Genomic DNA, 111,972 nt, shown 5'->3' with positions numbered 1-111,972 from the left:
TGGTAAGATGCAGGAATTCCCACGGAAAGGAAGGACCTGGCTAGTGCGGTCCTCCATTTCTCAGACTGGCTGAGGCTTCCCAAGCCCTCCAGGAGCTTCCACCCCAACCCATCCAGGACATGGTAGGGCTACCACGCTCCTTTCATTACCACTGATGTAAACGGAAGTAGCTAATAGTACTGGGCACCTAAGTCAAACAGGAACACAGTAAGTCGTCCCTCTTCCTGCAGGTTGTTTACTTATTGGCACTGGGAACTCAGGGCCTTGGGCTTATTAAGCTTGTTCTACCCAATCACCTATATGCTGTTTTTGTTCGAGACAGGCAGGGTCTTACGTAACCTAGGCTGGCCTTGTACTGATCTCTTTTTTTTTTTTAATATTTATTTATTATGTATACAATATTCTGTCTGTGTGTATGCCTGCAGGCCAGAAAGGGGCACCAGACCCCATTACAGATGGTTATGAGCCACCATGTGGTTGCTGGGAATTGAACTCAGGACCTTTGGAAGAGCAGGCAATGCTCTTAACCTCTGAGCCATCTCTCCAGCCCCTGTACTGATCTCTTTTATCTACCCCAAAAAGGCTGTGATTACAGATGAGTTTACTGAGAGGAACACGGCAGAAAACCCCACCATTCCTGGGTTTGCTCCTTAGACAGGCTGTACCTGCCCATAGAGGCTTTAGTTACACCTTAGAGAGGCCAATGACCCTAAGGGCTGTAGCTGGATGATCTGCTCCCTGCCAGTCCTATTCCATCCCGAGTGGTCTTCCCTTTGACAGGTCTGAGGTTCAGAGGGCAAGCTGACCCGGAAACCAGCTCCTGCACATCTCTGCCAGGTGAGCTATTGCTTCTGACATGTGTCTGCTGCAGTTAATTTTAAATAAGATACAGAGTATTATTAAATGTATATTTTAATAAAGCCAATAGTTATTTTACTTATAGGAGCTTTAAAAGGAAGATACAAAATGTAGAGTTCCAGTTTGGAAGGTCACAACTATTCACATGATGTCCTGCTGATGCCGAGCAAGGTAGCCATGCTTTGGCCGTGCTGAGGACACACTCACACGCACATACATGCGCTTTGGCGAGACACCTCTGCCAAGCGCAGCACCTGGGATTACCAGTGTTCAGGGCAAGGCAGTGCTGGCAACAGCACCTACATGGAGACTACACAAACCGTGTCACACGGTCTCACAGCCATGGAGACAAAATGTCTTCCTTAATAGAGAAGAACAGACCAGAGATGACAGTGAGCGTCACCTGTGCTGGCCCAGGGTGAGGTCTTTGGGGAGGCACTATGAAAATGAGAGCACTGCAGTGGAATAGAACTCGAAACACAGGGCACTGTGGACACATCACTGAAGGGAAGAGAACGCTTTTACAAGTAGAACAGCCACAAGGAACTCTGAACAGATTAGTGTGCACACTGTGACAGCTAACAAAGACAGCAGCCACACAGGGCTGGTGTAGAGCACGTGCCTGGAAAACTCTATGTACAAAATAGTTCTCTGTAAACATGGTGAGGTGACTATTCGGAACCCACGGTGAAGGATCGTCAGTACAGGCAGAACGGCAGGCACCCCCACACAGCACAAATGACAACAGCCGAGGTCTCCGGCAGTTTGGAGACACAGTACTAAGAACACAGGTGGCTGGGCTCAGACACCCAACAGGTCCTCTATAATATTCTCGTGTATGAATGTGTGTGTGTGCATGTGTGTGGTGTGTATACATAGATTCTTTTTGGTATTTTTAAATATAAATTTATCTGTAGAAAAATGAGAACATAAATGTGCTATTACAATCTTTGTTGGAAAAGCTTACATGGAGTTAGAAAGAATAAACCATTTATTAGTAGTTAACATATATTAAAATGGTTTAATGATTTAAGAAAATATAAAAAAAAATTAATACTGTCAAACTTTCATACCAGAAAATATCATGGATTTTTTTCAATTAGACATTTTCAAAGATGAAATATGAAAATTTTAAATAAGTTTTATATAAAGAACTTTCTGCAACCTCAATTAATATATAGTGGGAAATGTCTACTCTATATAGATATATTTATTATTATTTCTCAATTTAAGCACCATTCAATTCTTCTGGATCCATTCTGGCTGGAAAATATCCCCACATCTGTTTAATGGCACATGTTAACTAAAAGTGAGGTGTTTTTTTGTTGTCATTGACTAAACAAAGACTTTGAATTCCTGTCTACATCATAATTCTTTTGTCTTCTGAGCCAGCTCGCAAATGTCACTGTGGTTCTGAGTGTGGGGGTCTTGGTGCAACCCCTCCCCACAGTTGCTTCTTTCGAGGAGCATGGTGCTACCCTGGTCATGGTGGAAGGACTGAGGGCAGCAGGTGCAGCTCTGCTCTGCACTCAGCATGGGCCAACAAACCCCCACTGTGCTGCCTCTGACAGCAGCTCCCCAATCCTGCTCTTGTAAATCCCACGAGCCTGCACCCCTGGGTGCTTCTGAGCGGAGGAGCTACCCACCCACGGAAAGTCAGGTGGCTGCTTCTCATCACAAGTGTCTTGTCTTGTATAAGCTTAAATGAAGACAGTGCTGAGCTAACCTCCAGCCAGGGTACCCGGGGTCTTAAGACAGCCAATGCTTTAGGCAGGAGACATTTTTAACTGAAAACCTACATGAGAAATATCTATAAAAATCAGTGATGGGTGTGGGTCTCACTCAGTGTTAAAGAGAAGGAGAGTTTCAAAGAATGGTCAGTTTTGTTCTCAGCCTGCAGGCCTCATGCCTTTCCCACATGCAGGACTGACAACCTTCGGACTGTGTTTTCCAAGTGTGGCCTCTGGCCACCTGCACCAGTATTACCTGAGGTGCTTATTAAACATGCAGATTGCCAGCATCCCCCTGAGTATCAGAAATCTCCATCTTCAGCTGTCTCCCAGGGGTCTGCTACCTTCAAAGTTCGAGAAATCAGGCTTTAAAGACTTGGAGCTGCCAATCACCTCTGACCCAAAGAACATTTCCGTCCTTGGGACAGGGGTGCACTGGTCCTTTTGGGGGCTAGTATCAGCTACTTAGTCCTGGGGACAGTTGCCCCAACAGCTCTGATGGGCAGCAGGCAAGCTGTGGTCAGTACTGGGGCAAATAGGCTGGCCTGCGCTCAGCTTTCCCAGGGAAGGCCTTGAAGCCCTTGGGTGCCGCCTTATGTGCTGGTGGAGCTGGGGGCTGGGGTGGTGTCTGCACATAGGTGAAGGAGGTGGCACTGCAGTCACTGGTCGCAGCCCACACAGGGGACTGCAGCATGTGCATGGTGTCGTTCCACTGGCTGCCGGGACTGGAGACTGCATAAAGTGGTGCAGCAGGGCTGGGCAGCGTGCTGGGCAATGGGGAAGGGTGCTGCCACGGTGCTTTGGGTGGCCACGTTTTGGTTTTGTTATCCTGGGAAACAGAAGAGAGTTCTTAGTGTCATTTCTGCTGAGTTGTCATTGCGACCTGCCCACCCAACCCCCAGCGTCCCCCAGCCTGGCACAAGGGAAGCTCTTATGGTAACATCAGCTCTCAGTGCCTGCACAATCCACATAATCGTGGCCCAGCGGTGGAACTGAACTCGTGTATCTGCACACAGACACTTACAGGCCTCCCACCACTTGTGCACCCGCAGCCCACCCTTATATTTAACTGATCTGAACAGGGAGTGTGCCAAGTGGCTCTCTACAGAAGACTGCATCAGCTAGGGTGAGCATATCTCATTGTTTAGACAAAAATCATGAGAAAATAATGCACTACAAAGATGACCCCTTATGACTTTGAGGCCCAAGGTCACAATACCTGGTTCACATCCTCTACTGCGGTAAGTAGAGGTGGTGAGGGCAGTGTGCTGGTCTCCTGCTCTCCACTGCTGTGTTTCCTGAAAGAATCAAGAACAAAAAGCAATGACCATGTGGCTTCACTGTATGGGACACAGGCAGATAAAGTGCTTGGCTCTGGTCTCTAGGTCCCCAGTCTAGGTGTGGAGGGCTTGGGTCCACCAAGGTCAGTGTGACAAGGGAGCCAGCATGCCTATAAAGCCCTTTAAGGAAGTTGCAGCCAGCAGGGAAATGGCACTGGCTGTTTTCACAGCTCTCCGAGTTAACTACCTTTGGCATCTCATTAATTATTAATTAATTATTAATAATTATTAAAACTAATTAATAGTCACTGGAAGTGTTTAACATGCACTGGGTATGTTGGGGACTGGAAAATACTTTATGATGAATATAATCAATATACATTGTATACATGTATGAAACTGTCAAAGAATAAAATATTGTAAAAAAAATAAAAAGCATGCTAGTTTTACATTACAGCAGATCTGAGCCGGAGCTCCTCTTAGACAGGGATAGACCCCACAGGGGCAATTTTCTTCTCTCACAGACTATTGCCAGTGTCCCACCAGTCCCTTACAGATCTTGCAACCCCAGGCCAACCTCTTCCTCATGGAAGGTACATTTTTTAGTCTATTTTATGTATACAGTGTTCTGCCTGCATTGTGTTTGCACACCAGAAGAGGGCGTCAGATCTCATTACAGATGGTGTGAGCCACCATATGGTTGCTGGGAACTGAACACAGGACCTCTGGAAGAGCAGCCAGTGCTCTTAACCTCTGAGTCATCCATCTGTCCAGCCCAGGAAGCTAGATCTTTAAGGTGCCTTCAAAGGCCTTTGTCCCCTCCTGCCACAGGGCAAGCTGGCAGGAGCAACACTTCTGGCTTTCCCCGAGGCAGAGTTGTCCCATTCTCCAGTCCTTGGTTTAGCAATCCTTACCTTCTCTGTTTGACAGCAGCAACAAGGTCAGGCCCTGAAAACATAGAGAACAGGCTGTCCCCATTGGCCGAAGAGGTCTCATCACTGGAGCTGGCGGAGTCTCCCTGAGCACCTGACCAGCCACTGTGCAGGCTGTCCCTGAGAGCAGAGAGAAATGGTCATCGACCTCCCACGGCCTTACCACAGCTCCTAGACCCAAATCAGACTTTGCTGTCACTCCCTGCCAAAACTTGACATTTTTACTTTCTCTTCAAAAGTAACAGTGTCATTGTTGGGGACTGTGGACCTCCAGTCCTTGAATTTCTTGTAAACAACTTGTTTTCCTGTGTTTGCAGCTGCTCTGAGCACAGGACCCTCAGGAATTCCTCATGGCAGGGGAGTGGTTTCTGGTGGGTTTGGCTGGAGCATGGCTATCAGTTAAGGATCTCTATATAAGCTGCCCTGGAACACAATAAAGGGGGCATTCTTGTTTCAAGGATGACTGGGGTTCCCATGTCTCTGTCTCTGTGCTTATGTGTTTAAATCTCCAGCCCCTTTCCTGGCTCACATGCCATCCTGTAGTGCAGGCGCTACATGTCACTATTTCCTTTTATTTCTCAGAAGCCTGTGGTTGGTATGCGATTGGTTTTAGGGGAAAATAAAATGGGGACGCTCTCTCACCATCCAGACTTCTCAGCCGCAAGTAATATGAGATGCACATCCTAACTCTCCCTATGTGCCTGCATGAGTATGTGTACCACCTGTGTGTGGGTGCCCTCAGAGGCCAGAAAAGGGGGCCAACTCCCCTGAACTAAAGTTATAGATGGTTGTGTGCCACCATATGGATTCTAGGAACCGTTTGGGTCCTCTGCAAAAGCAGTTAGCGCTTTTAAGTCACTGAGCCATCTAGCCAGCCTATGTTATTTTTTCTCCCCTCTGAAATAAGGTTTCTCTAGGTAACTCAGGTTGGCCTCCAACTTGCTACAGCTCATGCTAACCTTGAACTCATGACAGTTGTTCTGTGTCCACATCCCACATGCTGAGATTGTAGGTGTGTACCACCATGTCCCACCCTTAATATTCTTCAATATACTAGAACTGGAACACACACCTTGGTTTCTGCTGTGCTGGGGATTGAGCTCAGGCAAGGCCTTGCACATGCTAGGTAAACACTCTACCACAGAGCTACACACCCCAGGCCTACCCTGACTTCTGTGGGCTATAATAACAGCATCCAATAACTTCTTGGGTTTCACACCCACACTGCTTTCCCCAGAAAGACCACATGAAACACTGTTCAATAAGATCCCTGCTTTAATAGAAGGCTCATCTGTTTTCTCTTGGTTTACTCATAAGTTAAGTGCTTATAATTTTTTCTTTTAGCCCCCATATTTACAATTTTTAAGCTAAAGTATTCTAATTTAAAAAATACAAAATATTTTAAAAATCATATATGTGCACTGCATTTACAAGAGGCTATCTTGAAGTACCATTCATAGCAAAGGTGTATTTATGTAGACACATCATACCCCTTGGCATCCTAAATTAGGGTCTGACCAATCCATAATTTAGCCATATCACACTGCCCTGTAAACATGAATGAAAGTCAGCGAGCGCCCCCTTGAACAGAGGCTGTATGGGGGCATCCAGATCCCAAATTTGGCTTCCTTACTGTACGCAGAACTCACCCTTCTGTGAAGAACTCTGGCAAAGGCCAGGTCCGGTGGGCATCATCCATGGGTGGCCAGTTGCCCCGGGGGTTGCCTGGCCGGCGGCCATGTTGGACTTGACGCTTCTGCTGCATTGCCTGACTCACTCCTGCCACATAGCGTGCAAACTCTGGGTCTGAGCCCACTGTGTTGAGACAAAGGAAGAATCGGAATTTAAGGCCAAATTGACCTCGTCCTTTCTTCCATTGAGGATGAGCTGGTCGCACACACAGTAGAGTGGAGAGAGCCTGGCAGCTAGTCATTCACTGGTTGGTTGCAGGCTTTGGCCGCTCCCTAAAGTGAGATGGAGCTTAGCGCACACAGCTCTGAAGCTGGGGTTGGCATGTGTGGGGCTGTTAGCAGGTGTTATGCCTACTATGAGTGTGAAGAGAGGACAGAGGATGAAGCTTCTTGAGAAAGTCTTGCTGTGTGCCCACAAATGGACTCTATAGCACAGACTGGCCTGGAATGCTCAGTGAACCCCTGACTCAGTCTCCCAAAGCTAACTGGTTTTTGGTTTTTCCGGACAGGGTTTCTCTGTATAACAGTTTTGGCTGTCCTGAAACTCGCTCTGTAGACTAGACTGGCCTCAAACTCACAGAGATCCACCTGCCTCTGCCTCCTTGGGATTAAAGGCATGCACCGCTCAGTCTGGTTCCAAAGCTAAGTTTTGTGTTTTTTAAAAATATTTATTTATTTATTTATTTATTTATTTATTTATTTATTTATTTTACAATATTCTGTGTGTCTGCCTGCAGGCCAGAAGAGGGCATCAGATCTCAGTTCAGATGGTTGTGAGCCACCATGTGGTTGCTGGGAATTGAACTCAGGACCTTTGGAAGAGCAGGCAATGCTCTTAACCACTGAGCCATCTCCCCAGCCCCCAAAGCTAAGTTTTTAACACAAACAGAAACTACTTAAATTTTTTTAAGGGGCTGGAAAGATGGCTGAGCAGTTAAGAGTACTTAATGCTCTTGCAGAAGGCCTGGGTTCAATACCAAGCACCCACATGATGGCTCAGTACCATCCATAATTCTCAGGCACTCATATGGTGCACATTCATATACATGAAAATCTAGGTTGGGCATGGTGACTCACACCATTAATCCCAGCAATCAGAAGGCAGATATAGGTGGATCTCAGTGAGTTCAACACCAGCCTGGTCTACAAAGTGAGTTCCAAACCAACCAAAGCTATAGAGTGAGACCCTTCTCAAAACAAAACAAACAAAAAAATAAATCTAAAAATTACTTTTCAAAAATTTGTGTGTATATGGGGCTGGGAGAAATGGCTCATGGTTAAGAACATTTGTTGCTTTTGAAGAGGACCTGGATTTGCTTCCAAGCACTGACATGATGGCTCACAGCCACCCATAACTCTAGTTCCAGGGAATTTTAAGCCCTCTTCCAACTTTTGCAGGCACGAGGCGTGCACATGGTGCACACATATATGTACAGGCAAACCATTCATACACATAAAATCAGAAAAAATTTTAACGTGTGTATGTGTGATGCCTCTGTGGTGGTGTCTGGAAGCTAGCCAGTGGTGCGGGATCCTCGGGAGCTCTAGTTACAGATGTACAGAACAGCCAGACATGAATTTTGGGAGCTAAACTCAGGTCTTCTGGAAGAGCAGCATCTCTATGGACTGACTTAAAATTTCCAATGTCTTGCCTCTATGAACTGTAGTATTTAACAACTTAGAGAATCACATGATGATTTTCGATCAACTACATCATGGAATTTAGCAAAGCCAGAGAGTGGTTACATATCACTGCCACTCAAGCTGAACTCTGAGCCAATTATTTTCTTGAGCATGGGGCATCAGACTTGCTTGTCCAGTGTAAAGACAGCAATTATGACAAAGACCAAATTTCAGAATGCATTAAGATGTGGCAAGCCAGTCAGTGGTGGTGTATGCCTTTAATGCCAGCACTCGGGAGGGAGAGGCAGGCGGATCTCTGTGAGTCTAAGGCCAGCCTGGTCTACAAAGTAAGTTCCAAGACAGCCAGAGCTAAACAGTGAAACCCTGTCTTGAAAAAAACCAAACAAACAAATAAAAAAAAGATGTGGCCAAACATACTCTGCACAGGGCTGAACAATGCTGTGCAGGGTAGCAAACAAACCAAACCCAAACCAGAACAGAGGTATTTGAAGACATGCCAACAAGGTAACAGGTGAGGAAAGGATATGGTTCAGTTGAAGAAGGTCTGTCTAACATGCATGAGGACCTGGGCTGCCTCTACAGAACAGATAGAAAAACCCCCAAAAGACAGGAATGGTAAGTGAAATGTAAACCCATGCTGCATACTGTGAACCTCCAGGCTGGCAGAGAATAGGGCATAATCCTGTTAAGATGCCTGTTCGGGAGAAGGAAAGGACCAGTGGGGGAGGGGCAAAGAGGCAGCTATGAGCAAAATGCAAAATGACAGAGTGAGCCAAGTGGATGTGGCGCACATCTTTAATACCAGCACTTGGGAGGCAAAGCAAGCGGGTCTCTGAGTTTAAGGCTAGCCTGGTCTACCGATTGAGTTCTGGAACAGCCAATGTCACACACACACACACACACACACACAGAGAGAGAGAGAGAGAGAGAGAGTAAATAAATTTAAAAAACTGAAAGGGGAAAAAAATCCTACTATTGATATTTTATACTAAGATGTTTGTTTTAAGAAATGCTAGTATCTTCCACCAAATTCTTTCTTTCTTTCTTTCTTTTTTTTTTTTTTTTTTTTTTTTTTTTTGAGATAGGGTCTCACTAATAGTTCAGGTTGGCCTCAATTCAGAGATCTGCCTCTGCCTCCCCAGTGCTGGGATTAAAGCTTTGCACTATCACACCTATTTTAATTTCTCTTTTTAAAAATGTTTGTGTGCTTGCTTTACCTGCAGGTCTATCAGTGCACCACACCCACCCAAACTAGAAGAGGAAAGTGAACCTGAGTCCTCTGCAAGAGCAGCTGGTACTCTTAACCACTAAGTCATCTTTCCAGGCCCAAGATCCTAAACTGAAAACCTACCATGGCTACAGAGTAAGTCCGAGAACAAGCTGGCAAATTAGTGAGACTGTTTCAAAAGAAAAAAAGTAAGATGGGCTGGGTATACGGCTCAGTGGTGGAGTGCCTGCTTACCATGTGAGAGGCCCTGGGCTAAATCCCCAGTACCAGAAAGAGTAAAACATAAAATAATAACAGGAGTACAGAATTGGGGCTCATCAGACAGTGGGGGTGCACGCCTCCATGCACACCTCTAACCTCACTCAGGAGGCAGAGGTAGGCAGATCTCTGAGTTCGAGGCAGCCTGGTCTACAGAGCGAGTGCCAGGACAGCCAGGGACACAGAGAAACCCTGTTGAGGGGGTGGGGGGAGAAAAAAAGATTGAGGCTCTCAAGATGAATAATGGTTCTCCCTTACTTTCTCAGCCACTTCCCCAATCTGCTTTCCATTCTTGCTACATCTCCCCTGCACTTGCCTCCACCAGACACTTCCCTCCAGACAGTGAGAAGGTCCTGAGGACAGCTGAGGGGCAGGGGCTGGTGCTTACTAGGAGAGCATACTAGTACATACAGTACTGTACTTTCATAAGGCTGTGGGGTTAGGCCTCTAGGAATTCATCAGCAACTGTGTTCTTTTTTTTTTTTTTTAAATGTGGTGAGCAGTGGGAAGGCCTCACCTACCTGCAGGATCAAAAGGCAAAATCTCTCCCAACATTCCAAAGACTCCATCACTTTGGTCACGGTTTGGCCAGGTGTTATTCCTAGGTCCCTGTGGTTTCTGTCCCAAAACTTCTGACATCACATTGTCCATATAGCTGCTCACTAGGCCCAAGCTGTACAAGTCAGAGCTGAGATCAGATATGCCAGGCCACTGACCAAGAGGAGACAGACCCGCTGCCATGGGAGGTGCTGGCTGCTGAGATGAGCCATGGACCCATTTCCCAGGTGCCCGAGGCTGGGCTGGAGTCTGCTGTGATCCAATGGGTTGGAGCAGGTGTTGGTAGTACTGGACCTGGGGCTGCTGTTGCTTTGGAGACTGCTGCTGAGGTGCCAGAGGTGTGTGCGCTCCAGCCTGGGGTGGCCGTAATGGAGGGGCCATTGGCAGTGATGGCTGCTGTGGTTGAAGGGCTCCTGCCTTCTGTTCAGTCACCATGGCAGTGGCAGTAGAATTACGCCTTGTCACTAGTGGGGACCCCTGATGTGACTGGCCCATGTTAAAGCCTGAGAGAAAATCTATCACTTCCTGCATTTCCTGGTCAGTGGGTAAGTTCATGCCCTTCTCGTCCTTGCCATCGTCCCCATGCAGAAAGTTCTCATGTCTCTCCAGGAGAAAACCATTGACCATTGGATTACTTGAATTCTGAGCCGACTGGGAAGGGTCTGTAGTCCTAGGGAAGTTACCAATGTTCAAAATGCTCTGTAACCGTGTATCCATATTGCCTGGCATCTTGGCCTTCTCCTCTGAACACACAGCTGTGAAGACGTTTTTGGAATAGTGTGTGCTGCTGGAGGTGGTGCACGACACTTTCTTGGTGAACCGAGATGTCAGTTTGGAGAAGGTCTTCTGCAGACCTGAGGACTTGCTTCCGTTTCCAGATGGCAGGTCAGTCTGGTTCCCAAAATCACAGATGTCCCTTTGCAGCTGGATCTGTATACAGGGTAAAGCTTGTTCCCTATTTAAACAAGAGAAAAAGAAAAGAGGACATCTTAAGTTGAAGAACAAAAGCCTCTTTTGTGTTGATTACTAACAAGCATGATGATGGTTACTACTGATTACTAACAAGCATGATGGTTACTACTGATTACTAACTAGCATGATGGTTACTACTGATTACTAACTAGCATGATGATGGTTACTACTGATTACTAACTAGCATGATGATGGTTACTACTGATTACTAACTAGCATGATGATGGTTACTACTGATTACTAACTAGCATGATGATGGTTACTACTGATTACTAATTAGCATGATGATGGTTACTACTGATTACTAACTAACTACTATGATGATGGGTACTACTGATTACTAACTACTATGATGATGGGTACTACCGATTACTAACTAGCATGATGATGTTTGAAGCCCCAGCACCACAGAGTGAACAAGTAAGCCACAGGGAGAGACAGGAAGACAGGAAGGAAAGAGTGGAGAAGAGCCAAGAATGTGTTTGACTTTGAGAAAAAGACCTTTCTGGTGGTGTTCTGGAATTTTTTATTTTTTTATTTATTTTTGAGACATGGCTTCTCTGTGAAACAGTCCTTGTAGAGCGCCTACACTATGGGACGGTAAGCGAGCTGGGAACTAAGCTGGAGACTAACACACGCACACACAGACAGAGACACGGGGACATGGATCATCCTTGATACAATAGTGCCAAGTTTACTGTGCTCAGGGGAAGCTTATATAGGATCCTTAACTGATAGCCATACCCCAGCTCTTGGAATCTTTCAGCTGTAGGCCTCATTAGAACCCACTCCCCTGCCATCAAGGTCTCGTGCTCAAAGCAGCTGCAAGCAGAGGTGTTTTGCTCCGTTCACTCCAGCAGGCAAAGGGTCTGAGACAGGCAAAGAAAGTCAAGGGGCCAGGGATCTGCAGCTCCCAACAAGTTCTGACTGTCCTGGAACTCACAGAGATCCACCTGCCTCTGCCTCTTAGTGCTGGGATTAAAGGCATGTGCTACCACCACCTGGCTTGATTGGCTATTTATTTATTTATTTATTTATTTAAACCAACCTGACATTAAGTTAGTCATGTGAGAATTGGAACCTCCGTTGATGGGCAACGCTATAGGTAAGACTATGAGCATTTTCTTGATCTTTGATTAATGAGGGAGACCCCAGCCCACTATGGGCAGTGCCACCCATGGCCAAGTGGTCCTGGGATGTATAAGAAAGCAGCTTTGCAAGCCATATAAATCAAGCCAGTAAGCAGCATTCCTCCGCAGTCTCTGCTTTACCTCCTGCCTCCAGGCTCCTGCCTTGGCTTCCTTAGATGATGGACTGTATAATCTATAGCCAAAGAAACTCTTTCCTCCCCTAGTTGATTTTGGTCATGCATGGTCTTTATCACAGCAACAGAAGGTAAACGAGGGCAGGTGAGTGTACTGGGTTCATCTGCTTTATATATAAATAAATGAATACCCAGTGCCTAACACAAGGCTGTGAAATGGTAATGTCTGGAGCTGAAGTGAAACCTACGTATAGCACGCAAGAGCAGGCCCTGGATAGTGTGGAGGTGCAACTGGCAGGTCCAGCAGAAAAACAACAAACGCAAACAGTACGAGGCTGGGGCGGGGTGGGGGTGGGGGTTAGAGTCACTATGTATTGATGCTGTTCCTTCCAAGGATTTTGGTTTTCTTTTCTTTTTTTTTTTTTTTTTTTTGGTTTTTCGAGACAGGGTTTCTCTGCGGCTTTGGAGCCTGTCCTGGAACTAGCTCTTGTAGACCAGCCTGGTCTCGAACTCACAGAGATCCACCTGCCTCTGCCTCCCGAGTGCTGGGATTAAAGGCGTGCGCCACCACCACCCGGCTTTTTTTTTTTTTTTTTGGAAGGATTTTGGTTTTCAAGACAGGGTTTCTCTGTGTAGCTTTGGAGCCTGTCCTGGAACTAACTCACTCTGAAGACCAGGTCGGTCTCAAACTCACAGAGAATCACCTGTCTCTGTTTCCCAAGTGCTGGGATTAAAGGCATGCGTACCACACCCGCACTTTGAAGAATTTCTGAGTACTCTTTCTTTCCTTTTTTTTTTTTTCTTTTTGGTTTTTCAAGACAGGGTCTTTCTGTGTTGCCCTAGCTGTCCTGGAACTCACTATGTAGACCAGGCCTGGCCTGAGTACTTTTTCTACTCAGGAGAATACTATAGATAATATGGCATGAGGCAGGGGACAAGGCAGCTGATGGTTGCTATGACCTTGACAAGACATCTCACTGAACTCATCATGTGTTAAGAGGAGAAAGCCAGGTATGGTTGCTTGTCACCCCTAGGAGATGCTTTCAAAAGCTCCAGGCTATTGGACACAGGGTAAGTTTGAGGCCAGTCTGAGGTACAGATGGAGTCTTTCAGGAGAGGAAAGGAATAAATGAGGGCACTGAAAGGACCAGAGCAAGATCAAGTTCTCAGCACAAAGATTTATTTGCCCCAGAGAGACAAAGACAGGGGAGAGGGGAGGAAAGGGGCAAAGAAGGGATATTTGTCCCAGAGGGACAAAGGACTGCCTCTGGATAGAAGAGACGGACCCATAGGCAAATGGGAGTTTATAAAAGGAAAAGGAAACAGTGTTAGGATGAGTTTGTTTGTTCTGATTGGGCATGTTGATTAGGGTAGCCAAAAGGGGGCCTTTTTTGGGTGGAGTCGGGTTTCAAGACAGGAGTTCTCTGAGTAGTGCTGGCTATCCTGGAACTCAATCTTGGAGATCTACCTGTCTCTGCCTCCTGAGTGCTGGGATAAAAGGCGTGCGCCACTGCTGCCTGACCAAAGGGGGGCTTTCTATCGCTGGACTTCAATACTTTGATAGCTGGACCCTGGTGATCTGCCTTAGGAATGAGTCTGGCATAAGAAAGTGTCCAAACATGGGACTAGACCTTGGTGGCTAGTTTTAGGGATATAGTCTAAAGTTCACAAGGGAGAGGGAAGGAGGAAGGGCAAGGCCTGCCAGTGCCATGTTTGCCGTGCTCGGGCCTGCTAGAGTCCCTCAGGCATGGCTGAAGTGCTAATATGAACAACTCACAGAGTAGATCTTCTAACTTTCAGCTACTTCCAAGTACAAATAAGCTTCATGAAAGATACATTTTCTAAGCTTTTCTCTGCTGTTGTTTATGAGAATGGAAACTGGAGCAAAAGTTTTCTCCATGACCATCCTTTCTGATTAAAACACTGAAGGCCAGGTGTTAACAGATTAAAAACACGGGTAACAGAGAAAGAAGAAATCTTTGCTCTATTCTGGCATCTTTTCTGCATGTTTGAACCATCTTGAAATAAAGGCACCAGGAAGTTCTCTTTCTTGGTTTTGAAACAAGGTTTCTTTGTGTAGCAGCTCTGACAGTCTTGGATCCCACTCTGTTGCCTCTGCCTCCTAAGTGCTTAGACGTGAGCCGCCATCCCCCATCCCCGGGCTCGGCTTTCTTTCTTGCTTTACTTCCTCACACATATATTCTGTGGCATGAGCACACATGGATCGTGCTTGGTTGTATGGCTGTCGTGCTCCTGGCTGTGGCTCTAAAGTGCAAACCACTTGTACAGTTAGTTCAAGTGAGTGAAGGGGACACCAACCTCCCAGCCCTCCAACGGCTTAGGTCCAACACAGCTGTGTACAGCACATCCACCAGACCCAGGGTCTTCTCAGGATCCAGACTTCTCTGCAGCAGGGACATTGTTGCAGGGTCTTCCTTCAGGCACCTAGGCACAAACCAGGTCACATTAGTCTTGGCCATACTTCTCTGTAAAGGTGTTCAGAGAAAGCATGATGGAAAAGACTACAACTTACATACTTTTAGCATAAAAAACCAAAGAACCAAAACAAAAAAATAAAAACAGAGAATGCCAGGTATGGTAGTGCATGCCTTTTAGTCCCAGCAGGCAGATATCTGTATACCTAGAGACTTCAACAGAGAGAAACTTGTTCCTCCTAACCCCCATGAAAACACCCAACCTAGGGAGAACGGAAACAGTAAGTCTGACACTAGAATTCCTGTGTAAAAGGAGAGAAAATACTGGCACCATGGGTCCCTCAATGGGAGCATGCTTCAGCAGAGAGCATGCTCAGACAAGACATGACACACATAGGGCGCATGGCTGCAGAAGAGCATATTTAAAGAAAGCTAGACTTTCCACTGCAAGAGGGAAACATTGTCAGATGTTTTCCAAGGCATCTAGTACACATCTAACTAAAGAAAATCTGAGCTGAATCTTCTTTACTTTACTCTCAGAATGTGAACATTAGCCTAAAACTAGGTATCATTTAACAAATTTCTTATAAAAACTATTTCATGTATTTTCTTGAATAAGAGTGAAAGTAGATGCATGCAGCCGAGACCGTCTGCACACGCTTGGGCTCTCAACTCTGATAATTTCCAGGATGACAAGGATGCTAGAAGTGTCATTTGTTCTAGTTTGGTTCCTGACACAGTGCTTGATTTTGCTTTATTTTTTAGTTTTGCTTATCAAGACTGGGACGGTTATCCCTGGCATCCTGGAACTCACTCTGTAGACCAGGCTGGCCTCAAACTCAGGGATCCACCTGCCTCTGTCTCCCGAGTGCTGCCCAGTGACATAGAGCTTTTAAATCACTTGGAACTTCCTAGGTGATGTGGGTGTTTTGGTAGTGTTGGGGATGGAGCAAAGAGGCGCACAGATACTGCACACACATCTGTAACTCAGCTGCAATATCAGCTCCAAATTGTGTTTCATTCTACTGAGTTTCTCCACTGATGGACTCCTGGGTCCATCAGGATGGGGGCTGCTCACTAGAAAGACCAGAGCACCATGGGAAGCTCGGGAAGACCTTCAGCCCCACTTTCCCAGCCTGTGAAGGCAGAGGGAGGTGCCTTACATGATACACTTACATGATAAAATCTTAAAACTGGAGAACCTCCACTCAAGGTACTAGTAAGGGATGTGCTTGGAGAGGTCAGGGCTTCACGCCCTTCCCATGTACCCGTCCTTTGGCTGTTCATCTATCTCTGCTGAGGGATCCTTTATAACTAGCCTATACTTACATGTTTCTAAGTTCTAGGAGCCATTACAACAAATTATCAAATGTGAAGAAGAGAGATTCTGGGAACTCCCAATTACAGCCAATTGGTTAGAAAGGACAGGTAACTCCTGGGCTTGGATATGAAGCAGGAAGTAGACTTGTAGGACTGAGTCATTAGCCTACTGAGCTTTGAGTTAACGTTGGGTGGTTTGCACCAAATTCAAGTGTCTGCAGAAAATCAGAACTGCTTGGTGTGGGAAGCCCAGTGTTTGCTAAGTGTTCTGTGAATGAGGGACTCCATAGGCCTCCATGGATTTCCCTGTCTAGACTGTCTAGCAAGAAGAGGCTAATGTGATTGTTAGATTTGTGTTTGTGTTTAATTATTTTATGTGTATGTGTTGCCTACATTTCTATGTACCGTGTGCATACCTGGTGTCCACAGAGGTCAGAGAGGATATTAGAACCCCTGGAACTAGAGTTACAGATGATTGTGAACCACCATGTGGGTGCTGGGAACCGAATCCTCAGCAAGAGCAGCCAGTGTCTTTAACTGCTGAGCTATCACTCCAACCTCCCCCTACCCCAATCTCCATTTTACACTTTTGAAATAGGAGGCTGTCTTTGAATTTATAATCTTTCTACCTCAGTCTTCTGAGTACCAGGATAAGAAGTGTGGGCTACAACACCTGAATTAAGATAGTTTTTGACCAAACTTAGACACAACCCTCAAGTCAAGGGTTTTTATTTATCTCCAAATTACTCTCCCTCTTATTATGGCCCTCAAGGGCCTGTCACCTTGTTCTAAGGTTTTCCCTGTTCTGACTAGATTTGTCACACCTGAGGGCCTTTGCCTGGACAGCTCTCAGAACAGTCAACCACCTCTTGGGACTACTGTGTCCACTACAGTCTCTCCACAACAAGCCTCTTCTTTTTTAAAAAAAGTTTATTATCGGGCTGGAGAGATGGCTCAGAGGTTAAGAGCACTGCCTGCTCTACCAAAGGTCCTGAGTTCAATTCCCAGCAACCACATGGTGGCTCACAACCATCTGTAATGGGGTCTGCTGCCCTCTTCTCGCCTGCAGGCATATACACAGACATAATAAAAAAAAAAGTTTATTATCTATACAGTGTTCTTCCTGCATGTGTGCCTGCAGGCCAGAAGAGGGCACCAGATCTCATTACAGATGGTTGTGAGCCACCATGTGGTTGCTGTGAATAGAACTCAGGACTTTTGGAAGAGCAGCTAGTGCTCTTAACCGCTGAGCCATCCATCCCTCCAGCCCACAAGCCTCTTCTTGATTGGAGAGCTAACTGTACAAGAAACAGGCTTTCTGCCAGTTCTTGGGCATTTTGCAGCCACTGGAAGGGGGCAGCAGTACTCCCAACATGACTTGGCTAGGGAAGAAACTCAAATATGGGGATGAGAACCAGTCAACAAAGAAGTCTGATGCTGGGCTCCTAGGAGAGCTTGTTTAACAGATCAAGATCTGGACACCCAGTTCCCTTGGCTGCAACAACTGCTCCAGGTCCCTCGGCCCAGACTACTTCTCAATGAGCGCAGGCTTGCCACTGTGATTTTCCAACTAAGCGGTTATTTGTTGCTGACAAAAAAGGAATGCTATAGTTCCTATTTATTTTTTTCTGAGAAATTAACAAATCAAGTTTTAGTTTATGAATTAGCCTTGAAAGCTGACCAATAAAACACCTTTAAGACTGTCCAGGAGTCTAGATGACAAATCTTTTGAGACTCATTTAAACCTACTGATATTTCAAATTGAAACCCAAGTCTCCCCAAGGCCCTGGAGTCCTGGCTGCTGCACTCCCTACTGCCATCTCTAACCATGTCAGTTTGCTCCCCAGACTTTTATGATGGCTGTTCCTTCTGTCTGGCTTCCCCCAAATGCTCTCTGCATGTCCTCATCTCCAATTAAACATCACAGCCTCAAAGGAATGTTTTCTGACTGACCTCACTCTCTAAAATAGGCTCTTTCCTTCTCTGTGATATACATCATTCCCCTTGTCCTCCTCAAGTCACCGCTTATATGCGCTTTCTGTTTCCTTCCCCCCTACGAAGATATTAAACTATATTCAAGGAAGGCCTGTCTGTCTCACTCACAATCAACTTCAAGAGGAATGTCTGGTACATAGCAAGTAGTCAGTTAAGTATATATTGAAAGGAAAACAGTTTAAATATACAAAAAATAGCTGTTTAAAATGGAAGTATGTCTTTCCCTTCCTTCACTCTCTAGACAGGGTTTCCTTCTGCATTCCAGGATACCTGGAACTTGCTGTGGAGACTAGTCAGTCATCAAATTCATGGTAAGTCTCCTGCCTTCTTCTTGGTGCTCGGATTACAAGTATGAACCACCATGCCTGGCTACAAGTGGCTATTTTGCTGGAAGAAAAAAAATTACCTAGCAAGTACATACTAAAAAGCATAGAATATATTATACATTTACCATAGCCACCCTTAATAAGATTCCTTTCTGTTTGATGTGTATGGATTTTGGCCTAAATGAATGTACACGAACCACATGCATGGCACTCACACTGTAGAAGAGGGTGTAGGATTGCCTGGAACTGGGATTATGGACAGCTACAAGTAGCTATGACGGTGTGTACTGGGTGGTTTTCTGCGTCATCTTGACACGAGTTAGAGTCATCAGAGGAAGCAGCCTCAGCTGAGGAAATGCCTCAATGAGATACAGCTGTAAGGCACTTTCTCATTTAGTGACTGATGGGGGAGGGCTCAGTCCATGGTAGGCGGTGCCACCCCTGGGCTGGTGGTCCTGGGTTATACAAGAAGGTGGGCTGAGCAAGCCAGTAAACAGCTCCCCTCCATAGCCTCTGCATCAGCTCCTGCCTCCCGGATCTTGCCCTGTTTGAGATCTTATCTTGACTTCCTTCAGTGATGAACAGCAACGGTCCTCCTGCCTCTGATTTCTAAGTACCGGGATTAACTTTTAAAACTCAACTTTCATACAAGATAATGTATTTCTTTTATTATTATTATTATTATTATTATTATTATTATTATTATTATTATTTGAGGTAAGATTTCATTATATAGTCCTGGCTGGCCTGAACTTGCTATGTAGACCAGGCTGACGTCAAACTCACAGGGTCTTCCTGTCCCTGCCTCCTGAGTGCTGGGATTAAAGGCATGAGCCACTATGCCTGGCTTTATTATCTTTAATCATTAATATGTGTGTGAGTCTGTGCTGGTGACTGTGTCTAAAATCAGAGGCATTAAATCCTCTGAACTAGAGTTATAAATGGTTGTGAGCTACTCAAAGTGGGTACTGGGAACTGAACTCAAGTCCTCTGCAGTAAGTACGCCTAACAGCTGAGCCATTTTGCCAGCCATGTTTTTTTTTTTAAAGAAAGTTTTCTATTTCTTACAAGTATGTGTGTGTTCATGTGTGTCATGGCACTCACGTGGAGATAACAACTTTGGGCACTTTTGCGTGGGTTCACCCTTGCTCAGTAAGTGCTCTACCCACTGATCTAAGATGGTCCCTGTTTCATGACCACACTTCATACACTCTGACGCTGCGCACTGCTCACTGCATCGGCCTCCTCAACTCCCACCCTCATCATCCTAACAGTCATTCTCCTCCTGTTACATCAGTATTGACAAGCGCGGAGAACGTAATAAAATATTTGTGTGTGAAAGAGAAAGACAGACATAGCAGCGAAGGGTGTGCTGTTTATGCAGCTCATAATGGCTTAAATGTGGCGATCTTTCTGTCAGCCTCCTCGGTGAGAGGAAGATAGGCATGTACCATTATGGCTGGCTTAATAAATTCTTGACTAGTTGTCTGAAAATTATTTTCCCAAGAATGAAGTAACGTGGTCTCGCTTCAGCCTTTCCAATGAATGTAGACTTGTATAGGTCCAATATCTGTAACCTGAAAACGTAAAATGCTCAAAGTCCAAAGCTTTTTGATGCTAGCAATGACAATACCAGTGGAAAATTCCACAGCTGATCTCAAGTGCAAAGTCATAGTGAAAATAAACGAGAACTGCAAGTACTGTATAAACCAGTGCTGGCCAAAGGGCATCGCTGTCTGAGACACAAAAGAGCTCTGTGCTTAGATTTCATTTTCACAGCACCTCAGCATATCCATGTGCGAACACCTTAAAACCAAACAACAGGTGGAATCTGAGATGCTTTTGGTCTCCGGCATTTCATAGGAGATACTTGATCTTAGCTGCCAAGAGAAAAAAAACAAAATCCTCCCCCCCAAAAAAAAACCTTATAATTTTTCATCATTACCAACAAAAGACAGCAGAGGGCGCCTTTGCAGGGCTTACAGCCTACAAGGCCATTTCAGGAGGAACAGGGAATTACAAAGGAGATGACCCACAACCGCGGGCAATGTTTTGGTAGAAAACTAACTAGTTTAGTAGTAGCTGTTTACATTCACCTAATTATATAAAAGCTATGTCTGTTTTTCTCAAAATAAGAGTCCTTACAGGCAATCCTAGTTCAGGAGGTGGAGACAAGAGGATCAGGGTTCAAAGTCATTGGCAGATACAGGCCTTCCTGTGTTACATAAGAACCTGTCTCAAAAAACAAAAAGCTTTTAAAATGAGATTGAATTGGAAATTTTAATTAAGAATTCAGGAATTGCAAAATCTTACAGAAAAGTGAGTTTTTTGGATTTTTTTTTTGGGGGGGGTTGTTTTTTTGTTTTTTTTCCCGGATTTTCGAAACAGGGTTTCTCTGTGTAACAGCCCTAGCTGTCTTACTAACTCTTGTAGACCAGGCTGGCCTCGAACTCACAAAGATTCACCTACTTCTGCCTCCCGACTGCTGGTGTAAGCCACCACCAGCTGGCAAAAAGTGAGCATTTTAAGTTATTATTTCACAAAAATGATATATAAATACAGGGCTGGATGATGACTCAGTGGTTAAGAGCACTGCTGTTCTTGTAGAGGACCCAGGTTCAGTTCACGGCACCCACATAGTGGCTCTAATCCTAGGGGATGCAACACCCTCTTCTGACCTCTGAAGGCACAAGGTATGCATGTGGTGCATATACATACATGCAGGTACTTACACATACATGAAAAATAAAAGTAAATATTTTTTTTTTTAAAAAAAGACCTCTATTATCAATATACCTACCTACCTACCCTTGATTTCAGGACACTATACTACCTTTAAATTTCTGAGCTAGAATTACAGAAAGTTGAGCTGTCTGAGTGCTAGAAGGTGAACCCGGATCCTCTGGAAAATTAAAAAGTGCTCTTAACCACTGAGCCACCTCTGCAGTCCCCCAAATTAATTTTCTTTGTATTTATGTGGAGGTCAGTGGACACCTTGCAGGAGCAGTCCATTCTCTCCTTCCATCTGTGTAGGTTCTGGGGCTTGGACTCAGGTCATTAGGATTGGAGCCATCTCTCTAACCCTCTAATCAATCTTTTTTCCTCTATTTAGTTATTATTCATTTGTTTATTTATATGAGATAGTGTCTCACATATTCTAGGCTGGTCTGAACTTGTTTTGTGGTGAAGGACAACCTTGTAGCTGAGGACAGCCTTGAACTTCTGAGCCTCCTGGTTCCACCTTCCGAGTGCTGGGATTACAGGTGCTTGATACCAAGCTCAGTTTTATGGGATGCTGGGAACCAAACTCAGGGTCATGCATTCTGGGCCAGTACTCTGTGAATGAGCTATTTCCAGCACCACAAGGGCCATCCTTGTACACATTTCAAGGACAAATTCCTAGAGATGCCACTGTGAAACAGTCCAGGGCACACCCTTCAGCTTCAGATACTCCATAAACTTTTCTCCACAAAAGCCGGTATGATTTCCTCTCCATCTGACAACCTGTTGGCCTGTTGCTATAGTCTAGCTCAAACCACTACTTCCTCAGTATTTCTTACTGTTATTCTCAGTCAATCTACTATTCTGGGGCAGAAGCATCTTATGATCTTTCTCACTTCCGTGATGACCGGGTGAGGCTGGGCAGTTTCTTTGTCTCCTTGTGCATCATGCCATCTTTCCTGGCTTATGTGGTCATATCACTGGCCTGTTTCCTTACTTGTTTATAGAAGCATATTTTCCTCAAAAAAAGAAAAAAGGACTATGAGTGACCCTTTATCTTTTGAAGTGCTACAAATATAACCAACTAAAAAGGGCCTTGTTTGTCCCCAGATTTACAGTGACACTTGGTATAGATGCTATCAACTCAAGGTCATCAGGGTTGTGACTGGAATAGATAGTATGAGAAAGGGATTCTACAGTCTCTACTCAGCTTTGGACAAATAATGGGTAACTTAGGAACAAAAGACACTAAACCCAGTGGCTTAAGTAACAAGGTAACACTGCTCGTTATGGTCTGTTACTTATATTCCAGTTGCCTTGTGGTCAAAGGGGCTCTTTCTCAGAGATCTTAGATTAACCATCATAACCAGTAACAGTGATGAACAGACACCAATACACTGTAGAACTTTAAGACAATTCTGAAGCCATTTCTGACAACTCTCAGTACTTCCCCTCCTCCCCTGGGAACCAAGGACATAACAGCTATGCATGCATGTACTGAGATGTTGGGAATTTTCCATCTCCCTGAATAGGGGCAAGATAACCCTTGGGTGTTGACTCAGCTACTGATGTTTTGACTCAGTCCCTGGGAAGGGACAAAGTGACCCTCAGATGTTTCCCCTTACCTCACCTCATCTGATCTGGCAACCACTTTCCAGCCAATTATTGGTAATAGCCTTTTTGAATAAGCCAATCATAATAGTTAAAGAACAACCCCCAGACACCCCTTCCTTCTGTGGTTTTTCCGTTTAAAAATAGCCTGTACCAGACATTCAGGGTCTTCTAGCCTCCCGACTGCTGAAGTCCCTGTCATGACAGAATTAATAAAAATCCTCATGCTTTTACATCAGCTGTGATATGAGAGATGGTCTCTTGGGGCGACTCCTCTTCCTCGGTGATTGGACGCTAGGGTCCAACAACATCACTGTTGCCTTAGAGGTGCACACACAGCAAGTACTACTGTTACAGGTTACACAGCAGTTTAGTCTTCTGTTAAAGAGAGTTAAACTGGGTCAGGTGGTGGTGGTAGTGGTGGCGCATGCCTTTAGTCCCAGTGCTCAGCTAGGTCTACAAAGGGAGTTCCAGGATAACCAGAGGTGTTGCACAGAGAAACCTTGCCTTGAGAAACCAACATAAACAAACAAACCAATAAAATAAAAATAATCAAATTACCATGTGGATGGGACTTGAACCACAATTCTGGAGCCTTCTAGACTGATCTGGGGTGCATAGGCTTCTTTATTTTCAATCTGTGCTGTGTCGACAACCACCTAGGAAATTTTAAAACAAAGGTAACCACAGGTTCAGAGAGCTTTCTGTGATTGGCAGAAGTATCCATAGCACATCTGTACTGAGACAGTGAGGCCCCTGAGACAACAGCCAGTAATGATGACTGAACACACAGAAACCAAATTCTAACTGTGGGATCCACTCAACTTTGCAGGCATGTACCACACTGTAGCTGTTAGAATTACAAATTCCTCAAAATGAGTGTAGCTGTATATGCCTATCACCCAACACGTGTGAGGCTATGACAGATGCGTTATGAGTTGGAGGTGAGCCTGTGCAGTATGAGACCTTGTCTCTTAATGAGGAATAATGAGGCTGGAGAGCAGGCTCAGAAACTGAAAGTGCTCCCTGCTCTTCCAGAAGTTTTGAGTCCCAGCACCCACATCAGGCTGGTCACTGTCACCTGCATCTCCAGCTCCAGCATATTCATGGCCTCTTTTGGCTTCCACACTCACACCCCCCCCCCCACTTAATTTAAAAGTAAAATCCTAAAATAAATGTTTAAATGAAGGAGATATATGAAGAAAAGGATTGGAGAAAGGAAAAGAAGTGAAATAGAAGGGGAAAAAGGAAGGGAGGAAGAGACTATCCATACTTTATTTTAGTAATTTTAAATTTTTATATGATTGAAAGGAAAAAAATAATTAGAAGGGGAGCCAAGCTGGGCCTGCTGATGCAGGTCTATAATCTAAGACACTTGCAAGGCTGAGGCAGAAAGGCTGCAAATTCAAGGGCTGAGGATACAGCTCACTAGTAGAAAGCAGTATCTCTATTTTAGAAGGGGGGAGGGTGTCAAGCTACTCATAGGTACTTTTCATGATTCCAAACACAGCTTCTAGTGGTGCTGATTTCTACTGCTATAAATGGGGCTCCCACAGCTGGACCTTTGGGAACATTTCCTGTCCAAGAACAGTCTTTGTTGGACCTGACAGGTGTTTCCTCTCTTCCTCCACGCCTATGACTACGCTCCTAAAGGTTCTTTGTCAGTTACACAAAGGAGCCCTGCCATCAGGGGGTAGGAAGTAAAACCCACTGGGTTCTGAGTATGATTAGACATTTTCCCCTTAGCTTAGACTGTTTTCTGAAAACAGCCTTTTCCTAATGTACACTGTGTTCTAGGGAGCATATTCCAAGAGCTTCAGCTAACAGTCTTTGAGGATACGGCTCAGTCTCTCTTTTCTAAATTAGTAGGGTAACTACTATTTCTTTTCTTCATATACAGATCTTCAAGGAAACAGAGCCCAGCTCTGTGAATAGATCCCCCCCACCGGCCCATCACAAGGCAGCACCGCCCTAAACTAGGTCGCCTGAGACCTAATCTGCATGAAACAGGACAAGCACCATTCCAAGCTCTTCTTTCATGAATAAAGCAGAAGTTAATACTACAAAGAGTATTCACATTTTTGTTTGAGATAGGGTGTCACTCTGTAGCCCTGTCTAGCCTAGAGCTGTCTCTGTAGACCAGGCTGACCTCAAACTCAGATGCGCCTGCCTCTGCCTCCAGAGTGCCATCACACCCAGCAAGTTCTTTACTTTTTGAACACTCAAATTAGCTTCTTCTAAACTCTGATGCAAATGCTCAATCTTTTAAAATGAGCCATGACTACAAGGTAGAACCAAGTACATGCAAGTCACATAGGTGGATGTGCTAGACAAAGAAACTAACAGTGGCTAGGTGGTAGCGGCACACGTCTTTAATCCCAGCTCTTGGAGGCAGAGCACTTGGAAGCAGAGACAGATGGATCTCGTGAGTTCAAGATTAGCCTGGTCTACGAAAGTTAGTTCCAGGACAGTGAGGGCTGTTACACAGAGAAACCCTGTCTCAAAAAAGAAAAAGAAAAAGAAAAAATAACCTTACAGTGATTACAGATGCTAAGCTCTGGACCCCATCCAGAGTTTCTTTTTGTTTTTTTTTTTTTTGTTTTTTTGTTTTGTTTTGTTTTTTTTTTTTTTTGTTTTCTCTCTGACAGGTAAAAATATTAAAGCTCTGTCCTGTCCTGAAGTTGATACTGTGATTTTCTTGTTCAAAAGGTAATGAATGGACAGACGGCTGGGGTAGGAAATGATTGGACTGGGTCCTGCTAATACAAGCACCAGCCACAAATGGACTCTTGGAGGTGAAACTGGAGTTGACAGGGACAGCCGAGAGGAGTTGTCACAGCTAAGTGCAGAGGCTGAGATAAGAGGCCACCGGCCGGGTTCACTGGAGAACAGGAAACTCCAGTGTGGCTGCAGAGTGGTCAAGGCCTGCCCGAGCAGTATTAATGCACTTGTTTCCTTAAGACAAGGGAAGTCTACAACAGATCACTCCGCAACTACATTCCCAGTAAATACAGGTGGTGGCACATGCATGGGAAGGAATCAGAGGTGAGTTTGGGGCCAGCCTGGTCTACACAGCCAGCTCCAGGATAGTCAAGGATACACAGAAAAACCGTCTCCAAAAAAAAAAAAAAAAAAAAACACCCAACCAACCAACCAACCAAACAAACCTTTCAGTTTTGTGGGGAGAGCAGGGTCTTCCTAGGACTCTCAAACGCCTCCTTTTGCCTCAGTCTCCTGAGTGCAGTGTTTTTGTACATATGCCACCCCACAGAAGCTGCTCTCATCCCCTCACATACTCACCAGTCCCGCCTGGCCAAACAGCAGCTGCACAGCAGTCTTACAGGCTCCCCGCCATGTGGACGGGCACACCTGATTCAGTACTTCTGTCACAGGAAGATCATCCCTAGGTGTGATTCCATTGTAGCAGCCCACTTCCTTGATGAGCTGTAACATGGTATGCTACATATATTGACAGAAAGGGGAAAATTCACATCTCAAGATTCTAATATTGGCAAGGCTCCAAAATATGTAAGAGTGCATTTATACAACCATCCTCCGAAGAGACATTCTGACAGCACCCAGACCACGCCATTTGAAAAACAAAGAAACAAATAAACAAATAGGGAGGCAGGGTCTGTGTGTCTCTAGTTGACCCTAGAACTCTCTATGTAGACCAGGAGGGCCTGAAGCTTAGAGATCTACCTTTCTCTGCCTCCCTGAGTGCTGGAATTAAAGATATGTGCCACCAAGCCTGGCCCAACCTCAACATTAAACAACATAGTATAGAGGCTCTGGAACAGCCCAAATGTGCCCAAGTTCCAGCTCTCCTAATTCCTAGGCATGACACTTTGGGCCTTGGTTCCTCTGTCAATAGGAACAGGGGAACAGCCATGCCTCAGTGAGACACTGGATTTGGTAAAGCAATGCATGTTAAGCACTCTGCTCTGATCCTTACACCTATGGTGCTTCACAAGTGACCATACCTCACTAAGAGTTCTGCTACTTAATTCTCAAAACTGCACCAGCAAACATTAGTCAATCAACAGTAGTTCATTCAGAGTACTCTCAAACTCTGTTAAACTTTTGTTGAACAAAATTACTAATAAAACTTTCTTAGCAAATGCCTTATGTTACCTTGGGGCTGGGAGTGACTTAGTGCTTGCTATGCATGTGAGAGGCCCTGGGCACCCCTAGCACCACACACAGACAAAAAGAGACATCACAGGTTGCTTCTGGCCATCACTGTACTCAGAAAAGTTAGAGTCTCCTTCCTGATCTCTTCTGTGTTTTTTAATCTACATTCTTCAAAAATCCTGAAGTTTCCCATAATAGTTCTATTTCCAAGTGCACACTCAGTTACTGGAACCCAAGGAATCGATGGAAAGCTACCGTCTTAAGCTTCAGATTGTCAGCAGCCGACTCATTAAAGGAGACCCCCTTCAGGAAGTGCGATCCTATCTGCACAGGGACGGTGGGAAGCTCACACTGCATGGGCTGTGGGGGTGTCTGCCTTCGCCCCGTCTGTTGAGCTTCTGCTTCGCTGCAGCAGCCCTGGTAAAGGTTTGGATAAGAGAGTGGAGGTGAACCCACAGCTCATGTGACAAAGCATCGGGTTCCCACAGGACTGAGTAAATAACTCCCAGAAAAGTATACCTGCAAACTTGCTTCAATGGCCTTTGGGTTAAGGTGGAAGCCAGCTTTCATTGCATATTCACAGTGGCCTAAGCTTTCCAGTGCTATTTTATATGCCTGCAAGAATCAAGATTATGCAGCAGATTAGAATATGACGAAGTCCAACAAAAATAGGAACTTCAAATTTCCAGTGTGGAAGGGGTTAAGGAAGGCTAGGAGGGTGAATATGACCAAAATACACTATATGCATACATGAAATTCTATACTATATGCACACATAAAAATAAGTTTAAAAATTTCTAGTTATGGACTGGAGAGATAGCTCAGAGGTTGAGAGCACTGACTGCTCTTCCAGAGGTCCTGAGTTCAATTCCCAGCAACTGCATGGTGGCTCACAACCATCTGTAATGAGATCTGGCGCCCTCTACTGGCTTGCAGGCATACATGCAGACAGAACACTATGCATAATAAATAAATCTTTAAAAAAAATTTTCTAGTTATTATTACTTTGTTACCTTTTTAAGTGGTCCGACATCATTACACTAATCTTGCCCCTTGGTGGAATCAGTTCTCTATGCATCTGCCAGTACTGAAATACTTACCTGCAAAGCACTGTCAATTTTTATATTCAGCTCTTTCAGCTGGTGCTCAGGAATTGCTGCACTCTGAGAACAAAAGAGTTGCTGGACTTCAATTCCTGCCAGGCGTCCATCACAGCCTCTCTCTCTTAATCTAGATGTTGCCTGTGAGATAAATAGTAGCCAGTAGGTAAAGGAGGACACTACAGTTACTAGCAAAATTCAAACAGTACTACCAGCAACAAATCCTACACCTTATATTAAGTATCAAGCTGGATATACACCAGGGGTTCTGGAATATTCATACAACAAAATCGGCAGTCTGAAACTTCACAGGTTTATTTGATCTTTTTGGAGACAGTTTTGCCACGTAACCCAGAATGGCTTCAAGCATACAACTGGCATGCCTCAGCCTCCTGAGTGCTGGGAGTATAGGCTTATACCACCATGCCTGGCCAAATAACATTTCTAGGAATTTCTCTGTTCTTCTACGGCAGGATAGGAATATTAATATTTACAAAATTCACAGAACAACAGAAAAGCTAGTAGCTTCAATGCTACTAACAAGGCTTTCGTTTCACAAGAACACACCAGCCTACAGTCTAACCAAGCCCTGAAACCTAATAGTTTTAAGATTTAAAACCATTTGACTCTAAGAATCTTCAGTGAAATGTTTGGCTTCCAGGGGTTGTGCTAGCCACTGACAGACACCACCCCTAGCCCTAGAACATAAAGCCTGGTCCCTGCCTTCCTAGAGTTGATGGCCTTGCCAGCCAAAAAGGTGAACCATTAAAACTCTAAGAGGGAGCACAGCAGGCACTGAAAGTGGCCCTGAGGGGTCACCTTCCACAACCCTGTAATCCCAGTACTCTAAAGTTTAGGTACAGGATTACGAGTTCCAGACCAAACTGGGCTACAAACAAGAGACTGTCTCATAAAATGGCAATTTAGGTTGGGAATTGGAACTGGACATGCTCAGGGAAGGGTGGGGTTATGTCAAGGCACTAATGAATCCTAATATCCACCTAGGATCCAAAACAGACTCCATAAAATACAAAAATAAAGCAGGAAAATGGCCAGAGGCAAGACAGTAGTCTCACATGGCAGGACGCGGTATGTCATAGTGAGGTATCCATATCTGACCTTAACAAAATAAGAAGCAAAGATGTCTGACTTTAAAATCAGAATAGTGAGGCAGAAATGGAAGAAAACATTTCAGAAAAGTATGATCCACCCTCCCAAAATATTCGGTTTTCAGAATGAATGAAAAAGGTGAGGAAGGACTGGAAAGATGGCTCAGAGGTTAAGAGCACTGGCTGCTCTTCCAGAGGTCCTGGGTTCAATTCCCAGCAACCACATGGTGGCTCACAACTATCTGTAGTGAGATCTGGTGCCCTCATCTAGTGTGCAGGCAGACATGCCGATAGAGTACCCATATACATTTTAAAAAGAAAAAACTTAACCAGTCTCAAGTATTCTGTTATAGCAACCCAAAATAGAAAGCAATGGTTTTGACTAGGCGGTGGTGGCGCACGCCTTTAATCCCAGCACCCAGGAGGCAGAGGCAGGTGGATCTCTGTGAGTTCGACGACAACAACCTGGTCTACAGAGCGAGTTCCAGGACAGGCTCCATAGCTACTGGGAAATCCTGTCTCAAAGAAAACAAAAAAGAAAAGGGGGAGAAAAAAAAGACAACTCCAAGAAGTTGGCTGTCAAAAGGGCAGAGAAACAGGGCAGCATAGAATCTTTATATGCTGAGCAGTGGTGGTACACACTTTCTTTTCTTTTCTTTTTTGGTTTTTCGAGACAGGGTTTCTCTGTGTACCTTTGGAGCCTGTCCTGGAACTAGCTCTTTGTAGACCAGGCTGGCCTCGAACTCACAGAGATCGCCTGCCTCTGCCTCTGTCACTGCCCGGCGTGGTGCACACTTTTAATCCCAGCACTCGGAAGGCAGAGACAGGCAGATATATATGTATGTGTATATATATGTATGTGTGTGTGTGTGTATAGAGATGTGTGTGTATATGTGTGTATGTGTGTGTGTGTGTGTATATATATATACACACACACACACATATACACACACACAACACATATATACAAACAATATATTTGTCATATTCTTTATTACTATTATTATGTATGCATTGTTCTGCCTGTATTTCTGCCTGCAGGCCAGAAGAGGGCACAAGACCTCCTTACAGATGGTTGTGAACCCCCATGTGGTTGCTGGGAATTGAACTCAGGACCTCTGGAAGAACAGTCTATGTTCTTAACCTCTGAGCCATCTCTCCAGCCCAAAGTAGACACTCTTAAAGGCATTTGCTGTCACAAGAATAAGCAAGCTAGTGATGTTTACAACTCAATGTCTAAAGCAAGTGACTCTTCTGGGAGCCAAAGACAGAATTCCTGCAGTTTCTTCCATTGGAACTCATCCAGATCTCCCAGGCCAGTTACCTCAGCAGCCCCCCGCCAGGATCGCACAGCTTCCTCCAGTTCGGGTGTGTGGCCCATGCCAGAGAGACTGCTGCTGTTCTTTTTTTCTGGCACAACTACCTCAGCAAAGCAAGAGTGAGCCACTGGCTGGACTTTCTGCAAGGCGTGAGTCAAAAACTGGAAATGGACTTGCACCACTGTCAAGAAACATCGCCCCAGCACCTGTGAAAACAAGAGAACCAGGGGGTTTTAGGTTATGGGCTGCTCACAAATTAGTTCAATGAATTCCCAACTGTCAACAGACTTGAAATCATAAAAGCATGAAATGCTAAAAAGTCCCCATTCTCTTGGGCCTTGGTACTGGAAGTTTAGAAGTCAAAACATTTCAAAGCAAGCAGTAAGGTCCAGGAACAAATGGGTCTTCCAACTTCCTGCCACCTGTCCTCACTTCCATCTCAATTCTGTCGTTGAGTTCCTTCTGGGCAAGAGTAACTCCTAATCTCAATTATGGCCACAGAGTGTTCAGAATGCAAAGAAAAGTCATGGCATGTGACTAAAAATCTGAAAGGTTGGTCTAACCTAGAAGAAAACATTCCACTGGAAATGGAACCCAAAGACACTGGTTGTTTCAGTGTTGTGCTAATATTGTTTTGAATAGAGTTGTCTGTCATATTCATAGTCTTACAAAACAAGGCTGACAGGCCAGTCTTCCAGGAGTCAGCAAAACATAGGAGACAATTCCATCAGCAGGGCAGAAAACCACCAACCCTACACACATCAGTGACTGGTTGGGTGGTTAATATTTCAAATACGTTCTCACTACATAGCTCTTGCTGTACTGGAATACCAGTACACTCTGTAGACCAGGCTGGCCTCTAACTCACAGATATCTGTCTGTTTCTGCTCCCCAAGTGCTGGGTTATTAAAGGCATGTGCCGCCATGTCCAGCTGGAAATTCTTTTCAAGCAATAAATTTGCCAGATGGTAGTGATGCATTCAGGTAACTCCAGCACTTGGGAGGTTTAAGTAGGTACATTATGAGTTTAAGACCAGCCTGGTCTATAAAGAGAGTTAAAAGCCAGCCTTGACTACAGAGTAAGCCCCTGCTTCAAAACAATAATATTATGTTGTGGGATATGTTGGTCACATTCTGACATTCTCGAGACTGCCAATAAAGGTAAACCTTGAATCAGAGGGCAAAGCCAACATTCAGCTGGCCAGAATTAACCATAGAGTTTTTGGTAGACCCAGATATAGAGAGACACAGGAATGAATACAGAGGAGCTTAGAAAGATTTGAGGGTCTTTCTCATCTGGAAGAGTAGAGAGGAAGGTCAGCTGACCGTTATTCCATCACTCTTTAGATCTAGCAGGTTTTTACTACAACATCTGACTCTTGCGTTTTACTTAATAATAGAATAGAATAATCCCTTCATCTAGCATTTCAATAAAAGAAATCAAAACCCTATGTTAATAGAGAAGTGTTCCAAATTGTTAGCCCTATGAACATTTTAAGCCATGAAAGAGCATTTGCCTGGAGACCAGGACATCCGTTATCTTTCTCACTGCCTGGAGACTTTACTTCCTTTTCTTTATGTTTTTGGTGATACTTAAGAGAATTGACTTCAGGGCCTGGAGCAGAACAAGCAAGAGCTAATATCTTCAGACCTTTTTATCTTTGTACTCTAAAACAAGGTCTCAGTCAGGCAATGGTGGTGCACAGCTTTAATCCCAGCAATAGGGAGGCAGAGGCAGGCGGATCTCTGTGAGTTCGAGGCCAGCCTGGTCTACGAAGCAAGTTCCAGGACAGCCAGGGCCGTTACACAGAGAGAACCTACCTCAAAAAAAAAAAAAAAAAAAAACCAAACAAACAAAACAACAACAACAACCAAAAAAAACAAAACAAAACAAAACAAAAAAAAAACAAGGTCTCACCAAACATCCCTGGCCGGCTTTGAACTTACAACTCTCCTCCCTCAGTCTCCTGAAATCTCGATTTTAGGAGTACACAACTCCCAGTCTGGATTTTTTTTTTTACTTGACCACAACTGTGATAAGTTTGTTATGATTTCCCATGTTTCTCTCTTTAAAGCAGAGGGAGAAACTGCTAGCTGCAAAGATACTGAAATTGGAGAATTCCAAATTCAAGGCCAGCCTGGGCAATTTGGTGAGACACCCCCCCCACACACACACATACACTCAAAAATCAAAAGACTTCCAACTATCTGCATTGTTTTCTACAAAGATCTAACATCCAAGAGAGTCTGTTAAGATATGGCATGAGCGGGCTGGTGGTGAGCTCACGAGGGGTGATGGACAAACAGGGCCAGGCAGATAGAAGTTAAGTGGAAAGTTTTATTGGGGGAAGGGAAAGGAATGGGAAAGGGAAGGGGGACAGGGAGAGGGAGAGGGACAGGGAGAGGGAGAGGGACAGGGAGAGGGAGAGGGACAGGGAGAGGGAGAGGGACAGGGAGAGGGAGAGGGAGAGAGGAGGCAGGAAAAGTCCTGCTGCCTCTTCTGAAAGTAGCCAGAAAGAGAGCTGGGGAGCGGGCTTATCTCTCTGTCTCTGTCTCTCTGTCTCTCTCTCTCTCAAAACAGGGTCTCTCTGTACCTTTGGAGCCTGTCCTGGAACTAGCTCTTGTAGACCAGCTAGCCTCGAACTCACAGAGATCCACCTGCTTCTGTCTCCAAAGTGCTGGGATTAAAGGCGTGCGCCACCACCGCCCAGCTGGAGCTTGTCATTTAAAGGGACCTACTTGCCATGTGCAGAGGGGTGACACACTATGCCAGGTTCCCAAGGGGCAGGGTCAAGGTGTGCCTGGATACTAACAGAGGCCCCTTGCTCTAATGCCATCTCATCTAGAGGATCAGCCTGAAAGATTCAGCCACATAGTGTGAGAGGCTGTCCTTTACCACAAACCCGATCCAGCCTCACACATCAGAGGTATTTTGCTGAAGAAATTGGGACAGGCCAGCTCCCAATGTAACACCTACTCCCTCCGAATGATTTTTCCCTCAGTGGAAATCACCAGAGCAAACAAGCCAAAGAAAAAACTTCATCCAAAACTAAAGCAAACCATCAAACCAAAAGCTTACACCAAAGTGTCTGTCCTCTGTAGTGAACAGCTAAATTGCAGCTGAACTCCACCCAGACCTCCTGGGCTTCCACTACCCCTTTCCTCTGAGCTCCTCCCCATCAAGGCCACGTCTCTGAAGGGCAGCGTGAGGGACACAGAGTAGCCGACTTAAAAATACAGCTAGAGACACCTGATATGAATCACACAGTACCAATCAGCTCTAATCGAGCATTCAGCATGTGTTTGTACACTACAGATTTCATATGGGTTGTACCCCATTCCCAGAACACCCCATGAAGTCATCTCCGTTTTACAGAGAAGAGACTGAGGCTAGGAAAGTTATGGAACTAGGTATCAAGGTTACACACAAAATGGATGGGGCAGAGCAGTCTCTTCATTTGTGTTGTGTCTAAGCTTTTAGCCAGTATGCCCCACTGCCTTCGGCACTCAACATCCAGACATGCAGAGGCGGCAGCACTGAGGCCAGGCACACAACAGAAATTCAGTCTTTACTATTGAGAGAGAGCACCTGGAAGCACCCCAGTGCAGATTCAGAGGATTCAGATTCAGATTCAGGGCTGGCTCCTCCAGGACACTCTATCTTCCTTCTCCCTTGACCTCTTGGCAGGCTATGGGAGGAGAGAAGGGAGGGGAATTGATGATGCCACCATGCTCTGGGGTCATTCTCAGTTTCTGACCAATAAAAATGACGCATTCTTTCTAATAATAAATATATAATATGTAAATGCCTAACGTGTATAAAGCTGAAAAACCATGAGGGTACACAGGACGGAGAGTGGGAAAGCCCCTGTGCCATGAGGGTTACATACTAACGGGGCTAGGAGAGACAACAAAGCCATAAATAGACACACAAGGTCAGGTTCAGCTGGAGAAAGAAACTGCCTGGCAGGTGGTGAGGAAAAGGCTCTCTGAGGTTAGACTCCAGGAAGAAAGCTACATCTCTCACTCTGAAAGGAAGATTCTTAGAGGTGGCGGTGAAGCCTGGTGTCTGAATCACAGAAGTGTGAAGTTGGGGTGGGTCTCCCTGCTGCAGGATGCAGTGGGGGAGGAGATGCCAATCTGTCAGTCAGTCTGCTGTCTCAGCTGGTTATTATATGCTTGACCTCAAATGAGTCATTCAATCCACAGTTCTCTGTAACAAATGCCTCCCTCCTTCCCACGGTGTGTAAAGCATCAACCCAAATTAGGATTGTGGCAAAATACACGTTGTAAATAATTAAAGGGCAACACAACCCTGAGTCTCGGAACTGGTTTCAGTGACTACTTATTCTAAAATGTCAGCTCGAGTAAGACACATAAACATCACCTTCTGAGAGGACAGGGCTCCCATCACTGCCCACCCTTTCTCTTTATCTCATCTCACTTCTTGCTCAGTCCCCAACCCCCATGATAGACCTCACCCTTCTTGACTCAGGAATGGGCCAGTTCTTGGGGAGACTGTACTCACACAGGTTTGGAAGAGTGTGTATCCCAGGGTCACAGTTCTTAGTTCATAAAGAGAAAGTTCCTTAGACTCAGGGCACATGAGGTTGCAGAATAGATTGGAAAAGTTGGAGAATGGGTGAGTTTCAAGTCAAGGACAGGTACTTACATTTAAAATAGCACTGAAGCTCCACCATAACCCATACCAGGAGCACCACACACGGTAAGAAAACAAAACAAAGCACCTGTGGAATGTGAGCAATGTGCCCGTTTTACAGATGACAAAAACAGGCCTAAAAAGATAAACTTGCAGGGCTGGAGAAATGCACTGGCTGCTCTTTCAGAGGAGCAGGGTTCAATCCCCAGCAGTCACTTGGCAGCTCACAACTGACTGTGACTCCACAAATTCACTCAAAACAGGACATTAGAGCACACGAGCCTTCCCATTCCCTTGTTCTATAGTCACAGTATCTACTAGGCATGCTCTAGTCAGGGTATAACCAAAGGGCCCTTTCTTCTTGGTGTATTTGTTTGTTGCTGTTAAATTTTTATTTTTATGCATGTTTGCCTACATCTGTATCTGAGAAACGTGTAAGGCTAGTGTCTGAAAAGGCTGGCAGTGGGAACTGGACCCTCTGGAAGTGGAATTATAAACAGCCTGAACTACCACATAGGCACTGGGAACTGAACTCAGGCCTCCTCCAAGAGCAGCCATCTCTCCACTCCATCTGATTGCTTCTTGAGGCAGCAAGCCGTCTAGTCCAGACTGGCCTCATCAGTACAGCCAAGGGTGACCTTGCACTGAGATTACAGGCCCGGGCCACCGCGCCCTGTTTCTTCTTAGTAAATTCACATCTTAAGCAGATTACAAAGAGTTCTTGCTTAAGGCCATCCTGTTTGAGAACTGAAAGATGTCTCTTCTGCACCATCATAGTTGTTGTGGGCCTTCTACCTGTAACTCCACCTTTCAGAGTGTTTTGAAATTCTGTTATGGCATAACTCAGAACTCACTACCTGCATGTGATAAAACTGTCGGTGCCCAGGCCCACCTCATCTCCCAGAACCGCTTACATTTTCCATATTAACACACGATATTGTATAAATAATAAATAAATAAATATCTTTTTAAAAGACCCTGCCTTAAAAAAAAAAGATTATCCAGGGAACAGCTACTAAATGTAAATAACTAAATCCACGTTAATTATACAGATCTTATACAGATCAAAGACAGCATCTGCTTTAAGCACTTTTCCCTCTCCAGGTGCAAGTTTTCTCCATAAGCAAATTTATTTTGTAAATGTTTATTGGGGTAGAAATAAAAATATATCCTAGTTTCCCCATATCATGTGACCTAGAATCCCATCAAAATTTTGGAAGTTCTTTTTGTTGATTTGAGTATACTTTTGTTAGAAGTTGTCATTGCTCTTAAGAATATTTCAGAACCAAGCATAGTAGTATACACCTGCAGCCTCAGCTTTTCAGGAGGCTGAGGCAGGAGCACCACTCAAAAAGCAGGAGTTGAAAGCCAGACTGGGCATCACGAGGCTTTTTCAACAACATCAAAAAACGTCACTTGAAACAGTGCTTCAGAGAGAGAATGAGCTCCACGCCCATCTGTCAGGAACACTTCCAACCAATTTACCTCCATGGTGTTCTAATGGTGATTCTGTGGCAGGTCTTGGGACAGGTCAAAGAGGAAGCTTGGCCTATCTGTCTCAGCAATGCTGAAAATGTGAGCCTCCCCCTCTGCCTTGACCCATTTGCTTTGCTTGGCATTCAACATCCAAGACACTACACTGGCTTCAATCCCTCCTGGCTTCTTAGCCAACCCTGTTTCAGACTCCCTGGCGGCATCCCAGTCATCTTCTGACCCCTACATGCTGGAGGACCCGAAGGCTTACTGGTTCTCCAGCAGCACTCGGTTGATGAGTGCATCCATCGCTAACCAACAGGTCCCACATTTTGTAGCTGCGGACATCAGCTCTGTTCTGTCAATGTGTCCACCTAACTACCAACTGGAAACCACACCCTAGTTGTCTAATAGGTAACCCAGACCTATTATTCTAGGAGTCTCCTCTCCTACTGCTCTTATCTCAGTAAACAGCAGTACTAGGAAGTGACCCATGTATACAAAGAAATCCTGGAGGTATCTTGGATTCTCACAAACACACACACACACACACACACACACACCACATACACAGCATTACACATAATTCCAGCAATTGGGAGGCAAAAGCAAGTTAATCTTTGTAAATCCATGAGTACAAGGCTAGACTGGTCTACACAGACAAGTGCTACATAGAAAAGGCCTATCTCAAAACAAATATATCCAAAACACAACAACAACAAAAATCCCAAACATACACAACTAAAATACTCATCAGGGCTGGGAGTTGGTCCGGTGGGAAAAGAAGTCCTAGCAGTCCATGTGTGAAAGCCTGATCCCCAGAACCCATGCAAAAATCCAGATGCGGTAATACCCATTTGAAATCCCACACTCCTATGGTGAGAAGGGGAGACACAAGTTTGAAGTCAGCGAGCCTGGAGTATATGGAGCAGTAGCAGAAACTAGGAGGAAGGTGAGAGCCAACTTCCCAAAGTTGTTCTGACCCATACATGTGCACAGTGGCATGGGATGCCCACTCACACATAAAACAAGTAATTACATACAAACCACCCACTCACCCATTTTCAGAGTTTAATAAGTTCTAGGTGGATGGTGGTAGCTATATACCATGTGAATTTTGTTTTTTTTCTGAGACAGGGTTTCTCTGTAGTTTTGGAGTCTGTTGTGGAACTAACTTAGTAGACCAGGCTGGCCTCAAACTAACAGAGATTCACCTGTCTCTGGCTCTCGAGTGCTGGGATTAAAGGTGTGCACCACCACACGCTCCATGTAAATGTTTTAACCGTTACTAAACCAAACACTTATTAACCATTAAAACAGCAAACTCTACGTTACACATTTTTACCTTATTAAGAAGCTAAACTAGGTATGGTGGTACACTCTTGAAATCCCTACCCTGGAAGGTGGAAACAGCAGGATTCAAAGTCATCCTCAGATATTTAGTGAGTTCAAGGCCAGCCTGAGCACCACAAGACCCTGCCTCAAAAACAAACAAACAAACAAACAAAAAAACCCTCAAAACAAACAAACCCAAGTGTGTAACTGTGCCGGTCTAAACTACTACAATCTCTTGCTGGATTACTGTGCTAGCCTCTAAACTGTGTAGGGCTTGACTTTCAGCTGTTCTGCCTGCACATAGGACTAGAGACGAAGGAGCACACTTGTCTTCCTGCACAGGAGACCTAGCAGTCTCATCTAGTACTTCCCCACAAGTTGTCATGGCCAGACCTTATCAAATGTTATTGTCAGCTGTCAGGGAGACTAGGAAGAGTGACCTAGGCACAAGACACTTGAAAAATAAAGAGCTTCTTATTAAGGAAGAAGGGGAGCCTGGGCACTAGGAAGCAACTAACAGCCTCTCCTTGCTCTCTGCCCTCCCCTCTCCTCACTTCTCTTCCAGGTTAGGGAGGAAGGAGAGGTTCTGTATGAGTGTGTGTGTCTGGGGTGGGTGGGGAGTGGGGTGGAAGATGTCTGAAAGTTGAACTGAAAACAGTCAAGTTTGAAGACATTTTCCATTTGCATTACAGCATATACCTAGTGCCACAGCCTTCTCATCTGTCTGGTCTACCAGGCCTGGAGCACTTTCTAACCTTACCCATCTCTGCAGGCTGGCAGCTACTTCCTCTGTATTTTATCAGGAGGGTGGCTGGTTACAGAGAGCAAAAAGCAAAGCAGACCAGATGGCTGGGGGCTGCTCAGGACTTCTACACTCAGGAAGTGTTCACAGGAGTTTCTCCATCCAGCTACTGGCACTTTCCCATTCCCCCATTAGCCTGGGGGGCAGGAGGCCTGGTCTCAAGAAGGGCTGTGCTCGGCAAGTACACAACAATGGCCTGAGGCACTGGAGAGGGACTAGACCCAGACACACATGACACTTAACCCGTGTGCTGATTCTAAGTCTGACTGATTTGGGGGGTGCTGGGTATAGAACTCAGGACCTTGTGCATGCCGAGCAAGCATTCCAGCACTGGGCTATACCCACAGCCCTATCCAGAAGGATTTTAGGCAGCTATTTTTTTTTTTTTTTTTTTGAGACAGGGTTTCCCTGTAGTTTCTAGAGCCTGTCCTGGAACTAGCTCTTGTAGACCAGGCTGGCCTCGAACTCAGAGATCCGCCTGCCTCTGCCTCCCGAGTGCTGGGATTAAAGGCATGCGCCACCACCGCCCGGCTTTTAGGCAGCTATTTTATAGATAGTCTGATTTTAAAGATAAGAAAGGTTGCAAGAACATGACATTGTTCAATCACATGAAATCTAAACTGACCAACAGTCATAAGCATTAAATCAGGAAAGCTAGCCCCACCTAAAATTATATTCTCCGAACTCTTATTTATGATTCCTTATTATTTTCCCATGAAATCTACTTTTTCCTTGGGTTTTTCTTTCTTCCTTCCCCTACTCTTCCTTCCCTTTCTTTCAACAGGGTCTCCCTGCGTAGCCTAGGCTGGCCTGCAGCTTACCATCCTCCTCCATCAGTCTCCTGAGTGCTGGGAATGCAGGTGTGTAGTACTTGATTGACTTCCCTGGGTTTCCTAACCTACTTAGTAATAGCCTGGGCTGTTAGAAGACCAATTCACACACACTAACCTCGCCAAGAAATATAATTATTCATTAGGTCCTCTGCACTCCTATCATGCATTTTTAACTTTCTCCATTTTTTTTTTTTTGCACTTGGAAAATGTCCAGGCATACACAAAAGCAAAGCAGAGAACATCACTATGTACCCATCGAAAAGGCTTCTGTCTTGCATTTGTGACACATTATCATCTATCTCCCCCTTGTCCTCCATCCCTTTTTGTTTTAAAGTAAAATCCAATCAACCAAGAGACAATACACGCTCAAACTTAACTCAAATGAACTCTTTTTTTCATGACAAGCGTTTCTCTGTGTAACTTTGGCTGGCCTAGCCTCGCTGTCACCCAGGCTGGCCTCACAGAGATCTGCCTGCCTCCGCCTTCCAGTGCTGGGATTAAAGGCATGTGCACCACCACCGCCTGGTCAGTTCAAATTAACTTAATCAGTATCTGGTCTTGATCCCCCAAAGGTCATTTTGTTGTTAAGTTTCTCTTCTTTAATCTAGAACAGTACCCTTTCCCCATTTTCATGTAACTGATGTGGACTAAGCATGTCAGCTGACCACAGAGCAGTCCACCTTCTGTCAGATGACTTTCTTGTGGTATTGTGTAACTCAATACACTATATATACCCCATATTGCCTATGTGCTCAAAGTTCATTCTAGAAGCTTGATTAGACGATTTCAGGGTTTTCCTGGTCTCTGTTTATAACAAGAGGAAGAAGTAAAGACTGTACGATGAGGGACTAAAGAGAAACTCAGCAGGAAAGTACATTGCTGAGTGTGTATCAATCAAACCCATCTACCCCTGGGTTTGGTTCCAGCACCAAAAAAATGATGTGGAGCTGAGCTGTCCTTTGCAGTTTTTACTGTCTCGCACGGGGAAACATCATCTGCCTTGGCTCTGGTGACAAAGACCACTGAGACTGATCACTGGGATTTGGATACAGAAGGCCTAATCCCTCCTTTATACAATTTCCCAGCAACCTTTCACCAAACGGCTTTATTCTCTTTTACTAGCCACTGTTTGAGTAACTGAATTCCTCATGGTCAACAAAATAACTTTTCTAGCTATGTGATTCCTTCCACGGGAGGGTGTGGAATTCTTTTATAGAGAAGTTTCTTTAACCCAACCAGGCTACTCAGTTATTAGTTAAATAACACACCAGAAAAGCAAAAATCTGCTTAATTCCTTATTTTTCTCTTTTTATTTATTACTGTTACTGTTTTTTTGTTTGTTGTTGTTTTGTTTTGAGACAGGCCATGGTTTGGGGTGGAACTTGCTATGGGGATCAAGATGGACTCAAACTCACAGAGATCCTCCTGACTCTGTTTCTTGGGTGCTGAGATTAAAGTCGTGTGCCACTGGCCTCTTTCTGCCTTTTAATTAACAGTCTCCAGAGCTGAATTAGCTACAGAGACTAAGAAAGTAAAGGGGTCACTGTGGAAGAGAGCAATAGAGAGGGGAATGGCTGGGCACAAGTGACCTGCAGGGAGAAACGGGGAAATGGCAGAAGCTTTAGTTAGGGAGGGATCAGGATAATATAACATCTGAAAAAGACATAAGGAATCATATTATTAGCTATCCTTCTAAACATAGCTATACTACATGTAAGTTGGTGTACACATCACAGTTTAGATAAAATGTCCCAATCTGGGCTAACAATGCTCCCATGAGAGTCACAGACTACCTAACAAAACCCCCAACACTAGATATCAGAAGCCCTATTTTGAGTTGGTCAGGGATGCCTAAGACTCTCAAAACATTATAGGCTTTCTATTTCTCTTGACTGTCCCCAAAGATAGAAGGTAAATCTCTATTGCTGAAGACACCACACAGAGCCCAGAAGACCTGACCTGACCTAGATCTGACCCGAAAGCCTCCTTTCTGAGGACTAGCTTTCATAACACCAAAACGTACCATGCAAGCTCCCAAAGGAGGGAAGTTAACCAACAGTCCTACCTATGATGCCTATGAACCACAACGACCAGCATGGCATAATAACCCTAAAAGTGCAATAGTGGCAAGCATATCTTGACAGCAACCGACAGTGCTCTAATTAAACCTAAGGCCTACTCTACAAAAGGGAAATTATTCCTGGTACTGAAGACTCAGCCAACTACACAGGGCTAGAGAAGTCATAGATCTTGGAGGAGAACCTACAACCACCATTTTACTAAACCAGTATAACCACTAACTACGTTCTAAATGCTTGTCCTTATACCCAAAGATAAGTGTAGTCTTCATCCCTCATTAAGGAAATTTCTCTTTGCAACAGAAGAAAAGCATTACAGAAAACCACAACCAATCAAAATGCAGAGTTGTGGAACCCAGTCCCAACTGACACATCTACAATAAAAAATCCTGCACCTAAGGTTCAGAGATCATTGCAGTTAATGGGGTAGAAAGTGTGAGGAAGAGGAAGATTGCTGAGACTGTGTCATTGCAAATGGCAGTGCTACACCATAAAGCCTCATCAACATGGTTGCCTCAACAAAACCGGAACAAGTCAGGTGTGGTGGCACACAACTTTAATCCCAGCACTAGGGAAGTAGAGGCAGACTAGTCTCTGTGAGTTCAAGGCCAGCGTGGTCTACAGAACAAGTTCCAGGACAAATCAGAGCTACACAGAGAAACCCTGTCTCAAAAACAAACAAACAAACAAAACAAAATAAAATAAAATGCTGGGTGGGAGTTAGAGGCAGGTGGATCTCTGAGTTCAAGGCCAACCTGGTTTAAGTAGTGATTTCCAGGACAGTCAGAGCTACATTATGAGACCCTGTCTCAGGGAGGGGGGGCAGAATTGAGTTACTGTCTTAATCAGTGTTCTATTGCTGTGAAGAGACACCATGAGCACTGCAACTCTTATAAAGGAAAACATTTAATTGGGGCTGGCTCACAGTTTCTGGTTTAGTCCATTATTGTCATGGCAGGTGCATGACAGCAAAAAGAGAGACATGGTACTGAAAAAGGAGCTGAGAGTTCTACATCTTGATCCACAGGAAGCAGAAGCAACTGTGACACTGGGCATAGCTTGAATATAGGAGACCTCAAAGTCCACCCCCACAAGTGACACACTTCCTCTAACAAGGCCATACCTGCTAATAGTGTCATTCCCTATGGGAGCCATTTTCTTTCAAACACCACAGTTACATACTTTTCTCTTTGGTCTTACTATATAAAACCCCAGCAGGCCTGAATTTTACTCTAGGCTAGTCCAGGCTAGTCTGCAACTCACAGATATCCACCTGCCCCTGACTCCTAAGTGCTAGGACTAAAATATGTGCTATTATACCCAACCCCATATAAGCTTTTTATGATATGAACTTCATTTTCTGATTGACAGTAAAAAATTGGATTTTCATTGGGCTTTGTCATATATAGTTAGGAAATAGTATAATTTACTATGGAAGATTTACTAGTCAAAACTAGGCATGGTGGTACATGCCTTTAATCTCAGCACTCTGGGGACAGAGACAAGCAGATCTGTGAATTTGAGGCTAGTCTCATCTACATAGTGAGTTCCAGGCCAGCTAAGGTAACATAAAGAAACCATTCCTCCAAAAAATAAAAAGCAAAAGGAACTACTAGTCAAAACAAACACATAACAATGGATATTTATCTTTAGGAGGGAAAAAAAAACAACAGCCTGTACACACTTAATTCCATTAAGGTTAATGAAGATAATATTTTTAAACAATTTCTAATATTTTCCATTACTACTGCTATATAGTATTTTTGGCTTATACCTGTCTAAAAACAAATGGTAAAATACTTGAACTAAGGCTCTTAAGAGTCAGTACAGAAGTTACTTCAAACACATTCATGTCCCCTTGAGCTTTGCCCGCTTTGAGCTCAGCTGCTCCGGGCGGCCAGAACGGAGGGGTAGAGCAGTTCTCGGCGGTCTGGGGGGCAGGCGGCCATGCCCAGCCTGGGGCCGCACGAGACACAATTTAAAAAAAATAAAAAATAAAATAAAATAAAATAACACATTCATGAGCAATTACAGGACTCCAAAGAAGTCTGTCAGTATGTCAAACTAAAAGCCAGGGCTCAATGAGGTAAAGATGTGTGTGTGCCTTTCAGACTTGAGAAGCCAGCAAAAAATGCACAGTCCCCTCCAAGTGCATGAATCCTGAGAGCCCCGTGGCTATCCTGGGTTTCTGGACTGTCTACATAGCACCTGCCCAGGGACCTGGTCCTCAAGACAATGAGGACCCAAAGTGAAACCAGAGCCCCACTGCTGACACCGAGTGAAGGCCAGTGGGTAAGCAGCATCCGCTCACTACACCAGGACTGAGGAGCCCATCCTGCTGCCCTCCCTTCCTATCCCTTTGGACACTCACCTCACTATGTCCCATCTCTAACCTCTCTAAGAGAAAAACCCAGAGCAGTACTTTCTACCTTTCGAACTGTCTAGGAATGTGAGAGGCTCAGAAAGTACTCCAAGTCACACACGAGTTGAATCCCTGGGATTCACGTGGCAGGAGAGAAACAACTCCTGAAAGTTGTCATCTGAACTCCATGTGTGTACAGTGGCCCACACATGTACACACATACACAAATAAATAAAATACAATTAAAAAAAAAAACCTTCCCCAATACTCTCCCTTCTGTTCACTCTGTTTCAAGCACAGGAGGTGCCTCCCTGCTCTCCAAACGCTTTAGGTTGACTCCTGGCGCAGAGGCTCTGCACCAGCTGCTCCCTCTGCCTCATTCTCTTGGGTTTGTTCCCTCATCACCTTCCAGTCTTTATTCACATGGAACTTCTCAGTGACTCATTCCAACCCTGCTGAGAGCACAGCCTTCCGCTGGCTACACAAAGGGAGAGTCCTGGCTTTCCACTGTACATCTCATGACTGCAACAGCACCTGACGTCGATAAAATATGCAATCAATACATGCAGAATTGTTGCATAAATCACAAGTAAATATGATTTACTAATGTTATGTGACTTTCTAATAAGTACAAACCTAAAGCACAGGACCATCTATATTTTCTTAGTATGAGCTACAAGTTTAACTGTAAGTGATTCAAAACCAATTCAAAATCAAAAGAGAAATCAGCCAACTCATTTCAGCCAGCTTGGCATTTTTTTTTTAAAGAACATTGAAATTAACACCATATGAAAAACCCTCAAGTGGACTTTCTTAGGACCCAAGAAGTCCAGAGGAATCCACTGTTTAAAAACATGTCCAGGTGGGCTATCAGAGCTTTGGACAACTGACATGCCTAATACGGGAAAACGTGTTTTCCTAAATTCACATTTGATTCTACTAACAGCTTTGAGACACTATGGGGAAGAGCCTGTCAAGTCTGCCAGTGGCTTATCCTCTGCTTCTTTATCTACGCCCCATTCTAAGTACAAGGCAAACAGAATAGTACTTATCGATAAAAAGGTTTTCTTGAGCGTTTATACTAAAAAAGTGCTGGCCAGGAAGCTAACTTGATGGTACTCACCTATACTCCCAGCACTGGGGAGGCTGAGGCAGAGGATCACCTGTGCCATAAAGACACCCTGCCTCAAAAAATGATATCAAAGTCCCAGCAGTTCCAGCATCATGCAGGTAATGCCCCTTAGACCACAAGAGGAAAAGCAGCACACAACACAAAGGGGAAAGGAAGCTGCTGCCTTGGGGGCCAGGTAGGAACCGGAGGCGAGTGTGTAGCAGTAAAGGCTCCACTGCCAAGTGTTCCAGTTAGAGGACATCCTGCCGGTACTTCTCTCTCACCCAGGTTTCACATAGAATGCTGCTCCACTCTTCAGAGAAGGCCTCCCAGCACCTGCCAGGTCATATCAGAAGCCGTAACACAGATGAGACCATTCACTGGGTGTACAGGTACTAACCGTTCCTGATCTCCTGAGAGCACTGAAGGTGGGGATAATTTCATTGTATAGACAGGCAAACCAAGGCTCAGGCTGTATGATCATTGAGAAATAGAGTCATTCAGATCTTCCAACTCCATGCTCACGGCTCACTTCCTGGGCAGGCACACCAGTGTCACGGGCATTAGTCAACTAGGAAGCACCACAGTCACAACTCACGCTCCAACAGCAACACTTCAGGGTAAGGGGTAAGCCACGGGAAGGCACACAGGACAGGACCCTGGGGAAGTTAGGGTAGTAGAGCATACAGTCAGCACCTGCAGCTGTATGGAGCCAGGCAGCACTATCTGTCTATTAAAAACACAGAGGGGGAGGGGTGTGACACGTCACACGTGGTGAAAGCGTCTGAAAACTCCTAAAGGGCTTCCTGCTGTGGAGGTGCTGAGCCTGTTCCCTGCTGCTGTGACAGGAAAGGTGAATCTAGCCAGCAGTTCTAGAGGCTAGAAAGCCAACAGCACGGTACCATCGGCAGGACAAACAGGAAACGTGAGGAGGGCTTCCCTCCGTAACAACGCACTCTGGAGGACTAACGCAGTCCTTCTAGAGCGACAACTCACACAAAGAGAGCGTTGACTGTGCTTACCAGCCCAACAAGTGTAAAGGCCATGTTCTTCTCCATTATTACACATGAAAATAAACCTTGCTGGGGACAAAGCCCATCAAAACTACAGCAAGTCATATTATGCAATGCATAACATTCAGACTCCTTTCCCCAGAATGAATGTTAGATAGCCTCTTAGAGCTTTGATTATAAAACAGGGGGAGGGGGAGGCAGGGAGCAACAAAACACCAACAGGAGAAAAAAAATCCAAATGCTTAGCATTTTCATCTGAGTTTGGTTAGGAGTAGATGAGAACCCCTACCGGCCCCTACTATACTCTGGTAGAATAAGAATATACTGTATAAGAAAAACAGGCTAGAGAGATGGCTCAGCAGTTAAGAGCACTGGCTGTTTTTCCAGAGGACCCAGATTCAATTCCCAATCACATGGCAGCTAGCACCTGTCTGTAACTCCAGTTCCTGGGGAACCAACTCCCTCACACAGACATACATCCAGGCAAAATATCAATGTACATAAAATGAAAATAAATAAATACCTTTAAAAAAAAGAATTCTAGCAATACTGCTCTAGGGGGAAATATAATGCTGGGCTGGTGAGATGCTCAGTGGGTAAGGGATTTCCTGCCAATCCTAAATATTTAAGTTCTATTTACAGGCCCCACATTGTGGAAGGAGAGCACACTCCTCTGCCTTCACAGGTTAAGAGTCGTGATATGCCAGCATGTGTGTATACACACACCCACACGAAACACACACAAAATAAATAAGTGAACGAATATAATAAAACATTTTCAGATATAATGTTACATCTATGGGTCTGCTTGACAGACACACTTTAAAACTAATTTATAAGACAGTTTTTCCACATAGAACAGACCCAGATTCCAAAACTCATCAACAGCAAGCAGTTTCCAGACTAACATTGGAAACAGAAAGCCTGTTTAGTCTATTATATACAAAAGCCCTCCAACTATTTTAATCAGAATTTCAGCGAGGAAAGCCAAGTCAAAGTTCTAAACTGCAAACCATCAGTAGTATTTCCCAGCCCGGTAGGGTAGTACTTGGTGGAAATCTCAACACTTAGGAGGTTGAGGCAAGAGGACTGTGAGTTCAAAGACAGCCAGGGTTAGTGATACACCTTGTCACCAAATCCAAAAACAGAGAACAAGACAGGCCTGGTAGCACATGCCTGTAATCCCAGCACTCAGGAGGTACACAGGAGGACTCCTGCAATTTGGATGAAGACTGCTCTACATAGTGAGTTCTAGGACAAACCTGTCTCAAAATACAAAACCAAAAACCAAAACCCCAAATGTAGGTAATGCATGCCCCAGTGATCTGCTAAGCTCCTGTGTCTCACAGTTCTCTAACTGTCCTGACTGGGGAACAAAGGCATCTGTCCTCCACTATCATAGACAAAGCCATGTATGTGGGTCTAGCTCTGTCTTCTCAGACCTCAGAGGTGTGACCTGAAGAAGGCAGCAATACAGGTAACATTAAGAAGTGAGGCTCACACAAACCACTCACTTTAACATGGATCCCACATAAACCTCCAAGTCCTCCATCATCTTAGGACAGCAGCCCTAGCAATGTGCTTAAAATTAGCACTGTTCTCTATTTCCTGGGGGAGGTGGGAGGGGAAACTACGCTTGCAGAATGTCATACATCTCTGTCAAAAAAATAACCACGCATGCTGTAGCTGAACACATGGTTTGAGTTCCAGACCAGTCTGGTCTGCACAGTAAATCCAGGCTGGCCACAGGAAGAACCTGTCTCAAATAAGCAAACGAATTACAACAATAAAAGATGAAGTGGTGCATTTGTGTATGCACCACTATGTATCTGTGCACAGACAGTCTGGAATGGCATATACCAGAGTACACAGGCATTCTGGGAGATGGGAAAGAAAAGCACAAAGCTCTACATTTCTATTTATTGTAGAGCTAGGGATAAAGCTTCATCTTTATCATGCATCTAGCTGCATCTCCAGCCTTTGTTATATTTTGTAACAGGTAACATACAGTCCAGAGTGGTCTTAAACTCACAATCCTTCTGTCTCTGCCTCTGGATCATCAGGACTGTAAGCATGTGCTACCATACCTAGCTAAGTTTTATATTTCACCGTTTCAATTTCTTTGGAGAATTACACATATTTTTAGTGAACATTTTATTTATTAACCCAGGGTCAATACATATACAAGGCAAGCACTCTACTACTGACCTACATTCCCAGCCTATATGTAGAATTAAAAAAAAAAAATCTTAAAATGTGATGAGCCATTTTATAAAAATGCAATCATAAAAATAATCAGAAATGACAAATATACCTGAATAGGGGTAGAATGAATCTAGGACATATGTAGCTCTGCGGTAAAATGTAGGCCAAATGTGTACAAGAACCTGGGTTTAAGACCTGACACTGAAAACACATGCACACACACGCACACACACACACACACACACACACACACACACACACACAAAATCAACCTGGGATGATAAAGAAAGAATTAAAAAGGCTCCACAAGAGTAATACACAAACTATGAAATGTCCCATATTTAATAATAATAAAGAATGACCCAATATTATATATGTGTAACAACAAAGGCAGCAAACTATGGCTCCTGGACCAAATCTAGCGCACTGAACACACAGTCCCTAGGATTAAATTTAAAATAAGTCTATTTTAAATTATGTGCGTGGGTTTGGGCACATGTGTGCGTGCGTGCGTGCGTGTGTGTGTGTGTGTGTGTGTGTGTGTGTCTGCAAAGGATAGGTTCAGACTTCAAATTCCCTGGAGCTGGAATTACAGGTGGCCTTGAGCTGTCCTGAATGGATGCTGAGAACCAAACTTGAACTCAGGTCCCCAAGAAGAGCAGTATACACCCTTAACCTCTGAATTTCCTCTCCAGACCCCAGGCTTCCACATTTTCTAAGAGTTGGAGCTGGGCGTGGTGGCATAAGCCTTTAACTCCAGGACTCAGGAAGCAGAGGCGCTCTGTGAGCTCAAGGAAAGCCTGGCTCACATATAGCATTCTAGACCAGCCATGGTGACACAGTGAGACCCTATCTAAAAGACAAACAAGAACACTAGCTGCTCTTCCTAGTACCCGGGTTTGATTCCCAGCACCCACACAATAGCTGTAGTCATCTATAACTCCAGTCCCTAGGGAATCTGATGCCCTCTTCTGGACTCTGCAGGCACCAGGCACACAAGTGGTGCAGACATACATGCAGGCGAAATATCTAGACATAAAAAAAATAAAAATAAATGTACTGAAAAATACCTAATGTAACAGAATGGAAGTTTAAAAAAAAAACCTCATAGTTCAGTGGCATAGCATTTCCTGAGAATACATAAAGCCCTGGGTTCCAGCTCCACCACTAAAACAAAAATGAACAGTAAAGAAATTATGTCCTCAAGGAAGTCAAGGAAAAAAAGCCATTTTTATTCTGAATAAAACTTGATTCCGGTCTAGAATCCTAAAGAAGAGCATTTCATCTTTACTACACCCCCCAAGAAAAACCTAAGATCAAACACATTTGAATGAAAACAACTTTGAATTTAGAGCTGGAAATTAATTTATTCTATAAACATATGGAAATTTCTTATACACCAGTGATTCTATAGATTGAAAACTCAAGCTGCACAGTGGTAGTGCACACCTTTAATCCCAGCACTCAGGAGGCAGAGGCAGGCAGATCTCTGTGACTTTGAAGTCAGCCTGGTCTACAAGAGCTAGTTCCAGGACAGCCAGGACTACACACACACAAAGAAAACCCTGTCTTGAAAAACAAAAAGAAAACTCAAAAATACAGCCTATGATGATACTTAGAATTCTAAGCACTTGTTTGTTTGTGCAGTACTAGGGATTGAGTCTAGGGCCTTAGACACATTAGGCAAGTGCATCACCACAGAATTATGTCTCCTGCCTCTCAATAAGTGTTTTTAATAGTATATTATTTGGATATTAGTTTCCAATTTGAAAAAATTAAGAACAAAAACATCAAATACAGACAATCAGTCAATCAGTTTAACTTTTTCTTTTGAGCACGCTGGGATTGAACCTGAGACCTCACACCCCTGAACAATGACATTAGCACTGAGCTTTCTAACCCTTTCTAACCCTGCTCAGCGACTTTTTAACCTACCTGAAATGAAAGCATCAGAACTTGAAGGCACCAAACTTTTTACAAGAAGATCGTACCAACAGAAAAAGAACAAAGGCTATCATTGCTGCAGTTTGGGGAAACTGAGGGTCCTCACTGACCTCTGCAATACATATTCTTGTGGGGACAGTACTCTACCTCAATGTCCTGAAGACTGAACTCCTTCTGATCTGTGAAGTTTGCAGCCCCAGCACTGAGTTCCATGAGCATCTTGGCGATCTCGGGCTTTATGGCTGACGTCAATCGGCTGGCAGCCTCCATCACATGCTCCTGCACATCTTTGAGCTGCATGGCGGCCTTCGAGTAGTGTGAGTTCCTGAACACGGTGCTGAAGAGATCTGTGAGGAACGTGCTAGCACGGCAAAAGACATTGAGGGCGTCCAGGTACTTGGAGATGCCCTGCTGGATGTCAGCAATGGGAGTGGAGTGGGGCATGGCATGGTGGCAGCTGCCTGCAGCGGTCAGACTGCCCAGTGGGGCAGAGGGGGCCGTGGATGCCAGGGGAGCGCTCAGTGCTCGGCCCAATTCAGGCATCGGGTACTGCTGGTGCTGCTGCACCTTCTGCTTGGACCCGCCAAGCAGGAAGCGCCGCTTGTAGTCCATCTTACTGTCCTGGGCACTGCAGCAATACATGCGGGTAGGGAACTGTTCCGGGGACCACTGGCAGGTCAGGGTTCTGAGTCCTTTTTTCCCAAAACTGTAGCTAGGTATAAAAATAGTGGAGTTCTGCAAATCTAAGTTTTAAAAAAGGCATTTCCACGAGGCAGGTGACCATGTGATCCAACATAAAGGTGAGAAAAATAACAGGTTTATATAATTAAAATTTTCAATGTAGGTAGGAATTCTGACAAAAATAAAAGTGTATCTGAAATGCTGTATAACTGCTCAGCATCCTACCCTCATAAAGATATGCTTGCTGAGGGAACTGCTTATAATTGCTTTGCAAGAATATCTTGATACTTAACATTTACAACAGCAGAAAAATAACTTAACTTTTAAAATGTAATATAATGTATCTTCTATATACCAAAAAGAACCCAACGCTGGTCAACAGCATTTAGGCAGAAAGGGTTACTTCACAAGAAGTCCTCAAGGAAGAGCACACCTCTGCAGGATTGACAGAACCTGCCTGTCAAATCCATTTACCTGGAAAGCTGCTTTTCAGTGCTAAAAACTTCCAAATCTCCTGTAAAGGTTTCTGGAGACAAGTCTTCTTTAAGCATGGCATTGTTATTGTGTGTCTTCTTTCTTTTGTTTGCTGAGGTAGCGGTTTCCTTGTAACATTAATAAGAAGTGCTTCCAGACTGGATTGGCCTGTAGTAAAGTCTGAAGTAAGAAAGCACAGATGTATTCATAAGGCCTCTAAGTCATTTCCTGTAAGGGGAAAGAAGGAAGATGAAGTCAGGAAGACCGTAAAACAGAGCAATTCTTCTGAACACTTCTGCAGTGCTTTGCCCTCCACTGTGAGCGTCACAACCAGACACCATAAGGAATTCCACAGAAGCAGAACAGGGTGAAGCTCAACTATGAAAAGGAGAATGTTAGAAAGCTACCTGGGTTGGAGAGAAACAATGTCTCAAAAAACAAAAAACAAACCAAAAAAGGTTTAGGGTCATATTGTCAAGCTAATGTGTTCCAGGCCAGCCTGGATTACAGAAGGCCCCTCTCAAAGAAGAGTTTCTCAAGTTCTAACAAAGATAATGCAACTAATCAATCCAAAGCTAGTTAAGTGGTAACACTTTGAACAAGGCCTGCTCAACATTTGGTATTCTTATGTTTCCTCTTCAAAGGGCTCACAAAGCTACAAAAGAATGAATGAGTTGAGCCGTTCCTGGCATCCATGAGGTCCTGAGACTGGTAGTCCCCAAATCTGAGGATATGTAAACTGGGATAGTATTTTGCATGACACAATTGCATATCCCCCCCCCCATACAGCATAAAAGAGCTCTACAAATCCCAAGCACAGTGCTGCACGCCTGTAATCCCAGTACTTTGGAGGCGGCAGCAGAGGACCAACCTAGGCTACAGGGCAGCCTGGGCTAAAAGAAAGACCTTGTCTCAAATAAACAAACAAACCAAATAAACGAATAAAAATTCTAGAATCAAGACAGAAAGAGTAGTTTATGGCTGTAATCCCAGCACTTGGGAAGCTGAGGCAGAAGGAATGCTAAAGTTTAAAGCTAGCCTAGGTTTAAGTACATGGTATCAGTCCAGCTTGAGCTGTACAGTGAGTCCCTGTCAAAGGGGACAGACAGGACAGGATTCTGAATTTAAAAACACAAAAACTAACACAAGAAATATATTAATGTGGCTCAACAGCAGATCTGAACAGGAAGCAGTAAATCTGAAACCAGGTTTACCAAGGAATAGAAAGGAGAAAAAACAGGAAAGACTCAGCTCTCAGAAACCTACCGGACACCTTCAAGCATACTAGTATGAACAGAACAAAGACTATCTGAGGCCTAAGAAGCTCACAAATGTGTGAAAATAAAATTACACATCCAAGAGGACAAAGGCAGTCTAGGAAGATAAACTAAGAACCACACTTAGGATACACTATGATCAAAACATCTAAAGGCAAACTCCCAGCAGGGAGTGAAACAAGTGGCACAGAGGTGCCCTCTCATTCCTCATGGTTATTAGATAATGTCACCAGCCAGAAAACCCTGAGCCCCTGCCCCTATGTGACTGACAGAGCAGTGCTTCCTAGAGCAAGAAATCAAAACACTTCCATCAAAAATCAATCCACAACCTTGTTTCAGTCTAAAGATACCTTATTCGGATGGGATATAATTCAGTGGTAGATTGCGTGTTTATCATACACAAGGCCTTGGGGGTCAATCTCTAGCACTAAAAACAAACCCCTCAAACTAATATTCCACTGACTAATGTGAAATGCATTAATCCACTCAAGAGGACTTTACGCTCATGACTAATCAGTTACCTGTCAGTGTTTGCCTCTAAATGGCCTTATGTTGGAAACTGGTTTCAGCATATAAATTTTGTGTGGAAATTAATATTCAGTCCATGACTTTTGTATTCTTGGCTCTGGACAGTTCCTTTCAGGCTGCCTGAAGACAATGCCAATCTGGGCTACCAAGCAAGCGCCCCGCCTCATCTCTTGCCTAACACACCCAAGGCTTTAGATTTGATCCCAAGGACTGAAAGAAAAAGAATAAAAATCACACTACAATTCCTCTAAACTTCATAAATAACATGCTTCTAAATTAGCACACAGATTAAAAACCATAATGAAATTCTGAGATTGTGGGTAGTGAGAGTTGTGACTATTATATTAATGCAGTCAGATTTCTTGACCAGCACAGTGGTACACAGATGTGCAAGCATGCACCCATACCCATAAAATAATAAAGTAAAAGATACATGTTTTAAAATGAGTGCACACACACACACACACACACACATACACACGTGAACACCAGCATCTAAGTATATTACTTTGATAATTTTTAAATGTTTAAGATTTATTTATTTTGTGTGCCTCATGTACATATATGTTCTGTGTACCTGATGTATATGGATGTCACAGGAGGGCTGCATATCACTGGAACTAGAGTTATGGATAGTTATAAGACACTATGTGGATGCTAGGAATTGAATCCAGGTCCTCTGTAAGAGCAACCAGTGCTCTTAACCATGGAGTCATTTTTCAGGCCCTATACTTTCATATTTTTTTAAAAAATAAAATTCTCCGTGAGTGTTTTGCAAATCATTTCTTCCACATTTATCTTCCTAAGAGTTAAACTGCTCAGTCCATTAAAAGGACATTTTTCTTTCATACCTTCTTAAAAGAAACATCACCAGGAAAACATTCACAACGTAAGAAGTCACATGCAGTGTGGACACAGATATGCACTGTGAAAGGCTGCTCAAGTCAGTGAGGCCATCCAGTAACATACTCATAAATCCTAATGCTGCTTACAATTCTCAAACAGCAGAAAACCAGTAGGCTGAATGACACCTATCCAACAGCACAGCAACCTGCAAAGTTCTCAACAGATTTAACCAACTCACACCCAATTACATCATTTACAACATCCATTTCTCAAAACTAACCAACAAATTCTATTTCAAACAACAGAAAACATTCTTAAAACTAGGTGGGAGAGCCAGCATAAGAGCATCCTTGGGCCTCCAGAAGGAAAATTCGAAGTGCTATTTGCTCAGGAAAGTGGTAGAAGCACACTTCCCTCTAGGGGCCACTTAAGTCAGCAGTACTGAGGTTAGTTAAGCATGGCCTTGTAGGTCTGACCGTCTGGATGAGGTCCTGGTTCCGCATGTCTATACATATCAAAAACAGAATACACATCTACTTATGTACATAAATATATAAAACAGTCTACAGATATCAAAAACAGAATAATATCTGACACATACTAAGTATTAATGTTTGATGATATTACACAAGTCAAGAGAAGGTAAGCAGGCTTCATTATCTCTGCTTGTCTGGAAAAACAGTACTGACAAACAAGAAAGGCTTTGTTAAGTTACCCAATGCCTAAACCAAACAGAAACCTACTACCCTAGGATGGAAAGTATCACAAGTTTCATGAACACTAATTTCTACTTAAATACAGTAAACAAAGAGAAATGAATCCCTGAATGAATTCATTAAAATTCCTGTTTGACTAAAATTTGATTGCTCTGATTTGTGAATACAGTGTGTGTATGGGGGCGGGGTTCGGGATCAAATCCAGATCTCACCCTGGTGGGCAAGCACTCTAAAAATCACCGATCTACACGCTACATCCTTAGTCTCAGCCAGAGAATAATTTTCATCCCATTTCGGTCATTCAGGCAACAGAGAAAGCAGAGTTGTAAGCGGCTCTGTTGTAGGCAATAGAAGAACACAAAGGAGATTCACGGAGGACAGAAGCACATCAGCTCCCCTCAGCATTCCCCCAATCTCTGGAGCACAGTGATAAAGCTCTTCACAAGAGAATCAGCCTAACAGGAAGGTCTGTTTAAATGTAAGCCACTGCTGAGAGGAAAGAGAGCTCAGGAAATGCATTGTATTCTAAGATACAGCACAGCAGAGCTGGCCACTTCCTAGATTCCATAGAGCCAAGGAGGTACAATGAGGTGAGCAATGCTTCCTGGAGCTGGGTAAGTGCCCAGCTCAGAGTGGGCAGCTACAGAGATTAGGGGTGGGAAACAATGTGATCAGCTTCATTGCCTCTATACTTCCCACTTGACCACTGAGTCAGCCAGTTCCCACAAAGGACAGGACTGCCAGAAAGAGGAACCTTCTGCTAATTACCTTCATATATGCAGGTTTGTTTGTTTGTTTGGTTGGTTGGTTGGTTTAGGGATGGCACCAAGGGCTAAAGCGTATGCTAGGGCTAGACAAATGCTCTACCACCAAGTTACACCTCAGCCCAACAAATAAGTTCGTATTACATTTCTTGTGTGTGTGTGCGCGCGCGTGCGTGCGAGCGTGCGTGTGAGCGTGCGTGTGTGTGTGTGTATAAGAGAGAGAAAGAGACATGCCACAGTGAGTGTATGGAGGTCAAAGGGCAACTTGGAGGAGTTGTTTCTCTTCTTCTACTACATGGTTGCTTGCTAAGTAATCTTGCCTGCCCAGAGTTCTTTATTAATAACCACCCGATAATGAAGACAAACCAAAATGATATCAAAGGACACTAAACCAGGTGTGGTAGCACATGCTACTAATCCCAGAACTCAGGAGGGCAGAAGTAAGACGATCTTGGTGAATTTGAGACCAAACTGGGCTTCATAGTGAGAGCTTTTCAAAAAAAAAAAAAAACCCAAAAAACAAACAAACAAACAAACAAAGATGAAAAGATCAGTTCTTTAAAATATAAACCTTATTTTATTCTGTGCACAGGGTCTTATGCAGCCCAGGGCTGGCTTCAAACTCACTATATAATGCCAGCAATGTTGGCACACGCCTTTAATCCCAGCACTCAGGAGGCAGAGGCAGGTGGATGTCTGTGAGTTCGAGGCCAGCCTGGTCTACAGATCAAGTTCCAGGACAGCCAGGGCTACACAAAGAAACTCTGTCTTGAAAAAACAAAAACACACAAGATCCCCAAAACACCTCACTCTATAGCTGAGGGCACTTTTCCTTCTGATCCTCCTATAGCCACCACTTAAATGCTGGGATCAGAGGCCGCATTATAACCATGTGACACTCACCATGCCTAGATTTATGTGGTCTTGAGACTTGAACCCAGAGCTTTGAGCATGCTAGGCAAGCATTCCTCTCCTCAAGTAGAGCAACAAAACTATACTCTCCTGCCAAGAAATATGTATTTTAGACCCTACAAAAATAACTGTGGTTGGCAAAGCACACCTGAAGCCTAGAACTTATGTGGCTGAGGCAGGAGGATCCTGAGTACAAAGCAAGGTCTGTGCTATAAGTGAGTTTGAAGCTAATGTAAGCTACACAGCAAGACACTGATTCAAATAATTTAGTAATAATAAATAAATGAATGAACAAAAAAAGAGAAGAGGAAAACACCTGAAAAGTTTCTGAAAGGTATGCTATTCAAAAGTTGAGAACTAGGAAGTAAGAACGAATGGCTGCCGTGGTGAAGACAGGAAGAAGTGATAGAGGAGTAAGGTATAGAAAGAAACATATATACATGCGTGTGAGTGTGGCGTGTCTGTGTTGTATACATTCTTTTGAAACATGGTCTCACTGAGCCTGTAGCTAGGCTGGTAGTCAACAAGCCTTGAAATTTTCCTGTCTCTGCCCTTACAGACACAACACACATGTACCCACACCTAGCCTTTTACATATATTCTGGGATCTGAACTCATGTTTCTATGCTTACACAGGATATGATCTTACTGGTACACTGAGCCACCTTCCTATTATATATAATATATACACATTTTTGAAAAGTATTGAGGCTGGGCATGTAGTCAAATGAAAACAAAAACAAAAAACAAAACAAAACAAAACAAAAAGCCCAAAACCAATGAAAATGCTATGTATAAGGTACACAGAGAAACAAAAGCAAGAATGCAAGCCACGTTTCTTTCCACCTAAAATGTGTTCTTTTTTCTTTTTTTTAATTATTTATTTATTATGCATACAATATTCTGTCTGTGTGTATCCCTGAAGGCCAGAAGAGGACACCAGACCTCATTACAGATGGTTGTGAGCCACCATGTGGTTGCTGGGAATTGAACTCAAGACCTTTGGAAGAGCAGGCAATGCTCTTAACCGCTGAGCCATCTCTCCAGCCCTAAAATGTGTTCTTTTTATAGAAAGATGTGACCCTTCTCTGAGTCTGGAGCATACAGTCAGTCAGACTCTCCAGTAAGTCAGAGAAATCTCTTGTCTCTGCCCCCAGCAATTAGACTGCAGGTACATACCATCTTACCTGTCTTCTATGTGGGTGCTGGAAATCCAAACCCAAGTTCTCACATTTACACAGCAAGTACTTTATCACTAAGCAATCTCCCCAGCTCCGTAATTCAAAAATATTTAATGGTATAGAATTAATTACACCATGTTTTCTTTGTTTTATGTTTTCCTTTTCACCCTTGAGATAGGGTCTTACTATGTAGCCCTGGCTGACTTCAAATTTACAGTGATCCTCCTGCACTGTCCTCCTAAATTCTGGTATTATAGGCGAGAAGCACCATGTCCAGCTGTTTTTTGTTGTTGCTGTTGTTGTTGGTGGTGGTGGTAGTGGTGGTTTGAGACAGGTTCTCACTCTATAAGACTGGCCTAGAACTCACTATGTAGTCCAGGCTGGTCTCAAACTCATGGTGCTCATCCTCCCAAATGCTAGAATTAGACATATGAACTATCACAGCAGCTTTTGTTATCTCATGTCTGACTGTACCTCTTTCTTTTTCTCTTTTTCTTCTTCTTTTTTCTTTCAGAGAATCAGACAGGAGCAGCCAGATGTTGTCAGGTCCTGGTTACACGGAAATGCTAATCAGCAAATGATGCAAGTTACAATCATCATTTTCTATCTGCCCTCCAAGAGGAAGAACAGGGGAGGATTATGCTCCTGACAATTTGACCGTACCTTTCTAGTTTTACTGTTGGCAAATATAAAATCAAATAAAAATCCTTTCATTCATTTGAATTGAAAATATCAGTCTTGCCTGGCGGTCATAGTGCAAACCTTTAATCCCAGCACTCAGGAGGCAGAAGCAAATGATACTCTGTGAGTTCAAGGCCAGCCTGGTATACAGTGTGAGTTCCAGGACAGCCAAGACTACACAAAGAAACTCTGTGCCAAAAAACAAAACAAAACAAAAAATTGGCTAATTCTAGAACGAGGGTGGCTCAATTGTTATAGTGCTTGTCTTGCAAGTATGAGGACCTGAGTTCATTCCTCAGAGCCTGTGTCAAAGTCCCATGCACAGCAACTCAAGCTTATAACAGAAGGCTCCTCAGGGGATCCCATCCATTCTAGATTAACTGGTGTGCTCCACTCCATAGGCATGCACAGCCACCCACATCCACACAGGCACACATATATACATTTGAGGAAGAAGATGGAGGAGGAGGAAAGAAGAAGAAAAAGAAGGAGGAAGAAGAAGGAAGGAGAAGGAAGGAGGAAGAGGAAGAAGGAGAACAAGGAGGAAGAAGAAGGGAAAAGGAGGAGGAAGAAAGAGAAGGAGGAGAAGAAGTGATCACTTTGAGTTCAAGACCAGCCTGGTCTACTCAGTGAGCTACAGAACAGCAAGGGCTGTTTGAGAGAGACCCTGTCTCAAACAAACAGAAAAGATACAAGGAGGAAACCTATTCCCAAAAGTTGTTCTCTGACCTCTCCATATATACACCTACCTACATGCAAACACACACTTTAAATTTTACATTTAAATAAAAAGATTCCTATAACAACAACAAAAATTCAGTACATCAATGAAAAAAGCACTCACATAATTCTTATTGGCACATAGCAATTATACATATTAATCCCACTCAGTGTGACATTTCAATGCATGCATACAATATGTATTAATTAAATCCAATCCTTTCTCCAATTCTCCAAACATTTTTGCCTTGCGAAATAATACATAAACAGGGAAAATGAGATGACTCGGTGAGCAAAGGCATTTGCTGTTCAGGTCTGATAACGTGAGTTTGACCCCTGAGTCCTAAAGTAGAAAAAGAGAACTAACTCCCACGTGTGCTATGGCATTCGTATGTACACATTCACCATATAAACACACAATAATAAAATGTTTAAAGTTTAAAAGTTTAAAAATAACAAGCCAGGGGCTGGAAAGATGGCTCATGGGCTGGAGAGATGGCTCAGAGGTTAAGAGCACTGGCTGCTCTTCCAAAGGTCTAGAGTTCAATTCCCAGCAACCACATGGTGGCTCGCAACCACCTGTAATGAGATTTGGTTCATTCTTCTGGAGTGTTACATGCCAGAACACTGTATACATAATAAATAAATAAATCTAAAAATAAAAAATAACAAGCCAGGCGGTGGTGGCACACGCCTTTAATCCCAGTACTTGGGAGGCAGAGGCAGGCGGATCTCTGTGAGTTCGAGGGCAGCCTGGTCCAGGACAGGCACCATAGCTACAGAGAAACCCTGCTCAAAAAAACAAATAATAAGTAAATAAATAAATAACAAATCTAGGGACTAGAGAGACGGCTCAGGGGTTAAAAGCACTGACTACTCTTCCAGAAGTCCTAAATTCAATTCCCAGCAACCACATGGTGGCTCACAACTATCCATAATGAGATCTGGTGCCCTCTTCTGTTGTGCAGGCATACATGCAGACAGAACACTGTTTACATAATAAATAAAATAAATCTCTTAAGAAAATAACAAATCTAGCCAGTATGTATAAAATACTAAGAAAACCAACTTTTTGCAACTGTGGTGAAACAGCGGATCTAGCCAATGCTCATCAGTCACTGTCTAAATGACAAGATGATAATTTGAGGAGGAAATTTATGATGGACTCAAACCTGAATATACCCAAATCCACAGACTAATTCTAGCCTCCTAGAAAGCAGAAGGAATTGGAGAGATAGCTCAGCTATTAAGAGCACTGGCTGTTTTTACAGAGGACCTGGGTTTGGTTTCCAGCTCACAACCATCTGTAACTCCAGTTTTAGGGGATTGAACACCCTCTTCTAGCCTCGGCAGGCACCAAGCATGCTTGTGGTACTAAGACATATACATGCAGGCAATAAATACCTTCATATACATAAAATGAGACAAATCTAAAAAAATTTTAAGTGGGAAATGTTCGTTGTTAAACAAAATACACAGTATCTCCCATGAAGTGTTTCTGTCTGAAATAGTCAATCAAAATCTAATGAAGCCTATCTGTCTAGTGAGAGAACATGAGAGATGAACTGTGAAGTAGCCTTTCCTGTGTCTTTTCAGTCCCACCGCTCACTAGCAACCACTGGCTGACCTTACAGCCTGGGGGAGCTATTCTAACAGCTGTCTCCCAACAATTTTCACCAGCTTGGTCCTCAGTTTCATTTTTATTCTTTTCTACCAACTTTTGTTTGTTTGTTTTTCGAGGCAAAGTCTCTCTGTGTAGCCCTAACTGTTCTAGAACTCACTCTGTAGACCAGGCTGGCCTTGAACTCACAAAGATCTACCTGCTTCTGCCAACCAAATACTCTCTAGCCATGTGTACACAGTTGGTGACTCCTCGGGGATGTTGCCACTCCTTCACTGGTCACCTGTAGAAACAGGGCACCTCACCCACAACGAGGGTTTTTCTGACTGACACCTTGCAATTATGGTGCCACTTCATTTGCTTTCACACACCTCAGAAGCTGGCGCCGAAGGACAGCACTGCTCTGTGACTGGCAGGTCTCCACAGTCAACAAGTCAGCTGGCAGACTATCTGGAAACCTGACATCCGTGAGTCACTGATTGTTTCCCAGTGTTACAGTTTTGTAAATCCACGAAACTGGCTCCTATGTCTCTACCTGAAGGAAACCTGGCACCAGATGCATATCTGCAACTTTTAAGATGGGGCGCAGCCAGGTGGGCGATGGTGGCACATGCCTTTAATCCTAAGACTTGGGAGGCAGAGAAGCCCTGCCTCAAAAAACCAAAAATAAACAAACAGATAAATAAATAAATGCATTAAGGAAAAAAATGGGTGATGCAGTCTGGAAACGCAGTGGGAACACTGCCTGGTTTATGTGAGGCCCCGGGGTCCATTATCACCATCACTCCAGTACTGCGGAGAAGGCAGGCAGAGATGAAGGTTTCCATCTCCAAAGGCATAGCCAGATTTCAGGACCATTAGAGAACCCCCACACCCAAGCCCAGGCTTAATATGGCTAGAGAATGTCAGCTGTTTCTCTGGAAGGCCCATGATCTACCATTCACAAATCTGCTCATGGCCTCTTTCTGTTTACACACACATGTATGTACACTTAAACTAAGCCCATTGTCTCTGAAGTCAAATACACACTCATTTCTTTACAGTTCCCAAACTGAGGCTCACATATAGATGAACTCTCCAGTGTCATGCATAAAGCATATGAAAGGATGCTTAGAATCACTCACTGTGAGGAAAAAACAAATCAAACCCACAAAATACCACTTCATAACCAGTAGCCCGGCAATAAGGAAAATGACAGACAGTAGCAAATGCTGGAAAGGACGTAGAGAGAGAGACCAGAATCTTCATACACTGCTTGCAGGAAAGGAAAATAGTGCAGACTCTGGAAAACCATCTGACACTTCCTTAAATAGTTAAACACAGTGCTGTCACATGGCACTCTACTCCTGTGTACATACCAAGAGAAATGAAAAGCACGTTTACAGCAAAAACAGCACATAAATATTCAAGGTATTTCTAACAACCAAAAATTGCAAAGTCAACCATCTTATCAACTGACAAACAGATAAGCAAATGTGGCACAACCAAACAGTAGAAAATTACTCAGCCTTAAAAAAATAAAATGTTGAAAGGGAGCTGAAAAGATGGCTCAGTAATTATAATTAAGAGCACTCACTGCACCTGCAAGGGACCCAGGCTTGATTCCCAGCACCCTCACAATAGTTCACAACCGTCCACAACTCCACGGATATGATGCCCTCTTCTGACCCCTTTGGGCACCAGGCATGCATGTGGTGTACATACAATACATGCAGGCAAAACACCCATACACACAACATATTTTTTTTAATCTTTAAAAAAAAATAAAGAGATATCCAGGCAATGGTGGCACACAACTTTAACCCCAGCACTCACTTGGGAGGCAGAGGCAGGTGGATCTGAGTTCAAGGTCAGCCTGATCTAGAGTTGAGTTCTAGGACAGACAGGGTTACACAGAAAAACCCTCTCTAGAAAAAAAAATACAATGAGTATTTGAGAAAGATGCACCCAACATTGAGTTCTGGATGCCATTACATACACTTGAATGCACGTACACATAGTACACGATCACAAAATATCCATCTTAGGTAATTCACTGAAACAATAGATTGATAAGTATGTAACGATGCAGGGCAAGGGAGAGGATCAGGTCAGGTAGAAGAGAAGTGATTTTCTGTGGAATGATGAAAAATTGATCCTCCTCTCTCAGCCTCCCTGGTGCTGGAAATACAGGTTTGTTCTACCATGCCTGGCTTCAAAAATATTCTAAAATTTAATTATAAATGATGAATGAAATATATGGTATGCAAATTGAACTTCAAATGAGATCAGGCGCGTTCAGGGTGGTATGGCCGTAGACACAAATTGAACTTCAATAAACTTGTTATAACTACTAAGATAATGAGGCCACAGACCAGTGGTCTCAACCTTCCTAATGCTGTGATTCTCATGTTGTGGTGACTCCAACCTCAAAATTATTTTGCTGCTACTTCATAACTGTAATTTTGCTATTGTAATGAATAGTAATATAAGTATTTGGTATGCAGGATATCTGATATAAGACCCTCAAAGGAGTCACAACCCACAGGTTGAGAACCACTACCACAGACAGTTCCTCTGAAAGAGAGAAAATAATTTGTAAGTACACCAAAATGTCCAATTCCCAAGAGCAAAACCCAAACATCTCCCCTGGATAATATGGAGACACTGCAGGAAATTCTTCAGGTGGAGTAGTTAAGTCATTGTCGATGAAGTCCAAAGCCCAGCAATTTCCATGTTTTTAGTTCAGACTGACACAAACCATATTTAGAAATGAGCTCCAGAAAAAATACTTTGAAGAATTTTCCTCTCAATAATCATAAATTTAAAATATCCAACCAGACAAGAAAGAATGTCATAGAAGATTCAGTCCTTAATCTGTCCCTTCTTAGATCCCAGCTCTCTTGGCTCCTATGAGCACATCTAAAGGTAAAACTCTCTGACATGTCCTCTTAGCTGTCCTCCCACACCCTGACTGTTCTCTGTTGCCTCTGCAGTCACCTCAAGTGCTCAAACACCATCCTAACCTCCCTGGGAAGACTGTGTTCCACTGCCCTTCCCAAGCATCCCACACCCTCCTCCCTCACCTAAAACCATCTACTTCTTTTATGACCCATCTTCCCTGTCACAACAGTTGGCTGAGTTTTTCATCGGGACCGCGATCTCCTAAAACAACCAGTCTACATGTTCCCTCCCAGCATCTGGAAGGCTCTCTGGGCTTATGCTCACATTTCTTGGGAAGTCTTGGAAGCAGTTTCAATAAAGACTGAGTTAAAGGCCATGTTGTGTTCTACATTAGCATTACTGCCCTAAAACACAGTTTATCAGAACTAGCCATCTCCCAGTTTGTCCCTGCTATCTCAAAGGCACAGGGTTCACTCAAGACATTCAAGAATCAAGGGCTGAGCAGCTAGTTTAGTAAGTCAAGTACTTGCCATGAAAGCAAAGACTAGAGTTTAATTTTCCAGTGCCCACATGAAAAGTGGACGGAGTGCATGGTTACAATCCCAATGCTGGGGAAGCAGACACAGGGGAGTTCCTGGGGCTCGCCAGTCAGCCAGAATAGGCTAATCCTCAAATACCAGGTCCCAGACAGAGACTGTCTCAAAAACTAAAACAGGCCCAGGGTAAAGGACTCTTGAAAAGCAATACCTAAGGTTGGCTTTTGGTCCCCACATACATACACAAAATGTTTATGGGCACCTGCACACACCCATGGCCAATACACACTCATACACATTCTTCATATGCACACACACATACACAGAAGATATCCAAAAATCACTTGGGAGGTAGCAGCAAAAGGATGGTAAGTTTGAGGGAATCCTAGGCAAGACCAAGGAGACTGGAAAGGAAGGAGAAAAGAAGAGGAAAGTCAGAGAAAAGGAGGGAGGGCTAGCCTCCTGCATGCTATCTCTAAGCTGTGTCCCAGTCCAAGGCACATGCATTGATGGAAAGCCTCCCATGAGCAATCCAGAGATCCTGCTAAACATCCTCTAAGATACAGAGCAGCCCTCTCTGTATCCACTCCAACATGCCAACAGTACTACTACTGAGAAACCTGATCAACAAATGCTTCAAGCACTTTCAAGTTACCAAATGTATTATGGAATTATTTCTTGCCTCCATGTGGTAGTCTGCAATCTCTACATTCAGAGGGCTGAGGCAGGAGGATCATGACAGTTCATGGATAGTCTGAGCTACATACCACAGTACTGTCTCAAAACAAGACCAATAAAGTTACTATTTCTGCACAAATGCTACAAACTTGAATAAGCCACAAGCTCCTAAGACACCAAGAGGTATCATTGGAAAAGAGATGATGGGTAAATGCTCTAATTTAGTGGTTTAAAAAACAATTTTATCAGTTCCAAGAAGGGGAGCCCCAGAGATCAAGGCTCTGGCTATAGATCCTAATACTGGCCAGGGTTTCTCAGTCTACTTTCTACCTGCCAGCAAGGCCACTTCAAGAACTCAGAATCCACACTCCAAGATCTACGCTTGTATGTACACGTTTGTAGAGGTCAGAGGTCAACTCTGGGCATCTTCTGACAGTCTCTCAAAGCCCTTGTACTCACTAACTCCGCTACACGGACTGGTTTGTGAGCACCAGGAGTCTGTCCATATACCCCCTGGCCCCAAATGCTTTTCCACACAAGTGTGGGGATCCTAACTGAGGACTTCATGCATGTCCTTTCCCCACTGTGCTACCTCCCCTAACTCCAGTCCCATTCTTACCTGCAGCAGACCCATCCCTTCAACTGACCCCTGGTGCTCCAAGCCAGAACACCTACCTATGCTGTTCAGGCTAAATAAAGGCATCAGAAGACTGAACAGCAATCTTTCCCAAACCCCAGGCCTAAGTAGGACATGACATCACCTCAACCCTATCACAATGTCCCCGTGACTCCCAGAGGAAGGAGGCCCAAAGGTGGAAAGTACTGCACGCCTCAGACTCTAAGGCTTCATCCTCTGCCACCTCAAATCAGTGCACAGCATCAGCCAGCGAGGAGCGGCCTCATTTCCTGTGCAAGGCCAGTAAAAATAGGAAGTGGGGGAGGAAGTTCACAAAGTAGAAACAAAAGTAATCATGGCCCAGTTTCCTGAACACAAATCACTGAAAGGCAGGCAGGGCGAGCCAAGGCCAGAGGAAAGGAAATGACTCTTCTGTGTCCGGCAAGCCCATACCATTTTCTGTGCAAGAGAGGCAGCCTCTTAACCAAAAAACTGGACAAAGCCGGATGCCAGCTATTACATGGAAATGAATGTAAAGCATGTAATTCAAAGACTCACACGGACTGCTGAAATGTGAATCCTATCAGCACACATTCAGTTCATGGAAAAGTCTCGGGCAGTCATGATTAAGTTCTTCTTCTAGATAGAAATGACAGAAGGGCTGGAGAGATGGCTCAGTAGTTAAAAGTGCTTGATGCTCTTCTAGAAGACCGACTTACAGAATCTGCCCAGTCACACAGACATGAACAAAAGAGACACGCAGGTCCTGCTCTCAAGCAGCTATCAACACGGGATGGGGACTGCCTCTGAGCTGATAGTTGCTCTATAAACTTTACCACAAAACAAGGCATTTTTCCACAAAACCAAAGCAAAGTAGTGGTTCTACAGCATTTTATATCTGGTGATCTACAAACAACGGATCATTTCATTTAAGAAGAAGAAAAACTGCTCTAGGGCTGGAGAGATGGCTCAGAGGTTAAGAGCATTGCCTGCTCTTCCAAAGGTCCTGAGTTCAATTCCCAGCAACCACATGGTGGCTCACAACCATCTGTAATGAGGTCTGGTGCCCTCTTCTGGCCTGCAGACATACACACAGACAGAATATTGTATACATAATAAATAAATATTTAAAAAAAAAAAAAGAAAAGAAAAACTGCTCTAACCACCAAGTCAACATAGTTGGGATTTACTCTAAAATAACAGAGGTTTAAAAAAACAAAAAGATAAGCCAAATGTGTTAAATGGTCACTTTGAGGGATAAGCTTAATTTTGTTTAAATTGAGCGTTAGTGGGGCTAGAGAAATGGATGGGAGTGAATGGTCAAAGAGGACTCAGTTTGATCTCCAGCACCCAAATGAGGCAGCACCCAACTAACTCCAGTTTGAGAGAATCCGATACCCTCTGGTTCCCAAAGGGCACCTGCATGTGCATGGTGCACGTAAACAAACACAGGCACATATACATACAACCATACTTACATATGAATAAAAAAATCTTAAAAAAATCACTGTGTTCTAGTCTTGTTTGTGTTTTTTTTTAACATGGGAGAAAAAAATCAGTCTTTTTGTTGTTGGTGGTGGTGGTGGTAGTTTTTTGTTGTTGTTGTTGTTGTGGTTTGGTTTTGGTTTTTGGAGACAGGGTTTCTGTGTAGCTTTGGAGACTGTCCTAGAATTCTCTCTGTAGACCAGGTTGGCCTCGAACTCATGGAGATACTTCTACCTCTGCTTCCCCAGCGCTGGGATTAAAGGTGTGCACCACCACCACCACCCAGCTGTTCTGGATTTTTTTTTTTAAGCAGCTACTACATCAATAGTGAAAAAGTAAATGAGACAGGCGATAATCAGCACATATTCACATTAACACAAATAATGTCTATTTAGTAGCAGTAACAAAAAAGATACAATTATTCCTTGATCCTGCTGCAGACAGACCTAGTCATTACTCTAATTTCCTAGTGACTGAAGGACTTACTTTACTCTGTATTTAAAATGTTTACTCTTTTTACACAGCTATAACCTCTCAGAACTTGGTACCACTGAGCAAAGTGCTGAAACTTACAAAGTAACTTTACCACAGAAACACTGCAAACCAAAGATCACAACACAGACCCTGAAAAGCAGAACTGGGCATTACAGCACAAGCCTGACATCTCACCACTTGGGAAGCACAGGCACTAGGATCATGAGTTCAAGACCAACCTCAGAATCAAGAGCAGACTCTTGGGGAGAGTTCTGTCTACAAACATTGAACTATAACATCAACAAAGATTGACAATGCTGGGCGGGGGGGAAGTCCTGCCTTAGCCTCCTGAGTGCAGGGCCACAGGAGTTTACTACCACATCTGGGAAAGCTGGCTCTTACAGTTCTAAAATGTTTGCTCGCATAAGATCAAGTTTTCATTTATAAACTAAGACGGTCTTAACTGGGGCTGAAGAGGTGGCTCTAATTATCTATCTAGATAAGTAGATAATGATCTATCTGGATATCCATCCTATGGATAATTATCTATCTGACATCTCTGTCCCAAGTGACTATCTGCTTCTATCAAAACTCCAGGTTCTTCACATAGCTGGTCTTAAACTCACAATACTCCTCCTTCATCTTCTAAGTGTTGACATTACAGGCTTGTGCCATCACACCCGGGATTTGAGATTACCCCAACCCTTTCCTTGAGTTTGGTTGACGTTCTAGCGTACCTCACAGGACTTACGGAAACGATTTACTCACATTGACCAGTTTATTGTAAAGGATCTCACAAAGGACTGAATGAAGAGATGCGATGCTCTCTCCAGGCGTGCCACCCTCTAGAAACCTCCAGAAGCTCTGAGCCTTGGCAGATGCGGAGGCCTCATGACTCAGGCAGGACATGAAACCCCAGCCGCTGATGATCATTCACTCAATCCTCCTCCTGTCCCAGAGGCTCGGGTGGAGCTTGAAGTCCCAATCCTCAGATGTCACCTAAGTCTGTTCAGGTAACTAGCACCTAGCCTGAAACTCTTCAGGGGCTGCCAGCCATCAGTGACCTCATGAGTATACAAAAACATATTTACTCGTTCAGAGGCTCCACAAATTTCAGGGACTGCTGTCATGATGGAAAAAAATCAAATAGGTATTTCTCAACTATCACATCAAAACAATTTTCAAGTCAGGTAAGATGGCATGCACATGTAACCCAGCGCTCTGAAAACTGAGGCCAGAGCACAGGCAGTTCTAGGCCAAGCTGAGCAAAGGAAGACACTGTCTGAAAAAAGAAAAAATAGCTTGAAAATTTGCAAAACAAGTTGAACTAGTACAAACTTATTATTGTGTCCTTTAGAAAACTATTTAAGAGGCTGGAGAGATGGCTCAGCAGTTAAGAGCACTGGCTGTTCTTCCAGAGGACTTGGGTTCCATTCCCAGCATCCACGTGGCAGCTAACAACTGTCTATAACTCTAGTTCCAAAGGATCTAACATCCTCTTCTGACCTCCACATGCATGCACATACTGTACATACATACATGTATATAAGACATTTCTATACCCAAAATAAATCTTTGAAAACAGAACATTATTTTAAGAAACTTAAACTTCTACACTGCTACTCAGTAGTATATGTCAAAATAAAAATTAGAAATTACCTTTCTTACTATAAAGGAGTATTATGTAAATTTAGATTCATTTCAAATTTAAGGTAATTTCTGGTCAGACCTGGTATCACAAGTCTCTAACTGGGGAGGAAGAGCAAGGGTTTAGGTTGGATTGGTTTAATCCCAACACTTAAGAGGCAGAGACAGGTAGATCTCTGAGTTTGAGGCCAGCCTAGTCCACAGAGTGAGTTCCAGGACAGCCTGCTACAAAGAGAAACCCTGTCGAGAGAGAGAGAGAGAGAGAGAGAGAGAGAGAGAGAGAGAGAGAGAGAGAGAGAGAGAGAGAGAGAGAGAAACTGAGTTAGTTTAGGATGGGCACAGACAGTAATACATACCCATAATCTCAGCACTCTCTGTGAGTTTCAGGCCAGTCTGATCTACAGAGTGAGTTCCAGGACTACAAAGAGATATCCTATCCCTAAATAAATAAATAAAAACTCAAAAGAGAAATAGAGAATTTAAGAGTAACTTGGGCTATATACAGTAAGGCTCTAGTCTCAAAACCCAAAACAAAACAAAAAAAAAAAATCAAACAAACAAAAATGCAAGGTACCCATGAATGATTTTTGCTAATTGATAACTATGGTGTCTCTCTCCTCCAAGCTGGGAACGCTGACTCTAATTTTATATACCCTGCAAGTCCTACCATCTGTCAAGAAGACCAGCAAGTGAGAGACAAAATTGGAAGCCTGTTTTCCCATATACATTTCAGCAGATCACACCATCAGAAATGTGGAACACTGTGTGTATCTGTGTGTCTGTGTATGATGGGTATCAAACTCAGTGTTCTGGCCATGTTAAGCAAACATTCTTGCACTGAGTTACATCCAAAGGCCAGAAATGTAGAAACTCTATGATAATCTCCTCACCAAGGGCTCCCTATCCAGGGAAGGCTCATGCTGGCTTCCTACTCTGCTACTTTCCCAAGCCATAGCCTTCACATTTTCAACTACTGAGGTCTTGAGGTATACATAGCTCTGCTCCAAACATCAGGGATACAGAAGTGCTTCCTAGTTCAATGGGCTAGTAAGGCCCTTACTGCTGCTAGGTGAAAGATGTTCCAATACAAACAAACTTCATGAAAGCCACGTGCTGCCAAAATGCAGTAGCTATTGCTCTGGCCTGGGCCGCCTGATTCACCTAGATGTGAACTTCTGCTCAGCAAATATCTGCCAAAGGACAGGCACTTAGTGACTATGACCTTAAGCAAGTCAGCTGAAACCTTGTGCGCCTGTTTCCTTAGTAGAATGGCAAAGCTAAACTCCATGGAGCACAAGACTTAGCACATCTCCAGCCTCAGGAAATGGAAACAGCCACTCTTCACAAGGCCTTGAGCTAGCATAGAGATTCCTCATTCTGGTCAAATTGACCCCAATCACCACTGAAGTTAACAGCATACAAAAACAGTGCCTACCTTCCTGCAGCTGTGGACCCCAACTCTCAGAGCTCAGGCAACAAACTAAAAGTGCCACCTGGTATGCTCAAGATAAAGCAAAAGGGCTTTTCCAGCTTGGGCCCGGCAGAATGGTTCCCGCAAAGAAGGGTGGCGAGAAGAAGAAGGGCCGTTCTGCCATCAACGAGGTGGTGACCCGAGAATACACCATCAACATTCACAAGCGCATCCATGGCGTGGGCTTCAAGAAGCGTGCTCCTAGGGCACTCAAAGAAATCCGGAAATTTGCCATGAAGGAGATGGGGACTCCAGATGTGCGGATTGATACCAGGCTCAATAAAGCCATCTGGGCCAAAGGAATAAGGAATGTTCCATACCGTATCCGGGTACGTTTGTCCAGAAAACGTAATGAGGATGAGGACTCACCAAACAAACTACACATTGGTAACTTACGTGCCTGTTACCACATTCAAAAATCTACAGACAGTCAATGTGGATGAGAACTAACCTACTGAATCTCAAATAAAGTTGGAGAACTGCTAATAAATAAATAAATAAATAAATAAATAAAGCAAGCAAGCAAGCAAGCAAAAGGAGGTCATAGCTCTTCCCACTTCTCAGGGCATCACCCCTGCCACTTCAGCCCTGCGCTACAGGAGGTGGTGGACACAGAGAGGAAGGGGCACTATCACCTCAAATTACAAAGCACAGGACAACGTTACTTACGCATAGCATTCTCCCTCCCTTGAGACTCAGGGGCAGCTCAAGTCCTCGGGAGCTGTTGAGAGGGCCCACTTTCCCCTCTCCTGGCCTAGATCACTGAAGCCCAGGACATGTGAGTCTGGGAGCCAGGCCAGTGTTCCTCAGCCTCTGGGACAAGGGTGACAGGGTAGAGAAGACTGAGCTCTTCCCAGGTTCCTTAACCATAACTGAATCTCATTAGTATCTAATTCCCAAGTCATTTTTATTAAGAAAATGTGATTGCTTTTGTGGTAGTATCTAGCTCTAATTCTATATTCAAAACTTCCCATTGCTACCAGAGCTCTGTGAGTTCCAGGGCAGCTTGGTCTAAACAGTGAGTTCCAGGAATGCCAGAGATACACATAGTGAGACCCTGACCTAGTATCCCCTCCCCCCCCCCAAAAAAAGAAAGAGAAAGGTTTAAAAGTAGGGCCAGTGTATGGTTCAATGGGTCAGTGGGTAAAGCTGCTTGCTACCAAGCCTGATGATCCAATTTCCATCCCATGACCCACAAAGTAGAAGCCAAAATCCAGTTCCCACAAATTACCCTCTGATATCCACATGTATGCCATGGCACTCATGCCTACACACATATACACAAACAAACTTTCAAATGTAATAAAGAATTTAAAAAGGAAAGCCACATCAAGGGATGAATTTTTTTCTTTTCTTTCTCTCCCTCATTTATTTATTTATTTATTTATTTATTTATTTATTTATTTATTTATTTTTGAGTCAGGGTTTCTTAGTATAGCCTCAGCCTTCCTGGACCTCGCTCTGTAGACTAATCTGGCCTCAAACTCAAAGAGCCGCCTGTCTCTGTCTCCTGAGTGCTGGTGTTAAATGTGTGCACCACCATTGCCTGGCTCAAGAGATGAATCTTAAAACTCACAGGAAGTACACAGGCTTTTGTCAAGAAAACAAATGGCAATAGCCAGGAATACATAGTGAGACCCTGTCCCAAAAAGATAAGCAAACAAATGGCAGCATGAACTACAAGAACCAACTTGGAAGGGATCTTCCAAGATCCCTTTATTGCATTAAGAGGTTTATTGCCTAAACTAGACATGAGTTCAAAGACAGAGACAGTGTAACATTCTATTATTTTATATCAATGGCATACAAACACCAAAATAACCCAATTACAGATCCCTCTAATCTCTTTCCAGTTTCTCAATCCTTTGTGTCAGGTTGTCTGGGACACACATCACCCTTGGAACAAGACCTGCGGTAAGCCGAGGTGGGGGGGGGGGACGACACATACTCAAATCCCAGCACTACAGAGGCAAAGGAGAAAATAAAGAGCTCCAGGCTAGTCAGGCTACACAGCCAGATACTGTCACCAAAAAAATATATATACTACTTCTTTTTTCTTATTTTTTTAATGTGCACTGATGTTTTCTCATGGGTGGTGTTAGGTCCCCTGGAACTGGAGTTACAGATAGTTGTGAGCTGCCATGTGGGTGCTAGGAACTGAACTGCCAACACCACGATGGATATAAGCCACATGTTCACTTTTTTTTTTTTTTTTTTTTTTGAGACAGGGTTTCCCTGTAGTTTCTAGAGCCTGTCCTGGAACTAGCTCTTGTAGACCAGGCTGGCCTCGAACTCAGAGATCCACCTGCCTCTGCCTCCCGAGTGCTGGGATTAAAGGCGTGCGCCACCACCGCCCGGCGCCACATGTTCACTTTACTGTAGTGCACAATCACAAACACACATTCCTGCCAGGATCTGCTCTAAGGGCTTTATAGTAACACAGTAGAGCCTCACTGTAAGCTTAGTGTGGCGGCTTGCACCTAGAAGCTGGGGCATGAGAACTGCTGTGGTGTGAGGCCAACAGCCGGTTTGGACCACATCTCAAAGAGAAGAAGAAAAACCACACTGTAACTCTAGACATCATTACCGCTCCTATTTTCAAACTGATCTCTTCAAAAGAGAAGAGAGCTGAGCGACTGAGAGGCTAATGACTAGTAGGTGGTGTGGAGACTGCAGACTGGCTAGCACTTGCTCTTTGCTCCCTCTGTACATGACTGGGTATGCACAGACATCTGTTTTAAAATGTATTCATTTTAAATTCAAAATAATAGACAGAAAAAAAGCATGGCATATAAAATGATACCAAAAACAGTGTGAAATCAGGTAAGGCATGGGGCATACACTAGAAATCCCAGGACTTGGGAGACTAAGGCAAGAGGATCTTGAGTTTGATGCTAGCTTGGGCTACTCAGCAAAACCCTATCTCAAAATCATTATTATTATTATTTTAATGTTAGGGTAGTTAAACATTTACTGTTTGCATTAGAAAATTAAAAGTACTGTCGGAGCTGGGCAGTAGTGGCGCACGCCTTTAATCCCAGCACTCGGGTTGCAGGTGGATCACTATGAGTTTGAAGTCAGCCTGGTCTACAGAGTGAGTTCCAGGATAGCTACGACTACACAGTGAAACCCTGTCTCAAAAACCAAAGAAAGAAAGAGATAAAAGGAAAGGAAGGGGGGAGGGGGTTGTACTACAGAACCTGTTCAAAATTAACCTCAGAAAAAAAGGGGGGGGGGAAGGCATCTATCTAAGAATTATACCTAAGTGGATAAGTCAAACTTAGTTCTTCCTGAAAACGAGATGAGGATACATTTCACGTTTGAGACAGTTTTTGACCCAGTGTAGACACATACTTGTAATGCAAGCACTCAGGAGGCTGAGGCAGAAGACTGGATTACTTAACAACCTGAGTTTTTTTTCTGGAGCCTTAGCCCAAAGGCAACCAATTCTTTTCTATTACCTGCCCCCAGCTTTTTTTTCCTGCACTCAGGATTTATTTCTTTCTCTAACTCAAACAGACACATAAGTACACTGTCCTGCAATTTGCTCTTATGGAGGATTTAATTTTTGGTTTGAGGATACTGAGAATCACAGTCAGGGCCCTCACTGTGATGCTGTACACACCCTCGGCTAACCCTCACTCTAAGTTGTACCTATTTTCCACCTTAACCAAAGAGGTCTCACGAAATAGAAGATTTGGGGAGGGTGTAGACTCCACTGGGAACGGCATCCACCAAAAGCTCGTAAATGTACAAAGACATTTAGAAGTACCCTTGGAGCAGTTTGTAGGCTAACTGGAGGTGACAGACACTGAACATGTCAGTTCTGAATGTATCACAGGGCTGTGAAGACTACACAAAGGAACAGACACCAAACACTTAGTGTTAGACCCGACTAGCAGGGAGCCCACAGTAGTGCAGAGAGCACTATTAATCATGCACGGCAGGCTGCCTTACCTCTACACCTTCATTCACGTCATCACCCGCCTAAGCATCCTCTGCTCTCTCAATGCAACTGGAGTCAAACTCTCCTCTCCCCGCACTATTCAGCTAAGCTCAACCGTCTTCAGGAAGTTTCCCTTTGACACCTTCAAGGTTGGCTTTCCTGCCTGAGCAGTTTGGGAAGAGCCTGTCTGTCATCACTTCCCACAGTCTCAGTGAGGCCAAGGAATAGTTTCAGAGGCACTAGCTAGGTTCAAAGATAACTGATGCATTAACCTGGAGGCCAATTACTAAGTGCACACATACCCAAAGAGCTAGCCCTCGCTGGAATTTTACCAGACTCAAAGTCCTCACGGCAACACTAAAACGTGCCATACTCTCCCCATTCTACAGATACAGCATACAGCGTCCCAAGACCAGAATCTACTACAGCACTCTAGATAGAGCTCTGACCACCTCTCTTTGGCAAGAAATTTCCAGATGAAACTATGCAGGGTATAAGGAAGGTGGCCCCTGTCTTTGATACTGCAGGGGTTATGTAGCACTCTTGGTCAGGAGTCCAGACAGAGAACCCTCACACCACTTAAGCTAGTACCGAACTTCCACAGACACCATCCCAAACCTCTGCCAGAAACACAGACTTTCTTGGGGAATACAATTTAAGTTTAAGCTTTCTGGCCACAAACACATTCCAAACATGCCTTCCTTGGGGTTATAGCTGGGTCAGTTTGGGTTGAATTTAAAGTTTTCCCTGAAATTTGTCTAACTCTATTTACAAAATGTCTCTTGGCTAAAGCGTGTATCTTTTCTATAGATATCAAATGTGTATTTTTAATTTAATTATCTGATGGTCATTTATTCAACAAATCTTAATTGTTTCCAGAACCATGTGTTCTAAACCCTGGCGATAAATGCAATGAACAAAATAGGCAAGATTCTTGGGGCTGGAGAGATGGCTCAATCATCAGTGGTCTGCCAGAGGACCTGGGTTCAACTCCCAGCACCCACATGGCAACTCATACCTGTCTGTAACTCCAGTTCCAGGGTTTCTGACACCCTCACACAGACTTACATGCAGGTAAACCACTAATGAACATAAAAATAAATTAACAGAAAAAAATAAAAATAAACCAGGCACTATTCCAGAAATCTGGCAGTTTTTTGGTGTCTCCCTTCTAGGTACTTTAGACACTTCAGAGCAACGGCTGTTCTGTCTTCTCCAGGCTGTTTCTTAGCTCTATATTCTGATTTCCCAATAAAACAATAGCCCATACTGTAGGGGACTGTGAACTAGCTAAGGTCGCTGAGTTACTTTCTTCCTAACCAGAGTAGAACTAGAGCAGTCCCTAAGAAAAAAGATACAAAATCTAAATTAAGGTGTAAGAGAGGCAAGGTGTAGTGGAACATGCCTTTAACTCCAGTACTTAGGAGGGCAAAGCAGGCAGAGCTCTGTGAGTTTGAGGCCCGCCTGGTCTACACAGTGAGTTCCAGGACAGCCAGCGCTACATAAGAAAAACCCTGTCTCAAAACAAAATAAAAACCACAAAGGTGTAGGGAAGAATGCAAATCACAAGAGTGACCTAAGTCACTAAGGAAGATGAGACTGTGGGATGTCAACTAGTAAGAACATTAGATTCACCCTAGAAGTGATGAAGGACTTCATGTCTAGTGGTCATTTAGAAGGAAATAAAGAATTAACAGAAGAAACCAGAATTGAAGCCAGGTATGAAGTCACATGCCTTATAGTCCCAGCACTTGGGAGACTGAAGCAGGAGGATCTCTCAAACTGGAGGGTAGCTTGGGTACACAACAAGACTCTATCTCCAAAAAACAAAAGCAGAAGCACACATACACAAATACACACACACAGCAAGAGAGAGAGAGAGAGAGAGAGAGAGAGAGAGAGAGAGAGAGAGAGAGAGAGAGAGAGAGAGAGAAGCCAAGCCCAACTAGGAGTAGAGATGTCATTCCAAGGACCCAGGGACAGTGAAGTAAAGTGGTCTCTACTTCCAAGTCTTTTCTGAATGTGAATGGATATAATGATATTTCATTTGCATTTTAATAAATAAATCTTGCCTGAAGGTCAGTACAAAGAAGCCACACTAGTCAGTCACACAGGCCAAGCCAGCTAGCTCAGTCAATAGAGCATGAGACTCTTAATCTCAGGGTCATAGGTTCAAGCCCCTCGTTGGACACCAAACAGCACGAATAATAAAAACCCAGAGATACATATTGGGGTTCAACCTGAAGACCAGAAAAGCAAGAACAGTCAAATCACTAGAGAGCTCTGACCTCTTTGAAATCTTCAGACTGAAAGAGAAAACGTTCCTATTTCATTCTGCCTTATAGTACTCTAGTGCTGGGATTAAAGGTGTGCACCACCACCTCCGAGCCTCTATGGTTAACTAGGGTAACTGCTGAGATTAAAAGTATGTGCTACCGCTGCCTGGCCTCTATGGTTAACTATTGTGGCTGCTTAACACTGACCTTCAGGAAAGATTTATTAATTTATTATTTATTTATTAAAATACAAATGAAATATCACTACAAGTGGAGGAACATGTATTAAGGGGAGGGAAGAAGTATGAGATTAGGCCTCAGAAAGTGGCACCAGACAGGCAAGACAAAGTGGAGCAGTAAAGACAAGGTAAGAAAATGGATACCACTATTCTGAAGTGGCCAGCCAAGAGCAAGGCTGATTCATAACAACAGGAATGACTGCCCACACCAAACATTTACAGTCACAAGATCTGAGGAGGCAGCAATGGTATAGTGCACGCGGAGCATGTTCAAACTTTGAGATCAGGGGATGAAAAATGGCTCAAATTACGGGCACTGGTTGTTCTTGCAAAGACCTGGGTTTAATTCTCATCACCCACATGGCAGCTCACAACCACCTGTAATTTCAGACCCAGAGGACTGGAAGCCCTCTTCTGGCTTCAGTGGGCACTGTACACCCATGGTACAGCCACACATTTAGGCAAAACACCCATACATGTAAAACAAAGTAAGTAAAATCTCAAAGTCCTAAGTTGGATCCTAAAGCACGGCAGAGAGGAAATACAACTAAACAAAATGAAACGGGAGAAAGAGCACGCAGTGACTGACAGGGTCAACCAAGAAACCCTCACATGGACAGTATCAGAAAAACATTTAAAGCACAACTCAACACTTCAGGCTCTTTTTGAATTAATACTGACTGAGAGGACCCAGCAATGTGCTCTTCCCACTCCAAACAAAGCAATTCCTTGTTCTAACCAACATTCTTTGTCCGTCTAGGAAAAGCATTATTTTCCACTAAGGACAGTCTCACAGGAGAAGGGACATAGTGGACACACAACCCATGGGATGTTCTAGCCTCCTAGCTCAATAGTGACGTCCCTGGAATGTGGAATATCTAGGAGACACACAGCTCCTGGTGTAGGGGACTTGAAGTTCTCAACAAAGTATTTAGGATTTTGTTTTTTGTTTTTTTAAAGGATGCTTAACGCATGCTGTCTTCCAAAAATCCAGAGATAATTTTAGATGGAAAAAAAATCTAGGCTTGCCAAGGGAATCTGAGAACTTTTCTATCTTGGTCTCCAATGCTAACCTACGTATTCGTGTGCAAAAATAGAGGAAGATTAGAATCTCAAATGCCAGGCTGAAAACTTGCCACAACAAACCTGCACTCTTCATATGGGGTCCGTTATCATGTCAGCCAGAGAGCAAATGGAACATCAACGAAACCTTTTACTGTATTTCCTAAGTATAGATATCATAGTTACACCAAATGTAAAGTATTCCCTGAACTTGTAAAGGAGACATTTTTTTAAGATTGCAAAAAGAAAAAAATGTATTATTTTCAAGGCACATAAAAACATCCAAACACATACCAAATCAAATCTATAAGTAGCCTTTTGCAAATACATTCTTAGAACTTTAAGCCTAAAATAAGACTTGTTGAGGAAGTTAAAGTTTATTACGGTTACTGGATGACTACCCTGCCACTTGGGAAATAGATCTTAAAATAAAAATAAAAACAAAAAGGCAGGGCCTGTTAGCCTATGGTTCTAATTCCAGTACTTGAGAAGCAGAAGTAGAGAGATCTCTGTGAGTTTAGGACCAGCCTGGTCTACACAGTGAGACCCTATCTCAAATAAGTAAATGAGTAAATAAAAACAAACAAAAAGATTAAAAAATTTTAGGAAATTATGAAAAGCAAACATAGACGGAATTTTCTACAATACTGGATTTGAGATTTCCAAATATATCAACAAGGAGAAAAACGGAATGTTACCTATGACCCCCATTTGTAAATTTATCCCAAGAAGACAAAAATCAGATAAATCTTTTTTGGCATAAGTATTTATCTTGTGACGAAGAGGAAAACAAATAGTCATCAAGGCTTGGATAAATTATGGTACCCGATAGTCTACATACAACAAACATACAAAATGACACACACATACATATAAAACATACGTGTGTGTGTGTATATATATAATATATATATATATATATATATTATATATCCATTGACTGATGTCACCAAAATCTTAGCAGTGGTTGTCACCTTGTCCTAGGTTGTGGGGCCGTGGTCATTTTCTCCCCTGACACTAGCGTGCTGCCGAGAATGTTTTTACAAGGACAGAAGAATGAATCGCTTTCATAATGGCAGTGGGTGAGGAAGGGCACGGACCAAATTGGGGGCTCCCCAGGCTGAGCGTTTCCCAGGCAAATTTGGTTAAAGTATAAACAAAATTCTTATCATGCCAAGCAGGCGTGCTTTTTTTCCCTTGCTCCACGCGGGGCAGGAAGACACACCCCTGACCCCTGCGCTCGCCCCGCGGGCGTGGGTCCTTCCTAGCCCTAGCCCAGCCTTGGCCCTCCCGACCCCCGCCGCACCCACGGGCTCAGAGGGGAGCCAAGAAGGGGCGCGAGGACGGCCGGGCAGTCGCGGGGCGGCCTGAGGGCAGCGGCGCCCGCCCGTGCCTGTGGACCCAGGTCGCCCACAGGCCGCCAGCCCTTCGCGCACCGCGCAGCGAGCTTCCGGGAGCAGATCCCCCGCGGCGGCCCAAGGCAGAGGCAGGCGTCCTTCAGAGACGACGCGCACCCAAGGGTCTCAGTCCCGGGCGCGCGCGGAGAGGCCCCTCCGGGCTTCCGTCCACTCTGCCAGCGCCCGCCGAGCCCGGCGTCCTCCACAGCAGACGAGTGAGGGACGGCGCCGAGGAAAGCAGAGCTTCCCGAGGTCGCCTCTATGCCAGCCGCTATGGCGACCCGTCGCCTGCCGCCCACAGTCAACCCCCGCAGACCCGCGCCCACCGGAGCCCGTACCTCACCTGCGACGCGCCCCGGCTCCCAGCGCACCGCCCGGACCGGCTGTGTACACCGGAAGTGACGTCCGCGGCCGGCCCCGCCCCCGCCCCAGGCGGCCGCTGCGGTTCCCGGCCGGAGCCCACCCTCCCCCTCGTGCTAGCTGGGTAGCCGAGCGGCTCCAGGTCTTCTCGGGGTTTCCAGCCCTTGCCGGCACTCTGTAGGAGGTCTCGGTTGCTTGATTGATCATTGAAAATTGATGACTGAAACATTGATTGCTAGACACCAGTACCTAACAGGTTGTGCAGAAGCGGAACAGTACTAGCACCCTCAGGAGTTGCGTCGCGAATAAAGGCAAGAGAATACTGGTGTCACCAATCCGTGCGATGATGTTGTAGTGCAGATGGTAGGAGGTGAAAGTGGAAGAGGAAAGGAGTACCTTGACCTAGTGGGTGATCAGGGAATTAGCCCCAGGGAAAGACCAGAAGCTGAGATCCTAAGAAGAAAAAAAGGAGGGGGGATTTGTAAAACAAACACCAGGCTGGAGGAATGGCTCCGTGGCTAAGAGCACCGACTGAGACACGGGTTCAGTTCTCAGCTAACAACTGGTAACTCTGACAACCTCACACAGACATACATACAGGCAAAACACCAATGCACATAAAATAAAAATAAATTATTGCCGTGGCGGCATTATACTTTTAATCCCTGCGCTCAGGAGACAGCGACAGGAGGATCTCTGTGAGTTCCAGGCCAGCGTGGGCTACAGAGCAAGTTCCAGGACAAGCTCCAAAGCTAAATAGAGAAACCCCGTCTCGAAAAACCAAAAGCCACCAAACAAATAAAATAAACACCTGAAGGAGCACAATATGACAACACACAGCAGAAAGAACAGGAAAGAGGGACCCAGGTATAGCTCAGGGGTAGAGTGCTGCTCAGCTTGTGCCAGCTCATATTAGAAGCTCCAGACTTTGCAAAGAGGGTCTGAGAGATTAATAAACAAATGTTTTAGGCCGAGAGTGGTGGCATATGCCTTTAATCCCAGCACTTGGGAGACAGAAGCAGATAGATCTCTATGAATTTGAGCTCAGCCTGGTCTACATAGCAAATTCAGGGCCAGCCAGAGCTTTATAGTAAGATGTTGTCTCAAAAAAGAAAAGTGTTTTCCAGTTTGGCATTGGCATAAAAACAGACAGGTGGACCAATGGAATCGACTCAAAGACCCTGATCTTAATCCATATAACTTTGAACACATCATTTTTTACGATGAAGCTAAAAATATAAAATGGAAAAAAAAGCATCTTCAACAAATGGTGCTGGCATAACTGGATATCAACATGTAGAAGAATGCAAAGAGATCCATGCACAAAACTCAAGTCCAAATGGATCAAAAACCTCAACACAGTCCATCCACATTGAACCTCATAGAAGAAAAAGTGGGAAGTACACTTGAACACATTTGTACAGGAGATCACTTCCTAAATATAACATCAGTAGCACAGACATTGAGCAACAATTAATAAATGGGACCTCCTTCCGTAAAGCAAAGGATACAGTCAACAAGACAAAGCGACTGCCTACAAAGTGGGAAAAGATCTTCACCAGCTCCACATCTGACAGAGGATTGATCTCCAAAATATACAAAGAACTCAAGAAGCTAGACATCAAACCACCAAATAATCCAATTAAAAAAATGGGGTACACCTCTAAACAGAGAATTCTCAACAGAAGAATCTCAAATGGCCAAGAGACACTTAACGAAATGCTCAACATCCTTAGTCACCAGGGAAATGCAAATCAAAACAACTCTGAGATACCATCTTACACCAGTCAGAATGGCTAAGATCAACAACACGGAGTACAGCTTATGCTGGAGAGGATGTGGAGTAAGGGGAACACTCCTCCAGTTGCTGGTGAGACTGCATACTGGTACAGCCCCTTTGGATATCAGTATGGCAATTTCTCAGAAAATTAGGAATCAGTCTACTTCAAGACCACTTTTGGGCATATACCCAAAGGAAGCACACTCACATCACAAGAACATTTGCTCGATTATGTTCATAGTAGCATTATTCATAATAACCAGAATCTGGAAACACCTAGATGCCCCTCAACCACAGAAATGGATTTAAAAAAAATGTGGTACATTTACACAAAGGAGCACTAGTCAGCAGTAAAAAAAACAATGATATCTTGAAATTTGCAGGCAAATGGATGGATCTAGAATAAAACCATACTGAGTGAGGTAACTCAGACCCAGAAAGACAAATATAGTATGTATGTATGCACTCGTAAATGGATACCAGACATAAAACAAAGGATAACCAGGTTATATTCCACAACCCCAGAGAAGCTAGACCCCTCTTCCAGAAGCAGATGGAAGTGCATGCAGAAATACACAACTAACCACTGGGCCAAGCAACCAGAGTACAATCAAAGAAAGGGAGAAGTGATAAGATGAACAAAGGAGCCAACGCCGTGATAGGGAAGCCAACAGAATCAGCTGACCTGAGCTAGTGATCACTGACTCTGGACTGACAACTGGGGAACCTGCATAGAACCGAACTAGGACCCCTGAATACAGGTGATAGTGGTGTGATTTGGGCAGTATATAGAGTCACTGGCAGTAGAACCAGAATCTAACTCTAATGCATGAACTAACTTTGTGGAGCCCATTCTCTATAGAGAGATACCTTGCTCAGCTTTGACATGGGAATAGGGGACTTGGTCTTGCCTCAGGAGGTGATGGCACAGACTTAGTTGACTTCTCAGGGGGAGCCTTACCCTCTCTGAGGAGCAGATGGGGAAGTGGGGGAGGAAGAAAGAAGGGAGAATTGGGATTGGTATGTACAAAATAAATAAATAAATAAATTTTTAAAAAGAGGTATTTTCAAATGTTTCATCTTCAAGAAACTAGAGAATGTTGCAAAACCCCAGTTTTAAACAGGGGACATTTTGATTACACTTGGGGAGCTCTCTGGATTGCTCTGGCTGTAGTATGAAAGGCGATGTAAGAATAAATTCATGGGGCCAAGATTCACTTTAGCAATGGAGAAGCCTTGGGGGAAAGAATGGATGTAGACTTTGATGCAGTTTATGAAAGCAACAAGACCTTTCAGGACAGGAGTGTGTTTGGCCCAAAGACCTAGGATGCTAGACACTCGGTGTTCACCAAAGATCCATGTGGGATAACAACTACAAAGTTGACTGTCTCACACTACTTAAGATGAAAGACACAAACACTGTAGGAGTAAGATGGAGGTAATCTTTATTAAAGAGAAATAAAGAAAAGCAAAAAAGAAAGGAAGGGTGAGGGAGACTCCCAAGATATAAAGACTGAGCATACAAGGAAAGTGAGGCTCAGCCTGGGGGTCACAAATTGGTCCTGGAGCTTTTTGTGAGGCTCTGGCTGAAGACTGGGGTGATGTTCTCAGCTGGCTCCTTAGAAGATGCTATATTCTTTTTTTTTTTTTTGGTTTTTCGAGACAGGGTTTCTCTGTGGCTTTGGAGCCTGTCCTGGAACTAGCTCTTGTAGACCAGGCTGGTCTCGAACTCACAGAGATCCGCCTGCCTCTGCCTCCCGAGTGCTGGGATTAAAGGCGTGCGCCACCACCGCCCGGCGAAGATGCTATATTCTGGGGCCCTGGCGGTGGCTCAGTGACTAAGAACACTGGGGCTCTTTCTTGCCAAGGATCTTGATGTGGTTCCCAGCACCACAGGGTGCCTCACAACCATCTGAAACTCCGGTTCCAGGATATCTGATACCCTCTTCTGACCTCCTCAGCCACCAGGCACTCGTAGAACACACATACAGACATGCACGCAAAGCACTCATACACATAAAAGAAAATAAATCTATTTTAAAAGTTAAGACCAAGCCGGGCGGTGGTGGCGCACGCCTTCAATCCCAGCACTCGGGAGGCAGAGGCAGGCGGATCTCTGAGTTCGAGGCCAGCCTGGTCTACAAGAGCTAGTTCCAGGACAGGCTCTAGAAACTACAGGGAAACCCTGTCTCGAAAAACCAAAAAATAAAAAAATAAAAGTTAAGACCACCCTGGAGGCTGAGATAGGTGAATCTCTGTGAGTCCAAGGCCAGCCTGGTGTACAGAGCTAGTTCCAGGACAAGTAGGACTACACAGAGAAACCCTATCTCAAAAAGCAAAAGATAAAATAAGACCATATTCTATGTATGCTATTATTGTCCAGCCATTAAGAGGTTCACACTCACCAGGCAGTGGTGGTGCATGCCTTTAATCCCAGCACTTGGGAGGCAGAGACCAGTGGATCTCTGTGAGTTTAAGGTGAGCCTGGTCTACAGAGCAAGTTTCAGGACAAGTTCCAAAGCTACAGAGAAATCCTGTCTCAAAAAAAAAAGTTCACACTTTGTTTGCATGTTGCCTACCCAGTCAGGAGTGGTTGAACCCCGTTGGCCATCAAGTACTGCCAACTGCACCAAGCTATCCATTCTCAAAGCTCCTTGTCTCTGGGGAAACTGGCATCTAATTCCTGAAATAAGTGGAGGTTTTCTTAGAAACTAGCTGTTACCAGTTGGCTGCCTTAGAGGCAGGACTATGGAAAACAGCAATAGTGCTTAGCATATGCGTCCCCCAGGGTGAGTTCTCACAGAATCTGGCTTGCTCCTATAGCCTCGCTTCTCAGAGCCGGTCTGTCTGTCTCTCATCAGGTCTGCTTGGCTGCCTCATAGCCAGCTGCAAGCTTCTGTCTCTCATCCATCGTGTTCCTGGCCCTTACTGTTTTAACCCTGAAGTCCATTCTCACTATGATACACGTGAGCCACTGGTTGTTTTCACCATGGGCCTTTTCCCCACACTGTCTAAATCCTGGACCAATGTGTGCTGTGTTCATAGTAGGATTACCCATAATAGTCAAAGGGTAGAAACAAACCAATGTCCATCCACAGACAAGTGTTTAAACAAAATGTGGCAGATACATAGACTATCATTCAGTCTTAAAAAAGAGATGAGATTGGGGCTGGGGGGTTGGCTCAGTGGTAGAACCCTTGCTTAGCATGTCCAAAGGCCTGAATTAAAATCCTAGTACCACAGAAGAAAGTGTAGAAAGTAAGAGAAGGAGGGAAAAGAAAGGATGGTGTGGTGGTGGAGCACGCAGCTAGGCAGAGGCAGGAGGTTCAGTTCTTCTTCTACCACATAGCAAGTTAAACCAGGCTTGGCTGCGTGAAACTTTGTCTCATAAGAAAAAGGGAAATTTGCTGGGTAGCGGTGGCACACACCTTTAATCCTCTCACTCAGGAGGCGGAGGTAGGTGGATCTCTGAGTACGAGGCCAGCCTGGTCTACAGAACAAGATCCAGACAGCAATGACTATACAGAAAAACCCTATCTCGAAAAAACAGAAAGGAAAAGGAAATTCTGACCCATGATGCAAATGGATAAACCTTGATTCTCTTTTTTAATTTTAAATTTATATGTATACGTGTTTTGCCTGCGTGTATGTCTGTGTACCACACATGTGCTTGGTGCCTGCAGAGGCCAGAAAGGGCGTCAGATCATACAGAATTGTAAGCTGCCATGTAGGTTCTAGGAATCAAATCTGGGTCCTCAGGAAGAGCAAGCAGTGTTCTAAATTGTTAAGCCATCTCTCCAGTCCCTGAAAAAGGATTTTTTTAAAGGCAGAAATCCAGAGCTGAGGGTGTAACTTAGTGAAGAACCCCCGTGTGGCGTTACGGAGCCTCGGGCTTCATCCCCTGCACCTCAAGTAGGGCAAAGACAAAACAAGCAATACATACTGAAGTTCTAATATCTTCTCTTATACCCTGCTATTTTGTCTTCTTGGGTTATAAGGTATGTGAATCTCATAGACCAAGGTAGTAACAATGCAGATGAAGAAAACTGGTTAAATTTGAGAAGACGTTAGAATGAAATTGATGTGGTTGATGCCGACTACAGAGGGTCAGGAGGAGGACTGATTCCTGTCTCTGGGATGACCATCGCAACAGTGGCTTAGTGGTGGGAAAGCCTGGACAGAACTTGGGGGAGAGTATCGCTAATGAACAGGGGCTGGAGAGATGGCTCAGAGGTTAAGAGCACTGGCTGCTCTTCCAGAGGTCCTGAGTTCAATTCCCAGCAACCACATGGTGGCTCACAATGAAATCTGGTGCTCTCTTCTGGTGTGCAGACATACATGCAGGCAGAATACTGTATACATAATAAATAAATCTTTTAAAAAAAAAAAGACCATGAACACAGAGAAACCCCGTCTCAAAAAAACAAGAAGAAAACAACAATGACCATGATCAGCCAGGTGGTGGTGGTGGCACACACTTTTAATCCTGTCAGCGGCACACAGAGAAACCCTGTCTCGAAAAACGGAAGAAGGAAGAGGAAAAAAGAAGAGGAAGAAGACAACTGTGGTCTGGCTATGCTCCTTACACCTATAATCCCAACACACCAGAGGCTCAGACAAGAGGACTGTCTCAGGTCAGCCTGAGCTGCCTAACAAGTACCAAGCCAATCAGGGCTACAGAGGAAAACCTGTCTCTAAAAAACAATGAGAGAGAGAGAGAAAGAGAGAGAGAGAGAGAGAGAGAGAGAGAGAGAGAGAGAGAGAGAGAGAGAGAGAGAGAGAGAGAGAGAGAGAGAGAGAGGGGGAGTAGTGGGTTGTAGTGGCCACAAGTTCTAACATGACCTTGATATCCAGGGGGAGCCTGGAGGAGGTTAATTGATCAGGTTTTTGTTTTGTTTTGTTTTAAGGCCAGAAGTGTCACATGATTATATTCTCAGTACTTCAGAGGAGGAGGCAGGATTATAAATGCCAGATCATTGGGGCTGGAGAGGTGGCTCAGGGGTTAAAAACACTGGCTGCCCTTCTCAAGGATGTGAGGTTCCCACTTGCCAGCTCTCACATGCCAGCCAGCAACTGTCTGTAATTACAATGTCATGGGATCCATCCTCTCATCTGCCCTCCAAGGGCCCTGCACACACATGCTACACAGACACACATATAGGCAAAACACCCATACACGTGAATAAAAATTAAAAAACAAAACAAAACAACTAAAGGCCATCCTAGGCTTTACAGCAATTTGAGGCCCGCCTAGGTTTCAGGAAACCCTTTGTCAAGAAACCAAAAACAAATAAATAAACATAAAGGTTAGAAGCGGGGTCTCTAAGACACTCGGTGATGCATCAGATCATAAAGTCGCTAACGCAGAAGTGGCCCTGGGATTCCATGACAAGCTGACAGCCAGAGCTTCAGAACAGAACCTTCCTTCCTCAATGACACCCACAGCAGCTTTTCCAGGAAAGCAGAGAAGGTGAAGCCAGGGTTCTTTGGGGGTTGGGCTGAATAACAGGGAGGAGAGATTGTGTGACCAATAGGATGGGTTGTAGAACCTGAGCTACAAGAGCAGGCGAGCAGCTGGCTTACAGGAAGACTGTGTGCTGTTACGGGGGTGCTGATGTCATGGTGGTGGTTCACCCTGGAAAGGCACGAGGCGGGGGCGGGGGCGGAGGGGGGTGGGAAGTGATAAGGTCAACAGGCTTTGGTGGGCCACTTTTGGTTCCTATAGTTTCAGAATGACTCTCTCTCTCTCTCTCTCTCTCTCTCTCTCTCTCTCTCTCTCTCTCTCTCTCTCTCTCCTTAACTTCTACATGTTAAACAAACCTGCACCTCTCACTGAGCTATTTCTCCAGCCCTCTCTTTACTTTTTCTATTGAGACGGCCTCACTAAAGTTGCCAGGAAAGACTTGAGTTTGTGATCCTCCTGCCTCAGCTTCCTGAGTAGTTGAGACTTAGGCCAGCGCCTCCACATCTGGGTAAAGCCATTTCTTACTCGTGGGCTCTCTTAGCTACTGCTAGTGGTCCCGAGGGTTATTAGACCTTGCTGCAGATTCCTCCAGTGGCCACGCTTGGTAAGCAGTTAGAATTTTTGCTCTTTTCCTACTACTGAAGATTGAGCCCAGAACCTCATGCATGCCAGCCAAGCTCTCTACTTCTGAGCTGTACGCCCCCCAGTCATGCCAGTCAAATTCTCCACTACTGAATGTATAACCCACCCCCACGTCATGCCAGCTCTCCAATACTGAGCTATACTGCCAATGGTTTACTCTAATTTTTTAGGGCTGGAGATGGAACCCATGACCAAACACACACATAGTAAACACCCTTTATCACTGAGCACAGTCCATGAGTCTGGTCGAAAAGTAGCCCTTTCCCCTTGCAGACAGCCTGAGCTATCTTTGAAATCACTGCCACTTACCTTTACTCCAGCCAACAGTCTCGGAGAAATGTGCTGGAAACTGCTTCAGTCCAGGGCTCAGAAACCCACTCAGAGCCACGTAGGCAAATGTTTTCTGTTTGTTTGGTTGGTTGGTTTCTGGTTTTTCACGACAAGGGTTTCTCTGTGTAGCCCTGGCTGGCCTAAAACTCACTCTGTAGACCAGGCTGGTCTGAAACTCACTCTATACACCAGGCTGACCTCAAACTCACAGAGATCCGCCTGCCTCTGCTTCCCAAGTGCTGGGATTAAAGGCAAGTGCCACCATCACCTGGCCATTTTTGGTTTCTTGACATAGGGTCTCATGAAGCCTAGGTTGGCCTCAAATTGCAAGATAGCCAACAATGACCTTGTTTTTTTCATTCTGCCTCCATCTCTGAAGTATTGAGATTACAAGTACATGACATTCCTTCTGGCATTAAAACTACCAATTAATTAATAGTCAGTGTCTCACTGTGTCATCCAAGCTGCCCACGGGGTGTCTAGATGAAGACGGTTTGAGCCAGATGTGATGGGGCTGACAGTCTCTGAAGTCATTGCCTAGCCCGTGAGAAGTGAGCAGGACTCAAAAGCTCTTCTACATTGAAGAGACCAAACCTGCCTTACGCCTTAGTGAGACGGACCACAGAGGTGCACTTGACCTTGGCATGAGCTGGCCCTCCTTGCTGAGAGCAAAAGCAGACTTGCTGGCTTTTACGAGTGCTGAGCGTTCCTGGCGCCAGAATCGTCGCAGAATGAGAACATCCCACATTCGGGGCTCCTGCGGGATAACGGAACTGATTTTCCTAAGCAATCCTGGTTATTGCTGTTGGCCGTGCTTGTTCGAGACAGCAGGAGCCAGGCTTCTAGCCTGGCCTCTTCCATGTTAGTTTTAGGGAGAACATCTGAAAGGAGAGCCTTCAGGGAAGGGCCTCTCACAGCCAAGTCTTCTTGGTGGGGCTGCCGAGCAATGGACTGAATGTGGACAGAGAAACGTTTGGGGGGCCTCCCTTGGGCAGAATGTCAAAGCTGCAAGATGGGCTGGGAGCTCCCTCCTGGGTGAGTGCCTGCATTCCAGAGGCCACAAGATTTGGGAGCCGGTCTGGAGGGGGCTAGCCAGACATTCTGGATACAGAGCAACTGGCTGCATCTGTTAGGTATCGACTGAAGCTGGGGCCAGGCCAAATCAAGAGCTCAGGCAACCTAACAGGCAGGAATGGAGTTGAGGTCAGTATGAACTGTGTGCAAATGGGGAAACCTCTCCTCCAGTCTCCAGATTGCTCCCCTAAGGAAGGCTCTCCTTTGTTTCCTGTCTCCCATGCATACCTATCTGAGCAGCCTTTCCTCCCCAGCCCCGCCCACCTCCACAGGCTGGAAATGAGCCTGGTCCATTGTAGGTGAATTGCTCTGCCACTGATCTACCCCTTCCCAGAGCTTGCCTTCTTTAATTGAAGATCTACGTATTTAATGCATGTGGGTGTTCTGACTACATGTATGTACGAATGTATACTTTGTGCATGTGGTTGCAGAAGAGGGTACTAGATCCCCTAGAAGTGGAGTTACAGAAGGTTGTGAGCTGCCATGTGGGTGCTGGGAACCGAACCTGGGTCTTCTGCAAGAGCAAAAAGTGCTCTTAACCTTGGAGCCACCTTTGCCGCCTCAGATTTAGCTCTTTTGAGGCATCCTTACTATATTAGTCAAGATGCTATTGAACTCCAGATTCTCCTGCCTCAACCTCCTGAGTATTGAGGTCACATGCATCTCACCACATCTGGTTGAATGACCTGCTCCTGTCATTCTCACTTCTAAGGTCCAGGATGGCTTTATTGTGGTGAGGAGTTGGGGCTGGGAACTTCCTAATGTCTGGGCTGGCCCCAGGAGTCCAAGCGCCTTGGACTGAAGTCAAGACAGGAGGCCTAATTGAAAGAAAAATCTAGTGAGGTGGTGGCGGCACACGCCTTTAATCCCAGCACACGGGAGGCAGAGGTAGGCGGATCTCTGGTTCAAGACCAGCCTGGAATGTTCAGGATGGAAATGGAGCATGAAGGCCGTCACCTACAGTCCCAGAATTTGGGAAGTCGAGACAAGATGATATCAAGTTTAAGGCCAGCCCAAGACACAGATGGAGATCTTATCTCAGACTAAAAAGAATGAAAACGAGTTCTTGGTCAAATGCTTTCTGGACTTCCCACTCGGGGGGCCGAGGATGAGGGATACAAAATCCACCCGGTTGTGTAGCTAGATTCTGCAACTGTGCGTGCCCCCACCCCTTCCCTGGGTGTGGGTGAACTTGCATTTTGGTTGTCAAAAGTCAAAATGTAATAACCCCACCTCCTTGTCACTGGAACAAGAGGGGATTCATTAGCTGAAACAAAAAGGCACTTGTGGCCACCGGAACAACTGTCCTTGGCAACAGCCCTGATGCCTGGGGGTGGCTCGCACGTGGGCCCTCTGCAGCATATCGGGTCCCTCTGGACAGAGCAGGAAGGAGGCCCCAAGGAGTTGGTCTTCATCTCTTCTACACACAACCAACCAAAGCGACTCCGAGGTTACAATGCTGCTCCAGCCAGTCACTGCATGAGTGCGTGTGCGTGTATGTGTGTATGTGTGTGTGTGTGTGTGTGTGTGTGTGTATTGTTGAGAATGGACCCCAGAACCCCGGGTTCTAGGCAAACGTTTTACCTCTAATCTGCCCACCCTAGGTACATGTATTAGCTCTCAGCACAGCCAGTCTGCACATGTCAGTTGAGACTTCAGTCCCAAACAAGGGAAAGTAAAGTTGCCACTGGCTGAGTGTCCTGTGGCAATGTGACTAGCTGTGACCTGGTTACATAACCCAAGTACTGGTTACAAAGCCTGGATTTGAACCTTGAATTCCTTCCCAAGGTGGCCTGGGACACCCAAACCAAGTCCTACATCCTTTTCTTAGACAGGGTATCATGTAGCCCAGGCTGACCTTGAATTATCATGTAGCCGAGGATAGCCTTCAACTCCCAACTCTCCTGCGTCTTTGCATCCACCTAGCAAGGACAAGAATTACAAGTAACCATAGGCCCTTCCTTTCTTTCTTTCTCTCTTTCTCCCTTCCTTCCTTCCTTCCCTCCTTCCTTCCTTCCTTCTTTTCCTCCTTCCTTCCTTCTTTTGGTATTAGAGATTGAACCTAGGGCCTCATACATGTTAGGCAAGCACTCCACCACCTGAGCCACATCCCCAGCTCTGGCCAGCTCAGCTCAGGTTTGATGTAGGTACGAGAGGGAAGGAGTATGCACAGCATACTCTTTGCACTGGACAGCTGGCTGCCACCCACATAGAGTATGGGAAGCCAGTCCTGTAGCCCTTCTGGCAGCAGAGTGGGTGGGGAGGGACAGGGCTCTCTCCTCCCTCTCCTCCAATGTTTTGCCGAGATCTGCTCAGGACCTGCATCTCCAGGTCCCCACAGTGCCTGGCAAGGCTGCCCTGAACCTTAACTCTAACCTACATGGCTGCTAGGGGATCACGCTCCAGATTTGGGACAAAGCTGACTACAACCTAATATTTACAGCCAAGTTATTAGAAATATCCGGGGAAAGGCTAACTTTGTCAAAACAAAACAAAACAACACAAAACCTCAACTAAACCTGCAATGGTTTCATTTAGCTATTAAAAGTACAGAATGGTTAACCACAGTCAGGCTCTACACTGTAAAAAACAAGGTTGCGAGGCTGTGTGACACCATTTTGCTCCACGAAGGGCTAAGAGGGAAGTGGTAAAGCTTAAAGCAACCTTCGAATCACTGTTGTGCTGAGTCCCCTTCCAACCAATGCTTGCAAAAAGGAGAGCCGGTGAAATGTTTCAGGGAGTAAAGGAGCTCACCACCAAGGCTGACGACCTAAGTTCAAATCCCTAGGACCCACGTAGTGGAAGGAAAGAACCACCCCCTGCAAGTTGTCCTTTGAGGTACACACACACACACACACACACACACACACACACACAACTGTGATAAAGCATCTGAGAGATTGGGAGGTGGTGGTGTCACACACCTTTAATCACAGCATTTAGGAAAAACGCAAATATCTGAGTTCGAGGCCAGCCTGTTCTACAGAATGAGTTCCAGGACTACACAGAGAAACCATCAAAACAAACAGACAACTCTCCCCCCCCCCAAAAAAAAATAAAAAAGGTTGTCTTTAGGGTGTTTTATTTAGTTTTGAGATAGAAGCTCACTATATATCTCCGGCTATCCTAGAACTTACTCTGTAGACCAGGCTGGCCTTAAACTCAAAGAGCACTACCTTCCTCTGCCTCCCAAGAGCAGAGATTAAAGGCATATGCCACTATACCTGGCAAAGGTTGTCCTTTTTTTAAAAAAGGACATACATATTTTCTAGCTGGCAGTGGTGGCTCATGCCTTTCGTGTCTTTAATCCCAGCACTTGGGAGGCAGAGGCAGTGAGTTCAAGGCTTGCTTGGTCTACAGAGTGAGTTTCAGGACAGTCAGAGCTACACAGAAACCCTGTCCCGAAAAACATAAACAAAAACAAAAAACCAATAAACCAAAAGCAACATGTATTTTCTGACTTTTATTTTTTTAGGTAATGTCTTGCTTTTGTTTTGTGACAAGGCTCACTATGTAGTTCTAGCTGGCTTAGAACTTGCTTTGTAGACCAGGCTGGCTTCAAACTCTGTTTCCTGAGGTCTGGGTTTAAATATAAGTGCTACCATGCTCTGGTAGGTGGGCTTTTGCTTGCTTTTGGCTCAGGGTAGCCTTGAATTATTAATTCTCCTGCATCAGCCTCCCAAGTGCCAGGGATTCAGGAGACTGCCACCATGCCCAACAAAGTTGGTATTTACACTCACATGGTGAAGAAAACAGATTGCACACAATATAGAACCTAAATTTGTAAACACAGGACCTGATGCCATGAAGAAGAAAAAAAATCCTGTGTGCTGGAAGTCTACTGAAAGGAAACCATAAAGCATCCTGGAAAGTTCTGAAGGCATGCTGGAAGTTCAATATTTAAAGTGATATTGAAAAAATGAGAAGGAATTGGCTGGAGAGAAGGCCGTTAGGCAGAAGGGGCTGCCTGGATGGAACAGCTGAAGCAAGGAATTTGGCTCCTCTTAGGATATGAGAAGAGGCCTGGGGAGTTCTCCTGGAACCAGATCATACTTGGCAGGCTGGGAAGAACAGTTTGAAAAGAAACAAGAATTCCATGGAGAGTTAGATGGAGCGAAGAGCAGAGGGCCCGGGGAGTTAGCAGGGCACAAAGAGCTCTGTATGTTATCACAGGAACAGCAATGGAGAGAATAAAATGTCATTGAATTCATGGCCAATAATTATTACTTCTTTAAAAATTATATGCATATATAATTTTGGTTCTTTTTTCATAGATAGACAGATAGAGATAGATAGATAGATAGATAGATAGATAGATAGATAGATAGATAGATAGATAGGATTCTTTTTTTTAATCTTTGAGACAGGGTTTTTCTGTGTAGTGCTAGCTGTCTTAGAACTCACTCTGTAGACCAGACTGGCCTCGAACTCAAGAGATCCACCTATCTCTGCCTCCTGAGTGCTGGGATTAAATATGCTACCACAACCTGGTCTACTTATTTATTTTTAATATTCACTTCACCTGTATGGGTGTTCGCCTGCATGCATGCAGTGTTTGCAAAGGCCAGAAGAATCCACTGTTGTAACAAATCACATTCCCACAAATTCATGGCTATATTAGCCACTTATGGTTTTAATATTTCTCTCTGTCATTCTGCCCCTATACATTCAACCCATCTCTCTGTAGTGATGAGCTGCGGGCAGGTCTGCTTTTCGTCCTGCCCGGTTAGCATTACACCCGAAATGACAACACACAAACTGCATTCTTTTAAATACTGCCTGGCCCATTATTTTCAGCCTCTTACTCACACCTTGACTAACCCATATCGAATAATCTGTGTAACACCACAAAGTGGTGTCTTACCAGGAAAGATTCAGCATGTCTGTCCTGGTGGCTGGCTTCATGGCGACCAGTTCAGGGAGCAGAGGCAGGGCAATTGTCTGAGCCATCTACTTCACTTCCTTCTTCCTGTTCTGTCTACTCCACCCACCTAAGGGCCGGCCAATCAAATGGGCCAGGCAGTTTCTTTATTAGCCAATGAGAATCCTCCATCATCTCGCACTCTGCTTTACCTGGGATAAAGTTTCAAACCCTAAAAATTGAACATTTACATACTGAAGAAGCCAATTTGGATGCCAAGATTCTGATGAAATTATTGTTACATCCACATCTGTGTCTACCAGACCTTCAATGACAACATAATTTATTCATATTTTTCATTTTGGTTTTTGTTCATTTATAGAAGTGTGCCAAAATACTCGCTTTATGGTTTTTCCTGAATTTTTATTCTCTCTTCTATAGATTAACATTCCCCCATCTTAGAAAAAAACATAAATTAATACATATTTCTGGGAAAAATATTACAAGCTATTAAATAGAACAGTCACCAACCATTCAGGTTGTATAAGAACAGGGCACAGCAGCTGCTGATATTTCAAAGGCACCAACAGCCTTACCTTTAAAATGGTTGACAGACAAACCTGTATGGGTTAAGCAATGGCCATAACAACAGAGAAACTGCAGGCTTTAGAACAAGTGGTGGGCCGGGTGGTGGTGGCGCACGCCTTTAATCCCAGCACTTGGGAGGCAGAGGCAGGCGGATCTCTGCGAGTTCAAGGCCAGCCTGGTCTACAAGAGCTAGTTCCAGGACAGGCTCTAAACCTACAGTGAAACCCTGTCTTGAAAAACCAAAATAAAAAAAATAAAATAAAATAAAATAGAACAAGTGGTACAGGAGCAATTAGATGCTCAGCACTGAAGAATCAACCAATCATTGGAATTCTGTATTTGTTAAATAGAAGTCTGGAAAATGGAAAATGGTAACACAGATAAGAGCTGTTAATCTAAGGTGTTTCAATCAATGGGCTCTCTACAGTCTAGAATTCCTTTGCCCTCCCTACTGCCTGAAGGATGGCCTCTTATAGTCATTGATTTAAAAGATTATTTCTTGGGCCGGACGGTGGTGGCACACGCCTTTAATCCCAGAACTCGGGAGGCAGAGGCAGGCGGATCTCTAAGTTTGAGGCCAGCCTGGTCTACAAGAGCTAGTTCCAGGACAGGCTCTAGAAACTACAGGGAAACTGTGTCTTGAAAAAACCAAAAAGAAATATTATTTCTTCACTATACCTTTACAAGAAAAGAACAGTGAAAAATTTGCCTTCATAGTGCCTATTTATAATTCTCAGCCTGCTAAGAGATATCAATGGAAGATTCTCCCACAGGGAATGTTAAATAGCCCCATCCTGTTCCCATATTCTGTATGGCAGACATTGGAAATGGTAGTAAGCAGTTTCCTAAATCTATAGTTTACCATTACATGGATGACATTTTTCTTTTGATTCAAATGTAGATAATTAAAAAATATTTAAAGAAGTAAAGAAAATTTTGCCTTGTTGGGGATTGCAAATTGTTCTTGAAAAAATACAAAGAGGAGATTCTATTAATTAGGCTATAAAAAAGGTTTATAAAAATTTAAACCCTAAAAGGTCCAAATTAGGAAAGATAGATTGCAGACTCTTAATGACTTCCAAAGATTCCTAGGAGACATTTCCCATCTATGGTGCACTATTGGGATAGATCCTGATGACATGATTAATTTAAACAAAAATCTTAGATGGTGACAAGAACTTTAAAAAGTACCAGGGAATTATCAGCTGAAGCTTAGTGAGAACTGGTTTTGATTGAAGAGAAATTATAGAAGGTACATGTGAATTGTGTGGATCCAAATCTTAACTGTGTTCTGGTCATATTATCCTCTGAATATTCCCCTGCAGGAATTTTAATGCAGAAGGAAGATATTATCTTAGAATAGATATTTTTACCACATAAACTGTGTAAGAAAATAAAAAACTTATGTGGAAAAAGTCTCTGAGTTAATTCTAAGAGTAAAATTAAGACTTTGTCAATTAGCAGAAATAGACCCAGCAGAAATTATACTTTTTAATAATGATGAAATTGACAAATTATGGGAAGAAAGTGAACCCTGGCAAAGAGGTTGTAATAAGTTTTTGGGAGAGATTAATAACAACTATCCCAAAAGCAAGAGAATTCAACTTATAAAGAGAACTAACTGGATTCTTCCTCACATTGTACAGGACACACCAATAACTGGAGCCCCTACATTCTATACTGATGCAAATAAATCAAGAAAGTCAGGTTACAAATCAGAAAATTTAAGTAAAGTGGAAAAAAACCCTTATAATTTTGTCCAAAAGTTAGAATTATATGCTATTCTCATGGTACTAAAGGATTTTAAAGGACCTCTCAACATAGTTATTGATTCACAATATGCAGAAAGAGTTGTTTTTTATATTGAAACCACTGAATTTATACCAGATGATACATAATTGACTTTATTATTTATTCAGGTACAAGATACAATTAGGAATAGGAATCATCCCATATACTAACATACATCCAATCCCATATGTATCTGCCAGGTCCTCTAGTACAAGGTAAAGCAAAAATCAATCAATTATTGACTGGAAATGTGCTGAAGGCCTCATAATTTTAGAAAAAACATCATGTCAATAGTAAAGGTTTAAAAAAGACTTTTCCATCACATAGCAACAAGCCAAGGAAATTACAAGGAAATGTCCTACTTGTTCTTTATACAACCAGACACCACCGACTGCAGGAAATAACCCAAATGGTATGCAAAGGAATGAAATCTGGTAGATGTGTTCTATTTTGTAGAATTTGGAAAACTAAATATGTACACCACACCACTGATACCTATTCAGGTTTTCAATGCTCTAGCATATATCTCTAAGAAAATAAAATAGTTTTTTGCTTATTATAATATAAAGCATATTACAGGCATATTACACAATCCAACAGGACAAGTGGTTATAGAAAGATTAAATCAAATTCTTTCTTTTTTTTTTTTTTGTTTGTTTGGTTTTGTTTTGTTTGAGATATGGTTTTTCTGTAACTTTGGAGCCTGTCCTGGAAACTAGCTCTTGTAGACCAGGCTGGCCTCAAACTCACAGAGAGATCTGCCTGCCTGTTCAGGCAACCAGATGTTTCTGTCATTACTCACATTTTTTTTTGAAATCACTTGCTTGTACTTCCTGCTTACTCAGTTAATATTTTTTTCTTGGGTTTCTGATAGAGTCAAAGATTAGATAGTTATAGTTTTCCTTGTTTACCTGATGCAGAAAGCAAGTTATAATAGAAAGTAAATTAGGTACAAGACTTTGGACCCAGCAAGACAGAATGGATACAGAGTATTTTCTCTGAATCTGTCAAATGCAAATGGACTAACATTGTTGATATATTTATTGCCTATATATTGTATATAGTTATTGTACTTATATAGTTTTCTTATATTAGTTATAGCCTTCTTTTTTTATTTTAGACAAAAAAGAAGAAATGTAGTGATATTTCATTTGTATTTTAGTAAGTAAAGCTTGCCTGAAAATCAGAATGTAAAACAGCCACACTAGTCAGTCATACAGGCCAGGCAGTGGTGACACACACCTTTAATCCCAGCAGCATCACTAGTTAGCCATAGAGGCCGGATGGTGGTGGTGCACACCTTTAATCTCAGCACTAGAGAGGAATATAAGGCAGGATGAGACAGGAGCTCGCTACCTTTCAGTCTGAAGATTTTATAGAGGTAAGAGCTCTCTCATGGCTTGGCTGCTTTTCTGGTCTTTGGGTTAAATCCCAATATCTATCTCAGGGTTTTTATTATTCATGCTACAAATCATGCAGCGTGTGCTTCTGTTTACTCTCATTTTTGATTTGTGTGTGTGTGTATGTCAAGGACAGTGCAAGTTAGTGTGCAAGTCAGAGGTTTAAGTGTGTTAAAAAATGTAGTTTTTATTTTTTAAATACATTTTTATTTTTGTGCATGCATGTCTCTGTATGAGTGCATGCTCCTCCCACTTAATTCATGCACGGGAGAATGCAGGGAGGCACTGTTAACCTGCTCTAGAAGGCTCCCTGGGGCTCACGCCTGCCACTGTTAGTGTACTGCCTGCCTTACCCCAAGAGCTGGCCCAGTTCTGGCAGGTCTTTAGTTAGTCGTCCTTCCTAACTGTTGGCTGGGACAGATGTTAGCTGTGTCCACCAATATTTGCTTCTAAATTTCCATCCCTCCTCAAGTTAGATGAGCACATGGCAAGTTCAAGCTGGGATAAATCAGCAGGGGATGTGTCTGGGAGGTGCCTTCCTTCCTGACCAGAGCAAAAGAACAGCAGCTTTCTGACTGTACTGGGGAAAATATCACGGGGTGGCGGCCCATCTCAGCTCTGCTGAGCTCCGAGTACAGAGTTTCCAGGTTGAAAGCAGGTCATAGTTGGAAGAGTAAGTGAATTGGTCCACAAAGTAGAGATAGCTTGGATGATTTATTTGTTTTGGTCTACAACAGATATTTTTTAAATCTATCTGTCTGTCTGTCTGTCTGTCTGTCTATCTATCTATCTATCATCTATCTATCATCTATCTATCTATCTATCTAGCTATCTATCTATCATCTATCTATCATCTATCTATCTATCTATCTATCTATCAATCATCTATCTATCTATCATCTATCTATCATCTATCTATCTATCTATCTATCTATCATCTATCTATCTATCTATCTATCATCTATCATCTATCTATCTATCGTCTGTCTATCTATCATCTATCTATCTATCTATCTATCTATCTATCTATCTATCTATCTATCTATCATCTATCTATCTATCTATCTATCTATCTATCTATCTATCTATCTATCATCTTACTGTCTATCTATGGACAAAGTCTCCCCACATAGCCCTGGGTATCCTGGAATTTGCTGTGTAGACCAGGCTGACCTAAATTTACAGAGAATCAGCTATCTCTGCCTTCTGCACGCTAGAATTAAAGGCATACAACAACAAGTTTGATGCCGGCTTCAAACCTGCAATCTTCCTACCTCATCTCCAGCCCCAGCTATGGGATTATAGGTATGAACCACTGCTTGCAGCACTAGTTGGTCTGGGTTGACAAAAGTTGCAGAACAGGTTCTGTGACAATCCGGAAGATCAACCAAGAGGCATCTGACCCAAGGAGAGGCTGGCTCAGGTGCAGGCTTGTGCTGCCTGTCAGGAAGGCAATGAGGCCAGGTGTGGAGGTGCATCTGTCATGCTAACATTTGAGAGGCTGAGCCAGGAGGATGTTAAGTTCCAGGCCAGTCTAGCCTGTACAGTAAGAAGTGTCCTAATAATGAACAAATGAATGAATGAATGAGTTGGGTTTCGTCATGCATTCCTATAATGCCCAAACTCCAGAGGCTGAGGCAGGAGGATTACAAGTTCCAGGTCAGCTTTGACTTCATAGAGAGTTTGTAAGCCAACCTGGGCCACAGAATGAGACTCTACCTCAAGATTTAATGAAAAAGGGGCTAGAGAGACGGCCTAGTGCTTAAGATCAGTGGGGATTTCCCATAGGACCTGTGTTTGATTCCTAGCATCCACATCCCAAGTACAGGGGATATCCTTTTCTGGCCTCCAGGGATACCGGGCACACAGGTAGTACACATACATACATGCAAGCAAAGCACCCATACGCATAAAATAAATCAATCAACTAAGGAAAATAAATTAAAAAAATTTTAAAAATAAATGAATGAAAAGGAATCCTCAGAGTAAGAGGCAACGCAGCGGCAGCACTGGTGTGGGTGCCCAGTGACTGACCACAGGCTGGCCACAGAAGCAGAGGGGTGCAGCGATGCAGCTAGGTCACAGCCCCTCCAGGAGTGCAGCGATGCAGCTTAGGTCACACACAGCCTAGGAGTGCAGCGATGCAGCTTAGGTCACAGCCTAGGAGTGCAGCGATGCAGCTTAGGTCACACACAACCTAGGAGTGCAGCGATGCAGCTTAGGTCACACACAGCCTAGGAGTGCAGCAATGCAGTTTAGGTCATAGCCCTCGGTTATTTTTAGGGCAGTGACTCAGAGGCTCAGACCAGGACAGAGAAATCCATGCCTGGGAACTGGTTTTGCTTGTTTGCCTGTTTGCTTCCTTTGTTTTCAGAAAGGGTTTTACCATTTAGTCCTGGTTGTCCTGGGAACTTGCTGTGTGACCAGGCTGGCCTTAGACTCGCAGCGTTGGGATTATCACCCTGCCTGGCTAAGAACTGGCTCTCACGGGTGCCACCACTTTCACACAGCAATGACATTCATGGGACCAAGAGGCGGTTGCAGCAACACAATCTTCTCTCTTTTTTGGTTTTGAGACAGTCTCACTGTGTAGCTCAGGCTGGTTTGGAATTTTCTAGGTAGCCCAGGCTGGCCTTTGAGATTCTCCTGTTATATCCTCTCAAGTAAACACACACACACACACACACACACACACACACACACACACACACACACACCATCTCCACACTGAGGAAGTGACATTTCTGAGTGTCTGGAAAGGGCTTCTTAGCTACAGACTTTCTAGACTGGTCAAAGCCCTGGGAAGGATGCTGACCCAGGTAGTGTATGGGTGCCCAGGCTTGTAGAAGTGCAGAAGGAACCACTTGCCTGGCAGCCAGCAGGAGTGGGAAAGGAACTTGGAAGAGGAAAAGCAACCTGAGAGTGGTGTTGCCCATCATCTCAGTACTGAGGCGTCTGGAAGACCTGCATTAAAGGCCAGACTCCCCTGCACAGCAAGACTGTCTCCATAGCCAAACTTCCACCAACACTAATCCAACAGCTGCACAGTAGTGACAAAGTCTCCTCTCCTGCTGTGGCCACAGGGACAAGTCAGGTAACAGACACTGAGGAGAAACAAACAGGAGGATTGTTTTCTGTAGGGGTACTTCCAGCCCTAGAATGGATCCTTCTGGAATCCTGGGATCTCGTCACTGCTGTAAAGAAACTGGACATGCTGGTCGATAAAACCTGGTTGGCTTAGCTCTCTGGGGCTTCTGCATACTCCACCTCAATTTGTTCCATGTTTTATTTATGTGTCTTTGTGTACGCCATGTGTCTGAGGGTGCCTGCCAGAGGCCAAAAGAAGGCACTGGCATGGCAACTGAGTTGGTCCAGTGGGTAAGGGCATGGACTACTCTTGCAGAGACCTGAGGGGATCTGAGGGCCTCCTCTTGACTCCAGGGGCACCTGCTCTCATATGTGCATACACACTTAAATACACACGTGCACACAACTCTTTCTCTTAATTAGTTATTATTATTATAAATTGAAAATTAATAAAAATAGGGCAAAGTGGTGGTGGTGGCAGCATACATCTTTAATCTCAGAATTTGGGAGGCAGAGGCAGGCAGATCTCTGTGATTCCGAGGCCAGACTGGTCTATAGAATGAGTTCCAGGACAGCCAGAGCTACACACAGAAACCCTGTCTCAAAAAACAAAACAAAAAGTAATAGAAATAAATCTTTACTTTCTTTTTTTTTTGTTCTTTTATTTTTCGAGACAGGTTTTCTCTGTAGCTTTGGAGCCTGTCCTGGAACTAGCTCTTGTAGACCAGGCTGGCCTCGAACTCACAGAGATCCGCCTGTCTCTGCCTCCCGAGTGCTGGGATTAAAGGAGTGTGCCACCACCGCCCATTTTTATTTTATTTATTTGTTTGTTTGTTTGTTTGTTAATAGTGCATCAAATCCCCTGGAGCTGGAATTACAGACAATGTGAGACACCTTATGTGGGTACAGGAAACTGAATTTAGGTTCTCTGGAAGAACAGGAAGTGCTCTTAGCCACTGAGCCATCTCTCCAACCCCTGACCTTTAAAAACTTTAATCTTTTTTCCCCCTTTATAGATAGGTGGTGGTGGTATACACCTTTAATCCCAGAACTTGGAAGGAAGAGGCAAGTGGATCTCTGAGTTCAAGTCCAGCCTTGTCTAGTTCCAGGACTGCCAGGGCTATGCACAGAGAAATCCTGTCTCAAACAACAACAACAACAACAAAAAAAAATTTCCCTTTTCTTATTTTATTAGTGTGGCTGTTTTGCATGTGTCTGTGCAGTGCACCTGGAGGCTCGAAGATGGTATTGAATGTCCTGGAACTGGAGTCACAGACAGTTGTGAGCTGCTATGTGAGAGCTGGGAATTGAACCGGGTTTTCTGGAAGAGCAGCCAGTGATTTTAACAGCTGAGCCAACTCTCCAACTCCTCGTGTTTTAAAGGAAAAATGAATATTTTTATTTTTTGACAATTCATTATACATAGAATATATCTTTTTTTTCTTTCTTTTTTTTTTTTGGTTTTTCGAGACAGGGTTTCTCTGCAGCTTTTTTTTTTTTTTTTAGAGCCTGTCCTGGAACTTGCTCTTGTAGACCAGGCTGGCCTCGAACTCACAGAGATCCGCCTGCCTCTGCCTCCCGAGTGCTGGGATTAAAGGCGTGCGCCACCACCGCCCGGCTCATAGAATATATCTTGATCATATCCACCCCAAACTTCCCCCTCCCGCTCCCGCTCATGTCTCTCTCTGTTTCTAGTAACTCACTGAGTACAGCTGGTGCTGCCTAGATATCTGTGCCTGTGCGGCCATCCGAGCTTGGGCAACCCATCAGCGCTGAGGGATACAAAGGGTTAAACTGATAGCTCTTGTTAGAAGAAATTCTGGGATGGATGTGTGAGGTGGTGGATGACACCACAAGGGTTAACAAGAAGTAAAAAGAAAAAGGGCTAAGAGAGACCCAGTTTGTTACTGGTTTTGTTTTTGTTTTAATTTTAGGGGCAAGGTTTCTCTGTAGCTTTGGCACTTATCCTGGAACTGTCTCTGAAGACCAGGCCGGCCTTGAACCCACAGAGATCTGCCTGTCTCTGACTCCTGAGTGCTGGAATCAAAGGTGTGTGCCACCACTGCCTGTCTTGTTCCTGTTTTTAATCAAAAGTCTGTGCTGGGGTCTAACACAGTGAAAAGCACGTGCTTCAAAAATAATATCCTGGCTTCAAAATCCAATATCACCCGCCTGCTCTCGGGTTAGTAAATAGATCACAAACACCTACAGCAGGATACTGAGGTCAATAAAGACTCATTGTGGAGGGATGAGCAGCATTGGCTGCTCTTGCAAAGGACTGGGGTTTGGTTCCTTGCACCAGCATGGCTGCTCACAAACATCTCTGGTTCGAGGGGATCTGACAGCCTCTTCTGGCCTCTGTGGGAACTGCACGTATATACGATACACATACATTCAGGCACAAATAAAATTAAAAAAAATATATTTTAGAGATATCAAAGACTTAGACTATGATAAATACCAAGCTAGGAACCTAGTCCCTCCATAAACATTTAAAACTGGATTTGGTTGTCACACACCTTTAATCCCAGCTCTCAGAAAGCAGAGACAGGCAGATTTGTGAAATTGAGGCCAGCCTGGTCTACATAGTGAGTTTCAGGCTAGCCAGGGTTACACAATAAGACCCTGTCTCAAAAAGAAAAATTCTCTGGCCGGGTGTTGGTGGCACATGTTTTTCATCCCAGCACTTGGGAGGCAGAGGCAGGTGGATCTCTGTGAGTTTGAGGCTAGCCTGGTCTACATAGCAAGTTCCAGGACAGCTAGGGCTACACAGAGAAACCCTGTTTCAGAAAAAAAAGAAAGAAAAAAAAGTCTTTCAAAATGTTTTGATGCAAAAGATGACACTCAGTTTCTCCAGGGGAACAGCATCTTTCATGCAGAAGAGACATCTTAGATGTCTTGCCACTGTGTGTCAGCCTCCAGGGAGACGGCATTTACGTATTATTAATACATCAAATAAAGATGTGACGAGCCCTTACTCTCTGTTCCTTTGGATAGATTCTGACATGTGCCATGCTGCGCGCGTGGTTGCTGGTTTTAATTTTGAGTGCGTTTGTACTTGTGGGTGTAAGCCGCACACGTGCAGGTGCTCTTGGAGGCCGGAGGCATTTGGGTCCTTAGAGCTCACGCTAAGCCATTGTGAGTTGTCTCATAAGGGTGCTGGGAGCTGAACCCAGGTCCTAAGAGCAGCAAGTGCTCTTAGTTGTTGAGCGATCTCTCTAATCCCCTGCCACCCACTTTTGGAACAGGATCTCTCTATGTAACTCTGTCTTGAAACTCACTCATGAGATCCGCCTGCCTCTGCCTCCCGAGTGCTGGAATTGAAGGTGTGCAACACCGTTCCTGGTTCCTTTATGTTTTTATTTATTTTCACTATTTAAAATTATTTACAGGTGTGTGTATGTGTGCACGCATGTATGTGTGTATGCACCTGTGTGCATGTGTGTGTGTGTGTGTGCACACCGTGTGAGTGCAGATACTCCAGGAGGCCAGAGGTATTGGATCCCTTGGAACTGGGGTTACTAATGGCTGTGAACTCCCTGGCATGGATGCTGGGAACTGAACTCTGGCCTCTAGAAGACCAACAGGCATTCTTAATGGCTGAGTCTTCTCTTCAGCTCCGTTTTAAAAATTTTTAAAGATTTATTTTTAATTTATGAGTGTGTGCGAGTGTACACTGCGTGCATGCACGCACTGGAGGAGGCAGGAAGAGGACGTCAGATCCCCTGCAGCTGGCGTTACAGACAGTTGGGAGCCAAAAGTCACTGTGCTGGGATCTGAACTGAGGACCTCTAGAAGAACAGCAAGCGCTCTTTTAACTGCCGAACCATCCCTCCAGCCTCTCCAGTCACATTGTTTTCTGAGACAGGACCTTGCTACGTTGCCCTGGACGACCTTGAACTTGCAACCCTCTCTGAGCCTCTCCAGTGCTGGATCTCAGGCGTAGGCAGCCACAGATCTGGTTAGGAACTAGACAGAGTATGCTATTTTTTCTTCATTTATGCTACCCATATTCTCATATTAAAAAAAAGTTTTCCCCTAATACAGAGTACTTATAAATAGCCCACAGAATGGGAAGTACACTTTACATGATGAAACAATGCCTACCCTCATGAAGACACATGCATTATATTGAATGCCATTTGTGTGTGCGTGGTGTGTGTATGCTTGTGTGTGTGTGTGCACGCTGAGCGCACTCCAGCGTATGGTACTGGTGCCTAAACCCAAGCTCACATACATCACATTACAGGCAGTATTTTCCTCCTGAACTGTGCTCCTAGCTCCTGATGGTATTTCCCATGTAATCTACTGTCACAGCCTTTGTTTTGTTTGCTGAGACAGGATCTCTCTATGTCTGTCCTGGAACTCGAACTCACAGAGATCCACCAGCCTCTGCATCCCAAGCGCTGGGGTGAAAGCGTGCGCCAGCACAGCACAGCACAGCACAGCACAGCACAGCACAGCACAGCACAGCACAGACTTTCAAAACTGCTTAACACAGGACTGATGCCCTTGTGGGGCAATCCCTCCCTGACAGACTAACTGAGGAAGAGGCGGCTACAGTCCCTCGTGAGGATCACAGAACAGGTGTTTATTAGCAGCACAAAGCCGTGTTGTTTGTAAGGATTTCCAGTTCTTAGAATTGCTCGTCCAGATAAACGCACACACGAAGCGATAATGGAGGCCTTTTACTACAGTGCTGCTTGGACTACAATAAAACCAAACCCAAAAAACTGGGAAACAACTTAGCTTCCTATAGCCATAGGTCTGATTCTAAACCGTATTCGGTTCAGGTAAGTTCAGCTGAGTGAATACATACATTGAAGACAGAGGGACACTTTGCTCAGGGTGTCACACTCAAGGGAGGGGCTCTGTGATAAAGGGCATTGCAAGGCAGACCGAGGACACAGGATCCAAGTCATGTGTTCCAACTACCAGGAAGCAGGGACACCTGGGGTTACTGTAAGGTCATCTTGCTTTTGGCCTGCTAGCTTATTCTCCATGCAGTTCAGTCTTCCTGCCAGTCATGTGGAGGGGGGCACCCGGTTTCCTCCCGGATCCCTCCTCACTGCTCCGCCCCTACTTTCAGATGGACCGCTCTCCATCCCCACTCTATGGCGGCTGTTCAGGGTCAGTCCTGCCACAGGGGCTTTGTGGCTGCTCTTGCTTGAATGTCTTCCCTTAAATGAAAAAGCAAGTTATATGTATGGGTGTTTTGCCTGCATGTATCTGTCCACCATGTGTGCACTGTCTGTGAAGTACAGAAGAGAGCCTCAGAGCTCCTGGAACAAGAGTTAGCTTGCTTCACGGATACTGGAGTCTAACCTAAGATCCCTCGGAAGAGCAGCTGTCCTCTTAAGCACTGAGCCATTTCTCTAGCCCTTGAGGTCACCTCTCTCTTTCTCTCTCTCTCTCTCTCCTCTCTCTCTGTCTGTCTGTCTCTCTCTGTCTCTGTTTCTCTGTCTCTGTCTCTCTGTCTGTCTCTCTCTGTCTCTGTCTGTCTGTCTCTCTCTGTCTCTCTCTGTCTGTCTCTCTGTCTCTCTCTCTGTCTCTCTCTCTCTCTCTCAGTTTTTCAAGACAATATTTCTCTGTGTAGCTTTGGAGCCTGTCCTGGAACTCACTCTGTAAAGCAGGCTGACCTCAAACTCACAGAGATCTGCCTACCTCTGCCTCCAGAGTGCTGACCTCTCTCTCTTTTGAGACAGGGTCTCACTACGTAGCTCTGGCTGTCCTGGAACTCACTCTGTAGACCAGGCTGGCCTCAAATTCAGAGATTCACCTGCCTCTACCTCTACCTCCCAAGTGCTGGGATTAAGGGTGTGCACCACCATACGGGGCCCTGGGGGGGGGGGAGGGCACTTTTTACCCTCACCTATTTAAATCTGGAGGGAGTAACTCTCCTAATACCCACCCTCTTGCCCACTTCTTGCTTTCTCCATCTCTTCAGCGTCAGTGAGCTCTAGTTTAGGCTCCTCCTTGCAGGACACAGCGCCAGTGAGAGCAGACTCGGTTCTTTTTGTTGCTGCTTCCTCTGTAAAGAGAACTAGACTGGCTACACAGTATGACCTTAGTCTGCTGAATAAAGCGTTTTCCGCTTTCATAGAAAACCAATAACAAACCAAAACAACAACAGCAACAAACAACAAAACAAACAACACAGAAGCAGAAGGCAGGGGAAGGGTAACATCAGTCACTTGAGAGCTGCTTCTCTTCCCTTTTCCCCATTCTCTTCCCCTATGTTTGATATAGGGGCTTGCTATGTAGCCCAGGCTAGCCTCAAGCTCACTACTCTCCTGCTTTAGCTTCTCATGTGATGGTACAAGGCCTTCTAAAGGGTGTAAGTTAGACACATATAACATCCACCTTTCCTATCAGAACAGCTCAAAAGACTCTCTCTGTGTCTCTCTCTGTCTGAGACAGTCTCACTATGTACCTGTGGCTGGCCTGGAACTTCTTATGTAGACCAAACTGGCTTCCAGCTCACAGAGATCCGCCTGCCTCTGCCTCCTGAGCACTGGGATTAAAGGCATGCACCACCACCACCCAAGCCCAAGGGAGGGAGGGAGGGAGGGAAGGAGGGAGGGAGGGAGGAAGGGAGGAAGACAGGGCCAGGTGTGGGCGGCACAGGCCTTTTATCCTAGTACTCAGGAGGGAGAGGCAGATGGATCTCTGTGAGTTGGAGGCCAGCGAAGGCTACACAGAGAAATCTTTTCTAAAATGTCTGGGCCTGTGCAAGGCTGACTTCAATTCTCAGTCCCCACCAAAAAGCATAAGGCAAAACGCGTCATGTATCTACTACAGCATCAATGTAATTATGTATAGAGCATAGAACAGTATACTAGCACAGTAATTAAATAATGGTAAAGGGCTCTCATGCAAGAAGTCTGTAATTTAGAGCTGGGAGGTAGGAGTTAGGGTGCCAGAGCGCAGGCAAAACTGTTGACAGGTCTTTTATATAGGGTCCCCAGGGAAGGCTGGGAGCAGACCTAGGTGGTTTAGATTGTAGGGGCAGCCTTGGCCAGCAGCTTCCGGGTGTCTTTGAAGTAGCTGGTTAGACCGCTTGCTGTTTACAGAGGTGGCTACACAAATATGACTTGTTGGCCATGTCCAGGGCCCTGGAGAGGAAGACTCACATTACAGCAGGACTCATTTCCCAACTGTTTGTTGCTGGGAATTGAAGCTGGGGCCATGTGCATACACTAGGCAAGTGCTCTACCATTAAGCCAACCCTCTCCCCCCCAGCCCTTCAATAAGCAGATTCTTACAGAGCTGAAGTTTCTGCCAGGCCAAAGCACAGGAAGCTCACAAGAAGAGCCAGGGACTTAAGGGGATTTACAAGATAAATGATGGGTTATATATCTAAGCTGGCTGGAGATGGGGTCGAGGGAACAGAAAGCTTATGAAGCTGAGAAAGAAAGATTCCAGACCTGGAGTTCTGCTCCAGGCTGGAGGTAGAGCTGTCTTCCCCTTCCTTCCACCCCGCCAACCAGTTAACACCAAAGCATCGGACAGCCGTGTGAAATTCAGGGTTACTGCAGTTGGGGTGGATGGACAAAGTCCAGGTGTGCCCACAGCGTTGTGTGTGGGGGGGATGATGGATGGGGTGAGGGTGTGCAGTGCCGTGATGAGCTAACACAGCGCGTCTGACTGCTGACACTTTAGAAGGATGGTCACAGGCCTGCCTCTTGCCTGGCATCTGGAAATGTGTAGTTGCGAGACAGCCGCCGCTCCCACCCAATTCCAGAACTGCTAAGAATGGCTCACTGTCTCTAAACTGTCTGCACAAACAGTGTGGTTTGCTTGTGGTTACTTCTGGAAGTGTGGCGTTTGGGTGTAAGTCAGGCAGAGGCTGCCTCCACAGCCAGTCCTCCCCACCCCACCCCAAGGCCGTGGGCCCTGAGTCTTCAGTCGGTAGACGGCATTCCTTCCACCCTCATTATTACTCTTCATGCCTGAGAACTGAGCACATCCTGAAAGGCTCTGCTTCCTAGGTCCCCTTTAAGACTTGGGCCTGGTTTCTTGCACTCTGCTTGGGTACTTTGAATTCTTTCATAGGAACTCACCACAGCCACAAGGATGCTCATCCTGTGGACCCCCACACCCCAACCAGAAGCCAGACATCCCAAGGACAGAAAGATAGAAAGGAACTGGGTGTGGTGGCACACACCTGTGAGCTCTGTACTTAGAACGGGGAGGCAAGGTCCCAAGTTCAATGTCAGCCTGGGTCTTTCTCAAAAAATAAAAGTAAACATATAAAAGAAGGGGAGTGGAGAGCACTGGATTTCAGACGATGAGGGTGGTAACTGGATGGGCAGTCATGACCAAGACAGAAAAGACCACATGCCATTCGACAGAGTAGTTTCTCTTCCAGACAGTGTCTTACTGTGTACCCCTGTCTTGGAACTTGCCCTGTAGACCAGGCTGGCCTCGAACTCACAAAGATCTACCTGCCTCTGCCTCCCGAGCGCTGGGATGAAAGATGTGCGTCACTCATGCCCAGCCCACAGGCTTTTGCTTTGTTTGTTTTTTGAAGCAGGAGCAGAGGGCACAAGAACACACAGGGCAAGATGTAGTAGCTCCCTGCTGCAGATGGGACAAGTGACGGGTGCAGGGATGCTCTTATGGGATAAGGCTAGACACAGAATTACTCCTGCCTGGGCTTGCATCCTCAGGGTGGTCTGGTACTTCAGGGTTAGAATCAAATGACTGGAAGCCATTAACTAAGGTGGACTGGACACAGCTAGACTTCTCAAGTCCTCAGGGGCTCTCAGTCAGGGTTTCTCTTTCCATCTAGCCTTCTCTAGTTTAGGAACAGTGCCAAGAATATGTTAATTACTAGAAGCTAGAAATTACCCAGTGTGGCATTATCGGCAGGGTAGATGAACTGGTCTGTTTACACATCTAATAGACTATAATGAAAATCAAGTGCCTGCAAGCCAGATGGTGACACTACAGGTGAACCCTACGCTTTTAGCCTCGGCACTGGGGAGGCAGATGGAACTCTGCGAGTTTGAGGTCACTATTGCCTGTTTACATTGTGAGTTCTAGGTCAGCCAAGGCTAAACAGTGAGAGAGGACAGACAGACACATACACACACTCTCTGGAAGGGTGAGAAAATAGCTCAGTGGGTAAAGGCACTTGCCTCTGAGCCCGATGACCTGAGTCTGACCTCCAGGACACGGTGGAAGGAGAAACGTGACCTAAGTTGTCCTCTGGGTCCACATATGTCTACCTCCATTATCCATGGACAGGAAAAAAAATCTATGGCATACCCCCACTTATATGGATAGAAACAAGCAAGAAGCAATCTTCATTGAGAAGAGTTAGAAGGGAGCCTTGAAGGGGTAGGGCTCCTGGGAGTGGGGTAGGCTGGGATTCTGTCAGTGCTGATTTGTGACCCGGATTCCATAGGTAATTAGGACACACATGCTTTCAATAGCTGCATCAAAAAACAAAAATCCCACCTCTGCCCCCGATAAAAAACCCCAACACATTAGCTTCACAGTTTTCAGTTAGCATGGTTTTAGATGGTGGTGTTGCATGCCATTCCCTTCCTCTCCTTTCTATAAACTCATGTTCTAGCTAGGTATAATGGCACATGCTTGCAATCCCAGCAACGTGGGAAGCAGAATAGGGTAATTGCTGCCAGTTCAAGGTCAGGCAACATGAGTTCCAGGCCAGTCAAGTCCACCCAGTGAGACCCTATGTCAAAAACCAAAATCAGGTCAGTATGGTTAGCACATGCCTGTAATTTCAGGCTTCAGGATGTAGAGGTAGGAGAATTTTATTTTTGTTGTTGAGATCAGGTTTCTGTGTAGCCCTAGCTGTCCTGAAAGTCACTATATAGACCAGGTTGGCCTTGAACTCAGAGATCTGCCTGCTTCTGCCTCCCAAGTACTAGGACTAAAGGCTTGTGCAACCACCAAGGCAAGGAGGATTTTAAGAGTTGAAGGTCAGCTTTAACTACACAGTAAACATTCTAAGGCAGGAGGATGGCATGGAGTCCAGCCTGGATAGATAGGGAGATCCTTTCTCCAAAGCAAATCTCCAGCCTCTCCATAGCATGCACATCCTTTTTACATGGGATGCCTTCATGAAGAGAAAACCTAATTCCACTCTATAACCTGCAGCCTGCAGTGCTCCTTGCACTTAACCAGGGGTCAAGGATTATATCTAGGGGGATGGGGTGGGGGGAGAAGAGGAGCCAAATTTGCTAATACAAAGTTTGCAGAATATCTTAAGCAGACTCCAGCACCCAGCTGGGATCTGCACTGTCACCAGCAGGCCCAGGAGGCCAGCAGCCCGGGATTATCTGGACTAGAGGAGCACCAGGATTTTACAGGTGCCCTCCAGACACTCAGTAAACATGCTTCTGTCCTTGGTTCTAGATGTCTACAAAAGCTACCAGCTGGAATTCATTATATCCTGCTTGGGCCCAGGCTCCACACAACCCTTCAGGCTTGGCATTCTTCGCTTTCAGACTGCCAGCGTCTGGAGAGGTACCTTTCTGGCCGAGTGGCTCTCAGCAGTTTTTACACTCCTAAAGCCCTGGTGACTATGAGTCACTCTGAGAAAGCCTCATTCTTGACTTGAGACAGGCCCTCCCCTCACGTAGCTGTTCTGTTTCAGGGACTTAGGAGTCGTAACACGGCATCAGCACATTTCAAGACATTTCCTTAAAAATCAACCTCATTATGCCTTGGAGTTAGATTTGGGTCTGTTTTGATAGGTTTCTAGCTTAAGTCTGCAAGTATTTTTTATCAGTAAGCCAAGCTTATTAAATATGAACCGAGCTGGGGTTTAGGACATGCTCACAGGTCTGCAGCAGAAAGCAGGCACTACTTTGGACTTGGTCTGGCCCTGTGCGGTGGAGCCTCGAAACCATGAGCCTTTTCCTACCTCTGCTTGCCCCTCCTCAGAGGGCCACTTCCATGGGAGCATGTCTCTGTCAGGAGAGCATGTTAGCCGCTGGCCAAATGGACACTCAGAACTGTGACTTCCTTCAGATACCTCCTCCAGGAAGTGGTCACCATACGGCTATGTGGGAAGTTTCCACTTACCACCCTGATTCAGGGGTAAACAGCTGTTTTCCTGACTTTGATTCCTACCTTTTCTAGGTGTTGGGATCAAATCCACACTTTGTGGATTTGACAATTAGGCAAGTACAAAGAGGAAAAATGCT

The 111,972-nt window shown here is 44.5% G+C and overlaps 1 protein-coding gene, 1 non-coding gene and 1 pseudogene across 3 annotated transcripts; 1 reads left to right on the top strand and 2 right to left on the bottom strand.

Moving 5' to 3' along the window:
• Positions 1–894: 894 nt before the first annotated feature.
• On the bottom strand, positions 895–79,815 carry Garre1 (granule associated Rac and RHOG effector 1). 2 transcript variants are annotated; one of them, XM_038339721.1, is made up of 14 exons: positions 79,751–79,815; positions 50,449–51,684; positions 30,491–30,691; positions 28,058–28,198; positions 27,477–27,572; positions 27,213–27,374; positions 26,124–26,282; positions 23,385–23,482; positions 14,735–14,860; positions 10,143–11,134; positions 6,450–6,615; positions 4,783–4,920; positions 3,808–3,886; positions 895–3,417 (listed from the first exon to the last, which is right to left on the bottom strand). In XM_038339721.1, the coding sequence occupies exons 2-14, from the start codon at positions 50,941–50,943 to the stop codon at positions 3,109–3,111; spliced, it is 3,162 nt and encodes a 1,053-aa protein (XP_038195649.1). In that variant the 5' UTR covers positions 50,944–51,684; positions 79,751–79,815; the 3' UTR covers positions 895–3,108. The 2 variants fall into 2 exon arrangements, with proteins under 2 accessions (XP_038195649.1, XP_038195648.1); XM_038339720.1 differs by having other exon boundaries at positions 79,756–79,797.
• LOC119822058 lies at positions 58,198–58,332 on the bottom strand. Its single transcript, XR_005286665.1, has one exon. It is a non-coding gene; the product is annotated as a U8 small nucleolar RNA (small nucleolar RNA).
• LOC119820973 lies at positions 70,566–70,942 on the top strand (annotated as a pseudogene).
• Positions 79,816–111,972: the final 32,157 nt, after the last annotated feature.

The sequence above is a fragment of the Arvicola amphibius genome, chromosome 8, assembly GCF_903992535.2.
Source record: "Arvicola amphibius chromosome 8, mArvAmp1.2, whole genome shotgun sequence".
NCBI classification, from domain to species: Eukaryota; Metazoa; Chordata; class Mammalia; order Rodentia; family Cricetidae; genus Arvicola; species Arvicola amphibius.
This window is presented reverse-complemented; position numbering and strand designations above follow the sequence as displayed.

Bases quoted from the DNA above. Each gene is read 5' to 3' on its own strand.
- Garre1 (XM_038339721.1), bottom strand. From the start codon at position 50,943: ATGTATTGCTGCAGTGCCCAGGACAGTAAGATGGACTACAAGCGGCGC. The intron at 14,861-23,384 runs GTAATTTGATTA...GTTTGTGCCTAG, and splicing joins GTTCAAGTCCCATCCACATG to GTGCCTGAAGGAAGACCCTG. The intron at 3,418-3,807 runs GTATTGTGACCT...TCTGTTTCCCAG, and splicing joins CAGTAGAGGATGTGAACCAG to GATAACAAAACCAAAACGTG.